This window comes from Haliotis asinina, chromosome 2, assembly GCF_037392515.1.
Source record: "Haliotis asinina isolate JCU_RB_2024 chromosome 2, JCU_Hal_asi_v2, whole genome shotgun sequence".
Classification (NCBI taxonomy): domain Eukaryota; kingdom Metazoa; phylum Mollusca; class Gastropoda; order Lepetellida; family Haliotidae; genus Haliotis; species Haliotis asinina.
In genome coordinates this window covers 43,514,374-43,658,552 of record NC_090281.1, presented here as the reverse complement: position 1 = coordinate 43,658,552, position 144,179 = coordinate 43,514,374, and the positions used below count along the sequence as shown (strand labels likewise).

The following is a 144,179-nucleotide window of genomic DNA, read 5'->3' as shown; positions in this document are numbered from 1 at the left end:
TTATCTATTGACATGTTTATGAGATTTCTTGAATACGCCAATTGCATAACACCGTTAATGAGGACCAACATAAAAGGTCTAGTGACAGGTGTTCTTTAAAGAATGCATATAGTTCCCATGGAGTAGAGTGGTAAAATCATCGGAATGAGCTTGGGATGATGATCTCGAACAAAGGCAAGACATCTGTTTTAACAGGCACAAGTATTTGGTATCTGGATCAATGCTGGCCGTACACAAGAACTTTCATGTTTTCACGCACCAGACGCAGTTGCATTGATATAAAGTACAAATGGACTACACAAAATATGGCTTATTCCTTCAGTTTTCATGAATAAATATGTCACATGCAAGATCCATTATGCATATTAACAGTAAGAACTCTAACAAAACAAAAGAAATAATAAATTAGTAAGTTTACAGAGTCATGGTGATTCTTGAGAAATGGCAAAATTGAAAGAAGTAGCGGTAAAATCCTTCCTAAATTTCCAAACATTTACAAGCCTTGTAAACATCACCTTTACAATCGTTGTAAATGTTTGTAAATATGACATTTAAATTTTGTAAATTTTCGTAAATCAACATTTTTTTTCTTCTACATGAGTACATCACAACATCCACCAGTGCATGGGGCACCACCACCGGCATACAGGAGTGCAGTACAACATCCACCAATGCATGTAGCACCAGCACACTCATACATGAGACACAACCATCACACCCACCAATGCATGGCGCACTGCCACTGGTATAGATGAGGACACCACAACATCCACCAATGCATGGCACACCGTCACCGACATACATGAGTACACCACAACATCCACCAATGCATGGTGCACTGCCACCGGCATACATGAGCACACCACAGCATCCACCAATGCATGGGACACCGTCACCGACATACAGGAGTACACCACAACATCCACCAATGGATCGTGCACCGCCACCGGCATACATGAATATACCACAACATCCACCAATGCATGGGGCACCACCACAGGCATACATAAGCCACCACCATCACATCCACCAATGCATAGCGCACCGCCACCGACATACAGGAGTACACCACAACATCCACCAATGCATGGCGCACTGCCACCGGTATAGATGAGGACACCACAACATCCACCAATGCATGGCACACCGCCACCAACATACATGAGTACACCACAACATCCACCAATGCATGGTGCACTGCCACCGGCATACATGAGCACACCACAACATCCACCAATGCATGGCGCACCGCCACCGGCATACATGAGGACACCACAACATCCACCAATGCATAGGGCAAAGCCACCGGCATACAGGAGTACACCACAACATCCACCAATGCATCGTCCACCGCCACCGGCATACATGAGACACAACCATCACATCCACTATTTCATGGGGCACCACTACCCTCATACATGACACAGCACCATCATATCAACCAATGCATGGCGCACCGCCACTGGCATACATGAGCACACCACAACATCCACCAATGCATGGCACACCGCCACCGGCATACATGAGACACCACCATCACATCCACCAATGCATGGTCCACCTCCACCGGCATACATGAGTACACCACAACATCCACCAATGCATGGCACACCGCCACCGGCATACATGAGACACCACCATCACATCCACCAATGCATGGTCCACCTCCACCGGCATACATGAGTACACCACAACATCCACCAATGCATGGCACACCGCCACCGACATACATGAGACACCACCATCACATCCACCAATGCATGGTCCACCTCCACCGGCATACATGAGTACACCACAACATCCACCAATGCATGGCACACCGCCACCGGCATACATGAGACACCACCATCACATCCACCAATGCATGGTCCACCTCCACCGGCATACATGAGTACACCACAACATCCACCAATGCATGGCACACCGCCACCGACATACATGAGACACCACCATCACATCCACCAATGCATGGTCCACCTCCACCGGCATACATGAGTACACCACAACATCCACCAATGCATGGCACACCGCCACCGGCATACATGAGACACCACCATCACATCCACCAATGCATGGTCCACCTCCACCGGCATACATGAGTACACCACAACATCCACCAATGCATGGCACACCGCCACCGACATACATGAGACACCACCATCACATCCACCAATGCATGGTCCACCTCCACCGGCATACATGAGTACACCACAACATCCACCAATGCATGGCACACCGCCACCGGCATACATGAGACACCACCATCACATCCACCAATGCATGGTCCACCTCCACCGGCATACATGAGCACACCACAACATCCACCAATGCATGGCACACCGCCACCGGCATACATGAGACACCACCATCACATCCACCAATGCATGGGGCACCACCACCGGCATACATGAGTACAGTACAACATCCACCAATGCATGGTCCACCTCCACCGGCATACATGAGACACCACCATCACATCCACCAATGGATAGCACACCGGCACCTGCATACCTCAGTGCACCACAACATCCACCAAAGTATGGGACACCGCCACCGGCATACATCAGCACACCACAACATCCACCAATGCACTGGGCACCACCATCGGTATATATGAGCCACCACCATCACATCCACAAATGCATGGCGCACCGCCACACGCATACATGAGTACACCAACACATCCACCAATTCACAAGAATGACTGCATAGAAAATAAAAGTCACCGGAACCGTTATGTTGAAAGAAAACGTGTTTAAAGGCGGAATGAAATCACATCTGATCTGAACGCCCCGTGGTACATCTTGTCGTGTATTTGAAAGGCATTAAATCTATCGCTTCTCCAGTAACTCTTAATTTGCTTTCCAGAAACCGCTGACACAAATTGCACAGTGTTATTTCCAAAACAGCCCCCGTCAATTTCCCATTCTTAGGTTCGGCTCGTGTTAAAGACGTCATTCATCCTGCCATGCCTATTCCAATCTGTTTTTTTTCGTCATCGATTCCATTCCGTTAAACCAGTCTAACTTACTGAATGGTATAACAATGGTTCCTCCTTACACGTGTCTGAAATCACATTTAGTGTCAATCTTGGGATAATGCAAACACGACTCAGTGAAGAATGGCCACCCCTCCCTATCGATGAACGTTTGGATGATTCAGGTGATGTATTATACCATTATATGAAGTGATGTATTATACCACTGTGTGAGTGCCCATGTCAGATTGAGATTCATAATTTACCTTTCCAGACAATCAGTGGTGCCTACAAAGACGAAAGTTGGCACAGGTGGATGACGAAACATTGATTATAATGTAGAATGTACAGAAAGTACCTTATTATTTAGCATCATTTCATTTCGGAGACAAGAAGCTTTAGACAAATATTCACCTAAATTACACAACTGTTTTACATTTCTAACACTTACAAGTTGAATGTGTTTATGCATTGTACTAATATGGTTTTATATGTTAGTAATATGGCATCTGTAGTAATATGGTTTTATGTACAGTTTTCTGTAATTAATAAAATAGCGACATACTAATATAAAATGCAACTCGTCTTCAATGTCGTCTTCACAAAAAAACATAGTTTCTTTCTGTTATTTCGACATGCTGTTTCTATAGTTTCTATAGTATATAGAATTACGAGAGTTACGTCGGAATTTAGATAAATATTTCCTGAAGATGTGCGGGATAGCTTTACATAGGTAATACAGCAGAGTGCAAATATCAATAATATTTATATAAATTACACATTCTGATCAATTGGATAAATAACAACAATCTCTTGAGATGCTTGATCGAAACTTCGTATGTAAGAAGGTAGGTATGCAGGACATACTTCATCTCTATGTCATAATTCATTGATACCAATGTTAGATTAAATATTGTTCCCCTGATACGCCCAGCTATTAACACGACGGTTCTTTACTTCTCACAAAAGACATTCATAATAATTTCGAAGGATAAGATCATTTGTGTGAAGCAACTTGCACCAATACTTTATCATGTTAAATTGTCTCTGATATATGCGAGGGAGACGACCCAATTCTGCATAAGCCATAGAATTACATGTATAGTTTTTTAACTTCAGTGGAGTAATTCAACAACGAATCTAACTGCTTTTGTGAACCATCAACTGATTCAGAAATTAGGACACGTCGTCTGCATACAGTAACAGAAAAATACCTAGGGATTTACATTTATAAGAAATTCAGTTATCTTCAAGAAAGGGGGTCTCAAAATCACTGAGATAAAATGAAAATAGAATTGGAGACAAAACATCGCCTTGCATTAAATCCGAATTATTCTTAAAGGATTCACTAAAATAGCCGCCAACGCTAACAAACGATCTAACGTTCAGATACAAAGAATATATAACTGACATTAATTTTCCATTTACATCTAACTTTGACAACTTACCACAACTTACACCTGTCTACAGAGTGCAATACACCCTGAACGTTGACGGAAACACGATACAATACACTTATTATTGTTAAGGCTGTTGCTAATTAATGTGAAACTATGTTAACGACACAAATTGGAATGTTGGTATTCCCCGAACGGAAGCGAGGGATATACAGATATTTAGGCACGAGTGTGCCTATCTATTACCAAACTCAACTTTCAAACATGGGCTGGTTACCCACAATGGCCTCATTTAGAACGCAACGTTATAGAGGAGACGTGGCGTCCTTGCATTGCTCACGACATCACCTCACCATGACAAAGTAATATTTTCCCCTAGGTCATCGTATGAAAAATATGAACCCCGATATTTTCGACCTCGTAGTTAATATGGTTCATGGGCCAATCTGGTAAAAATATTAATATTAATTCTTCTGCTGGAGTAGATCATCCGGGTATCCTTGGTGCTGTAAGTTGGAGACCCACTTGCTTTTAGCATTGTCCTTGTGATACTCCGTGGTGGGTGGGTGGCTCGGATGATGAACCATATTACACTAACCATGGCTTACAGCTATGAAATTCCGCCCAAAGGCCCAAAATGTCCACTTGAAATTGACCCTATTGATACTGATCACAGACCTTCTGCATCGATTGAGTATTGGCCGCGTTTCCTTGTGATCGAGTCTCCTGACAAGACACCGTAAAAGGTGAACCCCTTTGCTGTATACAAGGGTATTGAAGTAGTACAGGAGGAGGCAGCTGAAAACTCTGATGTGGTAGCCTCCCCAGTACTGAGTTTGTTTGACACTATCTTCGGTTAGTATGATGTCTTTGGCTCATGAAAAGGCCTTTAATACTCAGGTTTTCACAGGCCATTTTATGTGGTGGAGGTCTGTGAGCATTTTCATGACATTTGGTTTGCTGGCCGACAACATCTCAAAGTTAATCATGGATAGTTTTACTAATATCAATCTGATCACTGTCATTGTGACTTTTGTGTATTGCTAAAGGGTGTATATGTTTTTTGACATATATTTGCTTTTGAAAATAGTGAAAATGACCGCCATTTTGAATTGTCGGCAGTTACATTTACATAAAAATTAACACCGAATGTGTCCATTTACGGCCAATGTTGATACTTTTTATGTTTTTTGACACTTGTATCTTCTAGAGTGGTGACTCGGGCACAAAACAGGTGATTTTGCATGGTCATGTCGTGATAATATAATGTTGTACAGCTTACTCTTTGAGACGAGATTTTGTTTCCTGTTTACTTCTAGAGTGACAACATGTTACATGGAATAACTTGATATTACCCAGAATTCAAAAATGGCTGCCAAGATGGCCACCCTTGTAGTTTTAGTGCCTATACAGAGCAGAGAACTAACAAACAATTCATTTGGTGTCATATGTTTAACACAGTTTAGAAAAAAAACAAACTTCAATGTTATGGTTAATAAAAGCTATACATTCCTAAACTATTTGATGAAATAGAAGTATCCAAAGTATTAGAAAACTATGCTTCACGATCGATAACTGCCTCTAAGCTCTCGTAGAAGCTATTCAAATGGTCTGTCAGATAACTGTTAATCACTTTTGATACATTCATGAGCTCACAATTTGTTCAGTTTATCTGCTTTGATATAGATCTCTCTCTGATGGCATACTGACTTTATTGCATTTACTCTGTCAGTTCAACCAATCCACGGGGAGCAGCATCTCTCGACATCAAAACACCAGAATAGGGATACGCTGACCATCACAAATGCTCCAACCATGGTCAACTGGTTAAGGAATATGATTGGCAAACATGCACTTGGTTGTTTACTTGCGCAATGTAATATTCTAGACTGTTGGATGTTGGTGGGAGCTTTTCATTTAATGTCTTGTCTCATCTACAGACACCACTGGATTGTTTAGTACATACATTGAACTAAAGGTCTGTGCGATGTGATCTAGTAATGTTGATAGGCTTTTGTATTGTAAGTTCTGGTTTGTAGACATTAGAATACCCCCGTGTATTGATCTATTGTTTTAATGTTGGACTTGTTTCTTGATGTGTTTCTGTGTTGGCGGTGTTTAGCAGTGCATGGCAGTATATGGCTAAAAACAAGCACTTCTACAAGGCGATAAAGTCGTGCACATCCGATTTCCATGGACAAAAACAATTCTTCTCGAGTTCACAAGTTTCACAAACAAAACAGCAAAACAAACAAGTACAATTGGACCAGCTGTGCGGATTATGTTTTATTAATGTCATCATTCCCAACATGGAACAGTACCAAATCCTCGAACAAACACCAACATTGTTGTCGAAGAATGTGTGTCTAAATTGATCTTGATCAAATTTGAGATTTGAACAAGGTCAAAGGTAACTGAAGCCCGACACGTAAAACCAGAGATAAAAAACATTTTTGAGAAAAAAAACCCCTCTGGAACCGTGTTCCCTCAACGTATGCAACGCTACCTATTCTACTGGAGGGTTTACAGTAGTAGACACGCAGAGTACATTGTCACAAAATATCCGAACAGTAAAACATCCACATGCTGCTCCAGAAGAACCCTTGATCCACTTCTGTCCATGGAAAATCTTCTTGGCAGTCATCCTGCCTCTGGGGGACTTCAGGGTCCATTTCCGCCCCCAGGACGATGGCATCCACGCTCCTGATAATAATGGTAAACATATTTTACATCATTTGTACTGTGTGCATAAATGCAAAATATATGATTCCACGAGAATATATCTCAAACACGAAAATCAAGTTGTGACTTGGCAGTAGACGTCATTGTACACAAGGAGGCACTTTATGTTTTTCTTTAAAAGATCGTTTGGAAGAACACAGTGGCTTCTGCTAACAAAGGTAAACAGTATTCTGTATCATAATTTATACTTCCAGCACATATTAAGACTGCATGAATGTCGTTTTCACACTGCTTTTACCAGCATACCAGCTATATCACAGGGAGAAACAACAAATATCGGCTCCACACATCATTCAGATATGGAAAATCAAAATAGGTTTGTTTGGATCGTCATGAGCGAACGCTTTAACCATTCGGTTATTCGACGATCCCCTTACATTTAAATACAAAGCAAATATATCGGGACGTGAAAAACAAAATTTCATGTAAGTTTTAAACTGAAATAGTGAATTCTTTACCAGCAGGTGGCCAGTACACTGACTTTCAAAGGGACCAGCCGGGACTTGCTTTGTCTCGAACTACCTATTGAAGGACGGAATGGTGGGTTAACACTAAGTTATACTATCTATAGATAGCATCGTACAGGGCATGCACGAAGGGGGCCCTATCTACACTAACCCCTAATCTACCAGTCAAGTGCAGTCAGCATTGGGTCTACTGGGGGTGCTGAAAAGACTGGGGCCACAGAGTGTGCCAGCCCTAAACTAGTTGGGTTGCTGTAACAACCATCCTGACTGTACAGTCAGGCCCTAGCACCGAACCTACTCCATGTACGCTCGGCAGGGGGCTACGCGGAGAGCAGACGCACAATGGAGCCACCATGAGACAAAAGCTCATCCCATCGGACCCTCGGAAAGCCAGTGTACTAAAGTCCAGGTGGAAGGGTTTAGAGTGACACAACACCAATTCCAGAGTGTGCCAGGGTTCCTGCGTCTGAAAGAAATGAGTCATGCATAAGCATCAGTAATCACATTTCTCTCGGATGTAGATTGGATTAACAACAGCGAGTAAGTGTGGTTTTCTGCCGCCTTTGGCAATATTCCAACGACGGACCTTATACGTAGGCGTGGAGCATAGTATTTAAGTGAGGACTTGAACAATGGTACTGAACATGACGTGCCAACACTTGAACAACTAGGCTACACTACCACTCCGTTTACATGCAGAAACCAGTATCAACCTTTCCCATCTATACCCAAATGGCTGTGACTATGCTGGTCGTAAGAGGCGACTAATGGGATCGGGTGGTCAGACTCGCTGACTTCTTGGTTGAAACATGTCATCGGTTCCCATTTGCGCAGATCGATGCTCGTGTTGTTGATCACTGGATTGTCTTGTCCAGACTCGATTATTTACAGACCGTCACCTTATAGCTGAATATTGCTGAGTGCGGCGTAAAACTAAACTCACTCACTCCTAAATGGCGGTATACTATGAGAGAATTAGTGTGCACTATATATGAAACAAATATTTTCTTCCATATAGAGTTGAAATCACCTGCCTGTCTGGTCCTCTGTCACCCTTCCGAAGAATCCTTGGCCCACGTCTATCCATGGAATATCTTCTTGGCAGTCGTCCTGCCTCTGGGGGACTTCAGGGTCCATTTCCGCCCCCAGGACGATGGCATCCACGTTCCTAATAGTAACGATAACGAATAGGTTAATGTTTCATATCACTGATACTTACTACATAGATAATAAATATTAAAAGCGTATGCTTTTTGGTCAGGAAAACGCTGTAACCTGAAACACAAGTTGTAACTTCCTCATGACGTCATTGTCAACAAGAATATATTGTATGTTGTCTTCAAAAGATAGTTTGGAGAACTTGCCTTCCTGGTAGTCTGGCGGCTTTGTGGTCGTTGTCCTGTCGCCAGAAGAGACCTTGATCCACTTCTGTCCACGGAATATCTTCTTGGCAGTCGTCCTGCCTCTGGGGGACTTCAGGGTCCATTTCCGCCCCCAGGTAGATGGCATCCCTGCTCATAACAGTACAGAGAATATAGTTTACATCGCTGGCACTTACTGTGTGCATAAATGCAACTTATATGCCTACACGTAAAATCTCAAACATGAAACTCAAGTTGTAATTTTGCAGTAGACGTCATGATAAACAAGGATGCATTGCATGTTATGGTTTATTCAAAAGATTGTTTGAAAGGAACAGTTGCATGCGTAAGCAACGGTTTTACTTAAAAAGGCAAAGAGCACTTTACATAATGTATCCTTCTCACACAGATTATGACTGCATGAGTGTACCTTTTACACCGCTTTCAGCAATATACTAGCTATATCACAGGGAGAAACAACAAATAGATGCTTCACACATCATTCAGATATGGGAAATCGAAATCGGGTTGTTTGGATCGTCATGAGCGAACGCTTTCACCATTCGGTTATTCGACGATCCCCTTACATTTAAATGCAAAACAAATATGTCGGGACGTGAAAACAAAATTTAGTTTAAGTTTTAAACTGAAATAGTGAATACTTTACCAGCAGGTGGCCAGTACACTGACTTTCAAAGTGACCAGCCGGGACTTGCTTTGTCTCGAACTACCTATTGAAGGACGGAATGGTGGGTTAACACTAAGTTATACTATCTATAGATAGCATCGTACAGGGCATGCACGAAGGGGGCCCTATCTACACTAACCCCTAATCTACCAGTCAAGTGCAGTCAGCATTGGGTCTACTGGGGGTGCTGAAAAGACTGGGGCCACAGAGTGTGCCAACCCTAAACTAGCTGGGTTGCTGTAACAACCATCCTGACTGTACAGTCAGGCCCTAGCACCGAACCTACTCCATGTACGCTCGGCAGGGGGCTACGCGGAGAGCAGACGCACAATGGAGCCACCATGAGACAAAAGCTCATCCCATCGGACCCTCGGAAAGTCAGTGTACTAAAGTCCAGGTGGAAGGGTTTAGAGTGACACAACACCAAATCCAGAGTGTGCCAGGGTTCCTGCGTCTGAAAGAAATGAGTCATGCATAAGCATCAGTAATCACATTTCTCTCGGATGTAGATTGGATTAACAACAGCGAGTAAGTGTGGTTTTCTGCCGCTTTTGGCAATTTTCCAGCGTTAAGTAGGCGCGGGGCATAGTATTTAAGTGAGGAATCGAACAATGGTACTGAACATGACGTGCCAACACTTGAACAACTAGGCTACACTACCACTCCGTTTACATGCAGAAACCAGTATCAACCTTTCCCATCTATACCCAAATGGCTGTGACTATGCTGGTCGTAAGAGGCGACTAATGGGATCGGGTGGTCAGACTCGCTGACTTCTTGGTTGAAACATGTCATCGGTTCCCATTTGCGCAGATCGATGCTCGTGTTGTTGATCACTGGATTGTCTTGTCCAGACTCGATTATTTACAGACCGTCACCTTATAGCTGAATATTGCTGAGTGCGGCGTAAAACTAAACTCACTCACTCCTAAATGGCTGTATACTATGAGAGAATTAGTGTGCACTATATATGAAACAAATATTTTCTTCCAAATAGAGTTGAAAACACCTGCCTGTCTGGTCCTCTGTCACCCTTCCGAAGAATCCATGGTCCACGTCTATCCATGGAATATCTTCTTGGCAGTCGTCCTGCCTCTGGGGGACTTCAGGGTCCATTTCCGCCCCCAGGACGATGGCATCCACGTTCCTAATAGTAACGATAACGAATAGGTTAATGTTTCATATCACTGATACTTACTACATAGATAATAAATATTAAAAGCATATGCTTTTTGGTCAGGAAAACGCTGTAACCTGAAACACAAGTTGTAACTTGCTCATGACGTCATTTTCAACAAGAATATATTGTATGTTGTCTTCAAAAGATAGTTTGGAGAACTTGCCTTCCTGGTAGTCTGGCGGCTTTGTGGTCGTTGTCCTGTCGCCAGAAGAGACCTTGATCCACTTCTGTCCACGGAATATCTTCTTGGCAGTCGTCCTGCCTCTGGGGGACTTCAGGGTCCATTTCCGCCCCCAGGTAGATGGCATCCCTGCTCATAACAGTACAGAGAATATAGTTTACATCGCTGGCACTTACTGTGTGCATAAATGCAACTTATATGCCTACACGTAAAATCTCAAACATGAAACTCAAGTTGTAGTTTTGCAGTAGACGTCATGATAAACAAGGATGCATTGCATGTTATGGTTTATTCAAAAGATTGTTTGAAAGGAACAGTTGCATGCGTAAGCAACGGTTCTACTTAGAAAGGCAAAGAGCACTTTACATAATGTATGCTTCTCACACAGATTATGACTGCATGAGTGTCCTTTTACACCGCTTTCAGCAATATATGTCGGGACGTGAAAAACATAATTTAGTTTAAGTTTTAAACTGAAATAATGAATACTTTACCAGCAGGTGGCCAGTACACTGACTTTCAAAGTGACCAGCCGGGACTTGCTTTGTCTCGAACTACCTATTGAAGGACGGAATGGTGGGTTAACACTAAGTTATACTATCTATAGATAGCATCGTACAGGGCATGCACGAAGGGGGCCCTATCTACACTAACCCCTAATCTACCAGTCAAGTGCAGTCAGCATTGGGTCTACTGGGGGTGCTGAAAAGACTGGGGCCACAGAGTGTGCCAACCCTAAACTAGCTGGGTTGCTGTAACAACCATCCTGACTGTACAGTCAGGCCCTAGCACCGAACCTACTCCATGTACGCTCGGCAGGGGGCTACGCGGAGAGCAGACGCACAATGGAGCCACCATGAGACAAAAGCTCATCCCATCGGACCCTCGGAAAGTCAGTGTACTAAAGTCCAGGTGGAAGGGTTTAGAGTGACACAACACCAAATCCAGAGTGTGCCAGGGTTCCTGCGTCTGAAAGAAATGAGTCATGCATAAGCATCAGTAATCACATTTCTCGCGTTTGTAGATTGGATTAACAACAGCGAGTAAGTGTGGTTTTCTGCCACTTTTGGCAATATTCCAACAACGGGCCTCATAAGTGGGCGTAGGACATAATATTTAAGTGAGGACTCGAACACTGACACTGAACATGACGTGCCAACACTTGAACAACTAGGCTACACTACCACTCCGTTTACATGCAGAAACCAGTATCAACCTTTCCCATCTATACCCAAATGGCTGTGTACTATGAGAGAATGAGTGTGCACTGTATATTAAACAAAATATCCATGAAGATGCATATTTTCTTCCAAATAGATATGGAAACAACTACCTGTCTGGTCCTCTGTCGCCCTTCCAAAGAATCCTTGAAGTCGTCCTACCTCTACAGGATTTCAAGACTTTCTGTCCCCACGACGAATGTTTCACATCACAATAGGTGGGTGCTCAAACTCCAAGCGGGCTTCAGTCGCTCGCTTCGGGTCGCTCGCTTACGCAACCTAATCCCAGTCGGCGAACCCGAAACAAAGGATCAGAGCTATTGAAAGCACCTCAATCACAAGTGTTTGCACAGAGGCATGTTTTCTTATTTAGCGTGAGCCAAGTAAGACTTGGTAATATTCATTATTGAAACAAAACGAAACAAAATTTTCTTTCATTAATTACAGATTTATTTATGTAAGACAATATAGCTAAAACAGAATCAACGGCTAATACAATACAGGTATAACCCATTGTAAATTTAAAATTACAAGTTAAACCCAAAGTGACATAGGTGTATGGAACATTCAATGTAAATGAATTAAAACAAACTGTCGTCCGTGGGTGGGAATGTTGTAAATTGTGATGTGCTTATCACTGCTCATCGCTTTCGTGACTCACTCGTGTTATTCTGCGATTACAGTCCGTTTGCCGTGAAAGCGTACCGATGAATGTCTCTTTAAACAAAAACGTAAATCGAATAAAATGAAATTACGATGGCAAATTTCTTATAATTTTATACCTTGCCAATTGAACATTTAATTCTCAGAATTTTATTCAACTTCAGATAAAAGTTGTTAAACAAACGATCATAATTTCAAATCACTTTCTTTGTTTGTATTACAGGGGGTTTGGGGTGCACATTAAATAAAACGTCGAGAAGTTGGGTTGGTCTAAGTTAACGCTCATCACGTACCGCACGTGCACTTGTTTCACTGTTCCAACTGCTGCGCTTACCTCCTTGCAATACAAACCAGTAATAACGATTTGAATCTATACTCGTTTGTTAAACAACTTTTATCCCACGTTGAATAAAAATCTAAGACTTAAATTTTTAGTTGCAAGATAAAATGACGTTGATTCGAAAAACTAATTTCACTGTGTCTGGTTTACGTTTTGTTTAAAGTAAAAAAATCATCTCAACATCATACACCACAATACATGTAAATGAGACACCACCATCACATTCACCAATGCATGGCGCACCACCACCGGCATTACATGGGACACCAAAACATCCACCAATGCATGGGGCACCACCACCAGCATACATGAGTACACCACAACATCCACCAATGCATGGGACACCAATACCGGTATAAATGAGTACACCACATCATCCAAGAATGCATGGGGCGCCACCACAGGCATACATGAGTACACCACAACATCCACCAATGCATGGGACACCAATACCGGTATAAATGAGTACACCACAACATCCAAGAATGCATGGGGCGCCACCACAGGCATACATAAGCCACCACCACAACATCCACCAATGCATGGCGCACCACCTCAGGCATACATAAGACACCAAAATCACATCTACCAAAGCATGGGGCACCACCACCGGTATATGTGACACATCACCATCACATCCACCAATCCATGGCACACCGCCACCAGCATATATGAGACACAACCATCACATCCACCAATCCATGGCACACCGCCACCAGCATACATGAGTACACCACAACATCCACCAATCCATGGCACACCACCACAGCCATATATGAGATACCACCATCACATACACCAATGCATGGCGAACAGCCACCGGCATAAATGAACACACCACAACATACACCAATGCATGGGGCACCAACACCAGCATACATCACCACCATCACCACATCCAGCAACACATGGCGCACCGCCACCAGCATGCATAAGTAGACCACAATATCTGCCAATGCATGGGGCACCACCACCACCGGCAAACATGAGTACACCACAACACAAACCAATGCATAAAGCACCACCAATGACATACATGAGTACACCACAACATTCAACAATGCTTGGGACACTGCCACCGGCTCTACATGAGTACACCACAACTTCCACCAATGCATGGGGCACTGCCACCGGCATACATGAGTACACCACAACATCGACTAATGCAGGGCGCACCATCACCGGCATACATGAGTACACCACAACATCCACCAAAGCATGGTGCACCACCACTGGCATACATGAGTACACCACAACATTAAGCAATGCATGGGGCACCACCACCGGCATACATGAGTACACCACAACATCCAACAATGCACGGGGTACCAATACCGGCATAAATGAGTACAGCACAACATCCACCAATGCATTGGGCACAACCACAGGCATCCATAAGACACCAAAATCACATCTACCAATGCATGGGGCACCACCACAGGCATACATAAGCCACCACCATCACATCCACCAATCCATGGCACACCGCCACCACAACATAAACCAATGCATGGTGCACAACCACAGGCATACATGAGTACCCCACAACATCCACCAATCCATGGCACACCACCACCGGTATATATAAGACACCACCATCACATACACCAATGCATGGCAAACAGTCACCGGCATACAAGAGCACACCACAACATCCACCAATGCATAGGGCACCAACACCGGCATACATGAACCACCATCATCACATCCATTAACACATGGTGCACACATATCAGCATGCATTAGCAGACCACAATATCTGCCAATGCATGGGGCACCACCACCGGCAAACATGAGTACACCACAACACTAACCAATGCATAAGGCACCGCCACCGCCATACATGAGTACACCACCACATCCACCAATACATGGTGGACCACCACCAGCATAAATGAGTACACCACAACATCCACCATTGCATGGGGCAAAACCACATTCATACATGAGTACACGAGAACATATTCCAATGCAAGGGGACACAGCCACCGGCAGACATGAGTACACCACAACATCCTCCAATGCATTGGGCACAGCCACAGGCATACATAAGACACCAAAATCACATCTACCAATGCATGGGGCACCACCACCGGCATATATGAGACACCACCATCATATAAACCAATCCATGGCACACCGTCACCAGCATACATGAGTACACCAAAACATCCACCAATGCATGGTGCACCACCACCGGTATATATTAGACACCACCATCACATACACCAATGTATGGCAAACAGCCACCGGTATACATGAGCACACCACAACATACACCAATGCATGGTGCACCACCACCGGCATATATGAGTACACCACAACATCCACCAATGCATGGTGCACCACCACAGGCATACATGAGCACACCACAACATCAACCAATTCATGGCACACCACCACCGGTATATATGAGACACCACCATCACATACAACAATGCATAGAAAACAGTTACCGGCATACATGATCACACCACAACATACACCAATCCATGGGGCACCACAACCGTCAAACATGAGAACACCACAACACCAACCAATGCATAAGGCACCGCCACCGCCATACATGAGTACACCACAACATCCACCAATGCATGGGGCACTGCAACCGGCATACATGAGTACACCACAACATCGACCAATGCACGGCGCACCGTCGCCGCCATACATGAGTACACCACAACATCCAACAATGCATCGTGCACCGCCACTGGCATACATGAGCACACCACAACATCCACCATTGCATGGCAAACTCCCACAGGCATACATGAGTACACCACAACATCGACCAATGCACGGCGCACCACCACCGGCATACATGACTACACCACGACATCCACCAGTGCATGGGGCACCACCATCGGCATACATGAGCACATAACAACATCAACCAATCCATCGTGTACCGTCACCGGTATACATGAGGATACCACAACATCCACCAATGCATGGCGCACCACTATCGGTATACATAGGCCACCACCATCTCATCCACCAATGCATTGCGCACCGCCACAGGAAGACATGAGTACACCACAACATCCACTAATGCATGGGGCACCAGCAAAGGCATACAGGAGTACACCACAACTTCCACAAAGCATTGGGCACCACCACAGGCATACATAAGCCACCACCATCACATCCAAGAATGCAATGGACACCGCCACCGGCATATATGAGTACACCACAACATAAACCAATGCATGGTGCACAACCACAGGCATACATGAGTACCCCACAACATCCACCAATCCATGGAACACCACCACCGGTATATATAAGACACTACCATCACATACACCAATGCATGGCAAACAGTCACCGTCATACAAGAGCACACCAAAACATACACCAATGCATAGGGCACCACTACCGGCATACATGAACCACCATCATCACATCCACTAACATGGCGCACCCCCATCAGCATACATGAGCACACCACAACATCCACCAAAGCATGGGGCACCACCGCCCACACACATGAGACACCACCATCACATCCACCAATGCATGGTATACAGCCGCTGGCATACATGACTAGAACACAACATCCACCAATTCATGGCGCACCACTATCAGTATACATGAGCCACCACCATCTCATCCATCAATGCATCGTGCACCGCCACCGGCATACATTAGTACATAACAGCATCCACCAATGCATCATGCACCGACACCGGCATACATGAGTACACCACGACATCAACCAATTCATGGCACACCACCACCGGTATATATGAGACACCACCATCACATACACCAATGCATAGAAAACAGTTACCGGCATACATGATCACACCACAACATACACCAATGCAAGGGGCACCACCACCGGCAAACTTGAGAACACCACAACACCAACCAATGCATAAGACACCGTCGCCGCCATACATGAGTACACCACAACATCGACCAATGCATGGTGCACCGCCACTGGCATACATGAGTACACCACAAAATCAAGCAATGCATGGCAAACTGCCACAGGCATACATGAGTACACCACAACATTCACCAATGCATGGGGCACCACCACAGACATACATGAGACCTAACCATGACATCCACCAATGGATGGTACAACGACACCGACAGGGGGCACCACCACCGGTATACATGAGTACACCACAACATCCACCAATGCATGCTGCACCACCACCAGCATACATGAGTACACTACAACATCCACCATTCCATGGCACACCATCACCGGTATATATGAGACACCAGCATCACATACACCAATGCATGGCAAACAGTTACCGGCATACATGAGCACACCACAACATACACTACTGCATGGCACACCACCACCCGCATACATGAGTACACCAAAACATCCAAAAATCCATGGCACACCACCACCGGCATACATGAGTAACCACCATCACATCCACCAATGCATGGTGCACCACCATCGACATACACCACCACCCTCATACGTATACATGAGACACCACCATCACATCCACCAATCCGTGGCGAAAAGCCACTGTCATACATGAGCACACCACAACATCCACCAATGCATAGGGCACCACCATCGGCATACATGAGCACATAACAACATCAACCAATCCATCGTGTACCGCCACAGGAATACATGAGTACACCACAACATCCACTAATGCATGGGGCACCAGCAAAGGCATACAGGAGTACACTACAACTTCCACAAAGCATTGGGCACCACCACAGGCATACATAAGCCACCACCATCACATCCAAGAATGCAATGGACACCGCCACCGGCATATATGAGTACACCACAACATAAACCAATGCATGGTGCACAACCACAGGCATACATGAGTACCCCACAACATCCACCAATCCATGGCACACCACCACCGGTATATATAAGACACTACCATCACATACACCAATGCATGGCAAACAGTCACCGTCATACATGAGCACACCACAACATACACCAATGCATAGGGCACCACCACCGGCATACATGAACCACCATCATCACATCCATTAACATGGCGCACCCCCATCAGCATGCATGAGCAGACCACAATATCTGCCAATGCTTGGGGCACCACCACCGGCAAACATGAGTACACCACAACACCAACCAATGCATAAGGCACCGCCACCGCCATACATGAGTACAACAATACATGGTGCACTGTCACCGGCTTACATGAGTACACCACAACATCCACCAATGCATGGGGCACTGCAACCGGCATACATGAGTACACCACAACATCGACAAATGCAGGGCGCACCGTCGCCGCCATACATGAGTACACCACAACATTCACCAATGCATGGGGCACCACCACAGACATACATGAGACCTAACCATGACATCCACCAATGGATGGCACAACGACACCGACAGGGGGCACCACCACCGACATAAATGATTACACAACAACATCCACCAATGCATTGTGCACAGCCACCAGCATACTTGACGACACCACCACCCTCATACAAGAAACATAACCATCACATCCACCAATGCATGGAGCACCACTTTTGGTGTACATGAGAGACCACAATCTCATCCACCAAGGTATGGCGCATTGCCACCGGCATACATGAGTACACCACAATATCCACCAATGCATGGGACATCAAAACCGGCATACATGAGTACACCACAACATCCACCAATGCATGGGCACCACCACCGGCATACATGAGTACACCACAACATCCACCAACGCATGGGTCACCACCACCGGCGTACATGAGCACACCATATCATCCATCAATGCATGGGGCACCACCGCCCTCACACGTGAGACACCACAATCACATCCACCAATGCATGGCGTACAGCCACTGGCATACATGACTAGAACACAATATCCACCAAATCATGGCGTACCACTATCGGTATACAGGAGCCACCACCATCTCATCCACCAATGCATCGTGCACCGACACCGGCATATATGAGTACACCACAACATCCACCAAGCCATGCTACACCACCACCCTTACATGAGACACCACCATCACATACACAAATGCTTAGAAAACAGTTACCGGCATACATGAGCACACCACAACATACACCAATGCAAGGGGCACCACCACCGGCAAACATGAGTAGACCACAAAATCAAGCAATGCATAAGGCACCGCCACCGCCATACATAAGTACACCACAACATCCACCAATGCATGGTGAACCGCCACTGGCATACATCAGCACACCACAACATCCACCAATGCATAGCAAACTGCCACAGGCATACATTAGCATATGACAACATTCACCAATGCATGGTGTACCACCACATGCATACATAAGCCACCACCATTACATCCACCAATGCATGGCACACCACCACAGCAATACATGAGTACGCCACAACATCCAACAATGCGTGGGGCACCGCTGCAGCCATACATGAGTACACCAGAACATTCACCAATGCATTCGGCACAACCACAGGCATACATAAGCCACCACCATCACATCCAAGAATGCAATGCGCACCGCCACCGACATATATGAGTACACCACAACATCCACCAATGCATGGGGCACCACCACCCTCATACATGAGACACCACCATCAAATCCACCAATGCATGGCGTACAGCCACTGGCATACGTAAGCACACCACAACATTCATCAATGCAAGGTGCACCACCACCGGCATACATGACTAGAACACAACATCCACCAATTCATGGTGCACCACTATCGGTATACATGAGCCACCACCATCTCATCCACAAATGCATTTCGCACCGCCACCGGCATACATTAGTACACCACAACATCCACCAATGCGTGGGGCACCACCACAGGCACACATAAGCCACCACCATTACATCCACCAATGCATTGCACAAGACCACTAGCCTACATCAGTACACCACAACATCCACCAATGCATCGGGCACCGCCACCGGCATACATGAGTACACCACAACATCCACCAATGCATCGGGCACCGCCACCGGCATACATGAGTACACCACAACATCCACCAATGTACTGTGTACACCCACAGGCATACATCAGGACACCACAACATCCACCAATGCATGGGGCACCACCACAGGCATACATGAGTACACCACAACATCCACCAATGCACGGGGCACCACCACAGGCATACATGAGTACACCACAACATCCACCAATTCATGTGGCACCACCACCACCGTCATACATGAGACACTACCATCACATCCACTATTGTATGGCACACCGCCTCTGACATACAAGAGTACACCAAAACTTTAACCAATGTATGGGGTAGCACCACAGGAATACATGAGTACACCTCAACACCAACCAATGCATAAGGCACCGACACCGCCATACATGAGTACACTACAACATCCAACAATGCATGGTGCACTGCCACCGGCTCACATGAGTACACCACAACATCCACCAATGCATAGGGCACTGCCACCGGCTCACATGAGTACACCACAACATCGACCATTGCAGGGTGCACCGTCACCACCTTACATGAGTACACCAAAACATCCACCAATGCATGGTGCACCGCCACTGGCATACATGAGCACACCACAACATCCACCAATGCATGGCATACTGCCACAGGCATACATGAGTACACCACAACATTCACCAATGCATGGGGCACCACCACAGACATACATGAGACCTAACAATGACATCCACCAATGGACGGCACAACGACACCGACAGGGGGCACCACCACCGGTATACATGAGTACACCACAACATCCACCAATGCATGCTGCACCACCACCAGCATACATGAGTACACTACACCATCCACCAATCCATGGCACACCACCACCGGTATATATGAGACACCACCATCACATACACCAATGCATGGCAAACAGTTACCGGCATACATGAGCACACCACAACATACACTACTGTATGGCACACCACCTCCCGCATACATGAGTACACCAAAACATCCAAAAATGCATGGAGCACCACCACAGGCATACATGAGTACACCACAACATCCACCAATGCATGGGGCACCAGCACAGGCATACATGAATACACCACAACATCCACCAATCCATGGAGCACCACCACCGACATACATGAGTACACCACAACATGAACCAATACATCATGTACCAACACCGGCATATATGAGTACACCACAACATCCACCAATGCATGGTTCAGCGACAACCGCATACATCAGTACACCACAACATCCACCAATGCATGGGGCAGCACCACAGGCATACATGAGTGCACGACAACATCCACGAATGCATGGGGCAGCGACAACCGCACACATGAGTACACCACAACGTCCACCAATGCACTATGTACAGCCACAGGCATACATGAGTACACCACAACATCCACCAATGCATGGTGAACCGCCACTGGCATACATCAGCACACCACAACATCCACCAATGCATAGCAAACTGCCACAGGCATACATTAGCATATGACAACATTCACAAATGCATGGTGTACCACCACATGCATACATAAGCCACCACCATTACATCCACCAATGCATGGCACACCACCACAGTAATACATGAGTACGCCACAACATCCAACAATGCGTGGGGCACCGCTGCAGCCATACATGAGTACACCAGAACATTCACCAATGCATTCGGCACAACCACAGGCATACATAAGCCACCACCATCACATCCAAGAATGCAATGCGCACCGCCACCGACATATATGAGTACACCACAACATCCACCAATGCATGGGGCACCACCACCCTCATACATGAGACACCACCATCAAATCCACCAATGCATGGCGTACAGCCACTGGCATACGTAAGCACACCACAACATTCATCAATGCAAGGTGCACCACCACCGCCATACATGACTAGAACACAACATCCACCAATTCATGGTGCACCACTATCGGTATACATGAGCCACCACCATCTCATCCACAAATGCATTTCGCACCGCCACCGGCATACATTAGTACACCACAACATCCACCAATGCGTGGGGCACCACCACAGGCACACATAAGCCACCACCATTACATCCACCAATGCATTGCACAAGACCACTAGCCTACATCAGTACACCACAACATCCACCAATGCATCGGGCACCGCCACCGGCATACATGAGTACACCACAACATCCACCAATGCATCGGGCACCGCCACCGGCATACATGAGTACACCACAACATCCACCAATGTACTGTGTACACCCACAGGCATACATCAGGACACCACAACATCCACCAATGCATGGGGCACCACCACAGGCATACATGAGTACACCACAACATCCACCAATGCACGGGGCACCACCACAGGCATACATGAGTACACCACAACATCCACCAATTCATGTGGCACCACCACCACCGTCATACATGAGACACTACCATCACATCCACTATTGTATGGCACACCGCCTCTGACATACAAGAGTACACCAAAACTTTAACCAATGTATGGGGTAGCACCACAGGAATACATGAGTACACCTCAACACCAACCAATGCATAAGGCACCGACACCGCCATACATGAGTACACTACAACATCCAACAATGCATGGTGCACTGCCACCGGCTCACATGAGTACACCACAACATCCACCAATGCATGGGGCACTGCCACCGGCATACATGAGTACACCACAACATCGACCATTGCAGGGTGCACCGTAACCGCCTTACATGAGTACACCAAAACATCCACCAATGCATGGTGCACCGCCACTGGCATACATGAGCACACCACAACATCCACCAATGCATGGCAAACTCCCACAGGCATACATGAGTACACCACAACATTCACCAATGCATGGGGCACAACCACAGACATACATGAGACCTAACCATGACATCCACCAATGGATGGCACAACGACACCGACAGGGGGCACCACCACCGGTATACATGAGTACACCACAACATCCACCAATGCATGCTGCACCACCACCAGCATACATGAGTACACTACACCATCCACCAATCCATGGCACACCACCACCGGTATATATGAGACACAAGCATCACATACACCAATGCATGGCAAACAGTTACCGGCATACATGAGCACACCACAACATACACTACTGTATGGCACACCACCTCCCGCATACATGAGTACACCAAAACATCCAAAAATGCATGGGGCACCACCACAGGCATACATGAGTACACCACAACATCCACCAATGCATGGGGCACCACCACAGGCATACATGAGTACACCACAACATCCACCAATCCATGGAGCACCACCACCGACATACATGAGTACACCACAACATGAACCAATACATCATGTACCAACACCGGCATATATGTGTACACCACAACATCCACCAATGCATGGTTCAGCGACAACCGCACACATCAGTACACCACAACATCCACCAATGCATGGGGCAGCACCACAGGCATACATGAGTGCACGACAACATCCACGAATGCATGGGGCAGCGACAACCGCACACATGAGTACACCACAACGTCCACCAATGCACTATGTACAGCCACAGGCATACATCAGGACACCACAACATCCACCAATGCATGGTGAACCGAAACTGGCATACATCAGCACACCACAACATCCACCAATGCATAGCAAACTGCCACAGGCATACATTAGCATATGACAACATTCACAAATGCATGGTGTACCACCACATGCATACATAAGCCACCACCATTACATCCACCAATGCATGGCACACCACCACAGCAATACATGAGTACGCCACAACATCCAACAATGCGTGGGGCACCGCTGCAGCCATACATGAGTACACCAGAACATTCACCAATGCATTCGGCACAACCACAGGCATACATAAGCCACCACCATCACATCCAAGAATGCAATGCGCACCGCCACCGACATATATGAGTACACCACAACATCCACCAATGCATGGGGCACCACCACCCTCATACATGAGACACCACCATCAAATCCACCAATGCATGGCGTACAGCCACTGGCATACGTAAGCACACCACAACATTCATCAATGCAAGGTGCACCACCACCGGCATACATGACTAGAACACAACATCCACCAATTCATGGTGCACCACTATCGGTATACATGAGCCACCACCATCTCATCCACAAATGCATTTCGCACCGCCACCGGCATAGATTAGTACACCACAACATCCACCAATGCGCGGGGCACCACCACAGGCACACATAAGCCACCACCATTACATCCACCAATGCATTGCACAAGACCACTAGCCTACATGAGTACACCACAACATCCACCAATGCATCGGGCACCGCCACCGGCATACATGAGTACACCAAGACATCCACCAATGCATCGGGCACCGCCACCGGCATACATGAGTACACCACAACATCCACCAATGTACTGTGTACACCCACAGGCATACATCAGGACACCACAACATCCACCAATGCATGGGGCACCACCACAGGCATACATGAGTACACCACAACATCCACCAATGCACGGGGCACCACCACCACCGTCATACATGAGACACTACCATCACATCCACTATTGTATGGCACACCGCCTCTGACATACAAGAGTACACCAAAACTTTAACCAATGTATGGGGTAGCACCACAGGAATACATGAGTACACCTCAACACCAACCAATGCATAAGGCACCGACACCGCCATACATGAGTACACTACAACATCCAACAATGCATGGTGCACTGCCACCGGCTCACATGAGTACACCACAACATCCACCAATGCATGGGGCACTGCCACCGGCATACATGAGTACACCACAACATCGACCATTGCAGGGTGCACCGTCACCGCCTTACATGAGTACACCAAAACATCCACCAATGCATGGTGCACCGCCACTGGCATACATGAGCACACCACAACATCCACCAATGCATGGCAAACTGCCACAGGCATACATGAGTACACCACAACATTCACCAATGCATGGGGCACCACCACAGACATACATGAGACCTAACCATGACATCCACCAATGGATGGCACAACGACACCGACAGGGGGCACCACCACCGGTATACATGAGTACACCACAACATCCACCAATGCATGCTGCACCACCACCAGCATACATGAGTACACTACACCATCCACCAATCCATGGCACACCACCACCGGTATATATGAGACACCACCATCACATACACCAATGCATGGCAAACAGTTACCGGCATACATGAGCACACCACAACATACACTACTGTATGGCACACCACCTCCCGCATACATGAGTACACCAAAACATCCAAAAATGCATGGAGCACCACCACAGGCATACATGAGTACACCACAACATCCACCAATGCATGGGGCATCACCACAGGCATACATGAGTACACCACAACATCCACCAATCCATGGAGCACCACCACCGACATACATGAGTACACCACAACATGAACCAATACATCATGTACCAACACCGGCATATATGAGTACACCACAACATCCACCAATGCATGGTTCAGCGACAACCGCACACATGAGTACACCACAACGTCCACCAATGCACTGTGTACAGCCACAGGCATACATCAGTACACCACAACATCCACCAATGCATGGGGCAGCACCACAGGCATACATGAGTGCACGACAACATCCACGAATGCATGGGGCAGCGACAACCGCACACATGAGTACACCACAACGTCCACCAATGCACTATGTACAGCCACAGGCATACATCAGGACACCACAACATCCACCAATGCATGGGGCACCACCACCCTCATACAAGAGACATTACCGTCACACCCACTAATGTATGGCACACCGCCTCTGACATACAAGAGTACACCAAAACTTTAACCAATGGATGGGGCAGCACCACAGGCATACATGAGTACACCACAACATCCACCAAAGCATTGTGCACCACCACCGGCATACATGAGTACACCACAACATCAACCAATGCATGGGGTACCGCAACCGGCATATATGAGCACACCACAACATCCACCAATGCATGGGGCACCGCCACCAGCATACATGAGTAGACCACAACATCCACCAATGCATCGTCCACCGCCACCAGCTTACATGAGACACCACCATCATATACACTAATTCATGCGGCACCACAACCCTCATACATGAGACGGCACCATCATATCCACCAATACATGGCGCACCGCCACCTTCATACATGAGACATAACCATCACATCCACCAATGGATGGCACACCCCCACTGGCATGGGGCACTACCACCGGTATACATGAGTACATCACAACATCCACCTTGCAATGCATGGTGCACCGCCACCGACATACATGAGTACACCACAACATCCACCAATGCATGGCACCCAGCCACCGACATACATGATCCACCACCATCTCATCCACCAATGCATGGCGCATCGCCATTGGCATACATGAGCACACCACAACATCCACCAATGCATGGGACACTACCACTGGTATACATGAGTACACCACAACATCCACCAATGCATGGCACACCGCCAGTCTCATACAAGAGACATAACCATCACATCCACCAATGAATGACACACCACCACAGACATACATGAGTACACCACAACATCCACCAATCCATGGGGCACCACCACCGGCATACATGAGTACACCACAACATCCACCAATGCATGGGGCATCACCACCGACAAACATGAGTACATAACAACGTCCACCAATCCATGGGGCACCACCAGAGGCATACATGAGACATAACCATCACATCCACCAATGCATGGGACACCGCTACTGACATACATGAGTACACTACAACATCCACCAAAGCATTTGGCACCACCACCCTCATACATGATCCACCACCATCTCATCCACCAATGCATGGCGCATCGCCATTGGCATACATGAGCACACCACAGCATCCACCAATGCATGGGACACTACCACTGGTATACATGAGTACACCACAACATCCACCATGCATGGTGCACCGCCACCGACATACATGAGTACACCACAACATCCACCAATGTATGGTGCACCGCCACGAGCATACATGAGCACACCACAACATCCACCAATGCATGGGGCACTGCCACCGGCATACATGAGTACACCGCAACATCCACCAATGCATGGGGCACCACCAAGTGGATACATGAGCTACCACCATCACATCCACCAATCCATGGCACAACGCCACCGGCATACATGAGCACACCACAACATCCACCAATGCATAGCGCACCACCACCGACATACAGGAGTACACCACAACATCCACCAATGCATGTCGCACCGTCACCGACATACATGAGCACACCACAACATCCACCAATGCATAGCGCACCACCACCGGCATACAAGAGTACACCACAACATCCACCAATGCATGTCGCACCGTCACCAGCATACATATATGATGTTTATTGTCATATTTTTGTCTTGTTTTCTTACCTAAAGTTTCGGAAAATTGCAAATTTTAGCCAAAATGTATCATTTTCATAATGAACTTACACAGCGGCTGATATGCAGCGTATACCGGCTGACGCATTATTTCACCCTTGGTCACTGCGAGTCAGATTGTTTACCAACTAACTACCCTGGAAAATGCTCAAGGTGCAACTGCATGGTAGGTGCAATGAGTTACTTTTGCTTGCCCCATTCATAGGCAGAGGGATTTGGACTCACAGAAGACTTTTAAGATTTCATTTGTTATTGTTTCCATTTGTTGCGGAGGCCGATATGTGGCCATGCACTAATTCATTTTGTGTCAGTGCTGACATATTCTGGAAACATGGTTGACTCAAAGTGTTTCACACCCGGTCACGTTTGGTTTTGATTTTTGCCTCCTAAGGCCATTGAGTTGGGATACATTTGTACACCAGCAAAACAAGGTCTAACAGTTATATACATTTTGAAAATCTTCTAGTAAAACCTCATGATGAAAGGTGCCATAATCTTTTGTACTTAAAGAGTTATTTGAAAATGTATGTGAATATAAGCTGGAACCAAGTCTAAACATCCAAGTCTGTATCGTCCATACAGCCTGCTATTTACATACCATGATATTGAGGGATGCAGTTACAAGCCTGTATGTGTATTATGTACTTTCTGTTTTAATGATTAACTCATTTGTACAGTAGAAGATTGTCTGCTTTGTTTAGTGAGGTTCTTATTAAGAGGTTGTTATTTGAATATTTAATTAATAAATAATGACTGTCGGGTGTTCTTCTATGACCGACACATAACAGATAACTACCCTGGTGCTTTAATGTCTGCCTGCCTAACCTTTACAGTGAAATCTGTGATCATCTTAAGTGGTGAATATAGATTTTTTTAGAAGATTCCAACGTAATCGTTAAATGGATAACGAAGCACAGACACTAATGCATTTGCTCATCTGCACAAGGTAGAAAGTAGAATTAAATATGATGAATCTTCTGAGTGTTCCAAAGTTATATCATTCATCTTTTCATCTTGGATTTGCATGGTCAAGTGGTTTATCAGATCCATGATCCTGTGGTAACAATCATTATTTCATGCTTATATGAGGGAGAATAGGCTATAAATCCTTTCCTGACGGGAGATCAATACCCAGCAGAGCAAACCATTTTGATCTCAGGAAAACATAATGTCATATGCTAGTGTTGATAATACGGAAATGCAGCTGCTGACAGGTATAATGTACTTGTCTGTGAATGGTTTCATCAAACACAACACCGGCTCTACAGCAGGAATTGAACAGCGACACGTGATGATGTCAGCGGACGTCTAAAGATTTCACATATCGCATGAAGTTTTGCATGTATCAAGGCACGGTGTGTCCGACGTCGTTTCTAAATTCACTTGAGTGACGTACGTGGTTTGGTGGTGTAGAAATTTATATCTGAAAAAAAAGAAATTTAAACTCTTATCGACTTTGGAAATCTGCAGCACAAAACTGATTAGTTGAAGGTAAAGTTTTAGTGGTTCAGAGTTTTATGGAAGAGTTGTTTTATGAAGCATGTAGAATCTCAAGTGAAACACAGTGCAAACATAGAACATGATATTATTCAACAATAAAAACATCACCTCAACTAGTCCCTCCGAGTGGCACCGATCACCCCATTTCAGGGCTCTGGTCCATGGATTAAACCCCAAAAGGGCCCCAATGATCTTGTCGCTTTATATATAAATAAACCGGGGCCATGTCTTGGATCACTTAGTGGTCTGTACTAGATTAGTGACTTCGTTAATCCTGTTCGATCAGGGGTGACTGAGACAGAGCAATTACTTACCCCTTCCCTACTTAACGCCAACACCTGGACCGAATGTGCTTACTGTGCACTTCAATCAACGACGGGGGAATATGTTTACACAACAGGTGAATGATAAGTCCACTGAGACGTGACGGGTACATCTACGGGTAGCTTTGTGAAACGAAGAATTATTTGTACAGTTGATCTAATTATATTTGTACAGTTGATCTAATTCTACTGGCTTTATACTTGCATCTCCATTAAGATGTGGAGTTGTGATGTAACGAATGTTTTTCCTTCTCACATCACCAGATTTGCTCATAGATGTGTATTTTTGCTTTACATATTCAGTATATCACCTGAAAAGGGAGGGAACACATTAACGTGAATCGATCTATTGATCTATTTTGTTTCTACTTTAATCATCGTGATCGTGAACCTATTACTGATGACATCATCGGTTGATATTCCAGTTTGTAAGCACATGAGATGAAATACATTTCTCCAATATCGTGACGAATAAAAAAAACTGTTGCAAAACTGTTTAAATGTTAAGATACTTAAATATGATTTTTATTATTTATTGCTTACGAGTAGTAAAACACCTACATAAAAACAGCATCAGTACATACACCTGATATATCATTGATGGCAACAATGATGAAAACACTTGCGAAAAAACACGTTTTTTAAATAAATGATTTTTTCCTGTTTTCTGTCACACATGACGCTGGATTGTAAATACCTGAGTCTGGACATGACAACATAATTCATTTATTTGTCATGTTAACGCGCACTCAGTGGACGCGTGTCGTCGAATTCCTATAGCGTGGACTGATGCCCACGGTGTCAGTCACTATTCTGTCTGGTTCATAATGAAGTTATATAGGGACAGTGTGTTGTGGGGTTTGGACAAAGTCTGAATGTTATAATAGCTGCGGTAAGGAGAATAGTACACATTCACAAATCAAAACAATACTGCTGAATGTTCTGCTCTAAGTATCTAAGTATCTAAGCCAACGAGGAAATATATTTTGTTATATCAAATGAGCCTTGAATAGAATGTTTTGATGGACTTGATTGAGTTTTCAAGACGACGGGTGCACTGTCCAAGAGAATGACCGATCGTTTAGATGCCAGATTAAACATTTGTCACCTATTTGTATAATTTCTATCAAAGCATTCCTTTCAAGTCAGACAGGTGAGGGTTTGCCTCATCAAAACATGGGAGACAGGCCTATAATTGAAATGTCTTAGGTCAATGCGCCGTCGCGTGTGTGATCTTTCTCATGGACATGCTACTGTTATCACAAAACGCTTTCTCTGATTGGTTGCTTTCTTAAGACGCCTGACTGCTAAACCAATCATAGTCCGAGACATGCCTGGTCGCGGGTAATTCGCCTGTCTGAAAATACGGGGTAGATTGACGAGAGACGCCGTGACGACCGTGGCGACCTCAACACCACCAATCTCTTGGTCGTTTGGTGAAGATCCTCTCTATAAAACCCAAGCAGTATGGAGATTCACCATATGTTTAAACAAACGAAACAAACATATATTTTCTGTTTTCGTTTGAGCGAGTTTGCTGAACATTATTATACTCGTCATCTCTCCAAGTAGCATGGCAATGAACTCAAATACCGGCGTACTCCCTGAAGGTGGCTCTTTGGCGTTTGTCGCCCGTCCTTTTCCCCATGAAGGGTTCACACTGCAAATTCAAGATCATGGTAAGTTCAGTTTGAGTGAGCAAATAATATTTTACACCACAGTAAGTTATATAAGATGTAACTTTCGGCAACATAATCATAGTAATAATTGAAAATTGCTAACAATAACAGTTGCTTAGCTATGATTGCTGCGCCTTTATGGATAAGAAACATGAAATTGTTTCATAGGTCTCCAGAATGATATCCAGAAGTCAGCTGATTTGGACACAGCTGAACAAAATCATTTAACAATTTGTAAGGACAAAAAAGACGACCATGCAATCTTTCTATCCTTAATGGCATGGTGCCAAGCGGTTTACAGCACGGCTAAGTAATGCGTCGAGTTGTATCCCTTAGTCTCAACAGGATCGTCTGTTTTGGGGTTCTATTAAGTGATTCGCCTATAAACTGTAACAAGTAGTAACTGTCATTTATGCGTCGATACAGGTTGCTCTACAACTTGCCGTTTATAACTGATAATTTGTATTAGACGGCGGTCAGCCCATCCGTCATTATTTTCGATAGCATTTGCTGTTTTTGTTTACAGGACCACCAGTATGTACTGGCTGTCATCATGCTATCCTGGACGAGTTTGTGTCTAGAGTCCAAGGCAGATCATGGCATTCCCAATGCCTCAGATGCTCTGTCTGTCATGAATACCTCACCCACACATGCTATGCTAAGGGATCTCGCTTATATTGCCACGAACACTTTTTCAGGTAAGTGAAATTCCAGTCTTAGCCTCACTTAACGTTGCGCCTCAGTATTTGGTTGAGAAAAAGTTTAATAAGTTATAGTCCGTTTGGGTCAAAAGTGGACCGATGAATTGCAGTCTCACTCGAAAACCAATAAACATATAATACTCCATGAAACGCTGATCAAAATCAAAACATCAGACCAACTCTCTGAAACATTTGCAGAATTTATGTCCTTAAAATGAAACAAAGCTGTTTATCAAACTGTCACTAAGATATTGACTGTTCACGATATGTTGCTAGGGAGGAGCGCAAAGTGAGGAACAAACAAGTGTACAAATGCACGATTACAAATGTGGACAAATTTAGTGATTCATAAACCTGTGCTGTGCCGTCTTCATCCTTTCTCGCACACCTACCAAGTTGTTTCCCACAATCACCATATATACTCAACAAATCATACAAGAACCATCCCCATTCTCAGCTTTAAAGCATTTAATAGCTCATACTATGATTCAGATAATACCTAAATATTGAATATGGCGTGGTCATTTTCATTAAGGATACAATGAATAGAACACCTGTAGCGCCGAGATACAGTCTCTATCTCGATGCTCCATTTTCGGGTCACATTTGGCTTGAATTAAATGTTTTATCACGAATAAGTTTATATTTATATTGTCTGTTTATTCCAGCAGGTTACCTGGAGCGACGTGCGCAGGGTGTGGGGGAGCTATACAATCGACCGAACACGTACGGCGCGTCCAAGCTAATGTATATCACATGTCGTGTTTCACCTGTGTTATATGTGAGAGGAACTTTGAGACTGGCGAGGAGTTTTACCTGAGAGATGACGGGGGCCTTATCTGTAGCCATGACAACAACAAAGACGCAGGTGAGGACACTAACAAAATTATCTCAATAATTTACGACCTGCAAGGAATTTCAAAATTATCGGTCGCGAGGGAAAATATTGAGGTCGATCACGTGCTCGGAATTCAACCTAAGTTCACTAAGTTCACTATCACTAGGAAATATCATTCCAGGGATATCAGGGCGAGGGCACCAGAAATGGGCTTCATACATTGTACCAACGATGGAAATCCAACCCGGGTCTAACCACTACTTTATAACACCCCTCGTCAGTAAGAGATATTTTTACCTCATTCTGTCGACTTTAACAATGCAATTGTGAGACAAATCTTCTGATCAATCGAACCCGGCTCTTCGGCATGGCGAGCGAACGCTTACTCACAATAAAGTCCAATAATGTCAGTAATGTTTATTCAGTTGAAAGGCCTCAGAGTGACGTCCATAAATGTTACAGTTTACAGTTTAGGAAAGCAAGTGAAGGTTGTACCTATTGTTCATAGCAAGCCATATATGTTTATGGACTGACTGTAGCATATGTTGTGTTTACACATATGTGATTCTGTGAACACTCTTTGCCTACTCCAGGTCACAGATTTAAGGATATGAATGAAAGAAGATCACGAACAACGCTAACAGCCCGTCAGACGGAAATACTCACGAACAGCTTCCGGTCATGCGCAAAGCCTTCCCGTCAGATGCGAGAGCATCTGAGTACCGAAACTGGCCTTGATGAGAGAGTCATCCAAGTCTGGTTCCAGAATAAGCGGGCAAAGTCCAAGAAGAATCCAGATACTTCACCGGAGTCATCCGTGGTTTTACAACACCCCCAACTACTGGATTGCGACTCCACTGGGGCTGCACCCTCATTGGACAAAGGTCAGTACATGTTCGACAGATATGAAAACAGAATTTATTCAGTCAGTGTCGTGATGCATTGTCCTGAAACTTTTATCGTTGCGATAACTCTTCTGAAAGTATGTTGCCTCATGATACATGTTTTATCCATCAATCATTTCTAAAACATGTGGTTCAAAGTAGTTGAAGAACACCTGACTAATTTACTAGTATTTTAGCCAGGTATGGGTGACCAGATTAACAATGATATGAAAGACATGTTTTTCAATTTTGTCAGAGTGTTGTATTCTCCAATGTTCCTTTCGCTTATGTATTTGTACTTCTGAGATGACAAAGGTGAACGTCATATCACCTCTCTTGGATATCAACACCTCTTACACATTGAAATTGCATCCTGCATATCTGGAAAATGTGTAAAACAACCAAGAATTGTTTAAATGATCTTAAATTCATAAAGAAATTTTCAAGAAATCTACTTATGCGGGAGGTAAACAGTATGAAAATGGAAAATAGAACAGTTTATATTTACCATTGCATGTTGATTACTTTGTAAACTTTAAATGTAAACACTTGTAGTAAATTGCTTGTGTGTTATTAAGCGTCAACCGCCACATTGACAACAGAAGGAGAATCCTAATTATTATTATAGTAACTGCAGATAGCTTTTGTCCAACGAAATAAAATATACAACTTTTGACTGACTCTGCATGCTGTCACGTGGAATTTATTAATTTGTTCCACAATTGCAGGTTCTGAAGACGGTCAAGTTTCACATGATGTCCCCTATAGCGTTCCTTGTGAGCCCCAGCAAACACTTTTCTCTGACTTCTCGTTGGGTGCCGAACTTTGGGATGCCCATTTTCCGTCGAGTTTCGACTTCACCGACGGCAACGTTTGTTCGAGTGATAGCGCGTGGGGAGGCTGTGATCAGATGATGAATTGTAGACACTGATACATTAAAATTGATTTTGAAAAAAACACCTCTTATGTTACACCATTATATGTTCAACTGAATGAGTGAGTTTATTGCCGCTTTGAACAGAGTGAGTGGGTGAGTGAGTTTCTTCGATTGACAGCGGGGGGGCATCAGAAATGGACTTCACACATTGTATCTAATTATACAAAGAAGTTTCTTCCAGTCTAAGTAAACTTAGCCTCGGTTGTATTCGTTACACACCTACACTGAGTCTAACAAACTCAGGAGCTCGCGTCAGATAAAATGTGAGCGACCCATCAGGAATGTGCTGGTTGAGTTAAGAAAGAGTTAGCGCTCGGTAGTGCATGTTAAGAACACGGTAGGTCTAATTCAGAACGGATATAAACTGACTAAAGACGGGTTTGAACTGCTTGAAAATATTGTTCACGTGGGGTGAAGGCGCATTTCTTTAAGTCTATACGTAATACTGTCTGGGGATTGAGCACAGATAAGGCAGACATACTGACAACTGTTTATGATCAAACGAGCATCTTGCTAATCAGGATTGACGGGAAAGTCCATTCAGTCTTCCAAATTAAGGACGTGTCATGACTGTATATCTTATGAACATTGCAAGTGGAGTTGTTGTCCCAAAGGATATAATTCATAGCTTCTTGCATGTTGAACAGAGCAAAAGGATTGATATCATATGTAGTCAACTGAACTCTTCCAAGACAAACTTTTGGTCACCTTTACATCGTTTGAACCTGAAACTGAAAAATCTCCTCTTCTACATTGATTGCAATAAAATCTGTAAAGCCCAGGGATGAGAAGCTACACAACAAATGGGTCACAATTTTGATGTTCACGAAACAGTCTTTACATCTTGTGGACATGTTTCTAATGCTATGTATGTACCAAATAATCTAGTGATGCTTGTAGATGAAGTATTGACAAAATTCAACAGTCTAAAACGTCTTATTGAGCGAGTTAACTACCATGTGCATTTGTGGATACAACCAATCATGAAGATTCCTTCACCAGTTGGCCATGGTTGGAGCATTTGTGGTGGTCAGCTTATCCATTTTCTGATGTCGAGAGATTCTGCTCCACGTGGATTGGTTGAACTGACGTCGAGTAAATACAAAAGGTCAGCATGCCAGCAGAGAGATCAATGTCAAGGCAGATGAACTGATTTATTGTGCACAGAGACATGTCTTTTTGTAAGGCAGGTGATTGTTGTCGGAACACCTTTGGCTTGTAGATGACTCCAATTCTGACATGATGTAACACGATGTGAAAGAAAGTGTAGAGGAGAGTTAATTGTAAGCTTCTGAATGTATCCAAAGTGATGAAGAGTTATCTGGCAGACCATATTGAATAGCTGCAACAGGGCGGTAGTTATCATTTCTCAATTAAAGGAGCACCATCCACATTGAAAGAGTGTTATATCAGTACGTTTATGCATAAAAGTAACCTGTAAAATAATTAGAGGGGGCGCCTGTACCCCTGCTTCCCCGAGACTGTACAGTCAGAGCTTAGACGCAGTTATCGGCCTTGAAGCATAGTTTTCTAACACTTTGAATGATGTTATTTCATCTTCTATTTTTTGCAAGGGACGCTTTCATAAACCACACAATAGCAATTTTGGTCTTTTTCGATATTGTATAAAACATTTGACATCAAATGAATTGTTTGGTTACCTATCAGTACAAATTTAGTCCTCTGCTATGTATAAGTAGTAAAGCTACAATGACGGACATCTTGGCAGCCATTTTGAATTCTGGGTAATATGAAATAATTCCACGTAACATGCTCTCACTCTAGACGTAAACAGGAAACAAAAACAGCTGATTCTAGTTACAAGAATAATGTAAACTTTCAATAAATACACCAAAACCACACATTTTCATGAAAAGTCGGAGAATCGTTAAAATCCCTGGTCTCAAAGAATAAGCTGTAAAACATATTACCACGACATGACCATACACAATTACTTGTTTTGTGCCCAAGTCACCATTCTAGGAGAGACAAGTGTCAAAAAACATCAAAAGTGTCAATATTGGATGTAAATGGACACATTCGATGTTAATTTTTATGTAAATTTAACAGCCGCGAAGGCAACACACGACAATTCAAGATGGCGGTCAAAATGGCGGTCATATTGATTATTTTCAAAAGCAAAAACATGACAAAAGATTTATACATCCTTTAGCATTACACAAAAGTCAAAATGAAAGTGATCAGATTGATAGTAGTAAAACTATCCATGATTAACTTTAGGATGTTGTCGAGCGGCAAACCAAATGTCATAAAAATGCTTACAGACCCCTACCACATAAAATGGCCTGTGAAAAAAAAATGATACCACAATCTGAGAGTATTACAGGCCTTTTCATGAGCCAAATACATCATACTTACTGAACATAGTGTCAAACCAAGTCAGTACTAGGGAGGCAACGAAATCCTATTTCTAGGCCCCTTTTGAGATTCTCCTCCTGGGCTACAGTTGGAAAATGGATGTAGTGTATGAGGCTTGGCAGTGGGAGCAACCACAAACATGCCACAGTAGTAGGACCATGAATGACTTGTATTAGGAGCAACAATCGTGTGGGGAAGCGAACCCGGATCTTCGGATAGACGAGCGAACACTTTAACAATTAGCTGTCCCAGAGTCCCCGCTTAGAACAGAATTCCTGCTTGTAAGCTTGTCTATGAAACCCCGCAGTATTAGAGGTATCAGATGTGAAACGCGCGCGCGCGGGTATGTTGCTAACAAACATGGTGCTGAAAAACACACTGGAGCGAACCTGGATCGTACCACGGAACGCAACTCTTCACGGAGACTTGCTACGTCTTTGCCGATAGAGCCACCCATGGACATTGCATTTACTAGGCACGTTGTAAAGCTCACATGCACGCTCTGTCTATTCCCAGAACTCAAGTAGACGACGACTAATAGACTAAGTAGTTGTCAGACTTCGTGGGCTGTTGCTTCTATACTGGCAACCACTGGTTTCCATGGTCCACATTCGAGTGCTTGTACCCGCTATCTGGACCTATGCCAATAGAAAACAATATTTACATTACTATTTGTATATACTGCATTTTCAGTAGGGGATCTTCGTTTGTTTTTACTTACGTTTAAAAATATTCAGGAGATTCATTGGAGTCAATCAATGTTGATGTGATATTACTGAAAGTTTTGAGAGTGCATCACCATTTTCTCTGCCTTACAGCCATAGTTATTTGGAATGTAGTTGCTTTTGAAAGATGATTGGTGTGTGGCATGTAAGTTTCATGCATTCGATTTTCATTTTAAAACCAACGACTAGAAACAAACACTAAGAAACGTGTGATGCAAGATGAGTGTCAAAATTAATGTTCTAAGTGATTTCTCGATCTTCTTGAAAAAACCTCATCAAAGTCAAGAATGGGACCCCATGCACGTGTATGGGGCTACTGCGTTGTGCACGTGCATATTATGAAGAACTATCACATTCGTCGGGATTATACCCTGGCTAATTAACGTGACGATATGGACGAATCGGGCGGTCCTTAACTTCATTTCGGTAGCATATACATGTATATTAACTGTAATCACGAAGGGAGGTCACTCACGAGAATCCCCGTATACCCCATTCGACTATTGGCAAGAATATTTTCATTATCGTTTGACCTTCTGGATATTGTGTCTGTCTCATCTCGTTAGAAGAATATAACAGGCTGTAAAGACTCTCTAGCCTCTGGTCAAGTGTGTGCAGAAAACTATCAACGCATTTGAACAGACACTTTAAACTCAACTTCTCAATCATTGCTTCTAAGTGGCCCAAGCCAGACAGGTCAAATGCCATCGAGCATACTTTAACGTGATTGGCCAATGAGTCATACGTCTGGGATTATTATCCAGTCAGCACCTCGCCAGGATTTGAAGTCTCACCCGGTAGGTTACATGATATATGGGTACCATTTTTCTGCGTTGTTTGTGTCAGACTGTTAGCTTCTCTAATTATGCAATTAGTTGCCAGGTGTGCTATCTTGGGTGACCAATGAGACTATACAGCAATGTGAAAAACCTGAAACGATACATCATATTTTCGTATATTAGACTGTTAAAAGACACATCACTTGGGGAATCTGCAGATGAATTATATATCACTCGTTTTTGTGGATATTGATGGATACATTCCTCGAACAAGCTAATAGCCTGACATTGCTCCTATGACTTTTATTTTAATATTTGCCTTTTGTTTGTATTACGTTGTCGTAACTGTCAAGAGAATCATTGTTTTCGTTGTGAAGTGTAAAGATGCAGACGACATACTCTAGTGTGTGCTTGTAAATTAAGATTCATATATGCAAACTATAAACTCTCTAGATGTTACATTCCTGTTATACATTCGCAGATCGCTTCTTTTTATTAAGTTCCAAAACGCATACAAGTATGATTATAAAGTAATTAGGATCATGAGACCAAATATAAAGATATATATTGACAAATGTCTACATAGTGGTGAACGAACGTTACAAACCAAGTAAATTTAGCAAATGAAGTAATTTATTGCGCAGTATTTTCACTTCGACCCCGACCTCGCTTATGTTATGTTACAGGTTGTGTCGTGCAAACTCCTTTTGGTTATGATTCAAATACATGTTTAACTACTAGTAGAAAGTAGTTTTGATTTTCTATGAAAACAAACCATAATCTCATAAATTCAAATGGACTTTAGTCCGTGACTTCACGATTTTTAAAAATGACGGCGCCCTGTCTGAGGATGAATGCTATTTAAGTTTGCTTTCACCGATTTGCAAAAGCAAAATTACTTTCTACTGGTAGTAAACTATGTATGTTATTGATGGACAATAGGATTTTGCATGACATTGCATATAACATAACAACTTGACTCTTGGAAGCGAGGTGGAAATCAATATAATATTGTTTGCAATATTAATGTCACTTCGACACCCACCTTGCTTCCTTGGAAGAAGTCCTTATGTTACAAGTTGTGCCATGCAAAATCCTTTTGGCCACGATTCAAATGCATATTTAACTACTAGTCAAAAGTAGTTTTGATTTTCTAACTTGATGAAAACAGACCATAATCTCAATAATTCAAACGGACTTTAGCCCGTGACTTCACGATTTTAAAAAATGGCGGCGCCCTGTCTGATGATAAATGCTATTTACGTTTGTTTTCACCGATTTATAAAATCAAAATTACTTTCTACTGGTAGTAAACTATGTATTTTATTGACGGATATTAGGATTTTACATGACATTGCTTATAACATAACAATTTCACTCTTGGAAGCGAGACGGGGGTCAATATAACATTACTTACAATAATATCGTAATAACTTCGACCGTAACCTCGCTTCCGAGGAAGAAAGCGTTATATTCATGCCAAATCCTTTTGGTCAGCAATGTGTAGTAAGCAGTCTTTAATTTATAAACTCGATGAAACTTGAACGCCATTTTCTATCCTGGAAGCATGGTATGGGGCGAACCATCCGATTTAGTATATACCACAGGCTTCCACAATGCTCACTTCGCACACACAAACAACCAATATAAGCACAACCTACGGGGGCCGGTGGAAATCTGTGTAAAGTGACACCACCACCCGACCCCAACGACCATTTGACGGCAACGCAACAATTCGGCATGTCTTTGGTGACGTCGAGAAATCAGCAAAATGACGAGCTTCATACACATTTTCTGTACAACTAACTGAAAATCGTTCCTTCTATGACCTCACTGCAGGGATCTGGCGAGTCCTCCCGACTAAAACACAATTTTAACAAAATCATCACCCCTAGTGCATGTGTACAAGGTTGTTGAACTCCTGCCTTCCCAGAACAAAATGACAACCTCCCCTTATGGCCATCAGTCCTGAGCGATCATTTGTTTAAATCAGTCTACTTATTGACGTTCCATTTCAGACAACTATCTTGCTTTAATCTTACAGATCAGTAATACAATAGAATGTTATGCATAAACCATTTAGATACATTGAGATTTTAAATGGCATTGAGAAGTGATACACATAAGGGGGAGAGTTTATAGCTGTATACACATAAGGGGGAGAGTTTATAGCTGTATACACATAAGGGGAGAGTTCATAGCTGTAAACGTATTTTCTATAAGGAAGATAATGTTTCGTCATATGCATGTACTACGTGTATAGGGTACATATTACAACGAACTGAAACACATAAATGTACCTTTATCTTTGGTTCAGAAAATTTTAATCATAATGCGTAAAGGAAAGACGTCTATATCGAACTAAAATTAGCAATCCTTTCAGTTCATTATATGCCCGTACTTCACCATGTGCTTTGTACCTTATCGGGTGAAAGGATATATCGCGCAGAAAAAATACATCTGTACACGAAAGACAAGTTAGCGAAGGGAAACTACAAATGTGGAAACTTAAACAAAAACCAAAAAGATTCATTGTCATTGCAGGTATGGAAACCAGAAGTTAACGAGTTTAATGCCGAATTCAGCAATATTCCAGCTATATGGCGGCGGTCCGTAAATAATCGAGTCTGGACCAGACAATCCAGTGGCCATGAGCCTCTATCTACGCAAATGAGATACGATGATGTGTCAACCAAGTTAGCGAGCCTGACCACCCCATCCCGTTACTTGCCTCTTACGACAAACATATTGTCAATTCTAACCCAAATCGTCACGGGTAGATATGTTAGCATATATGAAGTAGATCAATGATAGTGCCACCATCGGCTGCGGCAGACGCACCATGGCCTGCAGGTTCAAGTTTTACTTCGAGATATTCAAGTTCGAATAAACGACTTCCTTCTATTGTCCACTGCATTTTATACATTCTTTTTGATGGTTCTGTCTGGATTCACATATATAATACACGAATACAAAAGTGCACAAATTCAGATACGTTTTTGAATAGATTCTTGTTAAACATTTCTTGTGACAAAGCATTTTCAGACTTTAATCAGTCACATCTTGGAAATCACAAATGATAACAGGACAACGTATCACGGCTACCGAAGGAACACATTAATGTCTAAATAACACAAATAAAACAATTCGTAATCAAACATAATAGCTTTCCAAACACCTCCCTCGAACCCTCTTTCGTCGAGACAGTCAACAGATCCCCTTAGATATTCAGTCCGAGACCAGTTAACCTGTCTCAGCAGCCTTCAGATAAGATAGTTCTGCCGTGCCCACGGAGCACCTTGCCTACTGAATTATCAAAACAACTGCTACCTACCATAACCTTGGTTGACTACGCATTTTGAAAAATGTCCCATTTTAATATATGTTTAAATAATGCCCCTGTTAAATAATGCATTCTCTTTTCAACTTAAAAAAAGCAACACAACGTATTGAACTTCACACAAAAAATATTAAATGATGTGAGGGAACGTTTTTGCCAATTAAATCAAGATTATTAAATTGTAGCAATAGGAAAATCGACTTTTTGCAAATATCCTGACTTTGACAGAGGTTTATGATATAATCTGATGCATTTTATTTGACAGTTCACGTGAGAGTGTCGCATTGTTCGCAAGCAGAATTGCTGGTAACTTTTGTCTGCATCTGGTGTGTGTTTGATAGTTACCGTGTGTGGGTGTGGGTGGGTGAAATATTGAAAGAATTAAATATATGTTTTCTTGCAATCTATTTTACGTTTACATTGCATTTCATGTATGCCTTTTTCATTTTCGTTCTCATTTCAAGTGACTGTAAATCGAAGCTACAGATAACGGGCGTATTTGTGTGTTTTAATCAATACAAATCACAATTGCTCAGTCAAATATAAATCTTGGAGTACAAAAAAGCATAAAAATCACTTAAAACCCAATGGGTCTGAAATACCTTGCGTATTTTACTCAATTAACAAAACTGGCTTGCGTTTGATAATTCGCCGTGGCGCACGAACTCAGTGTTAGCAAATGTTAAATGATGCCTTACACACTAATAGAACCGCAGCCACTGTACGGAGATTATTGAAGTAGACCCATTATTTCCATGGTGACTGTTTAGAAATGGCTGCCAACTGCATAATACTTACTAAAACCTAGAGTCTATTAAGAAACATTTTACGATAATGCTACTAATTCCTAAAAAGTGCAATTACTCAGACATAAACAGGCATGGGAGTAAGTACCTAAATGCTTGAAGAAATTATCTCGAGCTCTGTGTAAAGATATTTCAAATATGATCACGAGGATTGAAAGTCGCGTTCTGAGTTTATTTACGTGTTGAATGATTGCGTTGAATGATACTGTGGTGACGAAGCATCATTTGTTTATTTCTGTGTATTCTTTGTATCACTGGTAAGATCTGGTAAATGTCTTTCTTTAAATGAGTCTGGGATTTACGCCACAATCTTTATATACTAGTATTTCATCAATATTCCAATGGAGACCAGAAATGAGTTTCACACACTGTAGCCGTGAAGGGAATAATCCCGGCTCACCTGTGTGACGGGCGAACGCTTCCGTAAATTAGGCTAAGCCAACGCCATCTCCCTCGGCCAAACCAACCTACCACCACGGGCTTGCAGCTAGGGAAGCAGCTTCGCACAAAAGAAGTGCGAGGCCTAACACCACATGACAAGTCGATTTAGTGTAATCTTGTATGTTGTTTATAAACGGTATTCACATGTTTGAAATGCTGGCCTGCATGCTATTAAGTAGTTAGTTCGTTAAGTGAGTGAGTATTGTTTTACGACGCTTTTAGCAATATTCCAGCAATATCACTGAGGGGTCCCCAGAAAAAGGCTTCGCATATTCTACCCATGCGTGGAATCGAACCCGGGCCTTCGACGTGACGAGCGAACGCTTTAACTGCGGGGCTACTCCATCGCCTCTGTTACCAAGTACCACATCCAGGTCGATGTCCTCAAGGGAAGTGGGTGTGACGGTCATTTGAGAGGCATTATCCGCTGGCACACAGATCATATTGCTGATACTTTATTACACACTTCACAAATTCATAACATTATACAAGCTGTGTGTGCGGTTCCGCAAGTTATTACAAAAACAGTTGCAACAAATACTGAAACTGTCAGATTTGTTTATTAATTCAAATCCTGTTTGTCATTCGTCATAAATAATTGTGAGCACCAAGATATATATATATACATCTATCCAATCATCAATATATACATCTATCCAAGCATAAATATGTATTATCTATCAAAACCTCAAACTGACGCATTTCGTGGGAGATGCAGAGGTGAGGAGAGCAAGGAGTTCGCTCCGATGAGACACCTGATTTCCTGATGCGAGTACATCAGTTGCTGCAATCGGAACTTCTCTATCATAGAGTTGCCTGGACTCCAGGAATCCTTGTAGATGGGTGTTCCTTGAATCAGGTGTCCATGAAAGCAAATATTACAGGGCTTCCGTCAACATAAGCCTACGTTTTGCGCTCTTATCTAGGGAGAAAAGTACACGTGTACTTACACAAACAGCACGGGCTAGTTAAAGTCTGTATTAATACGGAGGTCACTGTCTGCAGTTGACCAGCTGGTCACGTGTCTCCCATGAGACATCACCGCGTCGTTTCGAGCACACTTCCCCGTCCTTGAGATCAGCAGGGTCAAGGTCGACGTTCGGGGGAACAAAATTTGCATCCCACATGTCTGGGGTTGCTGTCCACGGAAGTCCGCCAGTGCCGGACAACTGTAATGGAACGTTCAGGAATTCTGCCAGGTGGGAAAAGTCGCATGGAGTCGGGGGTTGTCTGTGACTCTCCAAGCAATCTGTGAAAATAAAGTACACATCATTACTTAAGAATTCATATGAATCTATTGACTGAGTGTATATCTTTGTGGAATTACGTCGTCAAAATCAAACAATGTTTGAGTGTTGGTCATCCATCAGTAATGTTCCAGCTACATCGACTTCAAAATTTGGACTACACAAACTAGTGATTGGTGTTAAGAATGTCAAATGGTAACGTAGTAAGCGAAAATAGGGTCTGACGCAAGTTACAAAATCTGAACCACACAACGCTAAGATTCTTGGTTACTAGGAACGAAATTTAATCTGGCATTCAGACTGTATGAAATATGTAGAAGAGGACAAAGGGCATGATATGGCAAGGCGTGCTTAAGTTATTGTTTTAAACCGCTGTTAGCAATATTCCAGCAATGTCACGGCGATGGACACCATAAATAAGCTTCATACATTGAACCCATGTGGGGAGTTGAACCCGTGTCTTCGGCGTGAGGAGAGAGCAACACAACCACTGGGCTACCTCATCACCCTTTCACGGGACAGCATAATATCTTCTCGTCTCTTACCTCCATTCACTATAGGCAGCGGGAATCCACCAGGTGGAGCTGCCACCTGGTCCAAGTTCACTTCCTGTTGATCTGCGCATGCATTGTTGTTCCCGTCTGAAGTATCGGTGTGATCTCTCTTACATTTGGCCCGCTTGTTCTGGAACCAAACCTGAATGACCCTTTGGTCCAAACCGGTCTCTCTACTTAGACTCTCCCTTGTCTGTCGAGACGGCTTGGAACAGGATGCGAAGGCGGTTGTCAGGATGTTCATTTGGACATCTGTCAGTGAGGTCCTCGAGTTCTTTTCCTGAAGGTGCAGAGTCTCCTTTTCACCTGGAATTAATAATATTGATTGTATTAATATTTGTGCATGTGACAACAAATCAACAAAAAATCACAATATGCGTTCCACGTGAATATTTACAAGTAATGTCGACGAAATATTGATGATTTGGGGTACCTGTGGTCAATCAAGAGGTCAGGTGAGCACCTATTTATAACCGTGATATGCAACAGACTGGTCTCTTTTTGGAAGTTGGTGATTATATAAAAGAACGAACTTTATAAAAAAAAACTATTTCTGGATTATTGATCTATGTGATGGTTAAAAGAATTCGCATCAAATGTCACCAATGCAATTAGCATGTTCACCCAGTCGATGTGCTTAAACCGTGCAGCCCCAACAACTTCACCGTATTTTACAACACCTCAGCTATTACAAAGTAATCATAGTTATATACAAAATCTGGTGCACGTCTTAGTAGTTTGCTGTTCCCCATCACCCTCAGTTGGACTAAACTAAAGTTATGCTCAAGTTGCTATCAAGGGGATCCGAGGTTTAAAATGATTTCAAAAACATATCCTGGAGACATTGAGCCTTTTTAGCCATAAGCATCCCCACCAGCAGTGCAACAATTCGCGACTTACTCAATGGCATCTACTTATAGTCATATGTACCCATTTGTTTTGACAAAGTAACCAAGCGCCGAAACAAGAGTTCTGTCCTACAATGTCTAATTTTGGTCAATAATATAGGTTGTTTCGGGAGGTGAAGTAGGGTTTGTATTATAACCCCGAGAACTGTAAGATCATCCCGAAATCTGCCTGTAGTGGACGCTAACAGCAACAAAAGTTGCACCAACTGGCACACAATGAGACAACAAAGACCATGCATAGTCACAGTAGATATGCTGTGACTACATAAACACCTGTTGTCGTCCTAGGAATCGCCTCCACCTGCCCTAAGGTGAACAATGAGTGACCGGTCTGCTGTTTGTTACGCTCGACCATCCACTGCAATGATAGACCACCTTCGGTAATAACAATAGGCTACCATTATTGGCTAATCCTGCCATACTCTCTGATCCCCCGCTCCAGTAAACGCTCGAGGGTTAGGGATCAGACACGCGAGGTTCTGTAATCAGACTGTCTGTGTTACAAACGGATCTGCTGTATGTTTATAACTTTATGATATTTAACTTTCCACAGAAATACCATGTTATCAAGGCCGTCCATGTTTGTCAGGGTTTACAGTCCTACTTTGTATGGAGTAAACAAATAAAAGTATTACATTAATTATTCGTCACAAACGTATCTGAACCATGCTCATATATATGAAGTGCGGGTGTTCGACCTTATGTCGTCTTTTTACTCTGCATTATATGTAATTACATTCCTGAAGTTTGTTTGAAGTGAAATATTGACTTCTCTCGGATAGAATATATAGAAATAACCTTCAAATAATATTCAAAGTGTTGCATATTGTAAGACTTCGGCTTTCAGTTATGTTTAAATATAAAATGTTAAAATAGTGTTTAAAGTCAATAGTACTGACGTCAGTAATCAGACAGTGTATGGCGAGTCAGTGTGTCGAGGCAAAATGTATGTAACTGTGATTGAGAAAGGTCTCACCTGTGTGCTTGTCGCTGTGGTAGTCATGACTACAGATGAGACGCCCGTCATCTCGGAGGTAAAATTCATCACCAGTCTCCAGTTTACTGTCACATGCAACACAGGTGAAGCAGGTCACGTGGTAGATATTCTCGTGGGCCCTTCTGACATTCTCTGTGGGTGGTATTCCATTCCCGCATCCAGCACATCGGGTGCCGAGTAATCTGGTAACAATATCATTCACGTTACAATACATGTACGTACGTGCATGTTCGGGGAATAGATATATACACATGGTTTTTTAATTACCATCATATTTCTAATCTGCCTTCTAATACTTTGTTTAAAATTTGAAAGATTTACGGAAGGGAAGGCGAATGTTATGATTGATAAACAATAAACATCATTTTTAATGAATTTGTAAGCATCCGAAATATAGTCCGGTTGTACTGTACACAAACGGTATTTATCTTCTGGAACTCGTAAGATAGGTTTGGCAATTTTCTTTGTCATATGCACATAATACGCTTTCAGTGCAATATTGCCTTTGATTCAAAACAAAAAACAAATTGTTTGAGTGCTTCTCACTTTGTGTCTGGGCTAGTTCTTGCCTCTTTTTGATACAAGCCAAATGTATGTATAACAACTTTCAGGATCCATATATTTGTCATGTATTACTACACTAACCTCTAAATGCCTTTGGGCAATTTCAATATTGGTTTTTGATGAATTTTCGTACACAATGTGTTTGATATTTTTACCTGAAAAAGTCTTTTTGACAAAACACTTGAGTTCCACGTGCAAAACATGTTTGGCTGAGACTCTCGTGACAGACACAGCACCGGAGGCAGGCGGAGTGCCAGAGACGGCCTTGAACCCGCAGGATGAACTCATCCAAGATGGCACGCCCACACCCGGTACACAATGGTGGTCCTGTAAAATAGCAATGTTGTGTACATTAGGCAATGAATACACTTTGCAAAAATGGCTATCTTAAGGAGTGAGTGAATTTAGTTTTACCCTGCTTTTAGCAAGATTCCAGTAACTTCGAGGCGGCTGACGCCAGAAATGGGATTCATATATTGTAGGCTACCCATGTAGGGAATAGAACCCGGGTGTTCGATGTGACCTTTAACCAATAGGCTACCCCCTACAGCCCATGGCAAATTAGACATTTACTGCAATTATCAAAATCATTCAAACATATTAACGTTATAGTATATAAGGAAATATTAGTAAGTAAGAACGTCAAAACTATTCCATTTTAATAAGCAACATCTGCTAAAATTATTTAATGTCGAGTTCATTGTACAACGAGCAGACGCAAAGTCATCACTATCAAACAGCGATGACACCAAGCTGAACGTTTCCGTCTCCCGATGGCACCCGATGTTTTTATTTATCTTAAATGTTTCATTTATTTTCGCTATAACAACAGATAACAACAGATAAGCATGACTTATTTTCACTCTGCATCCCAACAGTTTGGGGGGAGGGAAACTGTTTCACCCAAACGGAGATGTATTTCTAAAATCCCATCCTGCATTAGACAATTACTCGGTTCTGAGAAATATATGAATACAAAACCATTGAATACACCAAATAACGTAAACGAATATGTACAGGAACCGAGAGCAGTTGTTCTGATTTGACATTAGATTCCTAAGTACAAACAAATACATTTAAATATATTGAGAGGTCATATTAAACACTACCAACTTCTAAATGCCTATCAAATATCTGCTATATTGAGAGGTCAGACTTTAGTGAAAGAAAGTACTTGTCCTTTAAATTTGACAATCGATAATTAAATCTGACTGTGCTGCAGGTTACTGTTTCATATTTATTCACAAGTTAAACATAACCACAAGCTTTATTTCCAGTTCCACATAAACTCCGAGGACGTTTCCTTAATCGGTTGGACTATGACAGTTAAACAGACATGTTACGTTCCAACTTACCGTTGCTAGTCATCAGTGGTTGCGAGAATCCTGACTCGGGTGGAGAATTGGAAGAAGTGGGTAGGGACGCTGCCCCACCCCCCGGGGACATGACGTCACTTCCGTTCATTATCATCATACAACAGGTTGTAATAGGAAATATGTCTACGTCCAGTAAACAGTAATTGCTTCAAACGTAGATTCTGAAGAATCTTGTCGCCAAATGTTGATGCTGCTGGGAGGATGTACCACGAAACACACATTGACAGCACTACCTGATATGAAGGTATATATACCTGTAATAACCTCAGACGTGCAGTTGATATCAGACTTGCTGATTGCTCGTGAGTAAGATTTTCTCGGTCGGTGATTGGTCGAAAAGCCAGACGTCTGGAATCAAGAGCTAATCAGATATCGCGGGCCGGGTGCGAGACAGTCACGTGACAACACAGCTATGACCGCCTGGTAAATTGTCTTTAATAACAATCATGAACTCGTCCAGTTTGTTTTGTCATTAGAACTCAAGATGTGTGTCTATGTTAGGAATAGCTGCGAAATCTTGATAGCTTTGATGGTAATTAAACATGTCAGTGTCACTGGGTTTTTTTTTCTTACTGGGGTCGGTGTGGGTAAGTGGATATATGTCGGGGATAGACACACACAAACCAAGCACAAAAAAATCCGAACAAACAAAAGTCACATAATGTAAAAGACTGCTGCCTTTCTGTAAAACCCATATGAACTATTTCCTTCCACAATACTGTCACTGCTCCAGTAAGCATCTAGGGTGGATATTAGGTGCTTTATTAAAAAATCATTTTTATTACTATTTTTGTAGATAGGTAATGACGTTTTTCAAGGTTGACAAAACAAAACAATATATTCTTCTTGAAAATAATAGGGACATTAAGTTCAATGTATGTTGAAAAATAAGCAACACTTTGTCATCCGCTACGCCTGGCGTCTTTGAGAGGCAGTTTAGAATTTGGGAAGTACAATATTGATGAAACTTTATGGAAAACAATTCCTTGTATTTTTTTACGACGTTTCAACACAGATTCTATCTACGGTTAGGTATTTGAATTCCAAAGATTATATATATAAATAATTTACATCCGATCTTTGATGGACATTTACATATTTTTATAGACGTTTTACATATTTCTGATTTCATCAGTTGTGTAAGAATTCATCATTTCTCGTACAAATGACGTACATTGTATTAGCATATTTATTTAATTCGAGAAGATATGCTGTAGAAGTGCCATATTTATCCCGGGAGTTATTCATCCGTGGCGTAAACATTACCAGTGTCTTTAAACATCATTCACGAATGTTGTCCAAACACTATAAGTTCGTGTGTTATCGGCCAGACATCTACAAGGTAATTCACCCGTCTCCCCACCCGTCCAGCAAACAGCTGACGAGAAAGGTTTGATCCTTGTCGTACTCCTCGCTGAACTGAGACAATACACACGGGTTGTGCTTCACGCGGCGGTCTTTTCGCGTTGACAATACGTGCAATGGAGCGTGTAATCCCCCTCGGTTAATTAGCTCACAGTGACCTAGACACGATTAGGTCAGGGGTCGTAATCTACCGGAGAGGGAAATTAACCAGTCTGAGTGTATTAACTGATTTTTGTTGTTCCAATAGCTCGAATATGTGATATTGATTAAAGGATTGTTGATTAAAGGAGCGTGTATGTATTTTTCGCTTACTTTTGTGTGGGATATGTACATCGTACCTATACTTTAAGATGGGATTTTGCGAAACTATTTCCAACATAGTCGTATATTACCTGCAGACACGTATCAACACGCTTCATTTTTTTATGTTTTCAAATCAGTTGAGCCTGTTTCTTTTCTCTAGAATAAATTATTTTTCGCTGGCGAGACAAATAATATTGTATTTCTATTCCACGGAAATGGTCCCTGTATAGATCTATGCATGGGAAACGTCACATTCAGAAAAAAGTGGTACAGCTCATGCCGAATTATTCTTTCATGAATACCTGAAAACAAAACAACCAAACGTTGTACTGGAAAGAACATGTAGCTTAAACATATATCATTACATCGCAGACCTAAATAGCATGGTTAATGGTTTCAAGCATACGTGAATGTTTTACGCAAATACAGGGGTGTCAAAATGTAAAACAGGGCTGGCAATACGAAATGAATAACCACATAGAAGTATCATCTATTTAAACATTTACTGTTAAACGTTTCTCTATATTATAGTTCATGGGATTTGTTCATAACCCATTGCTTCGAGAAATTCACAGATAGGCAAAAATTACTGTAGACGACTGAATTAGTCTATCAGCGAAATTACAACCTTTAAAGTAATCCTGTCCAGTTTTCCCCGAGGTAATTAACCGCACAGGATGACACGGTTCGGCGAAAGTATTGTGTGTTGACAGTTTGAATGTGTGAACACACCATACTGAATTGTGTTTTCCTCCCGGATGAGTGTTAGACAATATAAGAAAACAACAATCGAGAGGCCAGGTGAGCTATCGAGACGGTGGAATTACTTTCTTTACGCACGGTTAATTACCTGAGCAGAGGTAAACAGGACGTTGTCGTATTCAGAACCTGCTTACACGTGTATCCAAACTCTTGTGCAGCTACATTTAGACGATAGATCCGATAGAAAATGCATTCTGAACATGAGTATCACAGATGTTGGTTTAAACATAGCATGTTATCATATACAAGACATCACTACACAAAACAATACAATATGAGCGGTTTATTTTTCGCAAGCAACAGGTGGTAAATCATTATACCATTACGAGCGAATGAGTAAAAATTGAACGTCATTTCAGCAGTATTTCTGCCGTATTGAAACCATTTACACAACGGTTATTTGTTTCCATTCTATCAAATATTTCTGCAATCAAAGGCACAAGGACAGTATACATTTGATTACAGACGTATATAATGTTTATTTCATTTTTAGATCAATCATTTAAGTCATAATGTCAAACTCACAAATTTAATAAATTTTAATTCCGCTTCATGTACATGCCACACTGATTTGATTTGTTCAATTATGTTTGTTAGTGTTAATGACCTTTGGTTTCCCAAAGCCCTTATTTCGTTGATTAGTATGTCATTATTTCTTTGGTTCCTTAGAGAGCAGAAGAAATATATTTTATCTACTTGTCACATGCTCATAGAATTATTAATATGTAGGTATAAAATAGCATCCACCTTCCAGACATACGGGACACGGTATTAGAAATTTAAAACATGAGATACATACAACATAAACAGAAAACAGCCGGTACGGTGAACATGGCTTAACCATTTTACCAAGGACTTTTTTTCCTATAATCGGAGGATTACCTGGAAACCTGATTACAATTACAAGGACAACTGTTACAGAAAATACTTATTTGACCCAAGTTTTAATATAATAATTTGTGTAACACTATCAAACATTAAGAATGCCACTTCTATTGTGTAGATGTTTATTTAAACGTTCATAATAAGAGACATAATTTAACTTACATTTTAAATTGTAATTATTTTAGATTTGATATGGACATTTAAACATTAAACATTTGCTGTCAGATGCTTGAAATAAGATATATTTTCACCCGTAAATTATGTTTTAATAGATATGTCCGCTGTTTCAATTTCCTGTAGACGTTTTTATTCCTGTATTTTATTGAAATGTTTGTTATCTGCATTTATGCTTTATTGTTTAGGGTTTTAGGAGTGACGGATAGTTACAATCCTTTTCTGAAATATAATGAATTTGATTTTGAATCTGCCAAGTATACCCTGTTCACTCTTCATGCGAACGGAATTTGTTTTCTACTGATATATTTTACAAATTCTTCAACACTTTGTTGTTTCACGTCTCATTCAGCAATATTCCTGCTATAACGAGACGGTCTGTAAATAATCAAGCCGGGACAAGACAATCAAGTGATAAACAACATGAATATCGATCTACCAAGTCAGCGAGCGTGACCTCTAGATCCCGTTAGTCGCCTCCAAAGACAAAGATCCGTTGCTAAAGACAATCATTACTCGGATCCTCACGGGTTAGGGATAATGAAACAAACATGTTAATACCAAGAATCAGAAAAAATAAGTATTGACACGGTTGTGTCTGAAAAACTGAACACTCCAAACCATATTTAAAATTACAGAGAACAGTACAGTAGCCTACCGGCAATGGGCTTAACACATTGTACTCAACAAAGGAATCGAACCCGGGTCTTCAGCTTGACTGTCTGACCATAGCATACAGATAAGACTGTTCCAACCTGCTGACATTGGAAACGCCTACTTGCTTATAAGTTTCCAAAAACAAGAATAAAGGTGTCAATCGTTTCCGACCATCAACGTTCGGCCGTACGCTATACACGGTTAGGCGGCTGACGTGGAAGTCGCGGTGGCTGAGCGGGTTATGCTGCTGACGTGGAAGTCGTGGTGGCTTAGCGGGTTATGCGGCTGACTTTCTGTGCTGGCGATTAGGTGCCTGACTCGGGTTCGAATCCCGGATGGGACTCAACCAAAAAAGTACTAGAATTTGTACTTTACTGAGAAAGTGAAATCCCAAATATGACATATGTTGCATTTGACCACTTTCTAAATGGCATCGTGTAATCACTACACACATACTAGTTTCAAGTCTACAACTGTGATCCCCTTGTTCTGTTACTGTCTTTCGTCGACAGGTTTTATATGTAAACATATATTACTGACGCATAAATTGTTTTAGTCAAACATGTCTACAATATGACCAATGTGCCTATAAACATTAACACGGTCGTTTATAAAATATATATACATATAATTAAGTCTGAAGCAAAGAATGCATAGGTAATATGGAGAATGTGGATCAGATTAAGTGAAGCACACACCATATGCTTCAGTGTAATGTATCGCCCTAATTCATGTTCTTTCACTACAGCGTTGACGTAAATCACACATCCTTGGCATTGCATTTAAGTTTTGTTTAGGTCTATAGCAGTTCTGAATGTTGAGAGATGTATGTTGTTATCTAATGCCACACTTATGTGATTCCTGGATGATTTAAACTGACACCTGCAACCTGTATCTGAATAACAGCTAGACTAGATCAACGTAAATGACATATTGTATGTACTTCGTTGAACCTTGCTCGCCAACAGCAGCTGAAATATTCAGGGTAAGTTTGTTACCGCCGAAAGACTGATCAGGTAGAGTCTGAAATGTGTAACATTTATTCAAGCGCCCTAAATGTCAAATCCAGGTGACTCGTGAAGGTCCGCGGTAGAATAGGCCTTCAGCAGCCCATGCTTGCTATAAAAGGCGACTATGCTTGTCGTAAGAAGCGACCAACGGGATCGGGTGGTCAGACTCGCTGACTTGGTTCAGACATGTCATCGGTTCCCAATTGTGCAGATACCCATGTTGTTGATCTTTGGATAGTCTGGTCCAGACTCGACCGCCGCCATATAGCTGGAATATTGCTGAGTGAGCTGTAAAACTGACCTCACTCACTCAAATTCAGGAGTTAATACATTTCTTTAATGATCCCCTGATAGATCGGTTCATTTTAACCTTCATGTGTTCACAGCCATCGATAATAAACGTACCAAAGGGGATCTTGAAATAATTCTCAACATCACATTACAATATCAGGAAGTCTGAAGTGTTGACTTCTTTGATGGGAAAATTTAGAAGCTGGGTTGATGAAGAATGATGACACTACTTATGCATATACAACTTCTTTTATGCTGCTGAAAGTGACGTTTCGACATAGATTCTAATGTCCTCTTGTCATCACTTGTTCAACAATGGCATTAGTGCCTATGTCGAAACGTCGCCTTCCACAGAATAAAAGACGTGGAGACTTGAAAATGACGCATCATTGAGGAAAGGTAACACTGGCGTTTAGTGTACAAGAAGTTAGATTGGTCATGTCGTCAGTTTTGTGAACATGCACTTTGTTAAGCAAAAAAACTAATCCACAGGTTCTTTAAGTAGGGATGTCAACAAAAGTGATTGCTATCTTCGAAATCTACTCTACATGTAGGCGAATTTCGAGATGCTGACCCGTGAAGGTCTGGAACAGTATAGGCCTTCAGCAACCTACGGAAAACTCAACTCACTCACTCTCAGAGATGCTTCAATATTATGCCACCTATTTCTACATGTGATCAAAATTAACGAAATGTAAAATTCAGTTTTGAAGATAGATACTCATGAACCTTAAATGGAATCACAAAGTTGTTCTTGATGTGTTGATATGTGTTTTGTCACTTGTCAGTAGGACATGTTTTGTTGAGGACATGGAGATTCAACTTACTGACGCGCTACTTCAGCTTCCTTGCTCAGATTCGGCATCATGTATTCATGGTTATGTTCGCGGCTTTATACGAGGACAGCCAGATTTACTACCTGAATTTAAACCCAGTCTATCACAACATTGTGTGATACACGATTCTGGTTGGCTGCCAGCTCATCAAAACCGTACTGAAATGGCAGCTGAAAGACCGTTAATTATAGTGACTATTGGCCGCGTATGACAGTGAAGTAGTAGACACTTGTTTGTGAAAAATATGTCGAACACTGACGATTTGGCATTTAGATTGCATTTAGCAATCAATGATAAAGAACCGCAAAATTGAAAACAGAGTAGTTTTAACTTCAAAATAGATTACAAGCAATCATTTGTAACTCCAGATTTGATTTGATGCATAAATTTGATCAATTAGAAAAGGTCCACTTGATAGCCTGTAAAAGATTTTTAAATGTCACGCCACAAACCCCTACCGCTATTGTCTACGGTGAGTGTGGAAGGTACCCTTTCTTCATTAATGCCTTGTGTAAAACTTTGAAATGTTGGTTAAAAATCACACGTATGAAAAAAGAAAGAATTCCTTTAAAAGTCTACAAAATGCAGATGTACTATGATAACTGGGGATATACTATATATGCTTCATATACAAGAAATATTCTTTTTTCACATGGTTTTGGTTATGTCTGGATTTACAAGACGGTCGGTGATAAAGTTTCTTTCATAAATGAATTCAAATCAGTGGCAGTCAATATGTTTTTCCTGTCATGGACATGTATATTAGATAACACCTCACGATATTGTCTTTATAAAGAATTTAAAAGTCGTTTAGCACCCAAGAAATATTTATCATGTATTGTCGACAGAAAACTTCGTTAAATATTGATTGCTGAAATTAAAGTACAATGAAGGTAGATGGCAAAATATATCTGTAACGGAACGCAACTGTTCATTATGCAATCTAGGAGTGGAAGTTGAGTATCACTTTTATTTGTTTGTAATGTTTATGATGCTCTTAGAGCAAAAATCTACCGTCTGCATATTGTCAAAAAACCTGATTATCATAAATTAAAATCCCTAATAACGAAACACTTCTAAGAAAAGTATTTACATATTTATACCATGGATACCAACTGAGAGAATAAAAAATACGTGCCAATTCATCAAGATAATTTTTTGTTTGTATGATTCCTCCATATACTGTATCATTATAATTGTGTCATGTTAGCTCAGACCTCCTAATTGTATATAGGCGTAAATGTATGTCAATTTGTACATATGTTGTATACTTGCCTGTGGCCTACAGACAATACAATGACTTGACTTGACGTGATTTAGGCATTCGCAGATGTCACAGTGACCATATACATTTTAAACACACATAAATGTCTTGGCTTGTTGTAAATGACGACTAACGGGATCGGGTGGTCAGACTAGCTGACTTGGTTGACACATAGCGTCCTATCCCAATTGTGATGATCGATGCTCATGCTGTTTGATCACTGGATTCTCTTGTTCCTACTCGATGATTTACAGACGGCCGCCATATTGCTGGAATATTGCTGAGTGCGGCGTAAAACGTAACTCACTGACTCACCTATCAGGGTCGTCCGGCGTTTTGAATTTTGATGGGACCAGTAAGTTTATGTTCATTCATAGACACAGGTGTGATTTTCGTACTATAAGTGCTTGAAGAGGTTGTAAAATACGTTTTTGAAATATATCAGCAACGTGACAGAAACTGTGCCACTATTCAAACGCGAAAGGCACACATTCGTTCAGAAGAGATGTGAATTTCAAATGTTCCATTAAATCTACCGTGATGGAGTGAGTGAGTTTACTTTCACGCAGCATTCAGCAATTTTCCAGCTATATGGCGTTGGTCTATAAATAACCGAGTCTGGACCAGACAATCCAGTGACCAATCGCAAGAGCATCGATCTGTGCAATTGGGAATCGATGACCAAGTCAGCGAGCCTGACCACCCGATCCTGTTAGTCTCCTCTTACGACAAGCATACTCGCCTTTTATGGCAAGCATGGGTTGCTGAAGGCCTATTCTACCGCGGACCTTCACGGGTCAGCCGTGATGAAAGACGTATTTGGTAATGTATTTAATGAAAGTGAGACATGAGGGATCTCGATCACCAACAGGTCGTATAAAATACCATTGTAAAGGAACAAAATCTGTTGTGTATAAGAAGCAAGGCAGAGACTGAAGATCAAGACACACAAAAAAAAAGAACGAGACTCATTTATAAAACCATGTCAAGGTAAGCAAGCGATGGAGGAACACTTGAGATGAATGTACGATTCTGTCTCTGATTTTTTTCCCAAAACATTCTTTGAACGTCCAAAGTAGTGGTCACACATGATGATATTCCCACATGGCTAAAGTCTTAGGTTAAAACATCGTAACCGAAAGGTGGAAATGATTTAATATGCCGCCATCCTGTCGATCTTTGGGAGCGTGCGCTGTTCTCTCAAATTAGCAAAAATATTTACATATGTTGATCAAATATTTCATCACCTTGATTGACTATCAAGCTCAGAATACTTCAAAGCTTCCGTCTAGATTCCTCCTCTCTGAAATCTGCATCAGGGATGTCTCTTGCAAAGCTCTTCCATTAGATTTATAATTACATAGGCGGTAATGCTGAGGTGCTGTCGAAATAAGCGATGATTTCTATTTGTAGTGTCAATATTGATCATGGCAACAATCAATACAGCCATACTTTGTATTTAAAAAAAGCATGTCAAGTATGACACTTCGTTGAGAGGTATTGTAACAGGGTAAACCCAGTTAGTCGCTCATCGTCCGAGCATCATGTGCACCACGTATTAACAGCCATGGATCATCAGTATCAGCGCCATTTAATGATCAGGGCCTCGATTTTTGAAGCTCTCTTAGCGCTAAGATAGTCGTAAGTGCCATACATTATCATTAACCTACGACGATCTTAGCGCTTAGAGAGCTTCGAAAATCGAGGCCGTGGATGGGAAGCAAACACCCACACACTACTGCTGTAGCCTCCCAAGACTTAGACACCCATATGTTAGACACTTTAGACAGTTCTGTTTGACTGCATAATTAAACTTCGAGCCTATGCCCATTTCTTATAATGGACCAGTCCAGCAGAATTAACAGGAAATACTTTATATTGATTCATCAGATTCATGCAGTTCAACATGGGACAGGTAAACAATAAAGATACACTGGAAGCTGTACAAACCGGCACCTGTCTAATCTGGCAACATCAAAGTTGTCATCACCGGCATTAAATCTCAGTCCCATTTCATTATCCATGATACAATAAGTGCCTGATTGCATCAAGGAATCCATCCAAGTTGTTGGTTCTTGGGTCTCATGGGGGTCTACAGGGACAGGGAGTGTCGCGCACCATGGTCAATCCATTTGTCCACCACGTAGTTCTTGAAATCTTCTGTTCGCTAGGAGTCAGGGTTTTATTACCAAAGAAAGGACTCCGTGCAGTATCTGAGTTGACGGGATTAATAACAGTTAAATACCACGATACTTACTGCTGTAAGTTTATTTAAGTCATTTCAAAATTGACCCCTTTCAGCTTGCGAGGAGATTTACAGACGAAAACACATGAACCGTCAAACTTAATCCCCATTGATATCATTTGTTGACCAATACAAACCAGGTTTACTATGCAGGGAGCTCTAATTAAGACTGTACATTTCAGCCATGGGTGCTGTCTTAATTAATCTCCATCATTAGCGTCTAAGATATAGGTGTATTGGGAGATAACAGCTTCATGTGTGTGGGTTACCTTCCCAAATACCCGTAATGATCTGGTTTAGAGTTGGTCTTCAGCAACCCATGCTTATCCCCCCGTGAAGATTCGGTTTAGAACTGGTGTTCAGCTACTCACGCTTATCTCCCCTTGAAAATCCAGGTTAGCATTGGTCCTCATCAACCCATCCTTGTCGATAGAAGCGCCTAACGGGATCGGTTGATACATATCCTCTTATCGATGCCTTACTCGAAGCTAATGCGTTTAAAGGAGTCCGCGATACTGATGAAACGTTTTTAAAAGCTAGTTTTGTTTTAAATACAACGTATCAACGATATCACGGAGAGAATAAGGTACGTTTTTAAAGTGTAGATTCGAGGGTGCATGTCCTGAGAACTGGCGATTTTTTTCTTTTGGGGATAACACGATAGTATTTGTGGAAGAGCTCATGTTGAAGCACGCTTGCCTGTTGATGGACAATGATATTATCTCAGACAAATGTGAATCTTCCGCCTGAATATCAGGCATAGATGTAAGTTGTAGAGTATCACTAATGGTATTGAGTGAGTGAGAGAGTTGGGGTTTAAGCCGGGTTTAGCAATGTCCCATCCGTATCACGGGACGCCACGGTTTCACTCACTGACTTGGGAATCGAAACCGGACCTACTGCGTGACAGGGGACCTTTCTCCTGACATTCAGCTCTGCATTACACATTGTGCCTTATGATGTAGTCACAACAGACATAATGTATTTTTTATTTAATGTCCCAGAAGAGGTAAGATGGGACGTTTAACGTTGCCAATAGAATTATCACGTGAAGGTCACTTGAATATCACATTGTCACAATGCAATTCATTATCGTGAAGATCTTGGCTACAATTCTGAAGAAGGCTGGTTTTCATCAACCAAGTGGTAAGAAGCGACTGACGGGATCAAATGGTCAGGATCTCTGACTTGTTCGATACACGTCATTGAATCCCAGTTGCATAGATCGATGCTCATAGTGTGAACCACTGGATTTATATTGTTATTCGTACACTGCTGTCATGTATGAATATTGCCGAATGTTGCGTTAAACACCAACCGGAAGATGTTCTTCTTTTATTACTCTTCTTTTATGATTCCTCGAAAACAATCACAGAAATATAGAAAGTCTCATTTTAAATCCAGTGATTGAGTTTTGTTTTACACCGCTTCAGCAATATCACGACAGAAGACACAAGGAATGAGCTTCACTCATTATACCCATATGGGAAATCGAACCCGGGTCTTTGGGTTGACGAGCCGACTCTTTGTTCACTAGGATACCCCGCCCTCCTCAAATCCAGTGTGACAAGACACATCTACGTCACAGCTCAGTGCGCGAATGTATTGTCTCCCTGTAGAATGGACACATCGTCTTCAGCGTGCAGATTAATGTGATGAGGAGAGAAATCAATGGGACTGAAAGCGGTGTCACCTGCAGGGATATATCACCAGGGCAGTCTAACTAAACACGTGGACAGTGATGTCAGGAGAAGATACTGCATCGCAGGAAGACACCATGTCACGGGAAACTTGAGACACATCGTAGAAAAATTATGTCAGAAATCCACCCCAGAAAGAATCCAGTATTACAGGCGCTTAATAACAGGATATTGCCACGCGGGTGTGAAGTATACCAGATACACTTTACAAGCAGCAGGGGTGAAACACATCAGAGAAGCACGTCGGAGAAGCATATCAGAGAGGATCAGCAAGCCACCTTTCCAAAATGTTTTATCTGGCCATCTTTGCTCACCTGTCAACCGTATATGTTGTAATTTCCCGAACAATTGCGTTTTGTAACATCGATTCCTTTGTCGTCGATGGACAGACTTTGAGAAACTCTGCTTTTGCGTCTTTTCCCAAATCGGACATTTTCCGATGTGCTGGATTATGCGTGACACACAGTGTCTGTAAATCATTCAGTCTAAACACGAAGACAAGGACCTGTTACCTGAGTTTCAAAGATTCAACGGATACAGACAACGTGGAGTTAAATGCTGATTACATACAGAGTGACATCAACCGATGGCCTAAGGTATGTGCATATTACATCTAATCACACCATTAGGTTGTACAGTGTTGACCACATCATGTGCTAACTCTAGGATTACTCTTTCTAGGTACAGTATAAAGTCAAGTACTTTTTCCTTTGAGGCCTATCCGGGCTTCGAATGCATGTTTTCATTGTGAGGCACCGGGGTTATGCGGACAAGACTACTGGCTCTCAGACGTCTGTTTTGATGGACAGTTCGCTGACTTCATGGCGGTTTTCTCAATTTCTCTGAGTGTGTGTAGGGCGGTGGTGTAGCCAGGTGGTTAAAGCGTTCGCTAGTCACGCAGGAAATTCGGGTTCGATACCCCACATGAGTACAACGTGTGAAGCCTATTTCTGGTGTCCACCGCGGTGAAACTTGCTGGAACATTGCTAGAACAAGCGTTAAACTCACCCACTCACACTGTCTTGGTTTGAAACCGAAATGGAACTTAACCCCGAATGTTACTACAATTTTCACTTTACTAATATCATGCAATCTCAATGATAAAACGTAGACATTGTGCATTCCGGCCTCTTAAGATGCAACTATGTTTTACTTTGTAAAGGCCCTGTGCATTCGGAACTCTTAAGATGCAACTGTTTTACGTTTGTAAAGGCATTGTGCATTTGGAACTCTTACGATGCAACTATGTTTTACGTTTGTAAAGGCATTGCGCATTCAGGATTCTTACGATGCAACTATGTTTAGGTTTGTGTATTCGATGAGATGAGAATGGTAAGGTTATCAAACAGCGAATATTACTTTCTTAGTGCTGTCTTAGTTTCCTTCGTGATTTACGAATGGACATTAAGTGATACACTGAGTTATACGAACACAGTTGTATTTACATGAATAGATTTCTGGTAGTTCTGAATATTAGATGTCCTGAAAACCAATCTGGAACCCACCACGTGAGGTTGGAAATGTAAACACGTCTGATTGTTGATGGTTGTATTCTTATATTATTAGAAGCAGTATCCTAGGATTCCTTTGACATCATATGATGATTAATGTAAATTTAGTGCCTAAGTGATGTTCATTAACACTGTATGGCCAGTGACATGTGTTACCATGTGATCCCAAATGTGATATGGTCTCCAACATCTGCAAGTGTAATTATCAAGTGTCATCATCAAGTGTGAAGGGGAGAAAAATCAGTCAGATGTGCTGTTGTTTTGTTTTTTTTCAAAAGGAGTCATGAAAGGCCTGGTAATTGCATATATATATGTATGCAGTCATACGACAAAAGTCTGAAGATCATTGATACAGATATAATTTCTTCAAGTCTAACCGGTTTCACTCTATCAGTGTGATCATCACGAGAAATCTGAATGTTTTATGTTAAATTTATAAGTTATTGAACATTTTTACTGCATCATTTCTCACACAGATTTGAAGAAATTACAGCTGTACAAAGGATCCATTTTGTGTGTTTAACACTTGGAACATGAACTCAAATTCATTGCAAATATATATATTGTGAGTAAGAGGGGAATAGCAACTCTCATTCAGGTGTCTCGAAACGCCTCTGGTACATTAAGAAGACATACGTATTGTTTCTTTCATATTTCAGAGTATAGGAGGACCATGTTCTGTCCATACCTGTCACCCTACCACTTTCTGTGCTGTGGGTCGTTCAGCAACAGGCACGGTTTGCAGTAAGTTCAAACGGTCGATAATATACTACTCAAACGACGTTTAGACTGCCTAATCTTATTCATGGCAAACTGATTTATAGTCGTACAAAATCGTGTGTCATACTTTCACTAGCATAGATCACAGCAGATTAACTTTAGCGGTAAAACTAGGGTGTTCTGTACCTTCGTTTGATAATTATGCATGAAAACATATTAAAGTCGTATTGAACATAAAATAGTGTCGATTTTATGAAAACGATAATGAATTCTGTACATGAGAAAGAAGAACGGTCAACCGTAGGTAGCTGTCGCTGAGGTTCTCCATCGCGTGTCAAAAGTGACACTTTACAGTAGTATTTGAAATAACAGATTTACAGAATTTGACAGATAGTCGGATATAATACTAGGTACCAGAAATGGTTTCAGGCAAAATAATTTACATGCTTTGTATTCACTCTCTTGGAAATACAGACCATTTTAATAAAACAAAAATGTACAGGTGAATTTAAAAAAAACATCATTCATACGGGAAATTGCGCCAATGTTGTGTGTGTGCGCACGTGTGTTAGTTAGTGTTAGTGTGTGTGTTAGTGTCTTAGTGTGTGGTGCATGTGTGTTAGTGTTTGTGCGTGTATGTTAGTGAGTTAGTGTGTGTGCTTGTGCGTGTTAGTGTTTGTGTGTGTGTGTGTGTGTGATAGTGTGTTAGTGTGTGTATGCTAGTGTGTTAGTGTGTGTGTATTTGTGTGTTGTCCTCTGGATTTAGTGGGACACAGTGACAGTCTTGAGAGATGTAGTGATGTTGTCATGCCTACCAGGAATAGTTCCTGCTGGTTTAAGGCAAGGTTGTACTTCCTCCACTGTTCTTGTCACACTTTAGTGAGCTTGAATGAGCTTCATACGACCTCGTCATATTGCTGTCACAAGGTATCAATTAAAAATAGCTGTCTACCAAGGACATGATTATATTCACGGTTTAGAATAAACAAACACAACGCCCCTATCGGAAGCAATGTCGGTAATACTTGAAACACGCTCGGCCATCTTCGGAGATTTCTCGGCTCCGTTCCGTGATTTGTCGGTCGTGTCCTGAAACTCATTCGTAACTACTCGAGTCTTTCCGGCTAGTCGGATGGCGTCTCGTACCCCTCTCGTGGCCATGTTCATGACTGGGTCCTGTCTAAGCGTAAACGGGCATGGAGATAAAAATTGTCTGTTACTATTATCAAAGAAAGATAACTCTGAATTTCCAAACATGACTCATATCCAACATCCCGTGCACAAAACAGCAGTACGATCACTACTTTTGTATATATGTTTTAGTGTTGAAAGTTGTTCATCCTTAAGCTCAAAGTTTATGTTTAAACTGTGCTTGGTATAGTTTATCGAAGTTTCAAAGTGCAACGATCCCGCCATTTTCATGCTTTGAAATACGTTTTACTACGCGCGATTTGATTGGTTTGCCACGATTCTTGGCAATGATGGCGTACGAGAGGGGTACGAGTCTTCTTGTAGGTCACGGAAAGAGGCGAGTAGCTACGAATGCCTGAAACTCACACATCAAAACATGGCGTCACTAGGAAGAGCATCCGTCTTGGAGTTTTGTTTTTAGTTTCTACTGTTTTCATTTTTATAATCATCCATCTTTGACCACCCATGTTGAATGCGTCTAGGTATGAGGCGTTGTTAGTGCTCTGCCTAGTGAAGCCATGTTTTGATGTGTGAGTTTCAGGACGCGACCGACAAATCACGGAACGGAGCCGAGAAATCCCCGAAGATGGACGATCTTGTTTCAAGTATTACCGACACTGCTTCCGATAGGGGCGTTGTGTTTATGTTATTACCGCTAAGCTACCAATATCGCAGCAACTGTTTCGCGAGTGGGCTGCGTCTGTTTACGTTTGAGATGCAATTCCTTCAAATTTGCCGTAATTCCTTCTACTACCAAGGGGGGCCTGGAACACGTCAACATGGATAAAACCTCTAACCAATCGAAAGTCAAACCTTCAATTATTAACAGTTAATGATCCCTTTATACTAATTTAAAACACAATTCAAGTATTCCAAATCTATCGCGAAAAGTACGCTTTCTGAACTCCCAGTCATGCTTGTGTTGTCTTTGGCACACAATCTATCCTGTCTTATCAGTGCTGGCAGAACGATTGGTCCCTATGGTCCATAGTATTGTGGTTTAACTTTGGTTGCTGGCGATCTATAACTTGTTGTGTATTACTGTTTACAATGACATTTTATTCTTATATATGTCATAAAGCTACTTTTGTGATAGTGTAGTTAGTGAACCTTCGGGTACCGGAGTTCGTATGTCCACATATTTTTGTTTCAATGTTTGACTTTATCTCGTCAAGATATGGCTTTGGCGTAAAATTTCAACTCACTCTTTCACCCAAACCAACATGGTTGGGTAACCAGTAGCAAGCACACTAATTTATTATAAAGTGTCAGGAATCAGTGGATGATTTGGTGAACAGCTGAGCTGTCCATTAGTTGACTCATGCCGAACGTGGAAAGCCCATACCTTGATGAAATATTGATACATCTTATATGATGTAAACAGGTATACGATTGTAACAAAATACTCCCTAAACTTGACTTCCTTTACAACTTTGATCGCAAGGCCAGTAAAAAATGGTTGAGAGTCCTTATGCAACTTACATTTGGACAGACTGTTCCACTGATTGAATAATAAGACAGACAGAAAGCAACCTTGTGAGATGCCCTGGTTCTGAAGGCTGGAATCAGACAGAAAAAAATGCGGATTGGAGATCTTTTGAAAAAAAAAAAGAACAAAACATGTAAGCGTCGTATTATTTTCTTAATCGAAAATCGGTATATGGCTGAAAAACTGCCGATGCAAAGTTTAACTTTCTTTCACTTAATCGAAAAGATCCATACAGCATATTGTTTATTCTCGAAGAACGATTGTGGAAGCATTATGAAGTCGATAGTACTGTTTTACGGAAACCGCAATGGGTATTGGCATTGAGATCATTAGTTTCCAAGTTTCACTCTAACTGATCTATTCTTGAGAATTCCCGGAGCGATAAAAGAAAATTAATATAAATTCGATAATTTGATACATAAGAGTGATCACGTCCAGATTGTCTCGTGGCTATTTGCATCGATATTCAAGTTTAATTTGCCAGGAAATTTCTGACAAAAAATAACGGTCGCCTAGATTAAAGTGGTTTGCACGTTTATACAATTAATATTACGGCGTGCATTGTACAGTTAATTTCATACATTGTTGATGAGATATGCCTATTCAGTAGGTGTACAGTTAAATATGTACATTTTGCCCAACAAAGGAAACCGATCAGCTTTTATGAACTGGTGGAAGTGTTGCTATTTTTCAGTAGGGAAGTTTGATAATAGACTGGTTTATCTCGACATATTGTCTGAGCCACATAAGTGTTCATGGTTATGGTACTGTTTATTCAAGTGTTTCGTGAAATGAAGGCAATCAGGGATAGATCAACACAAACAACAAAACAGGACGCCTCCGCTTAATGACCACAGGTGAGTTGGGTAGACTGGCAGTTGAAGCGATCGCATTTCTCGGTGAAGAACCGGCTTCCGGAACCGAATCCCCATTCAGTCACATTTTCTCAAACACATACCTGATGTCCCCACCTCACTGACACACACGCACGCGCACACCACACGAACACGCTCACGCACACGCACACGCACACGCACACACACACGCACACGCACACGCACACGCACATGCATGCACGCACATACCCAGCTAGGTGTTACTAGAATATTGCTAAATGTAGCGTAAAACCACATTCAGTCACTGGTGTAAATTGAGTACTCTCTGAACTACAGACAGGGTTTGAATGCCTAAGGCTTTTTTACTTCCTCCATATATTTTTGGTTGTTCACTGTGAATACTGAATGTATTGAAAATGTCTTCAGGTCCCTGACAGTTGTTTTATCATACTGTGGGATTGTGGGTAGTTTTCTCATCAGGATGATACCAAGGGATAAAGTAGGTCTCCCTTCTGATCATGCACGCTTAAAGATGTAAATATGAAATGTCCGGTAGGTGCTCCTTTCAATAATCAGAAACAAACATGGCGCCTCCCTGTCTATCTGTAGGACGGAAGTTGACGTTAATCAATAAGAATCAAGCTGGTGTTAGCATTTGCCGGGGACCATTGTGATGGTGGTGGTGGTGGTGGTGTGTGTGTGTGTGTGTGTGTGTGTGTGTGTGTGTGTGTGTGTGTGTGTGTGTGTGTGTGTGTGTGTGTGTGTGTGTGTGTGTGTGTGTGTGTGTGTGTGTGTGTGTTTGTGTGTATGTGTGTGTTTGTGTATGTGTGTGTGTCAGCATCAAATCTACAGTGGTGTCATCGGTGACACTGACGCAAGCCACTCCCTATGTCGCTTAGAATGTATGAATGAATGATTAGTATTTTCGCCCAGTGTTAATTAATAAACGTATTAATATAGGAATATGAACCAGAAGACGTATCTTAACCAATAACCATTCATTCTCTCCACCAGAGGATAATCTACTGCTGGGTCTTCTGTAATTCACAGTCCTGTTTTAATTCATACCTATCTTCGTTCTGTTGTAGTTACGATAACTATGTACATTATTTTCTTTTGTGTATATATGCATCACCCAACGCAGACGATAATCAAGCCCTTTACGACCAGACTTCAAAGCCCTGCATCATCAAGGGCGAATTAAATGGCCACATTGGAGCAGTTTGGATAAAAATAATAAAGGAAAGTCCCTTTTCAAATTTCATTTTAAATAATGACGATGCATTTATAACAAGGGTTCATACGTCCTTCCATCATGACACTGGTACTTACTCTACTGATGATTTGTCCAGGACTGATTTAAACCTGAATTAATTTGAAAGATCAGTTTGCGATACTTCTGTGAAAGTGATCACTGTCCCACGATCCTAACACCTGATCCCTTCTGATCTTCCTCCACCAGTAGCATTAAACACGCTGATTGGACTTCATGTGAAACCATATGCATTGACAAACTGAAACCTGAATTTTTTTATTGATGTTCCTGATGCTGTTAAACATTTTGTTCTTTTCTGTTGAACAAAATAACATAGCCTGTGAGTGTATCGCTCAGTCCTCTTTGATTCCACACATTCAAAACCTATGGTTTAAAGACAACTACAAATAAGCAAGGAAGGCGGCGAAATGGCTGGAAATCATTTGCTATTTCGTTGCTATCCTGTGGTTCACAGCCTTCACAAATTCAACATTGTAAATGCTATAGCGCCTCGTGCATTCAAACAAAGGAAACGCCGGTGATGGACAAAGTATGCATCCAAAATATATGTGCGTCCGCTGATATCTATGGTGTCTATGCCGGGAAGTCGAACATTCTCTTGAGAGTATATTCATTTTTTGGACTTCGTCCCATTGCGTAGCCTTGCCTAAAACCTGCCTGGCATTTAGTTAACTTAATCACAGTCTCCCAATCAAATGTGCACGCTGCCTTCTGACGTTTCGAGCGTGTAGTTTATTTAATTTGTTTTATGAGTTTCTAGCGTGTTGCCTTACCAAGCATAGGACATTCTAAAATACATTCAGCGTTTCAGCGTGATATTGAAGACTGGTGACGCGACGGCACGATAGAAACGTAAGTATAGAAACCACATAATTGTTATCTTTACGGTATGTTGTCAGAGCCGGTGCAGTTCATGAACCCAGAGGAAGATACAGACACATATTACGAACTCGTCGACGCAGGCAAGTCTTGGGATCTTGCAAAGACAGACTGTGAGGACCGAAGTGGCCATCTAGCCATAGTGGAAGGCACCGCAGAGAACGAATTTCTCCAGAACACTGCGATAGCGTGCGGTAAGGTGGTATAAAGTGTAAATTTCAAGGTTAATTTAGGAGATAATCCAAGTGTGAAAATCAGAGACATGCTGTTCTGAATTGACGGGGACTAAATTTCAGTTGGAACCGAACGGTGTTGTTGTTGTGATCGCCATCATTGTGGTCAGATGGAAGTAGTTCTCACAATAAGAGTTGTTAATGGTCGGTGAAACGGTCTAAAGATCAGATGAGCGCCAATCCAGAATTAATGCCTTCTGATTTTTCTGAACAACCCATCAGAATCCAGTATGTTCTTGAGTCATGGTAGAATCATTTACATACACATCTTCTTCATCTGTTATTAAGAAAGTGTAATTCGAAACATATCATATGTTACATTTGACCACTTTCATTATGTATTCATAGCTTTCGGCCGTGGCAGTCGCTCCAGTTTACATTTATTAGGAGTACACAAAGTCCGACTTCTATTATTGTGGAAATCCCGGTGGCTGAGCGGGTTAGGCGACTGATTTTGTGTGCTGGCGATTAGGTGTCTGACTCTGAGGGTGCGGGTTCGAATCCAGGATGGTACTCAACCCCCAAAGTACTACAATCTGACCACTTTATAAATGGCATCGTGTAATGATTGACAGATAGAGTGAAATATTGTACTTTGCCTGTCACAGACAGATGATATGTTCCATTTATAGAGAGATAGCGTAATGTGTCTCAGATAAAATGAGTTTAGGTTTACGCCGCACTCAGCAGACTGCGGTCTGTAAATAATCAAGCCTGGAACACGCTGTTGGAAACCGATGACGTGTAAACCAAGTCAGCGAGGCTGACCACCCGATCCCGTTAGTCGCCTTTTACGACAAGCATGAGTAACTGTAGGCCAATTCCAAGGCGGATCTTCTTGGGTATCTGATGGATAAATGTCGTAATGTGCCTTTCATGGACTAGAATCGTTCGTCATAGATAGATGCCGTAAATTGTCTCTCATAGATAGACGTCGTAATGTGCCTTTCATGGGTGGTTGCACTACACCTCTCCTCATGGACAGATGTCGTAAATTGCCACTCATTGATAGTTGTCCTAACATACGTTTTATGGACGGGTGCTGTAAATCGCCCCTTGTGGGCAGATGCCATAAAGTGCCTTTTGTAGATAGATGTCGTAATGTGGCTCCTATGTATAGACAGTTCCGATACCTCTGCACAACGGCCTGGTGGTAGATTCGGCTGTCACAAATCTGTAACATTGGTTTGTGCATTAAACGGCCCTCTTGTCTTCCAGCGATCTGCAACGTTAGCCACCAGTAGTACACATTTTCTGAGACCGTGTGTTGTGTGCCAACTACAGAACAGAACTGGTCCAAACACTGCTGCGGATTGCTGGCCATAGTGCCTACCCATTGCATGTTCACGTTGCTGATTTGTGACTCATGGCATATTCTCTGTTTTATTCAACTTGCAGTTTTTACGTCAGCTGTCTTCAGCAAAGTCTTTTCACTGATCACTCATCATTACAATATTTTCGACTTGATACCTCAAGATATGGAAATATCCGAACAAGTGCATAACTTTTTTAAACAACACAAAATTAATGTGTTCTGTGCATGGTATCTGTACGGAAAAAATGAGGTGTCCTGTATAGTATTCAAAATAGAAAAAAATATATGCAAGACGTAACTTTTTAAAGCATTTTTAGGAATGTTTCCATCAGAATATTAGTGAAAATGAATACATAAAAAGATGCGTGCAACCCAGTTTTTAAACTTTGACACCGTGTTACAGTATTTTCCCAAGTAACCCAACATTGGAGAACTAGTGGGAAACTCAACAGTTAACTTTAAAAGACATGTAGCGCAGCGGTTAAGGCGGCCTTGAACCATACTCACTCACTCACTCACTCTTACAGTTGGAGTGAGTGAGTGATTTGATATTTATCGTCACATCGGCAACATCTCAGCCATATCGTGACGAAAACAATTGATCATCAGTAAAGTTCAATACCATAAAACATGAAACTGTTTACGAAGAACAGTAAAAGCTACAAGTGTAGAAATATAAAACTAGTATCTGACTAAAGACTTATACTACAGTGAAAAACAATACAATAAAATACGGGCTATTAAACAGTAGCGACTAAAGATAGCACACCATATCTAAGGGCGGTTAGATCTTGAATTATAGTCAGTATATTTATCAATTGACAGGGTTGTTTGCTAAATAAGGAGTCCGTCCAATACATGTTGCTTATTTAACACACATTTTGAGATTTCTAAAACACAATACTAAGATACAATGTGTGTGTTCCTGGTTAGATCTGAGAGACGGAAAAACAGTTTCTCACACTGTCAACAAACACTCATTTATTGTTAACATACGTATATCTGCGTGTATTCATAAGATTAATTTTGAAAGATTAAAACAAAATCTTCGAGGACACTTTCACAAGACTCAGCAACAAATATCTGGGATAGACGGTGAAGTGTTTGATGTGCATAGACCCATTAAGGACCTAGAAATCATTGTCAACCTTCACAAATTTAGAAATAGTGGGTTGAAAGTCTTCAAAGTACTCTTTCGGCGTTTCATTGTGTTTCAACAGGTCATGAAGGCTCGCTCTACCATCTTACACTCATGTGTTCGATATTCCATTTGGTTATCGACCTTAACACACTGGAACCGGAATTTCCTGCCTTTGGGTAAATATCTCGGTTCTAAGCACACGTTCGTTAAAATCTGAAACCTCCGTGGCAACAAGCCCTGATAAACAATTGTACAAATTCGGTTTGTTCACGACAAGATAACCAGATTGCTATAAATAAGGCTGGTCATTCTTTACGGCATTTAGTATGGCACTTGAATTGAAACAAAATGTTTTTAAGAATTAAATGCAATGAAGAAAGCAGAGAACAAATCTTTCTTGGAAGGAACTGCGTATACGTTTAAATGAGGCGTGTACTGTTTGATTCTTGCTGTAGTCTTCATGCGTTGTGAAGGCATTGTATACGCACGAGCTAAAGAAACTACACCGAGTTACATTTATTATTTGTCGTGATAAAAATGGAAACGCTGTTTAAAAATGCTAAATACCTAAACGAACCAACAGGTGTGTTTCGGAAAGCCCAAATTATAGTAACGGGTTCTGATGCAAACTGACAGTTAGACAGCTTCGGCTGTTTGGATAGCTAGGTGCAGTCATCTGTCTGCGGACAAATACAGTATAGAAGCGGGTAATGTGTACTCTTTTCTCACGGAGGTCCACGTCATCCGTTCAATCATGGTGTTACGTCTTGTATATCCGTCGACAAACACAACGAAATGTATTTTGTTGTCTTCATGAGTTTTTGCGTCTCGGTGGTTGTAGCGTTATTGTTTAGGGCTGTGTGGTCGGAAATTGGCGGATCTTGTAGTTTCTAACGCCCGTGTCGCGACTTATTGTTATAGGGATCGGAAACTTATTAACTTTTTCGATGCCATTGTGACCATTGTGCCATAGCGATCCTGACACCCAGTTTCTCCTATACATGTGGGTTTATTGGTGTCGTAGAGTAAGACAAAAGACTTACTAAAGAGTTACTAAATTGTTTCCTTTCACATTCGATCGACAATTCTCTCATGAATGCAACAAATGTAAAGCTTGCCCTTAACGATATAAGAGTTTGATCCCGACAAAATATTATAAAATATTTCTCAGTTGTATACTAATATATAAAGACCTAATTATGCTATGAAACTGTCCTTGTTAGAACTAAACCATCTTCACTTGCGTCTACTCGACATATACCTGTTTTCAAAGCATACACACATATGTGCCAAGTGCACGGAAACTCATGCAACAGAGAAATTTCTTGACCCCGACATATGGAGAAAACATGCCCCAAAACGAGAGACTGTTGCGCACGTGTACAGTAGTACATATATAACAAGACCTCTCTGGAGATAAAAGTGAAAGATGTTGGAGAAGATCCGTGTCGTGTAATTATTTCAGAATTATTGTCGTAATTATTTCAGATCATTGTCGTGTAGTTATGTCAGAATTCTTTGGCATTACCAGTTACATATATGTATATGCATATATTTTCTAACTGGTTTCATACTATCAATGTGATCATCATAGGAATGGCGATGCTGTTGTGTATATCCTCCAGGTTACTCATCCAGGCTTCTATGGTTCGGGGCAACTGATGCAGCTGTGGAGGGCACTTGGAGATGGATAGATGGAAATCTGATCCAGTTTACATCATGGCAGACGGGACAGCCAAACAACCCAGGAGAACAAGACTGCGCTGGAATCGTTATCGGTGTCGGATGGAAGAGCAACCCATGTAGCTATTCCTATAAATACATCTGTGAAATTAAACTTTAACATGTATGGCTCCTTGTAACAATGTACGTTCATGGCATTCAATTGCTTGAACCATTAATGCTGGCTTAAGCAATATGTGTTTCAGGGGTTTTAGTGACGATAAAATGGTCGGTCCCCAAATGAATCAAATTTGGTTTTGCTCTATCTTTAAGAGTTTGCAGATGCTGACAAACGGCTCTTTGATGTTTATATTGATTGTCTTTCCTGGTGGTACAAGTATACCACGTGTTCGAGGGTTTCATCTGTAAACCTACATTCCTTTCTTCTTTCAAAGCACATCAGTCGGCACACAGTGATGTAACGGAAATAGGTTCAAAGGGGCGCTCAGTCAAACGCTACCATTCTCAGATAATATTCTGTAAACATGTAAAATTGCAATATTATGTTGCAGAAGAATGTGTAAATGATTAGGACTCACCTGAACTGCCGGAGAGGTATTCTAGAAGTATTAGGAATGACACGTCTTTATGGATAATCAGGTCCTTTTGTACCATTGCAACGTTTCGGTAAACATACTTATCCATCCGCAAAAAATTGTTATTCCTTGGAATGCTTGAAAATGGTATACATGTGGGTGTCTATACCGAAACGTCACCATTGTACAATAAAGAAATTGGTCATCCATAAAGACTTGTCAGTCCAAGGACTTGCTTATCCTTTAGATTATAGAAATGAGGAGCATTCGTATGGGTTTATTGACGCCATGCAGCGGTGTCTCAACGATGAGAGGCGGTGCGGTAGTCTTGTAAGTAAAACGTTCGCTCATCTCAACAAAGGCCTGGGTTGAATCCACCCATGGGTTCAATGTGTGAAGACTATTTCTGGGGCCACGATACTGCTGAAGTATTTCCAAAAGCGACTGGAAGCCCGAATCACTAACTCGTGTTCCGATCGAGTAAAACAAAGAATTTGATTATAGTATGCAAGACAACATTTGTTTGATTTCGTCCAAATGAAAGAGATGGAGATAATTTCACTTCAGATCAACTGTTTTATTTGTGTATTTGAAAATAAAGTCTTGTGTTGTGTTGAGGTCGTTATTTGTTTACTTTGTGTTTCTTATAACTGAGTAGAGACGGCTGCAAGATCGTTTCTCTACCTTGGTTAAAGGCACAAGATCTCAGAATTTGTTCACGTAACTGCAGAGTGATCTCATATAGCCTCAAGGCACTATAGAGTGATCTCAGTCTTGTCTCAAGTCATTGTGGAGTAATCTTAACCTTCGCTGAAGCCAATATAGAGGTTTTTCAGCCTTGGCTCAAATCAGTGTAGAGGTTTTTCAGCCTTGGCTCAAGCCAGTGTAGAGGTTTTTCAGTCTTGTCTCAAGTCAGTGTGGAGGTTTTTCAGCCTTGGGTCAAGCCAGTGTATAGGTTTTTCAGCCTTGGCTCAAGTTAGTGTAGAGGTTTCTTAACCTCTACTCAAGTCTGTATGGAATAATCTCAGCCTCTGATTAGGATCGGACATTCAGCTGAGCCGTCTACGTGAGACAAAATAACTGCACATTCTTGTTTGTAATTGTGACTCTGTCATGAAATGTCTTCTTACGCGAGACACACAGCGTTGTAAACGAGCCGAACATATAGTTTCACGGCTGATTCCATCAATTTATCTAACCCGCTCTTTGTCAAATCCGATGTGCTGAACTTTCGGTTGTAATTTGATATCCCCTAGAGATCAACGTCACGTTCATGTTGTGTAAAAGGGAGTTCCACATCTCTTTCCGTTCTTGGAGTTGCATGATCCACGGAGCTGTTTTGTTTCGCCACTATTGGTTATTGGAATACAATAAACAAATACTGTAGCCCCTGTTTAATTTCCTTAACACTTCATGCGCGTTCTATTTGCTTGAGTAAAAAAGCAAGTACTCCAGTATTACATAACAGACGAACGGAAATTCAATGAATACAGATCAAAGAAAGAAGTCTTGAAATAAAGGTGCTGGGAAGTTTCATTCTTTGCAGCTGACATTCGTTTCGTGGATCTCCACAGGTCTCCTTGTACGAATACCAGACGTGAGGCACGAGACGTTAGCATACCAAAGATGCCATAATGATTCATAAAAGAGACTAGATATAGTCCAAAATAAATATATCCGTGCAACACATGTAGTCAGCACCCAAACCCATATCTCTTACACCGTGCAATAGATGTAGTCAAAGGCAAAATTAGTGATGCATTCTAAAACCCAAATACGCACTTCTTAGTTCCTGCAACCAGAGCATCAACAAGGCCAGCTCCATTCCCACTACTCGGGGTGGTGGGTAGCCAAGTAGGTAAAGCTGTCGTCCATCGTGCCGAAGACCCGGGTTCGATTATCCACATGGGTACAATATGTGAAGCCCATTCTGGTGCCCCCTGTCTTGGTATTGCTAGAGTATTGCTAAAAGCAACGTGAATCTATATGCACTCACGCATACCGATTACGTGTTCATGGAGGTAATATCCAAAGCCCACAGATGCATCCAGTGGCACAGGTCCATCTCTACACTGTGCAACATATGTACTAACGGTCTGGGCTCACTTGCACAAAGCAATCTTAGTACTACAAAAATTGTAAAACCCATTCTCCAACTGAGGATAAATATACGACAAAATGTTACGGATGTCAACTTCTTCTTCTTTATTGTTGCTTTGCGCAAGTGGGACCTGAACTATCTGTACCACACGTTGTACGGCATACTTTGTCTAGCCACTCAAAACACTCTGAGAAATGCAGCCATTTTAATGTTATTGAGATTATATCAAAGCTGAGTTTTACTTGAAGGGCAAGCTTACGCGAAAGCTGACCTTTTCGTCTTGCTCGTTTTCATGACTCTAAAATCAAGAGGCACCAATTACGTCATTATCAAAGGGTGGTAACTCTGGTCTGTTTAGCTCTGCAAACAAGGGCCTCATTCTGGCATAACATTTCAGCATTTGTTATTGGTTATACTTATTATACTATAATATTCTTCTTTATTGTTGTCGATGGTGGAAGGCCTGACGAAGGGACAAGGAATAGCCCAGAAACGTTGTGAAAACAATAAAGAAGAAGTTGACATCCATAACATGTTGTCGTACATTAGAATACCGAGTTCTAAATGCCTCTCAAGAACCTACATTCGATTGGTTAAGAATTTCTTTACCCCACAGCAATGATTATTACAGCTTCGTGTTGTTTGACAGTCTCCTGCGACTAACTTGTAGGGAATACTGAAAAAAAGTACTGTCAGAATTAGAAAAAAATCTGTTTTTAGGTTGTTACTCTGTATCACTAAAATTTACACAGCTGCAAATAGCGTGTCGAAATAACCCACATCTGTCTAACTGGGCGTTCAGTGGGATACGTAAGAGGATATCCAGAAAAACATGTTTACTCGTAAATCGGGCAAAACTTAGAAAAAATACGGATAGCTGCTGAAAACTACGGAAGCGCTGAAGGGACATGAGTATGAGAATTTTTTTAATATATATTTCGTGCGCACGAGATACTAAAATGTGCGCACGATATAATATAGCGTGCGCACGATATACGAAAGCGTGCGCACGTTATAATATAGCGTGCGCACGATATGACGGGAGAAGATTTTTTAAATCATATATCGTGCGCACGAGATACTATAGCGTGCGCACGATATACTAAATTGTGCGCACGAAATACTGATGCCTCGTGTCGTGTCAAAGCCATTTGAAACCATGTCAGTGTTGCAAGATTCAAACGGGAGTCAACAAGGTAAGTAAGTGATGATGTTATTTTGCTGTATCAAGCACTTTGGTATCCTTATCATGCCTTGAATGAACCACCTCGTATGCACATGCACAAGGTATTTAATATGTCGTGCCCACGACATAACATATCGTGCGCACGCTTTGCTAAATCGAGCGCACACTATGCTATATCGTGCGCACGCTTTGTTAAATCGTGCGCACGTTTTGTTAAATCGTGCGCACACTATACTATACCGTGCGCACGCTATAGTATCTCGTGCGCACGATTTAACATTTAAAAATACGTGTCTCCTTTCATTTTGTGCGCACGCTATGTTATATAGTGCGCACGCTTTATTATATCGTGCGCACGCTTTATCATATCGTGCGCACGCTTTGGTATATCGTGCGCACGCTATATTATATCGTGCGCACGTTTTTCGTATATCGTGCGCACGCTATATTATATCGTGCGCACATTTTAGTATCTCGTGCGCACGAAATATATATTAAAAAAATTCTCATACTCATGTCCCTTCAGCGCTTCCGTAGAAAACAAAAGATCAAACTATAGATGGCAATTGGTTCGCTCAGCCAGGTATGACGACGAAAAGTCAACTCACACGGCATAAAATGCATGTGCTGTCTACTGAAACAAGGGGTCATCTCAAAGATATTTTGTGCTTATTCATCTCTGTTGAATTTGAATATTGATTAACATCTTACGTGTCTTTGTTTCATGGAGTTTATGCTAAGACAAGTAAAGTAAAGGGTATGATACCTGATACTCATAGATGCTCGTATTAAATGTCTCAAAATATATAAGTGGTACGACCACTCGAAGGTCGACAGGGCTTGATGCCCTACTTAATTCCCTTGTGGGATTACCATATCTTAGCTGATATATATGTCCCCAACCTGGCAACAATCATCGTCTGCTTCACCCGTCCATGTTTTGGATTTGGTGCTGTCGAAGCCAAGTAAAAGGGTATGATACCTGATACTCATAGATGCTCGTATTAAATGTCTCAAAATATATAAGTGGTACGACCACTCGAAGGTCGACAGGGCTTGATGTTGTTATATACATTAGGGCATGCCGTACATGTATTGCCCTACTTAATTCCCTTGTGGGATTACCATATCTTAGCTGATATATATGTCCCCAACCTGGCAACAATCATCGTCTGCTTCACCCGTCCATGTTTTGGATTTGGTGCTGTCGAAGCCATGCCTATTCTGATCAACATCGTTTTCATGCTACAATGATGCACGTGATGGACCACAATTAAGTTGTTTACATTTTGTAAAAAGCTGTCAGAGAGCTTTGTTGTTAACAAGACCATGTTGCGTTTAGCATTTACAATCTAACAGCGTCTTTGCTTTTAAACATTTTCTTCAAAGCGTGATAACAATATTTTGCCCTGTAGTTGTTTGTGTATGTTGGTGGCACGCTACTGGACGGAAATCCACCCAGTGGTAAAGTTATGCGCAAAAACGTCAAAGCAATAAGAACTTCCGTCAATGAATCCCTCAAGAATAATGTTCGATTATAGATAGATTCTTATGTAAAAGAATAAAGTGACGACGCAACTGATCATGTGCAACCATACTGAAAGTGAACCAAATCCGATATCTTAGCATAAAAAATTATACGATCCATGAGGAAATATACGTGAATGATTATGCAAAGTTAGCCCAAAATTTCCAGTTCTGTTAACCTATTTTAAACTTAGACGAAACATAGATGTAAGAATGGCCGCGGTTAGGGCATGAGCTATTGAACTGGTTGCCATTGAACAGACTGGTTCTCTGTGTCTGTTGCACCAGCGTTAGCGCAGACGCAGCATACCCAGGAAAACAGAGTCAATACATACATACATACATACATATATATATCCAAATAAACCCAAATACTTTGTGCTTCATTTGGATCGATCTTTCACTGTGTTTATTATACATGCCTTTGCTGAGTAACAGTGCCTTGGTTTAACGATGTCAGTTGTTCAATTATACCATACACTTTTACAGGTATCGGCCACATGTTGTCGGAAGCGTTGGGTAGTCTAGTGGCTATAGCATTTACTCCTAACGCCGAAGACCCTGGTTCGACTGCCCACATGGCTAAAAGGTTTGCAGCCCATTTCTGGTGTCCCCCGCTGTTATGTTGCTGGAATACTACCGAATTCGGCGTAAATGCATACTCATTCACAATGCATTCATCGAAAAGAATAGTGAGTGAGTTAATATTTAAAAAAACAACGAAAAAGAGCACATATACATTATAAAAACCCGTCAACAAAGGTCAGTAAAACAACTAGAATATCACAATTTCAATTAAAACTAGCATGGAAAGTTAAAACTAATAGCACTATTTAGACAATACAATATAAAAACAGACTATAGATCGCCAACAACAGAAGGTAGATCACCACACTAGGAACCATGGGGACTTACAGTACCTTTGCTACCTGTATGGACCCTGGTTGGATTTACACCATCCGTTCAGCTGCTGGCGATTGTACGAAAAGTAGCCGACTTGAATTTACTGTGAATGTTTGTGGACTTACGTACCCTCTCAGGAGGACAACAATTTTACAATACTTCAACCCGCTTTGAGGGTACAGCGTTAAGTGTGAGTCAAAAAGGAGACCCAAGAACTTAGCTTCCTTCACATCTTTAATTGGTGTGCCATCTAGAGACAGTTCAGGGTCTTTATGTGGTTTATATTTACGACAAAAATGTATGCAGTTAGTTTTCGATTTAGAAAATTTAAAGCCGTTTTCAAGACACCATTTATTAATCTTGCTTAAACACAACTGTAGTTGCCGTTCAATGGTATGCATATTTTTACCACGACAAGAAATATTAAAATCATCCACAAATAACGATCCATCAATTGAATCGTTTAAAACTTTTGATAAACTGTTTATCTTTATACTAAAAAGTGTGACTGACAAAATACTGCCTTGTGGAACACCCTGATCCTGATTGTAATGATTAGACAGGGTAGAACCCACGCGGACTTGAAATTGTCTGTTTTTTAAAAAATTGCCTATGGATTCAGGCAAACGACCTCGCAAACCGAAATCATGTAAATCTCTCAGAATGCCATACTTCCAGGTTGTGTCAAATGCCTTCTCAAGATCAAAAAAGATAGACACAGCATGTTGTTTATTAATCACCGCGTTTTTCACAAATGATTCTAAACGCACTAAGTGATCGGCAGTACTTCTGTTTTTCCGGAAACCACATTGTATATCTGTGACAAGGTTATTTGTTTCCATGTACCAAACAAGTCGATTATTTATCATGCGTTCCATGGTCTTGCAAACACAGCTAGTTAATAAAATCGGACGATAATTGGATGGATCCGTATGATCACGTCCAGGTTTAGGTATTGGTACTACTATAGCATCACGCCATGAAGAAGGAAATTTCCCGGAAGTCCAAATATCATCAAAAATTGATAAGAGCGTCTCTAAACAGGATTCTGGTAAGTGCTTCAGGAGTTGATAATGTATGTTATCAGCTCCAGTAGCAGTGTCATGAGCTCGATCAAGAGCAGTATGGAGTTCATGAATAGAAAACGTTTCATTATAATCTTCCCCATTATCAGAATTGAAATTAATAGTTTTCTTTTCTTGTTGTTTTTTGATATTGCTGAAATTTAGGTGTATAATTAGAAGAGGAAGAATGTTTAGCAAGAGTTTCGCCCAGTTTATTCGCAATATCTGATTTATCAGTAAGTAATTAAGATGTTTAAGATGTTTAAGATGATGGACAGTAGATTTAGTACCTTTACCTTTAATTTTCTGGACCATGTTCCATACCTTGGACATGGGCTTCCGAGAATTTATTTTGGATACATAATTTTGCCAAGATTGGCGTTTGTTCTGTTTAAAAGTACGCCGTGCTTTAGCATTTAAAATTTTAAATGTATTTAAATTATGCACCATAATCAGTTTTGGCAAACGTCGAAGACGGCGAAATATAGAGAGAGAGTAGCGTAAACGCTACATGTAAAGTAATTCTCACTGCAACAGCTTGCATATTGTTAATAGTGGAACAGGGCTTTGAATAACGCTTTGTTTGACTAGAATGGATGATCCACCAGTGGCCCTATCACCCGGAGGTCGAAAAAGAATGATATGCATTAAAATGACAAAGGTCAAATGTGTCTGTTTGTTTTAAATATGTCTCTTGGAGACAGATCGGTGAAGGTGTAAAATCTTGGACTATTAGCTGTAATTCATGCACATTAGTTCTCAATCCTCTGCACTTCCACTGTGCAATATTATTGGAATAAACTATCTTTGGGGGGGATTTATTGGAGATCTACCCCTTGCCTTTCTTGAGGACGACATGCTATGTGCCCTGTGGGGGATATTATCGGACACATCCATGTCCTCCAACGATCCAAATGTGTTAAACAGCTGGATTTTGTTTGTTGAACCTTTCGAGGCTCTGCCACTTTGACAGTCTTTTGATGAAGATACATTTCTTGATTTCACCGGGTGTTTTGCAGTGTCTTTCACATTTGTTTGAGAATCAGATTTAGATTGTGAGTGGAATTTAGATGCCTTAGATAAAGATGCATCCTGAATACGGGATGAGTCTGGAAGTACTTCCGCTGTCTGAGTGGATATTTCAGGTGACAGAATCTGATCGGAATCAGTATTTATCCATGTCCAGTTGGTTTGACAGCTCCTAGACATTTTGGTTATTTTGGCTGTGTCAGACGGTGATCGAGATACGGCAGCATACGTTTCAGATTTTTGCACTTGTTTTTTGGCTTTAGCAAAACTAATGTCTTGTGTAAATTTTATTTTGTTGATTTCCATTTGCTGTTTCTAAATGGGACACTCCTTTGAGAAAGATGAGTGATTTCCTTCACAAATAGTACATTTTTTTAAAGTGCTGTTGCAGTTATCCGTCCTGTGAGTTTTTTCGCTATAGTGAGCACATGTAACAGATGATTTACATGTATTGACACCATGGCCGTATCTTTGGCATTTAAAGCATCTTAAAGGATTAGGAATGTAAGTATCCACATTGATGTTACAGTAGCCAGCTTTTATTGATTTTGGAGCAACTGGACACGAAAAGGAAAACAGGTATGTGTTTGTCTCAAGGGTTTCATTATTTCTATGAGTTTTGAATCGCTTAACAAAAGTGACGCCTTGATCCTTCATCTCTGACACGATATCAAATTCTGTCATGTCAGCAAATAAGGGATCACGGTCTCGCACTATTCCCTTACTAGTGTTCAAGGTGCTGTGTGCTGAGACCAACACATGAATGTTCACAAACGATTCAATTTCCATCAGGTTCGTGGCTTGGTGCAGTTTACTACATTCAACAAGTAAAGCACCTGAACGCAAGCGTCTAATGTTTTTGACTTCACCCGCAATTTCTTGTATTCCCTTGGATACCGCAAAAGGATTCAGTTTCAATGGTGTCTTATCCAGCGTCTCAATTACGATAAAGCGTGGACAGTAGTCAAATGCTTTAGTGGATCTGTGTTCAGTATCATCAAGATCAATGTCAAGTGGACGTTTTGTCTTTTTTGGTAGGGGTTTGGTATTCCATGGTTAGTATTTATTGGTTCATCATCCGAGCTCCCCACCCAACATGGAGTATCACAAGGACAATGCTAAAAACAAGCGGATCTCCAGCTTGCAGCACCAAGGATACCCGGATGATATACACCAGCAGAAAAATTAAAGTTTAATCATTCCACCAGATTGGCCCATGAGCCACCGCCTTCTGGACATAGGACTCTAGGCAAAAACATGAAAGTGTATATTTGAAATTATGAGGGTCCAAACATTTGCCAAGATTTACAAGGATAAAATTTTCAATTTTTTACATTACATAATGTAACGCTCAGAGCTTGGCGTGACCAGCCGATTGGTTGAACCGGGCCCACTCAACCACCCGTCTAGGTGAAGTAAGGGTCGAAGAGGTGTGTTGAGCAAAGGGAACGCGGTCACAGGTCCCCAGTGCTCTCAACCCCCAGGCTCCCGTCCTCCACCGACACAGGGCCGCAACCCACGGCAAACGGGTTGGTGGACCAAATATCCCCCCGGGTCCACAACGGGGGTGTTGGCGTGCTCTTTGCGTTACCCAGCGCCCATCACGATAAAAAAGAATAGGTCACACATAAGGACATGTCATAAAGACGCTGCAGAGCATAGTCAGGCGATAACCCAGGCGATAACCAATCTGTTGGAACATGGCATCACATGACCAGATACACGCAGTCACATGAAATCAAAGACATAGACAAAGTATTAGACAAATATCCCCACAGCAAATCTGATCCTTCTTTGAGTGTTGGAGAAATCGTTACAACAGTCTCCGTCCTTCCAGCTATTCAAGTGCAAGATGATAAGAGTAAATGCTCTGGTAAACGGTCTTAATGTAATGTATCGATCTGGTTCTACAGATCGAAGATTATATCATTACGTTTCAATCTGTGTTGTATCTAAACAGACACTCGATGACTGTGTGACAAGGTTAAACCGAACACTGCTCAGTTGCATTTAAGGTCAAAATGGGGTGACATTAAAGTATAACACGACATACAGTATCACACCGAACTTTCAATACAGTATATACCATGAACTTATATACTGAGGGAGCCACATAGGGGAACAAAACTACCTTTATTTGTAGATTTGTACATTGTTTGTTTAAAGTGATGAAAAAACTTGAAAGGAAAAAAGGAGCATATGTGCTTTAATGTGTTCCCATTCTTGTTACCCTCAGTATATTTGCAAATATAATTATCAGCCATGCTGCATTTTCATTGTTAACTTAGAATCTATTTACTGTACTTTACATATGGCTTGAATATTGCTTAGTACGCTTCACTCGCTGTACGTAATATATGGCTGGGACGATGCTGAAACGTGCTTCACTTACTCACTCATTCACTGTACATTACAAGGACAACGCCACAATGACTAACCGTTTATGAGATGCAGGTGTGAATAACAATGTCATAATCATTTGGTATGATTGGTCCAGGGATTCGAACACCGATCAGCTGCTGTCCTAGTATCAGGAAACACTGTCCACACATAATGTGAAATACAAATGATACGGTCAGCAAATCATGGCGAATACCAGTGATATTTTAAGTCGTCTTGGAAGAGTACTTTTCGCCAAGATTTGGAAGGGAGCCGTGTGGTTAAAGCGTTCGCTCGTCACGCCGACGGCCCGGGTTCGAGTTCCCACATGAGTACATGTTGTGAAACTCATTCCTTGTCGTGATACTGATGGAATATTGGTGAAAGCGGCGTAAAATTAAACTCACCCAATCACTCGTTAGACAGAGAAAAGGCATCTATTCTGACATAACATGGCAATTTCCTATAGGGCTTTGTTACGTGGATTTCGCGCGAAGAGTGGCTATAAGATCAAATATGGATTACACTTACAGCGAGAAGGTCAATGGGAAAGTTGCACAAAGTCAAACACTTCGTGTGTTGTGTCAATCTCCCTGCTGTCAGTCATTATTACAGGCAAACAGAAGACTGTTAACGAATTTCCTTTGCTTTTGACCAAAGCAGAAATGCTTGTGTCTGATTGTCTGGGTGTGGCAAACAGAAGAGAAAGAATAAAAATGTTCTTATTGAGGATCTAATTATATGCAACTAACACAAAACATCGTTTAGAGATTAATATGGTGATTGGTTTCGCACAACACTAGCTAGACGCAAACACTGCATTTGTTGTTACAAATCTTAACCATGTACAATGTGCACGCGGTCAGGACGGTGGAGTAGCGCGTCACGCCCAAGACCCTTGTTCTTTTCTCCACATTTAATTTCTCATCAAGCAGGTACAGCGTGTGAAGCAATGAACTTTATTAGCTCAAACGAATTTTCACTCTTACAAACGTCTACTCTCTGATAACATGAAAGTACCATCACAATAAACGTATTGTCGCATTTCTGAATGAGTCAATTTATTCGTGTACCAGAAATGTACTTTTCACAAAATGAACGTCAATATCTATTGAACCTTGCCATACAAACGTCTGCAACTAAAGAAAATACCTAACGTAGCATAAAGTGGTATGTTACATCAGCTTGTCGAACAGTTTTGGTTGTTGAAACTGATATCGGCGGAACCGGAACTACCAATGACACAGATGACCCGGATGTAGGTTTGGTTTTCCAGGAATACAAAGACCACTTCCTCTCGCTGTGACCCCCTGATTGTAACAATGATGTCATCCGCGAAATCTATCTGGACAACACGTTTTGGAGACACTGGTACGACCTTGCTCTCTTCGCCGTATATCAAGACATTCTTCGAGCTGCAACAACAAATGAAGGAGAGATTTGTTCTCGAGTGTCCATCGTATTCAATATCCTTTCTAAATATATTACGACAAACTGATTTCTTCGCTGATTACACATAAGGAGCGCTGGTGTAGCCTAATGGTTAAAGCGTTCTCTCGTCACTCCGAAAACCCGCGTTCGATTCTTCTCATGGGTACAATGTGTGGAGCCCACTTCTGGTGTCTCCTACCATGACATTGCAGGAATGTCAACATTGATACCTTCAACATGAGGCTAGGTCCACTGGGAACAAACACTGCCAGTGTTAAATATATAGAAGTCGTCCAGGAACATGGAGCTCAAGCATTGGGAACAAATGGTCAGCTATTTGAAGTGGTCAGCTTGTCCATTTACGGTGAATATCATGATTACAATTAAAACCGGCGTTGAAAATGTACCTTCAGTGTTAGATGACATTATCTTTAGAAATGTATAGGAAGAAAATCGGTCATCAAGAAAAACAACAATTACATATAAAAACTGTTCAATGGAAATAATTTACTTGCAGAAAAAATATTAAAACGCAGCATTTAACCTTTAGGAACAGCTATCCATTGGCATACTTTCATGACTGACAGAATCTGCTACAAAACGCAACGTTCGATTCTATTTAGCGCGCTTTCTAACCTCGACTCTTTCATGCTTGCTGTGTAAACTCGACTCTCTTTTTATTTTTGTTTGCTCTAAACTCGACTTTATCTTACTTGTTGTCTAAATTCGACTGATTCTAGAGTGCTGTCTACACGTGGCTATTACCTGCTGTCTACACTCGACTTTATTGTGAGCGATGTGTAAACTCGGCTGACTCTTGCGTGATGTCTGAACTCGACTGGTTGTTCCTTGCGGGATCTTGATTGCTTAAGGGACACAACTCTGTATTCTCTCTTCCTCGAATTCCCAATAACGAAATAACATATTAATTCTAAATAATATACTTATGGTGTAGTACATTTTAGACCACATCCATAAACAAGTCGATGACCTACCCCTGAGAAAAGACCGGGCTTGTGTAATAGAGACAGGGATTGCTGGGGCTACAGTCATTGCTGATGGTGAGCGGTGCCGATGGAGTAAAGTCCGTCACGGACGTCTTCCTATTAACTGAGCGGGTAAATACCAGTGACGCGTTAAACTGAAAAGAAAACCACCAAATATTCATGATATTGGCACCTGGTGCCTGTAGTGGAAATACAAGTTTCAATTACGAAAAGGGTGTTTGCCATTCGGTAATACGTGTATTCATCACTTCCTCAAATAGTCAGTCATAGATTTCTCATTTCCCATAGCCGCTATTGCAAAAGTTCAGAGGGAAGTAACTTACATTTTCAGTAAATGCTACCAAGCTGGTGATACGTTTCGAGGATTTGGTTTGGTTTGTATTTTAACGCCGCACTGAGCAAATAAAGGAAGAGGACTATTTTACGACTATAGTACAATACACATTCATGTCAACGTCTTTATTCTGTATAAGCCACGTTTTAATATAGATTGTAATGTCGTTGTCAAGCAAGTGTCATAGATTGTAATGTCGTTGTCAAGCAAGTGTCATAGATTCTAATGTCGTTGTCAAGCAACGAATCTATGTCGAAACGTCACCTATACAGAATAAAGACGTTGTGTATTATACAGAATAAAGACGTTGTGTATTATACTACAGTCGTCCTTCAGCTAACCAACTTCTAGAATGCCAGTCAAAGAAGTAATATCATAGATCTGTAAAGAGTCTAGATCATAGATCAGTATCGAGTCTAGAACAGACAATCCGGTGATCAACATCAACTGGGATAAGATGACATGTGTCAACCAAGTCCGACAAGCATGGGTTGCTGAAGATCAGTTCTAACCCGGATCTTATGAGGTCTGAGGTCAAGTTTGGAGGAAAATAAACAACCAGCAGACTAATCAACACCTTCAGGTACACGCAATCGACAAACAGAAGTGACATGACCATTTCCACTTTATAAGAAATTATACGAAATATCAAATTTTAGAATGTCCTCGACCTGTCTACCATAAAACGTTGTGGAAGCTTTACTGAGATGTACTTACTTGTACGTCGAACATCAGAACCACCGGGCTGCCTTGAGAAATCGACTAAACGATTCGAACTACATGTATGTGTATCATCAATGACCTATATAGGACTTCACCGTAAAGCGTGTATGAGGAAAGACCTAACCTCAGCGAAGTAGGGACAGTTTAGAAACTATAGAGCCTATACAGTCACATGACAAACCTTGACAGCTAGCGCTACAATACCTGCATGCTAGAGATCTACTGAACGAGGTTTGAATGTAATTCATATTATTTCAGCCTTTCACAAGGCCGTTTGTGACCCACTCGTATTATTTCGGGACATGTCCGCTTTGGGGTTACGTAAGGGAAGAGTGAAGGCAACTGCATCAAGTCTTGCGAAAAAAGGAATTCCAGAAACTCACGAAGTCGAATCCGGCAGCACTGGGTGTTAGCGCAAAGTTTGCTTCCATGGCAGAAGCCATGATAATTCCGAAGACGAAGTCTCCGATTCTGGAATAAGTGGTGTAGATTTCTCCTTTCGGACCAGAACCATCTTTGAAGGCTTGCTGAAAACGTGAGTTATCAATTTCATATAACAAGTCCTTCCACAGTCATTTAATAAAAGAAAATCATCACAATCAATTTCGATCAATGTTTAAACTTATGTACATGCCAATTAACCAACAGACGTGTACGCACTACATGCAGCCAGTGGAATTCGCATTATAACATGGGCAAAATTACTTTGAAAATGACTTTTGTTCCCAAAACCTTTGGCCCATGGCGTTATATCTAGTTTGGCATAATAACCAGGGTATTATATAGGCAGGAAAAACGTTCTGGCAAAAACATGGCATTATATCCAGGGTGGCATAATAACCAGAGTAAACTGTACGCCTGTTTCATCCCTGACTGTTTCATATCTGATTGGAATAACTCATAATATTTGATGAAACACATTGCTTACTGTGTAGAAAACCCAATTTTCACTTATTACCATGTGTCAGCCATATCAGGGGTTTTGATGTATGAGATGGTTACTGGCCTCCTTGGGGTTTTTGAGCGAGTTTAGCAATATTCCAGCAAAATTAGGACAGGGGACACCGTACATAACTTCACCCATATCAGGCATCGAACCCGGGTCTTTGGTGTGACGAGCGACGCTATAAGCACTATAAGCTACCCCACCGCCCTTTCAGTGGTCAAAATGCCGTCCTATAATGCCATAAATCGTCCTGGAAAAATCATGGTGTTAATATCAGGATGGTGGCGTTGTAGTCAGGTTAGGCCGTATGTGTAGGCATTAGATACCATGGTGATTGATATCAGCTTGAGTTTAGTGTTTCGGGTAGAGAAAACACGAGAGATAATGGACCTGCCACATCTGACGGTCAATGGCCATGGCTGGTTTTGATGGCTGCAGGATCAAACCATCGCTGTTGCAGCAGCTGAAACAGAATGAGGGAACGACGTAACCAAGTTTGTGAAAGAGGTAACAGGGGTGGATAACTCTAAATCAACGTGAATGAATCTGGTGATTCCTGTATTTTGCGCTGCGATTTTATCAACGGAAGTCAGTTGCTAAACTGTCCATAGTACACACTAGCACATAGCACATACTACCGATGCATGGAACAGACGTTCTGTGCGACGCTAGAACTATCCGTCTCTTAAGCAAAACTGACCTGCTTGTTAAGATAACCTGCTTATTAAGAGCACCTTGTGTTATTGCCGATTTTCAGAGATTCATTCATACACGTTTCACAACTATTTTGCCATTACTGCATCGTTGAATCTGTTCTGAATCCTCCAAAAATGGATATTATTCTCAAACTACCATTTCACAACATACGTCCTTCCTGCTGCCTTACGTCATGAGGAGGGTGACGTTTGTGCCGTTGACGATGTCCCCAGGGGCGACGGGCCCAGTGCTTAGGGTGGAGACGATCACCTGCAGTTCGCTGTTGGGCTCAGTCAGGTCTAGGAAAGTCAAACATAGCTGTATCTTATCACAGTTTCACTAAATGTCCAACACGTATTTACAGAAGCTGGGTGGTGCGCAGTGGTTAAAGCATTCGCTCGTCACGTCGATGACCCAGGGTTCGATTCCCAACGTGGGTACAATGTGTGAAGTCTCATTTCTGATGTCCCAGATATGATATTGTTGGAATATTGCTAAAACTGACGAAAATAACATACTCACTCACTACATATAGCACTTTAGTAAAGCGTTGAAAAACTATTTGTGGTGGGCATCGGGAAGCAATTTCCTTCAGGAAATGTGAAAGCCATGCTTCACTGACAAATTTCTAACTACATGTATATTTCTTATTTTGACTTTCTGTATTCTTTCTTATTAATATGGGACATTTGTGCAAAGGGATCGTGCATGGCGGTTTTCTGAGTTTCCCAAAGAGGAGTCTTATGGGAGCTTTAATGAGCTTATTTACACAGAACCTTTAACCAATGACAAAGAAACTCAAACACAGTTACTCGGATATTTGGGGTTCCCAGGCTGACGCTCCGTTGACCAGAAGTTGTCCTTGAAAGGAGCTATACCCATGGCATCTGCGAAAATTGAGGATATTCCTATCTTCCAGTTATCTGCCCCTGCCCGGTAGTCGCCGCTGACTCTGGCCTGAAGGATTTAACAGACAGCATGTTGGATGTTAAGCCCAATACATTAAATGTATTTCGGATTTTGCCTCCGCTTTTAAAGTAAGTAGATTCATTCTGTTTGGACATGCAGTACTGTATGGTGATGTCGGACCTACATGTGTGACAACCGGGATCTCCAGACTCCACATGGCGTGTCTTGGGTTAGACATGCAGTACTATACATTGATGTCTGACCTACCTGTGTGACAACCTGGATCTCCAGACTCTACATGACGTGTCTGGGGTTAGACATGCAGTACTATACAGTGATGTCTGACCTACCTGTGTGACAACGGGGATCTCCAGACTCTACATGGCGTGTCTGGGGGTGGACATGTAGTACTATACAGTGATGTCTGACCTACCTGTGTGACAACCGGGATCTCCAGACTCTGCATGGCGTGTCTGGGGTTAGACATGCAGTACTGGATGGTGATGCCATTATCGCGGGCCCCCCTGCCCATCTGCATGAGCCACGTCCGACCAATACTGACATCAGACAGGGTGATGTTCATCTCATTGAACTCCACGTTGAGCCAGTCCTTTACAAACACATCAAGCATCAGACACTGTACAACGCCTCTGTACGAAAATATTAACATGGTAAATTACAGATCCTATCATTCCTGAGCATGAACGAACTGTATGTTTACTTGAAGAATACTACGATATCTTGCATCGGCGAGGAATCATGATGACTGGTGATGATGATGATAATAATGGTGAGGCTTCCGACGATTGATGACCATGAGAGATGCTGATAAAATCAATTTTCAGTGTGTATCACCATGCATTTTAAATGGTCTCCCTCCAATTTTCAAGACCATACGTTCATCTTTAAAACGGAATCACAAGGCCGCAGCTGCGACGTCAACAACACAAATGTTTGTATTTGTCTAGTCTGAATATATTAAACAATCAGTATGGTTTCAAACTTCAATCAGCTTGAAAGCCCGTAAAATGAATATCATCAACAAAAGGACGCATTTCCCATGATAAATCTCCCTGATACGGCCAAGGACGGCTAATTACAAACGTACCTGTTCGTAAAGCGTCAGTCCCCATTCTCGCGACGTCTCAAATAAATAGTCCCAAAAGGCCTATCGAACAGGAAAAACAACAAAAAACAACAAATGTGTATTCAAGCCACACGGTGGCGGTATGTAAATGGACGAGTTTGGACCAGACAATCCAGTGATTTACAACATGAGCATAGATCTACCAAATCCGGATACGTCAACCAAGTTAGCGACACTGACCAACCGATCCCGTTAGTCGCCTCTTATGACAAATATGGGTTACTGGCGGTCAATTCTAACCCGGACCTTCACGGGTTTAATTTCATAGAACCGTAGAAATTACATACGAGAACAACAGTAGAACACCAGTCATGATACCTTCAAGTGATGACAAAGTAGACGTTGAGAAAAAAAACCCAAACTATTTATCCATAACTGGAGATCACCTGATCAATAGGAATGGCTTTAGACGTTGCCTCTTCAACAATAAAATCAAACTGGCCACCGTTCTGTCTCGCATAGCTTGTCTTTGATGACCTGTTGTGGACAAGCATTAATCAGAAAACATTGAATAATTATGATTATGATGATGATTGAAATCTACCCCCATAGAGTCACCCATGTTACATGTGAATGCTAGCGCTTTCATTATGAACGTGGCACAGAGTTGCTTGTTTGTTGTTCAACCACATTGCTCAGTAATACTCCAGCTATATGGCGGGTTCAGCAGTGAGTTTAGTTTTACGCGGCTTTTAGCAGTATTCCAGCAATATCACGACAACCCGATCCCGTTTGTCACTTACTGAAACCCAGTTCTACCCTGTCACACAGAACACACAATCAAAATGTGAATTTAAAAGCACAATTCACTCTTCCTGTGTTAAACAGATGCAGCTAAACCCCAGCGGCATATTGGTACCCACTCAAAGAAAGATTAAAACATCAAACCACTGCTCAAGACTACGTCAGACTCTGAAAATACATAATTCTGATAGAAACTCGGGTATCTATCTATATTTGGAAGAGACCGCAGTCAGAAATGGGATTCAGAAATAAAGAAAATCTGTTGACTTGCTTTACTGAAGTCTTTTTGATCATATACCCTTCAAAGAAAAGGTAGGGAACTGTACTTTCAATGTACTATTGTTGAAATTGGGAGATATATGGGATTGAGTCAATGTTAATAAAATAACAATGGATGATTTGAGAATGCAACACCACATGGATTTCATTCAAAGCAAAGTTGATCGTTCAGTTATCCCCCTTGTTAGGTGACCAGAGTATGACATGAAAATTTCAGGTTTACAATTTTCAGTCAGTAGTGTGTGATTTGACCCTGAATACCCTGACCATGAACAATTGCAAAAAAATTATCAGAAAAAAATGGTGTACAGTGATTTATCGACCTGTCTGAAAAACGTCAAAATTAATAATGACGCCCTGTGTACGTGTAGGAGGCTCCCACGTTGTGCACGGGTTTCCCATGCATTGTGTTAGCGTGTCGTGATAACATGAAATGATGCTGCATGCACAAGATGAATGTCATTGTAACGTTCCTCAATGGGTTTTCATTTTACCAGACTTCAAAGTTCAGGTTCCCCTACTTTTTATGAAGAGTATACGATACTTGTGAGCAGAAAAGAAATATATGTGGTTCGTGAGAATGTGAGGCACGCTATGCTTGTCCAAATTCATGCGTAAGGATTATGTGAGTATTTTTTGGTTTTCATTGCCTTTTTATCACATGAATATATTTTTATGCGTTTTCGTTTTTGGTAGAAGAGAATGCATAAGGGGTTAAACTGATGCCACTCAGAAACGGGTTTAGGAATTTAGTCCTCCATGTGATATATCTTATGTTATATAGTTGGGTTAAGTGTCCTCACAATGTTTTGAACAATCTTCATTTTAAACCATTGGAAGGCTCTACTGAAACAATACGTCATTATTTCACGGTCTAACAAGCATACTGTGAAATCTTTTATTATATCGTCTTCTCCTGCCTATGTATGCCTTGCGGCTTGTGGGTGCTTTACAAGAGAAGATCCCCCTCCCCCAGCCCATGACGTCACCATGATAAAAGTGGTCTCAAGAGTAAGCATCTGTAAGTGTGACAGTCTTCTTACCAGTATCGATTATGCGCTCCAGCAGGCCAGCCCGTCTTGTCGTAGAGGGACCTAAAAAAACAAGGCACATTGTCTTATGTTGCCGGCACACAATTAACTGTAACAGAATCAACATTATACATGTCTTGACCTGGGAGACACGGTGTCCCATTCTTCTTAGAGGTGCAGAAATTTCAGTATAGAGTTACGTCCCCGTGGGTAGGCCAGAAATGATGAGGATCGACTCCTGGTTCGGCCGCTCTCAGATTTACGTGATTTGCATCTGGCCTTTCTTCACATTCAGCGGACACGATATGATGTACATGTGGTGAACATGAAGTGGAAATGACGCGATATTGTGCTCGGTTCCAAAATAAAAATGTACCTTTAACAGAAGACATACATCAATATTTTTTGTAAAAAAAAGTAGGTTTATGTCCTATTCCTTCTGATTCTAACGATAAAGGCATACCTGTAGAGTGAGTTTGAATATGGGAAGTGTTCTAACGAAATATTTGTAAATACTTTGATTTATTAACGAGCACAAGCTCACCATCCACGAGTTAAGTGAACGTTTCTTACACTCAGGACAAAACAGTATGATCCATGATCAAGCAGATGATGCCGGAGGTCAACAAAACGAAAGACAAATAACTCGAAAGATAGGCACAGCCAGGTGTGCGAGAAAGGATGGAAACGGCGCAGCACAGCTTAATGAATAAATAACTTTGTCGGCATTTGTGCACGTGCTTCTTGGACACCTGGTTGTCCCTTTCTCTGCATTCCTCACTCGTAACAAACAGTGAACTGTGTCAATATTTTACCGATAGTTTGTGAAACAACTTTTTCTGCGATGCATGACAATTTCTAATAGATATTTGGTGTTTGGTTATAGATTATTCATGAACATCTAGCCCCTTAGTATTTATTAACTACCTTTCTACACTCATATATTTAGCAATTCATGGGGACACTTTCTAGTCAAACAGGTTATTATCTTCTATTAACTGCCGTATACAAATATTACAGGTTTGCCTTCAAGCCGATTGTTCTAAAATCTCATGAACATATCATGGTATAACTATAAATAAACATTCATGTAACTCGTGCTCTAAAACATGCAAGTCTTCAACTAAATAAACGTGTGATACCTCTGGAGAAGTAACAACAAACTGTGTGTATTCTCAATACGCTACTTTATACGACTCCACGAACGAAGTACTCAAGGTTAAATAAATAAGTGAAATGTTTCTACCGGAATCTTCGCGTCAGTTTTTTTGGTGTGCGTAACAAGTTTTTATTGCCATTAAAAATGACTTGGCCGCATGCCGCTCATCCATTTATCCAGTTAAAGTCCGAGCGTCTGTAAGAACGAGTGTGACAGAATCGTGCTAAACTTTCCAAGCTGTATGTCTGAGAGAGAGAAAAGAATCTGTTTCCCCCGCATCACAATTTTTCTATCCAAAATAAACGTCCTACCGCCCTTGTCACTTTAAAAAAGGGTGCCCGAGAAACATTTATTTTTTATGCAGCCTAATGTCATACTATATATGCATCTACGTGCAAGAAACATATTGTCAATATAAGCAGATACTATCACATCACTATTACAGAGCCTGGCATTGTGCATCTATTTTGGCTATGAGTTTAAGAAAAGGGATTGTTTTAGAAAAGAATTTATAAATGATTTATAAATGAATAAACTTTAAATGTACTGCAAGTCTGTGCCCTTTTTAAGTACTGAATAATGATTGCTTGACCGATTGAGTGATTGATTAATCGATCGATCAATCGGTTGATTGACTACTATATATAATTACTAGTATCTAGATCTTGATGTGCATCAAACATGCAGCTGGAAGAATACGGACTAGTGTACAATGAGGTCGTGAGGGCCCACACAAGGATTCTGTACTTACAGACTTCATCGACGCAGCTTGCCCTGCTGAGCAAGGGGTCTTCAGCACCAATGGAAACAATGCTTACTTAAGACCAATATTATTGCATGAACAGATATCTAAAGGAGCAACTCTATTGTTATTTAATACATTAGCGTAGGCACATATACGGAATATTCCTCAAACCACATTGTATTGTTGTTGATAACATAACAAAATAACAGGTGGAAAAGAAATAACAATGGCTCTTGCTAACTATCTTTGACATTTTTTTCGCTTTTGTGTATAGGGCCTTCAGTGCGACTACAGTCACGTGTAACACACGTGTCGCACCACCTGTAACCACCACACTTGCATTTGGGATCGTTCCTTTGACTTGGATTGTATGCATCATTCTAAATGTTCAGAGTACTAGTGCATGGCACTAGCTAATGGTTCCCACTGTTTTGTTGTAATTTTGTTCGGTTGTTTCTCTCGTTTTTTAGAAGATCGCCGAGGACGGAAACTATTCTCCACGAACAGATGAATATGCTGTTATATGCCTCACGGGACATTTCTACCCGGGAGACATTTCATAAAACACCGCCAGGTGAAAATTAAAACAAAGACGAAACGAAAACAGATGTGTTCCCGCTTGTGTTCCACGTGAAGAAACAAATAGCTTTTTTTTGTGACAAATAGGATAATTCTATCCTCAGTAACACGACCCTGTTAGACACAAGGAACATCAATAATTACATTGTTCTGGTGATATCAAAGTGTATCAGACCGGGCACAGAGCGAATACAATGATTTTGGTCAATAATAAGAATGTTGCTTGGTAACCATGGGCACCAGAACACACAGACCCTTCATGACAACGTATACCGAACAAACTCATAACAGATAACTGCATGTTGTTGTATCTGCGGTACTGAGAAAGTGCCATCATGTGGAGAGATATAAGAAAGTTAAAAAAGACACCAATGAGCGAGTGAGGTTTTACGCCGCCTTTAGCATTATTGAATTTCAAACAATATCACGGCAGGGGACATCAGAAATGGGCTTTATAGATCGTATATTCAGGTAAGCATTCGAACCCATGTGGCATCTCATGTGAACCATCCCAGATCATACAAACGGGACATTTGAGTGAGTGGGTGAGTATGATTTTGCGCCGCTTCTAACATAATTACAGCGATATCATGGCAGGGGGCATCAGAAATAGGCTTCACACAGTGTACCGATGTGATAGGTGATCAAGAGACGAAAGGCTCAGTCCTCTGAATGTACAGTCGAAGTAAACTTACACTCAGTATTATCCGTTAAACTGTTATACTGAGTTTAACAAATGCTAGTCGGAGGTCGCATCTGCTAACATTTGAGCGACCTATGACCGTCCAATCAAACGCGAGACGGCCGAACGGATTTAACCAATCATGCAATGGCTATTATTTAGGGCTCGATGGGCAACAAACGATAATCCGCGTTTAACACAGATATTGGACCTGTAATATACACATGAGCATAAATTAAGCACCGTCCATTTTCATGCTATAAGACTGTGTTTAACACAACACACTGGTCATTCATGATATGGAAACCAAACACATGGTTATAATTTCGTTAACTGAAACATCTAAAGTGTCAGTCCATCAACTACCAACACTGCTGCTACTTTCGGCTGTAATTTATTGACGGTCATATGGGGACACTATAAACGTTATCAATAATCATGTCCAAAACTATGGTCACACAGACAATGTCTGTGGTCCAACGCACACAAAGTTCTCAAAAAACGTTCACTGTTCAATCCTCAGCCAACAGTAATGGTGAGATTAGTATTTAGTGTATCCTCCCTTCGCACGGATCACTGCTGCAACCCTCCTCCTCATGCTGGAAATCAAACGCCGAACGCGCATCATTGGAATCCTCTGCCATTCCTCATGGAGAGCCTGGGCTAATTCCTGTACATTTTGAACAGGTGGATCCCTTACTTGCACTTGACGCCCCAGATGGTCCCATAAATGCTCATTTGGGTTGAGATCAGGGCTTCTCGCAGGCCAAGGAAATCTGTCAACTGCATTGTTCTGCAAGTATGCAATAACAGCTCTGAAACGATGGGGCCTAGCATTATCGTCCCTCAATACTGGCCGACTGGCGAGGGGTTGGTTATCAAAATGTGGGACAACAGCAGCTTCCAGTACTTCCTGTTGGTATCTTTGACCATTGAGTGTCCCTTGAATTGTGATAAGATTCAGCTTACAGTCATGGGAGATACATCCCCACACCATTACAGAGCCTGTTGATAAGCCTCATTCCTCCTCCAAACTCGCCAACGGCCATCAATAACAGGAAGTAGAAAACGGCTTTCATCGGACCAATGGATCCTGCGCTATGTCCTCAGGATGTGGTTTTGCCGTTGATTACACCACGCCAAACGTTGAGCCTTGTGTCTGCCAATGAGTAAGGGACGTCTGATTAGACGACGTGCACGGAGTACCTTAGCCTCCTTCGGATGGTGCTTGTTGAGAGACTAACATCCACTCTCCATTTTTCTCTGAGATCTTTGGCATTGGTCAAGGGCCTGCGTCTCACTGGGCGAATTAGGGCAAATGTCATCACGGGGAGTGGTCTTTCTAGGCCTTCCTCATCCTGGACCATCCTTGACGTCACCAGTGACCGCATGTTTCCTTTCAAGGCGACTAACGACAGTGTGACTGATATTCAATCTGGACCCAGTGCTGAGACAGGACAAACCAGCTTCGTGCATACCAATAATCTGCCATCTGGTATTGTCATCGGCATGTCCAAAATAGTTCAATTTCAGTAATGTTCACTTACTGATGCCTCAATAGGAATGCAATGAGAATACATTTTTTCACCTTTTATACCCCTCAGTCGCTTGTACCATGACAGAACTTTAGCATGAATAGCATGCATTTGAGTCAGCACGTGAATTTCATGCTAACTAAACGTGTATTTAGATATCACTGGTTGACTCCTCTGTTTTGATCCCTTTTTGTTACAATCGACAATTTTTTTGGGTGGTGCTTAATTAATGTTCATGTGTGTGTGTATATGTGTGTGTGTGTGTGTGTTTGTGTGTTTGTGTGTGTGTGTGTGTGTGTGTGTGTGTGTGTGTGTGTGTGTGTGTGTGTGTGTGTGTGTGTGTGTGTGTGTGTGTGTGTGTGTGTACGCTTATGGGTTTCCAGTGACATGGTTACTATTAGCGAATATTTCTGTAAGAAGACATCCTGGAATACTGACAAAAACGCTATTTTCAGCGACTAATGACTCACTGTTGTAAATAAGGGCGCCCGCCGCGTGTATCAGTGGGAAGTGATCGTGAGGAAAATAGATTCGGAACTGTTCGAGTAAAAACATATTCGAGGTAAAGGTTGAAACGGTGAGTGCGAAAGTTAACTTTCGGGATTTGTTAAGCTGGTCAGTTCAAAAGTTTCGCTGATGCGAGCACCCACTAGGGTTTGTCAGACTCAGTATGGGATTATAACACATAATACTTAGTCTAAGTATACTTTGACTGCTGAATGTTTCACTGTATGTTGCCACTTGGTAAAGCGTCATTCTTTAATTCCCCTAGCAGTGCCAACTGCGGGCTTAGATTAGTCAGACTTGCCATATTCTCGGGGAGGTTACTCTTGACTCACACTGTCCATTTGTCAGAGGATCGCTTTTCAGCTCGATATACCATATCTCTCTATTTATCTATCTATTGTAAGTTTTCTGCGCAAAGTAATTTTGCAAAGAATTTTAGCAATATTGCAGTAATATCACAGTGTCGATGTACGCGATCTATACACTACGATGTCGTGTGTCAACCAATTCAGAGAGCCTGACCACCCAATCTCGTAAGTCGCCTCTTCCGACAATCATGGGAAACTGAAGATCAAGTCTAACCCGAGTTACTGATGACCAATTCTTGGCCGGATCTTCACGGGTAGGCCTTGGCTCAGCCGGGCTTAATCACTTACTGAAATCCACTTGGAAAGAGGTCGGCCATGGGAACCCATGTCAGCGTACCATCTTTGGGTCCTTTAGGGTAGAAGTAGGAATCGAACTGGACGTATCTATAAGGGAAAGGAAAACAATATTGTTATGATTATGTGGTTTTTATTAATTATAATATCACATAAATTAAGTTCTGATGTTCCAGGTCACGAAAGTCCATTAAAGTGCTGAATGTGGTTTTGAACTCCCACCTTGAACTTAGGCTGTGTATTTTCAACCATTGAGTGTAGGCTGGGGATCAGCCTTCCCCTTGTTTTTCTTTTCGGTATTAAAAGGGTGTGGGATTCCAGCAATTTCTAAATGCTAGTCGTGTGGCGTGGCTTTTGCTGGGACGTGCACAGGGAGTTGAAAACTAATGTGAAACCACCCAATATATAGTACTGTATTAGAAATTTGTAACTGTTATTCATTGTTATCTTGTTTATTCAATATGCAATTGAATATTATAGACTAGCCTGTGTTTTATTTTGCTGGTTTAAAGTGGGCTCTCAAGCCTTTCATCTCAGTAATGTCTAATGTATAGATAAAAGGGATACCAACAACAACAGTATATATGTACAGGTCAGGGTGCGAGTCATTTGATTTGAATAATTTGACCCCAAATCCCTTTTTTGTAAATAAAATATGTTTAAATCAAACCAGATAAAACCATGAGCATCTGTCAACACTTGTGTGATATCATGACATCCATCACCCACGTCAGTGAACCTCATCCCCACTTCCCGATAGTTGAGTGTGGTGTCACGAACAATGTGTCACGGTTAGAACGTCACAGAAAGTGTGTGACGCTTAGGGAGTCACGGAGAGTTTGTTACTGATAGTGAGTCACGGATAGTTTGTCATAGAGGGGGTGCCACGGATAGTGTGCGACTATTCTATATGGTATACCAGTCCTGTTGGCGTATTTCTCCTGCGACTGAACTGTAGGGAATACCAGTTCTGTTGGCGTATTTCTCCTGCGACTTACCTGTAGGGAATACCAATCCTGTTGGCGTATTTCTCCTGTGGCTAAACTGTAGGGAATACCAATCCTGTTGGCGTATTTCTCCTGCGACTAACCTGTAGGGAATACCAATCCTGTTGGCGTGTTTCTCCTGCGACTAACCTGTAGGGAATACCAGTCCTATTGGCGTAGGCTCTGACGTCAAGAATCGTCTCTTCATAGTTCTTCCCGGGTTCTGTGTTGTAATAGTAGTAAGCCCCTAGGACAGAAATATACCAACAAATCGGCAATTGTTAACCATAACCCAAGCCCATAAATTTATGACAAAATGGCTTCATATGTTCAGTTCCATTTTTACCACAGCAGATGTTACTGTTGCAGCAGTGTAAATTGTTGTTCTTTAACGCCGCACTAGGCAATATTCCAACAATATGACAGCGGTATGTAAAAAGGCCGAGTCCAGACCAGAGACCAGTCAACCATCAGCATGAACATCGATCTGCTCACATGGGATACGATGAAGCATGTCAACCAACTCAGCAAGCTTGACCACCAGGTACCGTCTGTCGTCTCTTACTAGTACCCTTTCAGGAGTTTATCCCCCCAGTGACCTTGCTATTTACACAGCTACAATTCTTTGTGTATAGGTGCTTCACTATATCGTGGTTCGAATCTTGTTCACTAATGTTTAGCACACATTATATCAGAACCATATCAGTGTTGTTTGTTTCACCTGATGCCTGTATTCCTCCACGCTTTCTCCCAACAAGAGGCTAACACGCCTATAACAGGCAAGATGCACCAAGCACTTCGTCATTTTATAACCTAATGTCACAACGTCATCACAACGTTGCAGATTTGCGCGTTGGGCTCATCGCAACGTTATAACAACGTTTCTTACATAACTTGGTGTCACGACAGGGTTTTCTGGAAAACTGTTCACTCTGAGATTTCTTCACTGCAGCTTCAGAGAATGCACAACTAAACCAACATGCGAACTGACGAATAAGTGAATGTCTTCTTTGTTTGTTATGTACTTTTCACCTATGGGGAACTATTAAACTATTAATGTTAAGCAGAACGTTAAGTCAACGTAAAATACGTGAGCATCAAATAACCTTAACCTTGAGACGACTTCAAACTGACGTATATGTCACAACGCCAGGCCATAACGTTGTGACAACGTAAATAGGAGTCCACAAAACAACGTTGTTACTACTTTGTGCAATTGTTAGCAGGCAACGTACTCACTACTATCTCTCACCTCCATCAGTCCAATAGCCAACGTAGTTAAGCGTGAGATCGCTCTGCCTGTACGCATTTTCTTTACCGTAATACCTCCGCATAAGCGCACCCCAGTCAGACATGGCCTTGTGAGGAAGAACACAAATTTTCACTTATGGAATGAAGTTTATTATTGAAAAATCAGTTTGAAATTAATTACAAAGATCATTGCAGTTGCCCCTTAATTAATTAATCATTTTCATATCGAGTGAGATTTGCCGAGAATGATACTTTTCCGTTTTTGCGGTAAGTGAGAGAAATAAATCTAAACATTTCCATGAAAATGTGTTTTAAAGATAAACTAAATTCCGTTTATCGTATACTATGTTCTTTATTAATATCATTGTCATACGTAAGAATTGTAATTTGACTAACTTACACAATCACTATACGTACCGCGTTAATGCCATTACTACTGTAATACATGATTGTCTCGTACGTGTAGCCAACCGGAAGCCGTTCAGCACCTCCAAATATGCCCCAACTGACGCGTTTCCGGTCGCCATCTTGGAACATGGAGGCTGCCATAAACTGACTGAACGGAGCCGTGATCACGACATTGTCACCTTTGTCGAAGAGAACCAGAGGGCCGCTAACAAGTCCGCTCTGCAACTTCGCCTTACCGGCTGTAAATCTGAAAAAAATAGATTGTACTTCATTGCTTTGTGGTGGTTATAACTTTGTTTATTGCTTACCACCACACTCAGCAATATGGACCAGCTATATGACAGCGGTCTGTAATAAATCAAATCGAGCCCGACCACTTGATCCCCTGAGTCGCCTTTTACGAAAGCTCGAGTTTCTAAAGACCATTTCTAACCCGTACATGCATCTTGTTCATGTTAGATAATTATCGGTTTGTGCGCCGCTCTCAATAATATTCCACTTATATGAAGGCGGTTTGTAAATAGCCGAGTGCGAACTACCAGACAACCAGTGACTGACAAAATGAACATCAGTTTACGCATTATGATACTGTGACGATAACATACATCATCGAAGCCAGGTTAGACCCGAAAATCCAGTGATTTACCCTGATCTACGGTATTAAGATAGTACTACGGTGACAAGAGTCAGTCAAATCATCGAGCCTCACCAGCCGGTCAAGTTAGTCGCCTACAGTACGGGTTACTGAATACCGCTTGCAAGTTCCAGCCGTCAGTTCCTGAATGTGTTGGACGTTTTGAGTACTTAAAACATTGTGTACCATGCCAGCGTTTGAACGGTCTCTGATTAATCTGAGAGTATCTTGATCATAATCAAACTGAAATCTCGCAGGCTTCCATAATACAACAGAAGTATCTGCAGGTCCAGATTCGTTATGTTTACTATTTTACGTGCGCTTCAGTTCGTTCATAACACTATTGTCAAAACGTTATTTCTTTAAGAGGTAAATGTTATATCTTGCAGATGGGAATCACACTAACTCAAAACAACATCTGGTGCGGAAGGTAACGCATCGCTATACATGTATATCTACATATTCCAGATCACCTACTTTTCGGAAGAGTAAATAGAAGGGCTGCAACGATTCATCCTGACCACGATTCGATTTTCGATAATGGACCATCGGTTCGATCATTTTCGATTCGATACGTCATACAAATAAATATACGAGATCTCAGTTAAGTCTCAGAGTCGACTTTTTAGTGTTTAATCAATCGTCAACCTGGCGACATCTATTTGCAACAATTCTCATTGCATAATTAGCCGGGCGTCAATCATTCACGTGTCGCGTTATTTCAGCGCTGAAAACTCTCCAAGATGGAGTCAAAATTAGGTTCTGTCTGTGTGGAAATAACTTATATGGGTATTCAAACATCGAATCGAATTGGTAATACTGGTTGTCGAAAATCGAAACTAAAGTGTCAGACTCGATTTTCGGTGAATCGAACCGAATCGTTGCAGCCTTGGTATAAAGATTGGACTCACACTCCTAACTTCTTTCCATCACCAAACATGAGACCACCGTATGACAGGTACCCCAGCTGGGGCTCTAACTCTGGGATGTGGAATGATGGAAATCCAGACACGACCTTGTCGGGGTCCCCTGTCGATGTGCCGGTGGCGCCACCAGGGAATATCTGGGACATCAAGACTGAGGTGAGGGTATTGAGAAATGTATATCACCTGACTATACCAGCTGTAAATATATATCTCTACAAGATATACCTAACACTTCCGATAGAACAGAACAATTTCTTAAAGCACACCTTTTATTAATTTTCTCAAGAATTTAATTTGTTATTTTTTTAAATCATACAAATACATTAAAATGACTCAGTGAGTTTAGTTTTACGATGCTTTTGGTGATATTGAAGCAATATCACTGCGGGTCACCAGAAATGGGCTTTACACGTTGTACCCATCTAGGGAATCTACGAGCTTACGACGTGACAAGCGAATGTTTTAATCACTAGGATACCCTACCTCTCCTCATTAAACTGAGGTCTCAGTTCTTGTTACTGCAAGTAATGACGGGTCACGTCAAACTGACATTTCATCTGACCAATCGTCGCGTCACTTTCCAGACCAGACAATCGAAATATGTATTCTGAGCATACAGGCAAAGACGTTAAGACGATGTATTCGGAATGGCAGTTTAGTCCTACATATTGTCTCTCTTTCGATTCCATAGGATATATCTTATAGAGGACAGTCTTTCAATAACCCGCTGAAAGTACTGTCATACATTCTCGGCCAACCATTACACATTTGAATATGGACTTTTGTTTTCACCTTTATTTTCACTTTTAAATCCAGAGGTCAAAGTTCGCAGACACTGGAAGTTCAAAGTTCGCGAACATTGGATGGTCAAAGTTTGAAAAAGGTCGTTGTGACATGACCTGTTACCTAGACTAACAACTGGTCTCTGAAATGAGCATATTTTACAATTTAAACAGTTTATAACAGAACTATATAATATAATGAAACTTGGTCTCGATACTTTCTTTATTACTGTGGTAATCTGGACTTGCTACATAATCTAGACTTGTATGGGCATTCTCGATCTATATTTATTTCAGGCTGTGTATGACAGACTATTGGGTGTCCGCTGATATTTCCGTCGGGTTAGCAAGCTCAGACAACTGAATTCAATAAGATTTCGAAGTGATGTTAGTATACCATGCTTCATGCTTTTCATCTGAGTGTATTGTACATGTAAAGAAAAAAAAGTATACTTACTAAAACATATTTGGCAGAAAACTAATTTTGTAATAAAGTCATCGTTCTTTTATACACTCACCTGCTGGAAAATGACAACTGGAAGATCTGGATGGATATATGTTTTAATGCAGCCAGTAAAGCTGCTTGCGCCTGCCATCATGTCATAACATATTGTCTGCCACTGTCCAAGACGATCCGACCCACTCGATCCTGTGGTGGCATTTAACTTCAAAGATTTATCTTCCGTGGTATACGTTTTCCCGCCAACGCGGAGGAAGGTTGGGGCGCTGGCAAGCCACGTGACATTGTTGACTTGAATGCTGTAGGTGCCGTTTGTGGCAACTGTGATGACAAATGGATCTTCTGTCGCTAGTACTGGAACGGTTCCTGGAAGTAAAAAGTAAAAGATTAATGAATCCGATGTTTTACAAGAGCCACGTTTTAAACATGACCTTCAACTGTACCTCCGATTTCTAGAGTCATGTTGTTGTCAACTGCATTCAAATTACAGAGAACCCGTGAAGATCACGGTTAGAATTGATCTTTAGTAACTTTGTCGTGAGAGGCGACTAACAGAATCGAGTGGCCGGGTTCGCTGACAGTCGATCACCAGCTGCGTAGATCGATGCTCACTGGATTGTCTGGTCCAGACTCGATTATTTACAGATTTATTTCTATCCCTTGATGCCGATACCCGTGAAGGTTCGGGTTAGAATATTGGCCTTCAGTTACCCATGCTTGCCCTACGAGTCAACTAACGGGATCGGGTGGGCAGGTTCGCTGACTTGGTTGACACTTGGCATCGGGTCCCAGTTGCGCAGAATGATGCTCCTGCTGTTGATCGCTGCATGGAGTGTCCGGTCCAAACTCATTATTACAGGCCGCCGCCATACAACTGGAATTGCGCGGCTGCGGCGTGAAATCAAACTCACTCACCTTGATGCAGAGCCCCAGGCTCGGTAACAACTAGTACCACATTTAATATATACTATCCAAAAACAAGAAACGCATAGACGAGAACGTGGCGGCGCAGTTTAAGGGGCGGGGAAATGGACGTTCACTCACGAGTACATTGTGTGAAAGCCATATCTGGCGTAAAGACATAATCATTCTCTCACAATCCGTGAGCCAAAAAAATGAGTAACAAAGCCTGTATTTTTTATACATGCTCGACATATGTGCATCAACCTATTTCATATTGTCCACGTAACAGCCTCGTTCTTGATCATACAGATTCCTTGAACATCTGTTACAGCAAATTCATTCATAACAAGTGGAATGTTCTGGACGAATAATCTGTTATTGCAGGTGCATCTCTGGAATACATACAGTGGGGCAGTTTATCACTGGAACTGGTTTCTGACCTCAAAGATACTGGAATGATAGCTGAGAGGTAAGGTGAGTGAGTCAGTGACTAGTGCTGATCGGTATAGGGGGATAAATTTGCAAAATGATAATAAAAATATGTCCTTGCTATTTACCAATTTGATGGAAACGGTGAGAGCGAGTGGAATGTCGCCACAATAAGGATCACATTGACAACGAATGTTTTATTCGAAATATACGGATCCTGGTGTGACCAAGGGGCACAATTCTGTATTGCCTCTTTCTATTCATTTAGCAAGTTAACAAGTAATGTTCAAAGCATCGATATGTTCCTGTTTCATAAACCGTGGTGCTGTGTTTGCTTTCTAGTGTATATAAGCATTATGCAAGTAGAACCCTAACGTTTAGAAGTGATGCACTATTTCTGTAGATATATTTCGATAAATATACTTTATTTCGTGAACAATACATCTGTTTGTGTGTTAGGTGAAAGTAAATTTACCTAACCGTAACCTAGGCTTTAACAGTAGTGAGTGATTGTAGTTTTACGCCTCTTTTAGCAATATTCCAGCATTATGACTGTGGGGGACACCAGAAAAAAAAACTTCGCACGTTGTACCCCGGTCATCAGCGTAACGAACGACCACTTTAACCAGTAGGTTCCCCCACAGTACCTCTTTAACAGTAAACTGGTCTATTCCAAATATGGAATTGTTGCAGAATAGGGAGAGCACCAAAAGTCATTCCGAATTATGATAACTCCCTGCAGAACACGTTCGGCATATGAATTCTGTGAATAGCAGTTAAACGTGATACATATTAAGGGGAGACGCAGAGAGTATGGGTTGTAGGGGTTGGCATGTGCATTAGCTCACTGACATACCATGCTGTAGTTAAACATGAACACTCCACTCAGACACATTATACTGACTCCTAGCCGAGCAGTCCTTGTACTCATTATTGCCGTCGCTTTGCAGAGAACAATTAACAAGTACCATATTTTAATGTCTTTTGGGTTGACGCAGCCGGGAGTTTACCCCGCGATGCTCCGCTCTCCGAGTGCCCTAACCACTACACGTTTATTAGCAAATGAACTGTATGAACTGTATGAACTGTACGAACCGTCAGAACTGTAAGAATTGTATGAACTGTCAGAACTGTACGAACCGTCAGAACTGTATGAACTGTCAGAACTGTATGAACTGTCAGAACTGTACGAACCATCAGAACTGTATGAACTGTCAGAACTGTACGAACCATCAGAACTGTATGAACTGTCAGAAGTGTATGAACTGCATGAACTGTATGAAATATCACTTACTGCAATATACTACTCCCGGCAGTATCAGGAACAGCCATATCGTGAGGTGACCCATGGTTGTCTCACGACAATCCGCCTCTTGTTGGTATCAACTTGGTGTTATCACTATTATCACCGTCCAGGTGACACATAGTCAATACTGCTGTATTGTGAAATATTTCAGCTGACGTGGCAAGTTCATCTGGTGATATATCTAAGTGATAGGAAAAAGAGAGACATTTTAGCGATAACAATAAAGGAATTACTATGCAGTTGTTAAACGCCACACTTAATCAACATTTTAGCATTATATGGCGAAGGACTATAAATAATAGTGTCTGGACCAGACAATAAAGTGATCAACAGCATGAAAATCGATCTACGCAATGGAGATATGATGACATGTGTCAGCGCATGCCAAGTCGGCGACCCTGGACACTTGATCCCATTAATCGACTCTTACGACAAGCATCTTCATGGGTATGGTTCCCCAGAGTAAGTACACAACCCAGACTGCAACGAGGTGCTAAATTGTTAGCAGCCAAATCGCATCCAACATTTCCTACCGGGTGGCCATTTACTGCTCGTTTAGAGAGACATAGATCAAAGTCACTGAAATGCCCAAACGAGAGCGAGGGGGCACAGCAATGAATAATTTTGGACGAGTTTCCAGTGAGACGTATGACACACTTAGTTGAGAGTAATCATTTCTTTATCATCCATTTTATTAATGTACATTTGTGCAGTAAAACAAGGTACCAAAGCAAGTCTGACGACCCAGTTCACTGACGTCACGTTAAATTGTATATAAATGGCGTCATAGACGACGAAATATGTTTCACTGTGTGGATATTGATTATATTAATTATTATCACGCTCTATTACACACTTGCCCGTGTAATAATCTCTATATTATCTTGCTATGTTTCCCGTTTAAGCGCCACAATAGCTTGTTTGTAGCATAACTAATTGACTAATATTATCACAAAACTGATTGCAGTATACAAAGTACATACTGTACGTAAATAAATTAAAACTGGAATTTCATCTCTTGTCAAGCGCGGACATGGAACGTACACAAATGAAATTTAGGCAGGCGCCCAGTCCGTTTACAATCGAGAAAGTCACTGTCAGGCACTTTCCGTACGTTTCCGCTTGTGACGTCACAGTCATGACAGACAGGTGAAATCAGCTAACGTGTAAGTATGTATACCACTATCTGATTCGATTTACTCCTTTAATCGTGATGACCACATCTGCACGGAGCGTTTAGCGACCCATAGTACTCATATTTTCCGTGCTCTGTTGAGCGAGTAACCTACATGCACCCAGACCCAAGCGCACGGGTTTAGTGAGCAAGGAGCCACACATCGATCGTGCACCTTTGGCCGTGTTTATATGAGTATTACGTAATAGGAAGTACAAAGTGCGTGCGCACACTTTGGTGAAAGTTTGCATGGGTCATTTGTCATTCTTTTGTGCTTTTTATGTTAGGAATCCTGTACCTTCCGTCTCAATAGAATAATCTGCCTTGTTTCGCAGAATAAGGTCAATTAGGCTATGCGTGATCTCTGTTTCTCGCGACACAGCAATAACCCTAAGCTTGCGTTTACCTCTTGAATAAATAAAACGAAAACATTTCGTCGATGTGTAAGAAATATGAAATACCAATTAATTCATTTGACTTGAAGACTTAAATACACATGCCATTAAATACAAATTCTTATCTAACACTGTACTGTAATGTACACATGGACACTTATATAGTTCATTTTATGGCAGTTCCCACCTGCTGTGCATCATTAGATAACTCACTGATGGAAAATATGTTACAATGGCACATTAGTAAACACTAGCATCAAATGTTACCAATACTAGCAGGACCACATTACATTACAGGCATGGAGGACGTGCATCTGAATGGCAAGTCCACACACTTCCAGCTGTCTACAAGAACATTAACATTTTATGCCATATTTTATAACTTAATTGTGGAAGGTAATAATGTTACAACTAGTCCATAGAAGCAAATAAACAAATACATCAGCACTATGACATCAAAATGTAGATTAAAAGACAAACTCAAAGACTAATTAGCCAGGACTAATCATTGATATTATCATAATACCGGTACCCAAATGTGGAAATGATTGATTGACATGTACAGTTAAAGTTCCCTAAATGTACAATGCTCATATGATATGTATGTTGACCATATTGTACATTAAGTATATATTTACAGACCGTAATAAGGTTCAATCAGAAAACATCATGAATACAAAACAAGTTTGCTCACATATACAAAACTTTCCATGTACCTGACTTTTGACAAATATTCAAGTATTTATCAATCCTAGAGATTCATCCAGTCAAAGCTTTACTCACACACCACGGTCAGAAGATGTCTTATTTTATATATAAATGACCCGTGAAGGTCTGGGGTAGAATAGGCCTTTAGCAGCTCGTGCTTGCCATAAAAGGCGACTATGCTTGTCGTAAGAGGCGACTAACGGGATTTGGTGGTCAGGCTCGCTGACTTGGTTGAGACGTCATCAGTTCCCAAATGTGCAGATTGATGCTTGTGTTTTTGATCACTGGATTGTCTGGTCCAGACTCGATTATTTACAGACTGCCGCCATACAGCTAGAATATTGCTGAGTTCGGCGTAAAACTCAACACTTTCACTGACTTATATATAAATATAAACAGATATTTCTAAGTGGATGTTTATGCTGTTTGTTGTAAACATGCCTTGAAAGTGCAATGTCTTCAAAATTTTTCAAGTCGCTGTCTGTGACTTGTGGGTACAGTGACTGAGGTGCAAGAGAGAGTTAAGGAGCATGGAAATGTAATCCCATGAAGAAGAATAGGGACAGTCATTCAGCCACATTTGCCTGTCTGAAACAATGGAACTAGTTGGCTGTAAGGGACTGTTCATAATTAAATATATGGCTAGGGTGTTGATTATAATTGTAAGTGTATGTACGATCTATTTTGTTTTTGTAGGGAGGGAGGGGTGTCATCAATTTTGTACACTTACTTGGGGAGGACATGACATGCACGGGGACGGGGATCATTTGCTTCAAGGTATATAAATTTGGGGGGATCATTCATATTGTACATGCTTCTCCACAAACATCATCACAATGCCACCGAGCTATAAATGATGAACAGTCCCATAATGACCAACACAAGCTGAAACTAACTGAAAATCTTTAAGGTGTGGTATTAGTAAATACTAGTAATAGTAGTAGTAGTACATGTAGCTAAATGCAAGTATTAGCGGGTGAGTTCTGCACCACTTTTAGAAATATTCCAGTAAAGTCATGACAGGTAACACCGTGCATGGTCTTCACATATTTCACCCATGTTGGGAATTGAACCATGCTGTTTGATGTGATGTTTAAATGCTTCAACCACCAACCTGCTAGTATTACCGGCAGTTCTTATACAAACTATTCTGTATACACTTTATACTGATGACTAATGGCTGATTTACTGCAAGGAACTGAATGCTGATGTTTGTGCTGATACGAAACTGTATGCCATATACGTCATCTAATAACAGCTATATCCTAGTGGTAGCTATACAACATGGCTGACTGAAAAAGGAACTATTTTGGTGGCTGTTTGACAATTTAGGTCAAGTCAGGTAAAATTAGAAATAGACTCACAGTGTTCATTCTAATCCCGGCCCTTGCACCATTCATGCACTAATATCTAATAATGCACACACTATATGTACATTCAGGTAGTGTCTGTTCATTTCCATAAATGTAAATCTGAAATGCATCACAAGTTAGTTTTCGCTTGGCAACTCAAGCAAATCTCAGGTACGTGTTTGGTTTCTCTTGCTGACCAGGCCTGGATTGAAAGTTTAGAAAGGGGAGTGAACTCATACAAGTAACTAGTAGTGTTAGACCCCTCCCCCAATCCCAGACAAAGGAAGACAGACACATACCAAAAAAACTGTGTGCTCTCACAGTTCCACATGCACACAACACACAGAAACTAATGATTTTTGTATGTACAGTGGTAGCTGACATGTTGAAGCAAATGGTTTTTTTTAACTTTATGATACTTTCTCTCTAACACATTTCATAAAGAAGGCACATACATAGTACAGATGATTGAGGGGAAACATAACTGAAGAAAATATGTGTATGTTCTGTTTGATTGTAGAGTCTGTTGTTTCTGTTTGAACTGGGATGGTGTTGATTGTGGTTGAAGCATGCTGAAGACTACTGTCAATGTGTGAGGCCCATTTACTGTTAAATCTGTCAAATTCTCACAGAACTGATCATGAATTCAAGTATGTTCATTTGCAGAATAAATTCAGGCCTTCGACTGAAAACAGTATCTATGGTAACCCATATATAGCGTATAATTATTCACAGTGAAATAACGCTTCACTTGCACAGCATATATTAAATCAATATCAGCATTCATATGACTGCTGTTACATTCAGTAAGCGTTGAACAATTTGATATTTGATCAACTGAAAAATGATCAATTGTTGTTTCTGTAGACAGTCGATCCCTATTGTCTAGTACAGTCATGATGGGTATCAGTTGGAATCTCACCTGGGTTGTCAATTTTAGCTGTGGAGAGTTATGTCCCTTTGGCAATCCAGAAACCGGTGACTGTGGGTGGGTTCAAATTCCAGATTCACCCAGACTTTGTTTCTAGGTATGTCATGGGAATAGGGATAGCCTAGCAGTTCAGCATTTGCCGAAAACCCATTCTCCACATGGGTGCAGTGAGTGAAGCAATTTCTGGCATCCTCCATGGTGACATTGCTAAGAGCGACTTAAAACTAAACTCACTCACTCTCTCATGAGGAATGTCAGCATTTTCTATTGGGTTTAAACAAAGTAGTGCACATTTGAGACCTGCATCAGTTCAAGCTTTTTTCTCATACTAAGAGTGAGTGAGTGAGTGAGTTTAGTTTTACGCCACACTCAGCAATATTCCAGCTATATGGCAGCGGTCTGTAAATAATCGAGTCTGGACCAGACAATCCAGTGATCAACAATGTGAGATGCTATTACCATCAAACAAAACCAATACCTTCTGCATACTTGTGAAGATCAGGATCAGATTTTATATGCAGCAAACCATACTTGTCTCCTCTCATGAAGATCACCATTAGATTTGGTTTTCAGCAAACCATGCTTGTCTCCTCCCATGAAGATCACCATTAGATTTGGTTTTCAGCAAACCATGCTTGTCTCTTCCCATGAAGATCTGGTTTAGATATGGTCTTCAACAGCCCATGCTTGTCATAAGAGGCGACTCACAGCGACTCGTTGACTTGGTTGACACGTCATCATATTCCAATTGTGTAGGTCAATGCTTATGATTGTAAGCCACAGGATTGTCTGGTCCAGACTTGATTATTTACAGCCCACTGCCAAAAAATGTGGTACATGTATATTGCTCAATGCCACAACAATCCAACTAGCCAGCAAACCATATATTGTTGAATAATTCACATTCTTGCATTAAGTTGTGGTGTGAGTTTTAACTTATCAAATTGAGTTTGAGACAAACCACTAATTCAACACATCCAGTTCAACATGTCAGGGTACAAATGGTTGTAGATGGAGTCAGACTTTAACACACCAGACTGTGAGTTCATAACGGTTGATGATTTCACTCTGTGAATGTGGTAGATGGAGTCAGACTTTAACACACCAGACTTTGAGTTCATAACGGTTGATGATTTCACTCTGTGAATGTGGTAGATGGAGTCAGACTTTAACACACCAGACTGTGAGTTCATAACGGTTGATGATTTCACTCTGTGAATGTGGTAGATGGAGTCAGACTTTAACACACCAGACTGTGAGTTCATAACGGTTGATGATTTCACTCTGTGAATGTGGTAGATGGAGTCAGACTTTAACACACCAGACTGTGAGTTCATAACGGTTGATGATTTCACTCTGTGAATGTGGTAGATGGAGTCAGACTTTAACACACCAGACTGTGAGTTCATAACGGTTGATGATTTCACTCTGTGAATGTGGTAGATGGAGTCAGACTTTAACACACCAGACTGTGAGTTCATAACGGTTGATGATTTCACTCTGTGAATGTGGTAGATGGAGTCAGACTTTAACACACCAGACTGTGAGTTCATAACGGTTGATGATTTCACTCTGTGAATGTGGCAGCATGCTGTACGTGAAACACAGAGAGAATGTCTCTGTACTGGGTGTACATTTCCTTGACAAAAGAGACAGTGTATGAAATAGAAACAAAAAACATTTTTGGAATGGAAGAAGAAATTCCTGTACCAATTTTTTTTAAAGTAACATTGCTTCAAATTTCAGTGTCATCTTGATTGTCTTTAGGCTAGAACAGTTAAATTTCTTGTTTTGTTATTTACTAAAAAAGAATATTTTTTTCTCAGAAAACTTACAGGCAGGATGGGGAAAGTAATCAACAAGGTTAAAACCCACATGAGTTTCCATGTGAATACTTCTAGTTCATTCATATCAACTAAAGATAGTTCTGGTTTCACATTGATTTCAAGAGTATTTCACATATATCATATCAACATTTGGATTTGATTTTTTTGAGCAGGGAAAATTAATTTTTATTTGTATTTTTTTTTTCAAATTTCAAAAAAAATGTGACTAGCAGATCTGAAAAACATGAAAAATTTGGTCTGACCTTGATTACCAGTAAAATTGTAACAATATTCTGTTTTTCCTGCTTCAGTGACTGTTTTGTTTGGTGCTGCGGAGACACTGAAATCTATCTTTTAGCACAACCAAAGTAAAAAATATGCAAATATTGTTTAATGAAGCTATAATGATGATATCTATTGACACCTCACCAGTTAAAACCCATTTCACATGACCTCATCTTGTGTTATATTACAGTGGATTGTACATCTCTAACCTTCTACATCAATACATGCTTGTTCTATGTAGTGTGTGCAACGCCATCAAGTGATTCCACACCATTGGCAAGTGTTCACAGTAACACTGTGTAGTATTAGTTTATTTCATTTATTTGATCAACAATAGATTGGTCAAGGTATATAAGAAAAATGTAACTTTATTTCTTTCAGTCTTTTTGTGGGGTTTTGACAGTGGTTCGTTGAAACACTGAACCATTTGAGCAAATACTTTCATACTGGTACTAAGTATTTGAATCAAAGAAATCTCATTTGACATGTAAGTTGTATTTGAACAAGCGTTTAGCATGAATGCCTTTCGGTTTCAGGTTTGGCTAGGTTTAATGAAGATTTTACTTCAGGGAAACACAGAAAATGGCCATTCCAGAAAAAGTGAGTATTTGTGTTGGGATATCTCACCACAAAACAGTCGCTGGTCTGTGATTGTTGTTCAGTGTGCTGTCATGTACAATGGGACTGAGACAAGCCCTTGTGACACACTCAGTTTTCCCATAGCAGTGAGCAAGTAAATTGTTTTGATTTAGTTGACATATCAAGCTTGTGGAATATGTCACAACCGCTTACTGCAGGAGCTCACTTGGCTTCAGTGTGCTGGGAAATGTAACATAAGTGTGTGGTGTGCTAGACAAATGCTTAGTCCTTAAACAAGGATTGATCCAGAGGGTGGGTGCAGGGGTGCACACCCCCACCTTCTGTCCTGAAAGTTTATTAAATGAGCATTGAAACTCCTGTGAGGATGGGTGAAAATGAACTGTGCACTGGCTCTCTCCCCACCCTCTCCCTTGTCTCAAAAAGCTGATCCATCCCTGCTGAATATTTGCCAAGTGTTCCTGTTCGGTATTACTTGTCCTAATCCATCACAATGAAAGACAGAAAAGAATAGAAAAAATAGAAATGTTGGGTACTCATTTCAAGTTGTTAATGAACCTAACTTTTTAAAAACTTATCCAAACTTTGCTGTTTTCATAAATTCTGCTGTTTTTTAATCAGCATTCATGTTAAAAAATGTGTTTATCATAATGTAAAAATATATATTATTTTAGTTTACGTTTTTGTATTAACAAATAAAGCCATTTAAATGGAGCCCAAGTGAGTTCTGAGGTTCAGGGGAAATCTAGACTTGCTTCATTAAGGCCTTTAGCATTACGCAGATGGCGAGGTATTAGGGAAAATAATGTGGTACGGTGACTGCAGAGCTTCAGATAAGCCTCTGACCATGTGGATATGATACCAATACTTTTGAAACTTTTGGGTATTTCTATTTACAAGTGGATAGCTATACTTTTAGATACCCATCTTGTTATCAAAATCTGGGTATTCATTTCAAATAAGTATATCAGGAGCGACATTTTTTGTTCAGTTGTGAAATAAGACAAAATCCTCCCAACAATGCTGAATGATAGCCGATAGGTGATACAGCATTATCCAGTTGGGCTGTGAGAAATACTATGTGTTCTAGTCTACATTCGTTTAGGTGTAAAGCAGGATACCAATATTAACATTAGATAATATAACAGCCGTGTCATCACACTAACAATTATTTGTTTTGGGTTTGTTTTAAACTTCCCATTCTGTTGATTCACTTTTAAAGCCCAAATAGCAAATGTTACATGCTCATTTATGATATCACCAACAATTTATTGATCTGATTGTGAACACATTACTTGTCTATCACTGCATTTGGTAGTCCTCTAATGAAGTATTTCTCTTTTGCAAGCTGAAAAAGTACATATTATATTTGAGCGTGTTGAAACTTTTCTCCTATGCTTGCTCACCATTATCAATTAGTTCACAAAAGGACTCGCGACAGCCAAGTCAAGGATCCTCGTTACCCAGCCAGCCATCACCCAGACAATAAGTAGTTGAGTGCCCTGTCAGGATATTCTTAGACATATGGATCACTGCATCACCTGTCAAACAAAGGTGCTCCCGACCTTCAGTTTGCTGTCATAGTAAAGGAAAATTGCTCAATATCGAAGAAAGAAATGTACATTTTGATTGAACTTGTGATTGAGTGAGTAGTGTTTTATGCCACTTTTAGCAATATTCCAGCAATATTACAGCAGGGGACACCAGAAATGGGCTTCACACATTGTACCCATGTGGGGAATCGAATCTGGGTTTTCAGCTTGATGAGCGAACACTTTAATCTGGACGCTTCACTTTTATTTTTATTGAAGTCACAGTAAATGTTGTCTCACTTAGGCACTGAAAATATACTGACGAGCTTTCTTTGTTTTCAGGAACTTGATTATCACTACTCTCCGAGCCGATGGTCCCACAGATTTGGACCAGATGAGGTCATTGAAGCACACATAAAATCTGTCACTGAAGGTAAGATCAACCACAGAGCTGATTCGTTTGCCACGGGATGGGGGTGGCTTACTGGTTAAAGTGTTAGCTCATCCTGTCCTAAGTGAGTCAGTTTTATTTTTACACCACACTAAGCAGTATTTCATCTACATGGTGGAGCAAACATTCCAGCAGGGCTGTTTTCTGTATCTGGACAGGGAATGTTATGACAAGCATGAGTTGCTGAAAACCAATACTATTCTGAGACAAGCATGAGTTGCTGGCATATCCAACAGGTCTTTCTAGATTTTTCTCAGACTAACATATACACATTGGAATCGAACACTGCCTAGTTGATTGTATTCTTGACAAATTCCAGTTTATACAACACATAAGGTTTGACATTGTTTTCATGCAGGGACTAAGGTTGCTCATTGGTGCCTTGAATGTGACAGTGGCATCACCTATGGAATGGGAGAGAAGCAGAAACTTGATATCTTTAATGCCAAAAATGCCAAGAAAAATGGTAAGTCTTTACCTACTTCACAATGATCATGTTGACAAACTCACAACAAACAACCCATGAAGATCCGGTTTAGAACTGATCATCAGCTTGTCATGAAAGGTGACAAATGTTATTGGTGACACATGTCAGTACTCATGATGTTAATCACTTGATTGGCTGGTACTGATTCAATTTTTTATAGCCCACTTTCAAAACACAAACATCAAATATTTGCCAAATGTTGAGCTGCTGCTAGACTAACAGCTAGTCTCTGAAATGAACATATTTTACTGAAAAAAACGTTCATAGTGAAAAAAATAATATAATGAAATGGAGCCCTGAGACTTTCTTCATAAGGAAATCTAGACTTGCCACATTTTCTACACTTGCATGGGCTTTCTTGGATATATATACTTCAGGGTCTGTACGACAGACTAAGCTGCTGCATACTCTGTTTTTAGTTTTTGCTGTGAAGTACTACTTGTCCCCTTAATCCATCACAATGAAAGACAGAAAAGAATAGAAAAAATAGAAATGTTGGGTACTCATTTCAAGTTGTTAATGAACCTAACTTTTTAAAAACGTATCCAAACTTTGCTGTTTTCATAAATTCTGCTGTTTTTTAATAAGCATTCATGTTAAAAAATGTGTTTATCATAATGTAAGAATATATATTATTTTAGTATAATAATCTTAAATTTGCATTCAGTTCTCTGATTTGAAGCTATTATTTAGATTAACTGTTTTCAAGTGTACTAAAATAGTATACATTTTATGTCTTTTCAAAGTTGTGCTGTTGAAGGAACCATCAAGCTTTGCCTTGTTGTGGATTGACATATGAAATGTTATTTGAGACCAGTGTACTACATCCTGTCAGGAAGAAAAGGGCAAATTATTTTTTTAATTTCATTATGGAACATATTAAGACACCATAAGTTTATTTTGTGCAAAAATGAATTACCTTGCACAGATGCATTAAATGTTATGTAGGCTCTGTCTTCAAATTGTTCAATGTGTTTCTATGTGTTCCAGGTCTTCCCGTATTAGTGTACCTCCATGATGGATACTGGCAGACTCTGTCTTCAATGTGTTTCTATGTGTTCCAGGTCTTCCCGTATTAGTGTACCTCCATGATGGATACTGGCAGACTCTGTCTTCAATGAGTTTCTATGTGATCCAGGTCTTCCCGTATTACTGTACCTCCAAGGTGGATACTGGCAGGCTCTGTCTTCTATGTGTTTCTGTGTTCCAGGTCTTCCCGTATTAGTGTACCTCCATGGTGGATACTGTCAGACTCTGCCTTCAATGTGTTTCTATGTGTTCCAGGTCTTCCCGTATTAGTGTACCTCCATGGTGGATACTGGCAGACTCTGTCTTCAATGTGTTTCTATGTGTTCCAGGTCTTCCCGTATTACTGTACCTCCAAGGTGGATACTGGCAGACTCTGTCTTCAATGTGTTTCTATGTGTTCCAGGTCTTCCCGTATTAGTGTACCTCCATGGTGGATACTGGCAGACTCTGTCTTCAGTGTGTTTCTATGTGTTCCAGGTCTTCCTGTATTAGTGTACCTCCAAGGTGGATACTGGCAGGCTCTGTCTTCTATGTGTTTCTGTGTTCCAGGTCTTCCCGTATTAGTGTACCTCCATGGTGGATACTGTCAGACTCTGTCTTCAATGTGTTTCTATGTGTTCCAGGTCTTCCCATATTAGTGTACCTCCATGGGGGATACTGGCAGGCTCTGGGGTACGTAGCCCATAAAGCTCCTATCCCAAGAATTATTGTGATGTAAAAAAATCAACAGCAAACAAACAAAGTAGCTCCAGGTTCAGATGAATTAGTTGTCAGTAAGGGTTATCCCTTGTGTATGGGGTGTGGTGGGGTAGCTGAGTGGTTAAGGCATACATTCATCACATCGAAGACCCATTTATATACTGGACTGTTATCTTGTTTGAAAGATTCATACAATTTTCCACCACAGCATCATGGGGTGCCATTGGATGACACAGTCTGATCTCAAAATCTAATCTCTGGTCAAAATATCATTAAAATTGAAATTGTTTTGATTTCCTTGTTTTGCAATTTATTTAATCCATCTTTATCCAGACGATAGATTCCATTTGAGGAAATGACTTTAGAAAAAAGAACAAATAGAGCAATCAACCAAGTGTAACATTACAGAGTCATTGTACCAAATACTTTTTAGTGATGTGTTTATTGTCCTCTTTTCATAATGCCATGAAAATATGTTTGATTTCTTGCTAGGTTGGAAATGTCTGGGTTTATGGCTCCTCCATTGTGTAAAGCTGGTGCCACAGTGATTTCTGTTGGTTATGACCTGGCGCCAGAAGGTAAGTTATCTCCCTTTGAACCTGTAGGGAGGTTGTCTCCCTTTGTACAAGCATAGTGAAACTGATGCGTTGTAGCAGAAATATTGTTGACTGATGCATCCAACAATTCACTACATCATAGCATTTTCATGGAATCACAAAGTGAAAAGAAGACGAAGGACGGGTTCTTTATGTAAGGTTTACTTGCTTTCAGTTTCCATGCAGCATCATGTAGGAATTTGCAACATGTGCGAGTTTAAGCAGAAATCGAAACGAAATCGGGTGCTTGTGGCAGATGTATGGAATTATTGAATTGTCTAGATGGATTAGGCTTCTGCCTTAAAGGTCACATATACACTTATAGGGTACAAACGCAAAATCACTTGCTGACATCGTTATAAATGAAACCCCGTCATTAAAAATGCTCATTTTGATCTTTAATTACCTTAAATCGACCTTTTTGTCAACAGTGCACAATTCTCAACCGCAAACGAAATTTCAACCAATCAGAGCGGCGCGTCTCCGTGACATAATAGTGGGTATAGAAATGAGGGTCTGTGCAGTATTCATCTACATTTCAGGGGTTGAACTATTTCGTTTACCGGTTTGCGCAAACCTGAAATCGCGAAAACTGTTGAGAAAAATGAAAGCTGCATGTTCTCACAATCTACTATCATTTAGGTTTGTCTCCTGCTTTGCCTAGTTTTCCAGTTATAACCCTTGTTTTCATAGACGATTCTGTCAAAATCACTTGGTGTGGCTAGGTTGTAATCCGTGTTAGGTGGTATAAACCTACACGTTATTTGTCATCATTCACTTGATGCTCAGTTAATGAATTTATAACAGATATAATTAGTGGTAACGCCACTTAGATTACCCGACAAAGGCCCCCATTTGGCATTTCTTTTGTCTGGATCGATCAAAGGATTAACCAATAACACACTGATTGATTAATTAGTTTTATGGGGATTTAAATGGGGGATTTGTCAAAAGGTAGTGTTTATGTATGTACATTTACTAATCTATACTGAATACACTCTGTCGTGTCTGTGTTTATGTAAAACAACGCCCTTCTTTCAAAGGATTAACCGCCAATACATTGATTGATTGCTCATTATTGGCTAACTAAATAACTTTTTAAAAAGAATGACGCACATTATGCAATTACAGTTGTCAGGTGTGCTATCTTGGGTATCCAATGAAACTATACATCAAAGTGAAAAACCTGAAACGATACATCACGTTTTCGTATATTAGACTGTTAAAAGACACATCACTTGGGAAATCTGCAGATGAATTGTTTTTGTGGATATTGATGGATATAGTCTGACATTGCTCCTATAATTTTAATTTTAACATTTGCACTTTTGTTTTTAATACGTTGTCGTAGCTTTCAACAGAATCATTGTTTTCGTCAAATGCATATTTAACTATCAGTAAAAAGTAGTTTTGATTTTCTAACTTGAAGAGAACAAATCATAGTCTCAATAATTCTAACAGACTTTAGCCCGTGACTTCACGATTTTCGAAAATGGCAGCGCCCTATCTGAGGATGAATGCTATTTAAATTTGTTTTCACCGACTTACAAAATCAAATTACTTTCTACTGGTAGTAAAATATGTATTTTCTTGATGGACAATAGGATTTTACATGACATTGCTTATAACATAACAATTTCACTCTTGGAATAGGTCAATATAAGGGGTCAATATAATATTACTTACGATAATATTGTCACTTCGACCACAACCTCGTTTCTGAGGAAGAAAGTGTTATATCCATGCAAAATCCTTTTGGTCAGCAATGTGTAGTAAGCAGTCTTGATTTTTTAAACTTGATGAAACTTGAACTCCATTTTCTATCCTGGAAGTGTGGTAGGGGGCGAACCATCCGCTTTAGTATATACCACAGGCTTCCACAAAGCTCACTTCTCACACACTAACAATCAACTGAAGCACAAACTACAGAGTCTGGTGGAAATCTGTCCATAGTGACACCATCACCCGACCCCAAGGAACAATTGACGGCAACACAACAATTCGTCATGTCTTTGGTGACATCGAGAAATCAGCAAAATGACGAGCTTCCTACACATTTTCTATACATTTAGCTGGAAACCGTTCCTTCTATGACATCACTGTAGGGCTCTGGCGACAGAGTTACATAACCTGTCTGCGGTTTTGTTTGTGGGCGAGAGAGAAGCAGACGGCGTTTTAGCAACTTTTAAGCGCTTGGTATTAATTAACCACAAGTTGTTTTGAAAAGAAAATGGTGTTTCGTTTATGACTAACCAAAGGTCTGTCATATGCAGTGATAAAAAGAGTACCAAAAAATTGAGTTTAGTGGTCCTTTAAATTTGAAATTCACATAATTACTTTCTGACTCAAAGAATACACTGTTGGTAGGTGTTTAATTGTAGTGTTTCTTTCAGCTTCCATGGACAAAATTGTGAGTGAAATAAAGCAAGCTATGAGGTACATCGTGAGATATGCCAAGGAACATAAGTCCAGGTTGGTGCAACTTCTTATTCTGATATATATATATATTATATTATTAACTCCTCCATAGGGATTGTTTGCCTGTCATGCTGAAGACCCGAGATAATCTCCCCATGGGTACTATGTATGAAGCCCAATTCTTTTGCTGGAATATTCCTAAAAAGTGCTAAACCTATACTCACTGAAGTGATTGACCCCAATGAAGATCTGGGTTAGAACTGCATGTTAGAAACATGCTTGTTGTAAGAGGCAACTATCGGAATTGGCTGACATGTCATCATATCTCATATGTCTGGTCACTGCTGCCACATAGCTGGAATATTTCTGAGTGTGGCGTTAAACGTTAAACAAACAAACCAACTTCGTAGTGATGATGTGTTGGAATGGATCATGCCATAAACTTATTGTCTGACTACCTTAGGTTCAAACTCTTACTGGCCCCATCTGTGGGCACAGCACTGATACTCATGGTTTTGACCTGAGTGGTAATTGTGAAGCTGTCAAATCTTGAAACCTCTTAAAAGCAGTGCTAATACTCACTCTGGACAGTTCTGTATGGATAATGAATTCTATGTGAAGATAATCTTAATAAAAATCTTGTGTGGTCAGAATATTTGTTTGCTATGGTTACAGGGGTATCTACCTGTGTGGTCACTCAGCTGGAGCTCACCTGGCAGCCATGATGCTGGCTTGTGAGTTTGCTGAAGATGATGCTTTCGACAGCGAAATGATCAAAGGTCAGGCCAAAAAGATTGTTACTAGCTGTGCTCTACTTAAGCATTTAATCATGTGTAATGTTTGGGTTAGGCTTGAACGTTCACAAAGTTAATCATATATTACTCAAAGCCGACGATTTATCTGCATGTCAGGTCTTAAGCAGCATAACAGAATTGTCCTAACACTGACCTACTTGTTTATTACAACAATAAAGGACATTTGCAAACATGAAAAATCCACAGGAAGAAAAAATAACAGGACTAGCTACTTACAGAGAAAATGGAAACAACTGCCCAAGCTATCCGTTGAAGTGCTCATAAAATGATCAATCACAGTTGTTGTCAGCAATCTCTTTAATTCTACCATATATAGTGTCATTTATAGTATAAATGAATTAATCTGCTAAAACAATAACACATTCATTACCCTTATCCATGCCCTACATACATTCACTGATCATTGAAATGTACGTTTTCCTTATTTTATGTTTGCCTTCTATATGCTTAAATGTTTGAAATAGAATTTAATTTAAAAACCCCCAAAACAAAAAGAATTAAGCATTTAGAACACTGGTGCCGGGGTGCAATCTGAATCTGCAGTCTGCAACTTCATATTTATGCCAACTTGCTCCAATACTTGCTATCATTTTGCTGTTCATAGAACAGAGACTTCAGCAGGTAAGCAGACAGTAGAACAGATGTAGAACTGGCTTGGAGAAATGACTGTGATTAGCACAAGGACAGTGATTTGATAACTGATACTGTACATGTCTGAATGTTATAAAGTAATATGAAAGGGTATATCATACCTTGAATAATAATGTTGTAGTGATGCTCTAAATCATCAATACTAAACTCATGCATTAGGTATAATTTTGTACTGAGCAGCAAGTGCAATCTGCTTTTGTCTGGTGCCACAGGGATATTACGGAAGGTTGCACCGAGTTCAAGCTGGTTTCATATCCTTAACCCCCTGCTCAGGTGATGAATTCAATGTGGATGCAAATTTAATATTTACTTATTTGTGTCATATTGTGGTGGTTCCAACTGCAGAATATGATTATTAAAGATAGTTTGTAAGTAAAAATTACATCTTTAACTCAGATATATTAACTTTATATGGAACAGTAGAAAGTTGCACCAACTTTCCAGTCTCATAATCAGTGTCAGGGCTGTAGAAATTCTTAGTAAGAGTTAGCTAAGCATTCATACTGGCACGTCTTCATTTAACATCATGCCACAATGGCATGTATATTTTTTATATTTTAATCACCCCATCTTTGCACTTTGACATCAACTCCACAAAACATGCACAATCAAGTGATTAATTAAGCTTCTGTTATTACAGTTTATAGGAAATTATATCCAAATCACAATAGAAGGCTGAGATAAAGAACGCAGGTCAGAGATGACTTTGGTTGACCTTCTGTAGATGTATCATATAGTATTGGACTGGAGTAATAGACCTCATTTTACGAAACTGACAATATTACACATCTGTTTCACATGACGCAGTAAACATTTGTTGAACATTTCAAACTAGTCTTGAGGATACAAGCATTTGAAAATTATGAGTCATGCTGAAGTTCAGCTTGTATCACATGGACATGATTATTTTTTATGTGTTCTATTTTTGACAATACAAACTAATAAACTTGCCTCACTGTCTTATTTGGTGTATTGACCTTTAGGGGGCAGTTGTTTAGTGATAATATACTACTATGACCTACAGGGGCAGGTGTTTAGTGATAGTATACTACTATGACCTATAGGGGGCAGGTGTTTAGTGATAATGTACTACTTAGTGATAATATACTACTATGACCTATAGGGGGCAGGTGTTTAGTGACAGTCTACTACTATGACCTTTAGGGGGCAGGTGTTTAGTGATAATATACTACTTAGTGATAATATACTACTATGACCTATAGGGGGCAGGTGTTTAGTGATAATATACTACTATGACCTATAGGGGGCAGGTGTTTAGTGATAATGTACTACTATGACCTTTAGGGGGCAGGTGTTTAGTGACAGTGTACTACTTAGTGATAATATACTACTATGACCTATAGGGGGCAGGTGTTTAGTGACAGTGTACTACTATGACCTTTAGGGGGCAGGTGTTTAGTGACAGTGTACTACTATGACCTTTAGGGGGCAGGTGTTTAGTGATTATATACTACTATGACCGATAGGGGCAGGTGTTTAGTGATAATATACTACTTAGTGATAATATACTACTATGACCTATAGGGGCAGGTGTTTAGTGATAATATACTACTTAGTGATAATATACTACTATGACCTTTAGGGGGCAGGTGTTTAGTGATAATGTACTACTATGACCATTAGGGGGCAGGTGTTTAGTGATTATATACTACTATGACCTACAGGGGCAGGTGTTTAGTGATAATATAATACTATGACCTATAGGGGGCAGGTGTTTAGTGACAGTGTACTACTATGACCTTTAGGGGGCAGGTGTTTAGTGATAATGTACTACTATGACCTTTAGGGGGCAGGTGTTTCGTGATAATGTACTACTTAGTGATAATATACTACTATGACCTATAGGGGCATGTGTTTAGTGATAATGTACTACTTAGTGATAATATACTACTATGACCTATAGGTCTGTAATACACTATAGTCTACTTAGAGAAGCAAAGTATGGAACACAGGGAAATTCAAGCATTCCTTTAAAATTGTTCAGTTTTTATCACCTGTTGAATGAAACCTGAGAGTGAATACAATAACCCTGCCATGAAGTGGTGTTCCCCTATTTGTTTCCCTCAGCATATTTGTTTCAAGAGGGTAATATGTGATACTTTGCTTCTTTCCAGGTGCAGCTCTAGTCAGTGGAGTGTATGATCTTCGACCTCTGACGAAAACATATGTCAATGAGCCGCTAAAACTGAATGAGTATGTTAGTATTTGACGCTCAAGTTTGTTTTTGTTCATGCTCTCTCGATCTCCATCTGTGGGTGCATGCGTGTGTGTGTGTGTGTGTGCGTGCATGCGTGTATGATAGAGTCTATAGATGGCTTGTCTGCGGATTTCAGGGACTGTCTGTATGTTTCATTCTCTGTGTCTGTGTTTGTTTACCCAGTGCATTGTCTGCATTGTTAACATCAGGGTTGACCATTGAGGGGAACAACTATTGTGATAGCAGTGCTTTTTCTCCTTCAACTGTCGTAACTGAAGTCTTCCTAAATGAATGTATAATTTATGTGAAGTGAAAGCAAGTTGAAGTAGTTTTAATCTCTTTGAAGTAGTTTCAGTCTCTTCTAATAACTGACATGTAACTTGACACCCAGATCAAGTAAACAGCAACAGCATAGGCTCAATGAATCTGCAAGTCTGCTCCCAAATATCCTGTATTTTAGTATCTACTATCGATTAATAGCTATCGGAGACTCAACAACTGCAATCCATCAGTAGTTGAATGCATCGTTACAGCCCTAGTTTACATGTTACAGCTGTTTTGTAATGTGCAGTTTATGCAAAATAATAGGCTGATGTTGGCGTCCACAAGATGTGTTGTCTAACTGGTTTATGTATTGGTTGAACATAAGTGACAAGGTCAGATCTTCAAATTTTTGTGACATATTTGTGTTTGTTGTTGGTGTTGTTGTTGTTGCTGACACTGCCTCAACTTGCCTCTGCAGGGAGGATGCCTGGCGGTTCAGTCCTGCCAACTTCATCGCCGAGATTGCTAAGCTCAGCCAGGGCCGCGACATCCTCATTGCTGTTGCTGAATATGACCCACCTGAGTTCCGTAGGCAAAGTGCTGATCTGGAAAAAGTAAGAAATTATATTCATACTTTAAGCCCACACTATACTAGTTGCTAGAGCTAGCTATCAATTTAGATTACGCTGATTAACAATCATGAACTAAATATCGAGCAGGTATCGATAAATATCAGAAATGTAATTTTGAGCAAAAATGCCAAAAGTATCTTAAAGAAATTAATATATTTCACATCATTGGTGAGTTGTGACATGTTTTGCATTTCTTATTAACAAAACAGTGTCTTGAAAGTATTTAGAAAGCAGACTATGAAACATACTATATTTGTCTGCAAATTGTCTATCACAAATGCAGGTGTATGATATTATCGATAACACAATTTTCATATCAATAATCAGCATGGTGGCGTAGCCTAGTGGATAAAGTTTTCACTCAATATGCTTAAGACCTGGGTCGAATTCACCACATAGGAACGATTTGTGAAGCCCATTTCTGATGTTCTCTGTCGTGATATTCATGGCATACAGCTAAGCTCCCTCATTCACTTGTAGGTTACACAGACATTAGGATGAGTTCAGTTCAGTTGAGCTTTAAGCCACATCATCATTATTCTAACCATATTGTGATGAGAACAAGTTGGCATTCATGAACATTTTAAGTACTATGTCCAAATGAGTTTCATTTTAGATTGTATGATGAAGATTTAAAGCATTTCAGTTGTGAGGTGTAAGGATGAAAGGTTGTAAGTTCCTTAGTGAATCTGGAGGGTGTCATGTTGTCCGAGTAGGCCGTTATGATAATCAATGATACAATTCTGTCACTCTTATACAAGCAGGTGCTTTCTACACAAATTTAGATGAGGTCAGTAAGATTGTTCTGTGTAGTGACTGACTTTGTGTGGTAGTGGTGTACTGAGTAATTGAAATAATCAAAGATGGGCTGCAGTGACTAAACGACCAAGCAATCGATCGCATTTTCTCATAATCGAACACAAATGATTTTGGAACTATTATTATAGTCTCTGAGACACTTGACAATGGAACATGTCTTCAGTGTTGTCAGGATCTGAAAACTTGCTTACTTCTTAGAAAAATCACTTTACTAAATCAAAACTTATGACTAAATATTTTTTGAAGTCTCCAGGAAATGTATGTTCATGATAAATTGGATATTAAAGTGTCAAGTTGCATTATGTTATACATATCTGCCATAACAACCTGGATAGGAAAATTTGAAAATGACGCTAACCGACTTTTTTTTATGATTAATCGTTGGTAATGAAGTAATCAGCAGTTGTGAGATTTTAGCCAGTTCCCAACACTAGTGTGTGGTGACTGGGTATGTTGCTCATTACATCAACCACTGACTAGCTCACCAGAATATTGCAATGAAAACCATGTCAGGTGTCTCATTCACTCAGTCTACAATCTTCTGAATAAGGCTGTGCTAGTGAACTACAGACTGTTTTGGAAGTGTGTGCCTGGTCCACTTGTTTCAGGAGCTGTCTGCCAGAAAGGTGAAGACGCGGTACATGGACGTCAGCGATACAGACCACTTTGATGTCATCGAAAAGTTGCAGAAGGATTCCTACAGACTCACAATGGTAATGATGGAACCTTTAGATGGTTTCAAGTCCACAACATTCGGTTTTACATGTTGTATCTGTTTTTCAAGACATTGGGACCATTTCAAAGACTGGTGACACATGAAAAATGTAATTCTATAAACTCTGTGAGCTACCCTCATCCCCAAAGTTCAGGAAGAACCCCCAAGAACTTCAGTTCAGGAAATGCTGAATTCCTGAGTGGGCATCATCAGTCTATCACCATGGAAACATGGGAAGAGCTGGTTCAACTTTCATTCATTACTGTATCTTGTGTTTAGCAAATACCAACATTGTAAGGTTTTGTTGTACGGAACTTTACACACTGCACTCATGAGGGGAATCAAACCTGGTCCTTTAGGTAAGTGAGTGTTTTAACCAACACGCTATCCTACTTCGGACTGGTGAAGATCCAGCACAGAAAAGGCCTTCAGCAACCCATGCTCTCCATAAAAGGCAACTATGCTTGTTGTAAGAGGCGACTAACAGGATCAGGTGGTCAGGCTCGCACTTGGTTGACATGTCATTGGTTCCCCCATAGAGCACAGATTGATGCTCATGCTGTTGATCACTGGATTGTCAGGTTCAGACTCGATTATTTACAAGCAGCCGTTTTGATTGTTTGGGGGATACTGTTCAACTCATTTTCACCATTCTGTACCTTCCAGGAAATACTGAGACTAATGAAGCTATGATGAGAGCTCATGTCAGTGAAGACGGCCAACAACTGCTGCCTACCATCAGGAATCACAATGGTTCATGATGCAGTTACTGTTCTCTGTCCATCTCCCTGAAGATGATCAGACAAGCCAGTTGCATGGAGAGGCTTTCCAGCTGACCAGAAATATAAAAGAAGCATGCTATAGTTTCAGATAAATTGGAATTATTCCAAACCGATTTCATCTGTGAAAGTCATTGTCCTCCAAACATTTTCATCAGTGGCAAATTTTAGCAACAAATATGTCCAGATTCTGGCTCCGAGATTTTCAATGCTCTCTTAGAGCTAAGTCACTAGTTAGTGTTAATGCATGGCTTTTACAACCATCTTAGCACAAGGAGAGCTTTGAAAATCTAGGTCATTATTTCCTGAACATATTCTGCAGATCCTGAAATATTGTTAAAATATTCTGTTGTTTGTAGCAACAATGTTGTTACTAGAGAACATGAAACTGAAGGCCAACATGATCACCTTAACTCAAACTGATCACGTTGTGATACATTCAGACATGAAATGTTTTCTTTGATATTATGAAATATTATTGCCTCCTCATAAGAAAGCTTTTGTTTGTCAAATGTGGAATACAAGGGGTCTGCTATAAAACTGATTTATCACTGACATTAAACATGTTCATGTCCTCATACTTACATAAAATTTCTCAGTTTGAATTCTACTACCAGAATTGTTGATCAATTCAATTGTGTGTGATTGTTGCAAAACCTTCAGCAACACGGTTTTATCTACCAGTAATAATCCAACATGTAAAATACTCATAATTTCATTCCTTCGATGTTCCAGGATCCAATGTCCATTTCTCTAGATTTTCACATTTTTAATGATTTTGATCCTTGGTTTGTAGAAATATCTGCCCATATATATTTTCTAATATATTTCCTGTCTAAGATTCTGTTTTTGACTTGGCTCCAATAGGAAGCTTGTGTGGAAATAATAATGAAATCCTTGTCAAAGTGGTGCTTGTCTCAACACAACCCCTAATTCAATTACATCCTCAATGTGGTCCAAATCCATGTTAGGGAGTATGCAATACGAGAAACTGGTATATTCTCTCAGTACAGAGTGACATTTTTTCCGCTTTTAATTCCTGGTGCAACTTTTAGTTATAGTACCTTTTGTGAAGATGTTTACCTACAAACGTTACGTTATGATGTTGAATGCTGTTGAAACGGAGCAAAACAGACAGTGTCAGCTGCTTAGATTTCCACCAAACATCCTAGTGCTGCATTTGGTTGTCAGAGTTACCTCTCATGAGCACTGCAGAATGCAGTGATTGAGGATTCAAATCCTTGGCTGTCTTGATTATATTTGTAGGTTTGTCAGTGCTGTACTCATGCCAATGCAGAGATGCCAACCCTCCCAAATATCTCAGAATCATCCAAAAAATCCAAGCCCATTCCGCCATTCCAACAAAACCAAATTCTTTCAGATTTTAGTCAAAACATAACAAAAATATAGATAGTCTTACTTAATTGACTGTGAATAATGATAATTAGATAAATATTATACTTTATTTATAGAAGCTGTCAAATTGTCTACACAAAAAATTAATGTGGGAGTTGAGTATGTTCAGTTGTATGAGGATCGCTGTATATAATGGCATTGAAATGTTTCACACTTTGAGTGTAACAGTTTATAGGGATTCTTAATTTATTGGGAAAATTCCAAATTGTTTCTTTCTTAGGGATCTCAGATTCCTAATTTTACCAGTTTGGAGTTGGCATCTCTGCCCATGGAATATGTAAGACCTCCACCCTAGACTGTTCTTCTGCATTGAGCTGTCGTCCAAGGGCAGTGCTGGAATAGTGTTTAAAGCAGTATTAAACTCACTCACTCACTCACTCACTCACTCACTCACTCACTCACTCACTCACTCACTATGACAGGAATATGCAGATTGTCAGCTGCAGTGTTGGAGGAATTTGTATTACATGTGCAAATAGTTAACGATGTTTATATACATTTATGTGTTATATTTGCTATGCCATGCTAAGTTTGTTATATCTGTGCTATATTTTGATTTCTAAGTACCCAGGACTTACTCAATAATATTTGAGAATGGACATTCCAGTCACAATTTCTGATTGTGCTTATACAAACTGGCACTTAAGTGAAGTGTGGTAGACTGACACATTTTACCATTCTGTCATTAGATTAGAAGCAGTGGTAAAGATTTGGTCCGGGGTATTAGTAGGAAATAACTGAAACTGTTGATATTGGAATAGGGTCAGACAAAAGTTTTGGTTTTATTGTGGGAGAAGAACGTATTGTGTGTTTTAATATTTACAGTTACTCAATTTCATATGGTTGGTGATGGTCCAGGGATATTATGAAACCTGTATTGGGTGACTAGGGCTGTGTATTGGCAAATAGATTGTATTGCGATTCTGGTACTGGTATTTCCACATATTGGGAACTTAAGTGTTTGACAGTAAGAGATGCAAATTGTGCATGTCAACCCAGTTTTCTTCATCATAAGTCCTTAAAAACATATGTGATGGTTCTGGTTACGGTAGTCTCAAAATTAGGTTACATAGTCAGGGATTCTGTTTTCCTGTTATACAATTTATAGTGTGCCGCCATTTTGTAAACAAATAATGAATGAAAACATTTGTTGTGAATGAAATTTCAATTCAAGCCATAAAGATAGTCACAGAAACTTCATAAGTTTTCTCTACCCAGAGATTAAGAGATTCAGGCCAGTTCTCTATGAGGAATTTTTGCACAATATTGATGACTGATAAAGAATGTGGCATCAACCTACTATACTAAATAACTATCTCTTGATAGTGGCTTCCATCTTGAAGTAATTAATTTAATGGTTTAGTTTTCAAACTCTAAAACATCCCCTTATTAATACCTGAGTCACAAACATGCTCGTACATGATCAGGTTTTTTATTTTTATTTTAGAAATCGGATTCCTGTATGCCAAGTGGTATGGCTTTGTAACCATGCTGCTCTTACTCTCACCTCAGGCCCTTGAAGATCCTGCTTAGAACTGATCTTCAGTAACTCATGCATATCATGAGAGGTGACTTTCAGGCTTGCTGACTTGGTAGGCACATATCATCATATCATAATTGCATACATCTATGCTCATGCTGCTGATCAGTGGACTGTCTGGTTCTGACTTATTTACAGATCAGTGCCATATAGCTGGAATATTGCTGAGTGTGGTGTAGAAGTAAACTCACTCACTACTCTGACCCCAGAGAATATTGAATATGTACTCAGGTTGTTGGTGTATATTTTACTATATGGCAAATTATTGGTGAAAATTTCACTGAAAAGGACATGTGTGCCAGTTGTTAAGCCTATTATTTATTGAAACAATAAACAAGAATATGTTTTGTTTGTGCTCTGTTTATGGGATTTGTTGCTGCAAGTTGTCTCCATCTTGATACAAAGGCCAGAATAGTAAAGTCACCTGTGTCTCATGCTAGTCGAGACAGCCAGGGGAAATAAAACTTACATGGAACATATAGATGATATTAATCATATAGATCACAAAGGTCACATAAATCACAGATCATATGATTGTATAGATTTGATAGATCATATGAATCACATAGATCATATAAATCACACAGATCATATGAATCACATAGATCATATGGATCACACAGATCATATGGATCACATAGATCATATGGATCACATAGATCATATAAATCACACAGATCATATGAATCACATAGATCATATGGATCACACAGATCATATGGATCACATAGATCATATGGATCACATAGATCATATAAATCACATAGATCATATGAATCACATAGATCATATGGATCACATAAATCATTATAAATCACATAGATCATACAAATCACATAGATCATATGGATCACATAGATCATATGAATCACAGATCATATGGATCACATAGATCATATAAATCACATAGATCATATAAATCACACAGATCATATGGATCACATAGATCATATGAATCACATAGATCATATAAATCACATAGATCATATGGATCACATAGATCATATAAATCACATAGATCATATAAATCACATAGATCATATGGATCACATAAATCACATAGATCATATGGATCACATAGATCATATGGATCACATAGATCATATAAATCACATAGATCATATAAATCACATAGATCATATAAATCACGCAGATCATATGGATCACATAGATCATATGAATCACATAGATCATATGGATCACATAGATCATATGGATCACATAGATCATATGGATCACATAGATCATATAAATCACATAGATCATATGGATCACATAGATCATATAAATCACATAGATCATATAAATCACATAAGATCATATGAATCACATAGATCATATAAATCACATAGATCATATAAATCACACAGATCATATAAATCACATAGATGATATGGATCACATAGATCATATAAATCACATAGATCATATAAATCACATAGATCATATGGATCACATAGATCATATGGATCACATAGATCATATAAATCACATAGATCATATAAATCACATAGATCATATGGATCACATAGATCATATAAATCACATAGATCATATAAATCACATAGATCATATGGATCACATAGATCATATAAATCACATAGATCATATAAATCACATAAGATCATATGAATCACATAGATCATATAAATCACATAGATCATATGGATCACATAGATCATATAAATCACATAGATCATATGGATCACATAGATCATATAAATCACATAGATCATATAAATCACATAGAGATCATATGGATCACATGGATCACATAGATCACATGGATCTCATAGGCCACATGGATCTCATAGATCATGTGGATGTCAGATAATATGGATCACAGATCATATATATAATATGGATCGCAGATTACGTGGATTGATTAGATAGGTCACATAGATTATAGGATCTCATAGATCATATAGACTACAAGATCATAAGGATAACTTAGGTCATGTAGATCACATGGATTTTGTCGATCACATAGGTCATACATATCATGCAGATCAAAGGATCACATAGACCATATATTCTGTTTGATGTCTGTACCAGGATACTGCGGGGGTTCAGCAAAAGTTACTTATGGATGGTTCATGGTATGTGTTGTCTGTTACACTTGGGATATGATGATATATCCGAATGCAGTGGAAATGGTGATGAAACCCTACTGCATAATACAGTATACCGCTACAGTTTCAGCTACCTATGGCGGCTCAGGGGTAGCTTCGTGCTTGAAGCGTTGGCTTGTCACACTGAAGACCCTGTTCATTCCCCACATGGGTACAATGTGTAAAGCCCATTTATTGTGTCTCCCAGGTGATATTTCTGGAATTTTGCTAAAAGCGGAGTAGCACCAAACTCACCAACAAAAGTACCTATAACAGTACAAATGTATCACTAAATTCATGTTTCTCTCTATGTTATTTTATGCAAGTGTCGCAACAATTTTGGAAGTCTGCAGAAAAATGCAGTCTATATTAGAATCTCAGATGAATATAGATATTCTGATATTGTGTCAGTTTGATAGATGTACAACTCCGACATGCGATGCCGAAATGATGATGATGCGATCTGTCACGTTTTGATATCTTAGCTGAAACAAAAACTTTATCCAGAAATCTGCACGTAAAAGAAATCGGTGTCAAACCAACAGGCATGTGTCTGGAAGATCCCGTTAGTTGCCACTTACAACAGGCATGGGTTCTGGAAGATCCCGTTAGCTGCCGCTTACAACAGGCATGGGTTCTGGAAGATCCCGTTAGCTGCCACTTGCAACAGGCATGGGTTCTGGAAGATCATCGATAACCCGGATCCTTGAGTTATAGCTAGGAGTTGTTGTGGACATTGTCTTCAATGAACAGATGTATCTAAATACTGGACATTTCTGGAGCATATAGGAGTTTAACTGCCACCCTCTTAAAACACACACGCCATCACGCGCGCACACACACCATCTCGGATTGTTTGTGATACCCCCTCTGGGCGAGGAGCTCTCCTAGAAGGAAAGTGAAATGTCTCTCACGATGTCTCAGTGATGGAGACAGTAGATCTGTCTCGGTGACGAGAACCCCGGCACTGAAGCTCACCTACCACACGGCACCAGAACAGACAGAAACATATGACGCCATGCATACAGCTTCCTGTAAACGCACGTTAACGTTGTTTTCCCGTCCGTCTCTAGACATGTGTATACAACTTCCTGTAAACGTACTTGAACCTTATTTTCCCATCCGTCTCTAAACACATGTATAGAACTTCCTGTAAACATACTTTCACGTTATTTTCTTGTCCGTCTCTTGACACGCGTGTATAACTTCCTGTAAAGTACGCACCCCTGCACTCACGCACGCACACACGCACACACACCTCTGGATCCGCCTATGCATTGGATTACTGATTATTGAAAATAGGGATGAGAACCGTGCCCTTTTTCAAAAAGATTATTTATCTTTGTTTTTAAACTGCTCTAATTACCATTCAAAACGGCTTTCAGCTCTGTCATTGCTGATTAAAAATATATTACATACAAACAATACAAATCCGTAGGTGTGTTTTATGGGCTTTTTTCCCAAGGCAATATGATAGATGCGACCGTAACGCTATTATCAACAGAAACACAGAATCTGTACATTGCCATTCTAACCATAGTTAAAAATAATAGGGCCGGATACAGCTTTTTGAGGAAGGGAGTTCCACACTACTGAGATGGGGGGGGGGGGGGGGGGGGGGGGGAGCACAATGGGCATACGTCAGTTTCACCGTTGTTTCAAGTTTCAATGGTCGTTTAAGAAAAAATTTCAGGGCAAAAAAAGTGGGGGTGGGGTGGGGTGCGCACCCTATCCCGTATCCGCCTATAATGCTGGACATCTCACACTAGTAACTGTGCCACCGGTTGCCAGTCACAGTAAACTTATTTCCATCCCGGATTATCAAAACTATTCACAGGTTATCCTCAAATTATAAATATATCCATAAGCCTACTTTCAACTAGCGACTCGAATGACAAAGCGCTGTTTATAGTCGGCCAATCAAATTGCTGTCACGTGGGTTACATGAACAACAGTTACGTCAAACATATCAGGGAGCCTATATATTGTTATAGAGTATCCCTGAACATATGAAGCAAATATGTTCGGTATTTATGGTAAAAGTGTAGAGATAAAACACACTGGACAATCGATACCAATGTTTCAAATGAAGGCAGAAATGCTTCCTAGTCCTCCGTTCTCACTCAGGATGAATTCATAATATTTTGTTACTTATTTTTATTGCTTACATAGCAAAAATCTACGGACATCTTAACCAATTCACTAAATGTTGGTCATCTTGCCACCTTTTGTTTATATATAACTATATACATGTGCCACTATGTTTAATGCAAGGGAACAAAATAAATTACATAATACGAAACATAAAAAGATAATTCGCTCATTTCTTTTCTGTGATTTCTGATCTTTGGGATCCAAGGAAATTCTTGGGGAAAGCTATAATCTCTAGTACCTCTGCCTTGTGGCATGAACCTGAGAATGAGGATTGGTTAGAATTGTGACCTAGCTGTGTGTAAACGTATTTTATCAGCATTGATCATTGCTGCCAAACACAGTCAAAGCCGTTCTTTCTCTTACCAGGAAAATGTTGTAAAATCAATTACGGTTTATGGAAACAATTACAAGTAAAAGCTTGGCCAGCCAATCAAACGTAAGGAGAGCACTGCTAGCATAGTTACTTCCTGGTATACAGCCCCTCCATTACAATGACAAAGTTCTTAATACAGTTCTACACAATCTTTATCTTTTCCTGCTCAGAGACCATAACTACACCCCATCAAAAGCTAGGGTGGTTTTCCTGCCTGCCATCCCTTGTGTTGTGGGAATGAGCAGACAATGACGACTGTTGGAGTTAAAGATTCTACCTTCATCTGTTGTTTGCTGTCGTTCTGCCTTGCCGAGGGTAAGCGTTGTCATACCATTAATCTTGCTACATCTTCTTGTCTTCCGAATATAGTCATTTATTCACAATACGTTTCAAGAATATGATAAATAATCCCTGTTAGGATTTGACGGAGGGAAAAGGAGGTTAGGTATTGGAGTGTTTCTGGCAGATGTAATCCTGGGGTGTTCTTGTTTGGTGTAGTCTGGGGTTGTACCCGTGTGGCCGTTTTGTTCCTGATAGTGGAGGTTGTGAGCTGTTCCTGCAGGGTGTGATTGAAACAAGATGGTGCTATCGTTTTATCCTGTTTATTGTAGCTCTACAGGCGAAGCGGTGTGCTTCGGGGGCTATTTGAAACGTTTTAAGTCCCAATTTACAGCATATTTGATATCTATAACAAGGACGTCGACTGTAATGATAATATGTTGTTCACGTTTATTGAGTTGTATGTATGTTCACGTAAATAGTTTTGACTTGTGTGTTTGAATTCTTTAAGGTACAGACTATTTGATGACCTCTCCAAGCCCAGACTTCCATATTCAAGCTGTGTCTGGGAGTCAGTGGGGCACCTACTCCATCACCTACCCCGGCCAACCGCCACTTGAGTATTCATCACCTCCATGGTCTTCCAACTCCCTAAACGTCGATGCCAACATGGCTGTGGTGTCAGGAACGGAGAACAAATCCTTCATCGTCAGTGTCAGCGACAACTCCGCCATGAGGGTGTACGGCCGAGATGCCAACGATGCTTACACCCCTCTCCCGATCCCCGCCTTAGGACGGCACTATGTGTTCTCAAACTGTCATGGTTTCGTCAATACGACTACAGTACTGACAATAGCTACACATGGACATGAGACAACTGTCCATATTACCTTTAAAGCACAGACCAATATCACCATCAGCGGTTTGACTTATAATAATGAAGAAATGCTAAGTCTGAACTTGGGTGAATATCAGACATTTACACTGCACAGTGATACTGACCTCACAGGTACGTGGATCACCTCGGGAGATCCAATAGCCGTTTATGCAGGTACAAGGTCCAGTGGTATTATATCAACGTACGACCAGCTTTTACCTGTGAAACATCTCGGTAAAGTTTACGTCATTCCTCAACGCGAGAATGCGAATCAAAATACTGTGATATTCACAAGCGTGTCTAATGTAACCAGCATCGACATCAAAGGAGGACTAGTGCTTTCTCTTTCATTTACGAGGTCGTTTTCTCTCGGTGGATTATATTCGGATGGCGCACTGATTGTCAATGCGTCCAAGCCAGTTCTTTTGACATTATGTAGAGGAGGCGAACTTTCTTCGAAAGGGTTTTGTGTCGTTCCGCCTGTATCACTTCTACCCCGGAGAACGTATTTGCCGCTAGAAGGAGAGTATTTAAAGGTTGTTGCAGAGGACACCACAAGTACCGTTTTAGCGACTGCACTTGGAGGTACGATGTCTGTTCAGTGGAAAATGGTTCAGAATTCCAGTTACAGTATTGGAACCTTGAATACATCTTTCTTTCCGTCCTCCTCATTTTCCATCACGTCCATGGGTGGATTGGTCGTGTATGTCTTCTCTGACGTCCATCTGTACACTGGGGGATATCACTTCCCTTTTGAAGATGCAGCATTGACATCCACAGCACCACCACAGGCTGTCACAACATCGTCGACCTCTTTCGCAGACACATCACCGAATTTGCTGACGTCATCATCAAAAGGTAAAATAATTTCAAATACGAACAAAGATACGAGCAAACAATTGATGACGCCTTAAATGACCAATTCAGAAAATCAGTCCTTTCTTAAGTATATAGCTTATACTTACTCATGGTAAAATAAATAATTCTACAATTCTTGAATCCAAAAGAAAAGTTCCACTCGCAAATGTGAAATAAGGCCCGCCTGTTATAATCTTTAACTCATAATTTCTCTGGTTGCACATCGTATGTGAATGTTATTATGTACACATGTATGTCGTGAGTTTGAAAAGGATAACATATCGGTGACTAGAGTTAAATTACTGTTCTCATCGGGAGATGATGAAATGATAAGCGACTGAGGAAGTGACTGATGCTGCATTTATGTGTCGTGTGTCTGTGTACGTGTGTCTGTGTACGTGTCTGTCTATATGTGTGTCTGTCTATGCGTGTGTCCGTGTATGTGTCTGTCTCTGTGTGTGTTTGGATATGTGTGTCTTTGTATGTGTGTGCCTGTGTCTGTGTCTGTCTGTGTGTCTGTGTGTCTGTGAATGTTCCTCTGGCGAATGCTCATCCTGTTCCACGTTGCGTCATACTACCTGCCAGTAACGTTCACACGACGATTTTCATTCTAATGCTATGCCTGTATCACATGCTTGCTTCAATAAATATATTCGTTATCAATAAATTCGTTATTCTTTTCGTCATATTAGTAGAAGGTATCTTTGTTACATTTCACATATGTTTACTTATTTTATTGTTAGTTTTGCATAAGAATAATACCTTAAAAATTCAATTTATTCGTTTGTATGTATTTATCCACTCAAGTATATTTACCATTCCTACCCTTCCTTAATGTGTGCCCACTCATTAATTTGCTTTGCTGTTGGCTTCTGTAGACTAACAACTAAAATGAAATGAACATATTTTACTGAAAAATGTTCATATAAAAAAAATCTAATATAATGAAATGGAGCTCTGAGACTTCCTTTATTTTCAGATGCTAGGGCAATCTAGACTTGCATGGGCTTCTTGGATATATTTGCTTCAGGGTCTGTACGACAGAAATGAACTTCCGTTGCTCTGCATACAACTTATCTTACTGAAATCGGTCGACGTTTCGGCTAGTTTCAGCGTTTAACTTCATAAAAATACATTTGAAAATACTTGCTGATTTTAAAATTAATAGAATGATTTAATAAATCGTGAAAACACCTACAACAACATTCTTATGCATTATTAAGAATTCTGCGCTAACTGTATTCATCAAAACATCGAAGAAGAGTTTTCAGTTAATATGTCAGTCTTGCATTTTCTGTTTTGAGACAACATCTTAGTATTCCAGCGTCAGACATTTCTGATACGTAAGTACTGTGTACATTTTATTACTTAGCACAATGCTCAGAAAAATGTGAATGCTAACTCGTCCTGCTTATAGTTTCCTGTTTATAGTTTCCTGTTTATAGTTTCCTGTTTATAGTTTCCTGTTTATAGTTTAATGCTTATAAGGACCTACTTATGGTATCAGGTAAGATCTTAATCCTTGTATCACTTAAGGTTAACTCATGATATCGCACAAGCTTTTATTATGATATCGCTCCAGGTTTAATTCATGATATCCCTCAAGGTGTAACTTATGATATCGCTCAAGGCTTAACTGAAGGTGTAATTATGATATGACTCAAGGTGTAACTTATGACATGATTCATGGTTTATCTTATGATATCCCTCAAGGTCTAACACGATATCACTTAAGGTCTAATTTTACAATGTTTTGCTTCTAATATCGTATATTGATTTTTTTGGTTTAAGTGTTTCCCAGCCATTACTATTGTGCATATTTCGTTCCTATCAACAGCTACCTGAAGCGAATAACCGTCCATGTATCTGGGCTGTCTGCAGAGATGACAATAAGACACGCTCCTTTCAAACCGATAAGCATCCGAACAGTATAATAATATTTTGCATGGAACCTGCTCAGCTGTGTGGTACATTTGGGATGAACACTCTGAACGGTCGACTCCATGAAGATAAGTCCAGGGAGTTTACTTGTGTCACCCTCAATGGAGGTTTTGTTGACTACACGATGACATCCTCATCATTGTTTCCTCATACTGACAACTTTGACATAGGTACTCGTCATTTATCTACCTATTTCACATATATTGCTCTATTGCCATTTTTGAAACATTGCTCTATTGTCATTTCCCATACTTTGCTCTATTGTCATTTCACATACATTGCTCTATTGAAATTTCTGCTGTTACTGACAATGACAGTAGGCATAATGACAGTGCCTGATGAAGTGAATAAATCATTGATCAAATATTTATTGTCAAAGGACGCAGAAAATAATCTTATCTCACACTCGGAGTATTTATTTGCTGAATCTCTTGGTGATTTGTTGTACCTATTGAATACACGTATTTGTTTGTAAATGTACTTCATCATACTGCAGCCCACACTAAAAGTGTGTACTCTCCTGTATGTAAAGTTGATTGTGACAAGTGCAAGCAGTTGTGTTCAACCTTATTCACTGATACTCTGCTGAGGGGCGGTGGGGAAGCCTTGTTGAATCTTTAGCCGAAGACCCGGGTTAGATTCGTTGCAAGGATACCATGTGTAAAGCCCATTTTTGGTGTCTCCGATATGACATTGCTGGAATATTGGTAAAGGCGACTTAAAACTAAATTCACTCACTCTTTCCATCTAGTGGATCAGTCTGTTGAATCAGTCTGTCGAATCGAGGGGCTACAAGTCGCCTCAATGCGCCTTACAGAGTTGTATCCTGTGAAACTCGTATGTTCTTGGGTTTGAATCCTTGATTCTCTGTGATTCTTTTTCAAGGTTTGTTAACTGCACATCCGTGCTCTCGGATATCACACAGTGAAGCCCTACAGCACTTCCGGTTTCTTCCTACATCAAACTGATAAATCAGTCACACACTAGGAATGAAATGACATTTCTTAACGTTGTTATTAATCATTGGCCCACTCTTTGAAAATACATTTAACACTTGTATATGTCAATGTTCATGTTGTTGATCTCTGGATTGTCTGGATTAAAGCCGATTGCACATCATCACCATTTAGCTGGAATATTGCTGAGTGCGGAGTTTAACAAAAACAGTGTTTGTGTATACAGTGTATACATATGCATACCAGTAGTCATTTTTCAGAACTTGTGAACTATTGCTAAAACGCCAAGAGGAAAGTCGTTTGTCCTCTCTTGGTGTCGCAGTTAGTTTAGCATAAATATCATAAACGACTAGTGTGCGAGTGAGAGAGTGGCACTAATGTTAATCATGTCCTGTGTTATATTCCAGGTAGCGAGAGAGGTCCAATTTCTAGCATGAGGACGGGACATCGCAGCCAACAGAGTCTTGAATTTGAAAGAAACAACTATGCACTATTTCGTTCAGAGTCTAACTGATATATTATGATAAAATACCGATATGTTGAACGTTAAAGAGTTTATTTCTCGGTTGTGTGGAAAAGAACACCCGATCCCAGCAATTGTTGGATGGGGGTGGGGGTGGGGGTGGGGGTGGTGTGTGTGTGTGTGTCTGTGTGTCTGTCTGTCTGTCTGTCTGTCTGTCTGTGTGACCTCAGATAAGAGAAATCGGACGTGCTGAATTCATCATTCCGATTCAGAGCGGAATGGTCCTGTTACATAGCGGCAAAGTCACTTTTTTAATACATGGGGTAATAGTTTAGAAGCATATGCTGAGTATACGTGAATCGTAACACCCCGACGGTTTTCGTGATATTTAACTCCGATTACTGCTACGGGTCCGATATAAGTATCAGGGGACCACGACTTGGAAGTGGCATTGAGTGGGTGAGTAAGTTTAGTCTTATGCAGCATTCAGTGATATTCCAGCTATATCGCGACGCCCTGTAAATAATCGAAAATCGAGTCCGGAATAGACAATCCACTGATCAACAACATGAGCACCGATCGGGATACGATGACATGTGTCAACGAATTCTGCCAGTCTGACCACCCGATCGCGTTAGCCGCCTTTAACGGCAAGCATGGGCTACTGAAGATCAATTCTAACCTGGATCTACATGGGTCACGTTGTTTAGAGAGCCGCGGTAGTCACAGTCCTGAACCGGGTTACAAGTTTGCTCAGACCCTTGGTTTCTATGCATTACCTCAGTACATGTGTCTAGTCGATGCAGTATATATCCTTTACCTGTTGGTCAGTTGTGAGGCAGCATATGTGTTGACTGACGCACTTCGTACTGGACTGAATTATTCTGTCTGCCCAAAGAGGCCGGTTGTGCAACATTATGGTCACCGTTGCCGGACACACTGACCCGTCTATCCAGCTGTCTACTGTCAAGTGTCGGTTATATTTCGCCGCCTGCCACTGGAGTCACAGCTGGACTCTGTAACTTGTTCCACAAGCTGCACCTTAAGCAATAAAGAAGGGCTGAGACGGGTACCCGGCTACTCGGGTACGAGGCAGGGAGGGGAATTATGCGAAAAGTAACATTCTACTCATGTACAGTTCTCACTCCACGCGTTGTTGTGTCGGTCTGCTTGCCATTAATACATTTGAATTTGTATAGTGTCATTAATTCATGCCAGTAGATCATGCAATTACTAATAGTTTGAGAATAAATCACTAAAGTAATTTTCTTCTTTTTTTATAGGGCACCTATCCTTACCAAAAACACAATCACGATTTTGCATCCCCTGTACAGTGTCACGTGAGTCATACAAGCTTTTTCTGTTTATAGGCTAAATCACAACATATTACGTGGTGTTGATTACATAAGGACGGGTCCATTGCCTATTTCTTACGCAATGGGCTCCAAATATAATGTACGCATTAGCATAACACTTGGGTTGTGAGGTGGGATCATTAGTTCTGAAAAATAACACACCGTAACAGCTAAAAATTCCCACATGAAGCAAAGGCGTACCTACTGTTCAAAACACCAGGAAGACGCATTCTCGGCGTCGCAGTCTCGAAGAAGACGAGTACAAGACTACACACGAGTACTTCCATGTCAGTACCCGAGTACTTTCAATTATTAGTCGCTTCAACTCTACAATCAAGACTGCAATTCTTTGTTAACACCTCGTGTAGTCTGAAGAGCTCCTGAGATGTTTCAGCTGGTAAACTGTGATCTGCTGGATCAAAGATCACAATGCCAAGGCAATAAATCAATAACTGATCATTAATTCTTTCAAACGTAGCGTTCCATGATGCAGTTGCGTTTAGTGTAAATTGAGATTACATGGTTTGGGGTATGATTCAGTACAAGGCAGTGCAGTGCCTGGTATAATCTTAAAGTTTCTAGTGATGAGACAATCAGCATAGATTAATCTGACACAGTATTGAAACAGTTTGAAACATTGTCAGTGGTCTGCCTCTTGATCTTCTCCAAGCATCAAGACCAGCCACGCAGGCTGTGGGTCAATCTGCAGTCACTGACAGTCCCACTTGCTGAGGGTCCATCTGCAATCACTGACAGTCCCGCAGGCTATGGGTCCATCTGCAATCACTGACAGTCCCACTTGCTGAGGGTCCATCTGCAATACTAACACTCCCGCAGGCTGTGGGTCCATCTGCAGACACTGAAAGTACCATTGACTGTGGATCCATCTGTAGTCACTGACAGTCCCGTAGGTTAAGGGTCCTTCTGCAATCACTGACTGTAGGTTATGTGTAAATCTGCAGTCACTGACAGCCCCGTTGACTGTGGGGCCATCTGCAATCACTGACAGTCTCGCAAACTGACGGTCCACTCACTATCGGGACCAATGAGGTTACCTTTTCTCATGGCCTCCAGAGATGCGAAGGAAACATAACATGTTTTCCCAGCACTTACACCCAGCACGGAGACTCTTGTTTCTGTGTATTCAACGGACCTGCATAGTTTCTCCTTCATCGCTAAGCATCTCCTTTGGCACTCTTCAAGCCCTGCAACCTTGAAAAACCTGACGTCATTGTTCCCCTTTACACCATGATCTGGATAGACACTGAAGGTCGTGCCAAAGGTTGAACCTGGAAACGTAAATGACAGGGGTTCGAACGTTATTTCAGTGACGTCATGACCTAAGGTCTACTCAATTCCGATTCACAGTTTGACTCATCACACGAGCATAGATCCCATGAAACAAATCGTATGGAGATCGAAAACCAAGCTAGCAAACAAGCAGATTCTGATGCAATCAAGGGACGCAATTCTGCACTTTTGTACATACCTTCAGCAAAAAAAAATACGAAACATCCCTTCAAAATGTCTGGATAAAGATCATACTTGATCCAAGTTCAGGCTCACTGAATTGGTTTTTGCCTGTCATCATAAACATGTTCAGTAGATTCATGCTAAGGACGGCAGTCTAGTAAAGTTTCTGTTTTTTACAGTGAGTGAGTTTATTTTTACACGGCACTCAGCAATATTTAGCTATATGGCGGTGGTCTGTAAATAATCGATCTAGGCCACTGGGATACGATGACATGTGTCAACCAAGTCAGCAAGCCTGATCACCCGAACCCGTTAGCCTCATCTTACGACAAGTACGGGTTACTGAAGATAACTTCTATCCCGTGTATTTTGACTTTTTATCATCATATGGCTTCAATGCGTCTGGGTTCATCACCTGACATACAATATGTATGGCCATTGGTCGTCACATTCGGATGCACACCATCAATGACAAGAGAAGTCGCCTATAGGAGTCTGTGGGGTAACCTAGATGTTAAGACTTTTGGTCATCACGCTTCATTGCCCACTTGAGTATATTGTGTGAAGGCCATTTCTGGATCTCCCAGTCTTTGAAACGTAACTCACTAATTCACTCAACTACTACAATAGGGGATTTCGCTTAGTGCTTAAAGAGGTCTCTCGTCACGCCCGGGGTGGGTACAGT

General features: G+C 41.0%; 5 protein-coding genes across 10 annotated transcripts; 3 read left to right on the top strand and 2 right to left on the bottom strand.

The window, feature by feature from the left end:
- Positions 1-43,489: 43,489 nt before the first annotated feature.
- LOC137272546 (LIM/homeobox protein Lhx3-like) lies at positions 43,490-48,855 on the bottom strand. The gene is made up of 5 exons (XM_067804932.1): positions 48,574-48,855; positions 47,374-47,545; positions 46,634-46,836; positions 44,741-45,055; positions 43,490-44,197 (listed from the first exon to the last, which is right to left on the bottom strand). Exons 1-5 carry the CDS (start codon positions 48,689-48,691, stop codon positions 43,941-43,943), a joined length of 1,065 nt encoding a protein of 354 aa, XP_067661033.1. The 5' UTR covers positions 48,692-48,855; the 3' UTR covers positions 43,490-43,940.
- Positions 48,856-59,809: 10,954 nt separating this feature from the next.
- LOC137272545 (CD209 antigen-like) lies at positions 59,810-73,547 on the top strand. The gene is made up of 4 exons (XM_067804931.1): positions 59,810-60,682; positions 62,257-62,341; positions 68,009-68,182; positions 72,303-73,547. Exons 1-4 carry the CDS (start codon positions 60,374-60,376, stop codon positions 72,518-72,520), a joined length of 786 nt encoding a protein of 261 aa, XP_067661032.1. The 5' UTR covers positions 59,810-60,373; the 3' UTR covers positions 72,521-73,547.
- Positions 73,548-84,069: 10,522 nt separating this feature from the next.
- Positions 84,070-110,115, bottom strand: LOC137273750 (uncharacterized). Of its 4 annotated transcripts, none has more exons than XM_067806575.1 (18): positions 109,967-110,115; positions 106,314-106,506; positions 103,746-104,053; positions 102,431-102,582; positions 100,895-101,132; positions 100,479-100,584; positions 99,377-99,473; positions 98,235-98,330; positions 92,384-92,434; positions 90,704-90,794; positions 90,279-90,338; positions 89,604-89,780; positions 89,074-89,218; positions 88,452-88,560; positions 87,956-88,028; positions 87,003-87,146; positions 85,551-85,696; positions 84,070-84,539 (listed from the first exon to the last, which is right to left on the bottom strand). In XM_067806575.1, exons 2-18 carry the CDS (start codon positions 106,366-106,368, stop codon positions 84,305-84,307), a joined length of 2,283 nt encoding a protein of 760 aa, XP_067662676.1. In that variant the 5' UTR covers positions 106,369-106,506; positions 109,967-110,115; the 3' UTR covers positions 84,070-84,304. The 4 variants fall into 4 exon arrangements, with proteins under 4 accessions (XP_067662676.1, XP_067662679.1, XP_067662678.1 ...); XM_067806578.1 differs by lacking the exon at positions 109,967-110,115 and adding an exon at positions 109,717-109,896; XM_067806577.1 differs by lacking the exon at positions 109,967-110,115 and adding an exon at positions 107,370-107,692.
- On the top strand, positions 104,933-131,005 carry LOC137273752 (kynurenine formamidase-like). Of its 3 annotated transcripts, none has more exons than XM_067806580.1 (12): positions 104,933-105,064; positions 113,533-113,596; positions 115,468-115,558; positions 115,935-116,042; positions 117,716-117,764; positions 118,284-118,369; positions 120,781-120,859; positions 121,481-121,584; positions 124,407-124,485; positions 125,232-125,367; positions 126,813-126,917; positions 127,586-131,005. In XM_067806580.1, the coding sequence occupies exons 2-12, from the start codon at positions 113,579-113,581 to the stop codon at positions 127,610-127,612; spliced, it is 882 nt and encodes a 293-aa protein (XP_067662681.1). In that variant the 5' UTR covers positions 104,933-105,064; positions 113,533-113,578; the 3' UTR covers positions 127,613-131,005. The 3 variants fall into 3 exon arrangements, with proteins under 3 accessions (XP_067662681.1, XP_067662680.1, XP_067662682.1); XM_067806579.1 differs by lacking the exon at positions 104,933-105,064 and adding an exon at positions 107,441-107,491; XM_067806581.1 differs by lacking the exon at positions 104,933-105,064 and adding an exon at positions 109,904-109,944.
- A 4,535-nt stretch (positions 131,006-135,540) lies between these two features.
- On the top strand, positions 135,541-140,717 carry LOC137271819 (uncharacterized). Its single transcript, XM_067804221.1, has 3 exons — positions 135,541-135,607; positions 136,083-137,306; positions 140,611-140,717. Exons 1-3 carry the CDS (start codon positions 135,541-135,543, stop codon positions 140,715-140,717), a joined length of 1,398 nt encoding a protein of 465 aa, XP_067660322.1.
- Positions 140,718-144,179: the final 3,462 nt, after the last annotated feature.

Excerpts from the sequence above, each read along its gene's own strand:
- LOC137272546 (XM_067804932.1), bottom strand. The coding sequence starts at position 48,691 with ATGATGATAATGAACGGAAGTGACGTCATGTCCCCGGGGGGTGGGGCA. Across the intron at positions 47,546-48,573 it reads ACCACTGATGACTAGCAACG|GACCACCATTGTGTACCGGG; the intron begins GTAAGTTGGAAC and ends GCTATTTTACAG. Across the intron at positions 45,056-46,633 it reads CCACAGCGACAAGCACACAG|GTGAAAAGGAGACTCTGCAC; the intron begins GTGAGACCTTTC and ends TATTAATTCCAG.
- LOC137271819 (XM_067804221.1), top strand. The coding sequence starts at position 135,541 with ATGACGACTGTTGGAGTTAAAGATTCTACCTTCATCTGTTGTTTGCTG. Across the intron at positions 135,608-136,082 it reads GTCGTTCTGCCTTGCCGAGG|GTACAGACTATTTGATGACC; the intron begins GTAAGCGTTGTC and ends GAATTCTTTAAG. Across the intron at positions 137,307-140,610 it reads GCTGACGTCATCATCAAAAG|GTAGCGAGAGAGGTCCAATT; the intron begins GTAAAATAATTT and ends GTTATATTCCAG.
- LOC137273752 (XM_067806580.1), top strand. Across the intron at positions 121,585-124,406 it reads CGACAGCGAAATGATCAAAG|GTGCAGCTCTAGTCAGTGGA; the intron begins GTCAGGCCAAAA and ends GCTTCTTTCCAG. Across the intron at positions 126,918-127,585 it reads ATTCCTACAGACTCACAATG|GAAATACTGAGACTAATGAA; the intron begins GTAATGATGGAA and ends TGTACCTTCCAG.
- LOC137272545 (XM_067804931.1), top strand. The coding sequence starts at position 60,374 with ATGTTTTATCTGGCCATCTTTGCTCACCTGTCAACCGTATATGTTGTA. Across the intron at positions 60,683-62,256 it reads ACATCAACCGATGGCCTAAG|AGTATAGGAGGACCATGTTC; the intron begins GTATGTGCATAT and ends TTCATATTTCAG. Across the intron at positions 62,342-68,008 it reads AGCAACAGGCACGGTTTGCA|AGCCGGTGCAGTTCATGAAC; the intron begins GTAAGTTCAAAC and ends GTATGTTGTCAG.
- LOC137273750 (XM_067806575.1), bottom strand. The coding sequence starts at position 106,368 with ATGGGTCACCTCACGATATGGCTGTTCCTGATACTGCCGGGAGTAGTA. Across the intron at positions 101,133-102,430 it reads GATGGAAAGAAGTTAGGAGT|ATTTACAGCCGGTAAGGCGA; the intron begins GTGAGTCCAATC and ends TATTTTTTTCAG. Across the intron at positions 88,561-89,073 it reads TGGGAACCCCAAATATCCGA|ACCTGACTGAGCCCAACAGC; the intron begins GTAACTGTGTTT and ends TGACTTTCCTAG.